This window comes from Pinus tabuliformis, chromosome J (assembly GCF_031772625.1).
Source record: "Pinus tabuliformis cultivar Carrire ecotype Pingquan chromosome J, CPIR1, whole genome shotgun sequence".
NCBI lineage: Eukaryota > Viridiplantae > Streptophyta > Pinopsida > Pinales > Pinaceae > Pinus > Pinus tabuliformis.
Genome location: NC_142295.1, coordinates 895,110,434 through 895,254,612, shown reverse-complemented (window position 1 = coordinate 895,254,612; position 144,179 = coordinate 895,110,434). Strand labels below are relative to the sequence as shown.

The 144,179-nt window shown below is 36.8% G+C and overlaps 2 pseudogenes; both read left to right on the top strand.

Moving 5' to 3' along the window:
- Nucleotides 1–58,455: 58,455 nt before the first annotated feature.
- Nucleotides 58,456–115,744, top strand: LOC149229564 (dolichyl-diphosphooligosaccharide--protein glycosyltransferase subunit 1B-like; annotated as a pseudogene).
- Nucleotides 115,745–116,095: 351 nt separating this feature from the next.
- On the top strand, nucleotides 116,096–117,180 carry LOC149229563 (dolichyl-diphosphooligosaccharide--protein glycosyltransferase subunit 1A pseudogene; annotated as a pseudogene).
- The last annotated feature ends 26,999 nt before the right edge of the window (nucleotides 117,181–144,179 follow it).

Genomic DNA, 144,179 nt, shown 5'->3' with positions numbered 1-144,179 from the left:
AAATTCAATTTATTTTAAGGTTGATCTTGTTTAGCAGTTTGCCTTTATGGATCACCACGAGATGTATGATAACACTCCTAAATGCAGTCTAAGATGATAAGCAAGCTTTTCAATCTTTCAACTTTGAAAATCTTAACTACTGAGGGAAAAGAAAGACAACATCTTTTCACACAGATCATAGAGCACACACTAATGCACTTTTCCCTAAATCATCATACAAGCTGTCATAATGCACATGCACAATGCAAGTATTTCTTTTCTCTTTCTTAATGTTTGTGCGATACAAAAAGAAAGCTGTTGTATAACTTTGAATTCAATTTCAAGCGAAAGCAAACAAGCTTGTCCAAAATCAAAAGACACCTTAAGATTTACTTGTTTCAACACTAGAAATATATAAATTCAAACCATATGACAAAAGCAAAAGCTCAATCAGCTATGAACAGCAAACAAACTAACTCTTAAGATCAAAACGACACTTTATCACAGGTCTAGATCTAAGAGGCCACAGCAAGACTAGTTCACTTTCATTATGGGAAAATGTAAATGATACAAGAAATACAAAAAGAACAAACACAGTTTCTTTATACAACCGAGGCAGAATAGTGGCAAGGAAAGTTGGTTTCAGATAGGTGCATTGACTGGTAACAGGAAGTAAAAACAAGAGTGAAAACAGGGCAAGAAACAGCAGGAAACCCCAGTAGCACAAGGCAAGACTGGTCCAGCGCAGGTGGTACACAGGCAGTTTGACCTTCAGCGCAGGTAGCCCCTTCGGGAACTGCGCTGAAATGCAGACAACCTTCACACAGCCTGCACTGAAGAACGAAACTTTCGTTTCTCTTGGTTTTCGGGTCACAGATTGCTCAAAAATTCACAGTTTTTGGCCAAATCAGAAGCTATCAGTCAAGGACACACTAAGGGATGACAAGGAGGATGAAAAGCTATCACTAAGAGCTTATTAGAGTCCTTGTGGATCAGCTCTTCAAATCATAAACTTGCCCAGAAACTGAGCTAGAGTAGCTGCCCTCTACTTTGCATTTGAAAGATCCAAATGCAGTTTGATTCGGTACTCCCTGTGTTTATGAAATGAATAGCAAAAACACAAACAACCAACAAGATACGATCCCCAGTGGAGTCGCCAATTTGTTGTTGGGAAAAGTATCCAATACGGAATGACCCTATCCCACTCTAAGGGTGATAGTACCTCAGCAACAATCAAAGCAAAGCTATTCGAGATTACTTCTTTATGAGATGTAAGAGAGGGGAGAAAGAGATCCACTAACCGTTGTCTTCCGCTAATGATTGATCCAATCTTCTCTCTTTGCTGCTTGCTCCCAGCTCCTTGCTCTTTCACTGGCCCAGCTACACCAAGATCCTGCAAAATGGCAAGAGAGGGAAACTACAAGAAGCATACATTCATAATTGATTCAAGGATTAGAATAAATCAAATACACAAGTATAACAATACACCATTGAGACACATGCATATAGAAGAACCTCAAATGCTTTATTAATGGAAGAAGTAAAGTTCTGAGAGTGTTACAACCATAAGAGGCCCAATCCAGCAACACCTCCCAGCAGAAAGAAATCTCCTCTTCACCTCCTTCAAACAAATCACCCAATAGTTCTATACTTAAACCAACAGCACTTCCTTACATTCACAAGATTTCAGCCTCCATAGACCTCATGAGAGAGCTCTATATATAGGATTTTTGGAGAAAGGATGAGTCAGCTTGAGCTTGGCATGGAGCTGACTAGTGTCCTCTCCCACTTCAGTTATTATTCAGTTCTTGAGTCCACTTGGAGTTTCTTGCTTCCACTTGGAGATCTAGATCCTCTTACTCATCACAAGGCGAATTCCCTGATCCAAGTGTCATTTTGGAAGCTTCCTGGGCATTTGACACCTTGCAGAATGACTGTGCCACTTGGCCAATCTCGCCCAGCGCAGGTAGCCTTCATTGCTTTTGACATTCAGCGCAGGTACAGAGTGGAGCAGTTGAAATTCAGCGCAGATGCTGAGTGGAGCAGTTGACATGATCCAGAATTAGCTTGTTTTTGAGTGTTTTCAGGTGGAGAACTGATATTTAGTGCTGTGGTTTGCTGACCTTGTTCCTCTAGGGGTAGGAACAACATGTTTAGGGACTTTGGATCCCTTAGATTATCGACATTTCATGCTTCATGCTGTAAGGCACAAAGATGTCTATAACACATAGTTGTACTGATCCTCATTGATGTACAATTCTTCTCTCCCTACAAAATTCTATTTTCCCCATCATCATCTAGGCACTCAATAGCCTTATCATACCAGTCTACCTTGGTCTTGTGAATGAATAACCATTCAAAGCCCAAAATCATACTATATGATACCAAAGGAAGAAGATTTAGATGTGTTGATGTAGGCATGCCATTAAGATTAAATGCACAATATCTCACCCAATGATGAACTCTTCTTTTGGTCCCTGTAGTTAACTACATCAACAAATATTTTGCACGCACTTATTTATTCAAGAAAGACTTATCCACCAAGTTAGTATTATGTTGATGGTGCTAGATACCGCCAACATACAGGGGTTCTCCCTGATGTGAAGTCCAAATTAGACCTCACACCATTTGGAATAATATGCCCATCTGAACTATCAGCCTAGCCACCATAACACAAATGTTCATCTTGGTTTCAAAATATAGCATAAGATATTATATACATAAACCTTAAATAAGAAAGTAATTTGACATTGTGAAGCACGAATTTTAGGATGTAAAAGGAAGCCTTCATGAGGGGAGACAAGAAGTGAGTCTCTAAGAGGAAAGTAATACTACTATCCTAGAAAAGGCACATGAAAGCATGGAAATATTAATTAGTGAAATAGTTCACACAACAATATTAAAACGAATACAACACACATTCAACAAGATGAGTACTCAAGCCAAAGAAATACTTTAATTTCTCCAGTACATATGAACACAACATATACCATAAAAATCCCAAGAATAGTCCTAAAATATTTCTGATACATGCATGAAAATGTGTTGGCTCTTAAAGATTGAATTATAAGGTAAAATATCCAAGTACATCAATTCCAATGGAAAGCACTAGTTCCAATATTGGAAATTAATTCACTCCTTGCTTCTCCAAAGAATAGATCTCTCTCCTATGCCAAGCACAAATGCCACAACTAGATCTGCAAAGCTTAAGCCTCCAAAATCCTTTTGCTTTGAGTTATGGGGTTTCTTTTATCACAAGGGGGATGACATTTGATATCCCCATGACTGTTGAATTACTCGCATGACTCTTGGAATTAAAATATGACCTTTGTACTTATATGCAACTTTTGGAGTTCTAAATGACTTTTAGACATCTTTAAAAGACACTTTGTCCATATATAACTAAGTTATTTTTCATATTTCACATATGACTCTTAGACTTCTACTTACTTTTGTTTAGAATTATTACAATAATACAACTGAATTCGACATCATCATGTGATGAGACTTGACATGGCACTATCTTTGATGTCTAGGAATAATAGTGACTGATGAAATGGATTTTATCCAGTGGTGCCTGTTAGAGCTTAGATTGACCTCAGGCGGAAGGAAGGCAATTCTAGGATAACCACAAACCAAGCTTAACCTAGTAGCTAGCCCTACCAGGTCGGGAGAGGGTTCTCTCCTTGTGAATCTTAGTCAAGATGACTGGATCAGATATGGATTTTAGGCTAGGTATAGTAGCTCTGGGGTTTTTGATTGATTTTGTTGGGTTTTTTGCTGGATCATGGAGCCAGAAAGTTTTGGGTCTGGGATATTAAGTCAGGATGCAAGGTGTTCTATGGGGTAAGGTAGGTATAGGATTTTACACTTGAAATTGAGTGAGATGAGAGGTCTAAGACTGGTGAGGAGCCGAGGGGGGCATGTAGAGGTCATGTATCGTTCTCAAACAATAGAAAACATAGAAAACTGAATGGATTCCCAAGGCAGAGCACTGTAAACAATGAATTCTATCTATCTATCTTGGTATCATCCAGCTAGAAGTAATGAATTAGATTGTGTCATACATCAAACATGTGAAAAAATGATAACAGAAGTAGAAACCATGCAGAAACACCATACCACAAGTATGCCATAAAAATAGCTGCAAATCCTGTTTATTTCCTTGCTAAATTGCTGATAATGGTGTACAATATAGCTCAGAGCATCCAAGTGAGTCTAACCTTTGCTAATGATAGCAAAAATACATAATATAGACATAACCACCAATTCTAGCCATCTGGGGTCGAAACCAAGAGAAGAGGGGTTATTACAACCATTTCCAAATAGGGACCAGGAATATAGGCAGTGGAACAACTTGCCTCTATAAGCATGGAAACTGATTCATTGACCCCAAAACCACCTCTAACTAATGAATATACCCTCTAAGATCATTTCACTATTACATTTACATGTCAAGTCATTAATTACATCACCAAAATCATCCATGAGGAGAGAAAAATTGAATTTACAGAGAAGACAGGAAAAATTTGACTTTTCTGGCAAACTGGCCAAAAGCGCAGTGCCACTAGCCAAAAGCATAGTGCCGCTTTCCACCCACTTTTGGAGGCCTTCCCTTTATCCAAATTTAGCCCACGAAGTCTCATTGGAAAGGTCCTCTAGTCTAGTTTCTGGAACAACTTGAATTTTTTCATTTGGAGGTCATTTGCCCCCTCAAAACTGAAATCTCCCAAGGCAGCTTCTGTGTGTCCAAAAAGAGGCAGAAAGGTCATTTTTTGATAGTTTTTGGACCTTTTGGTGGGCCAGTTTTGCTCCAAAACTTCTAAAATTTTCTAGGATGGATGCTCTCATCATGTTGAATCCAAATATATAAACGTTTCCTCCATCAAATGCTCCAAGAAAAAGTGCAGCGCCAGTGGTGCTGCGCTTCTGGGCCAGATTTCTGTGTTGAAAATTGCTAAATTTGAAAAATGCAAAAACTCATCAAAACTTGCCCAATTTTGGCATGAGACACCACCATCAACTAATTTGATGGGCTAGTGAGGCTTCAGCTAATATCCTCAACTCGTCTTGCTCCTTTTTTCTCTTTAAAGCCTTCCTCAACCTAGATTTAAGCTTCCTGATCCTCATGTTACAGATTTTGTTGCAGGTCATGTAATGGTAGGCCATGTGGCGAAGCATCTTCTTATCCCTATTGGCCTTCTCAATTAGCCTTTCGATATGTATGTTGACCCTCTCAAGCCATGTTTCCCTATCATTCTCAATCTCTTACTTAATAGAAGTCAACTTAACATGAGCCTCCTTGGCCTTTTGCCTATTTTCTTTGATCATTTGCAGCTCCATGAGGACTTGCCTGTTGCTCAATTGTTTGTTTTCCTACTCTAAATATTTGATGATGAACTTACCTCTCTCTAACTTATCTACCAAGGATTGTATTTCAGCTTCTTGTTCCTTTATGATAATGTCTTTGACAATTTTCGGATCCTGATCTTCCAAGTCAATAATGTCAACTCCATGATGAGAAAAGCATTGATGTGGCTCCTCATGCTCTATGAGATCAAAATCTCTTTCTTACTCATCACCAAGGTCCTCTTCTTGCACCTTTTCCTTCCGCTTGCTCAACTGTTGAACCTGTACCTATTTTTCCAATAATGAAGGCAAAGCCCCTTGCACACCTTGTGGAGAAAACATTTACCTATGGACTGATGATGAAGGTAAGGACTGTTCCACAACTTGTGGAGTAGGCACTTGCCTAGCAGCTGCGAAAATTCTCCTTGTTCCTCTTTGATAAGTTACATACACTGGCACCTCAGCAGTTTTGGTTTTCTTGGCTTCTTCCCTTGTTTCTCCATGGCTAGAAGGGCCACCTTCTTCTTGATGCACTGGTGAAGGGATCTATGGACCTTTGAACATCTCATGAGCTATGAAAGTGTCCCATGGAATGTTAAGGAGGCTAAGCTGGTGTAAAACAATGATTTTAATCAAAAATTAATGGTATGTGTTGTTCAACTGCTGGAGGTATGATTTCCTCTGTACAATATGTGCCATTTTCTCAATGTTTCTAAACATGAAGTAAGGGAGATTCATCATCTTTACTCTAGTGAAATGCATGAGAAGTCTAATGTGATAGGAATATAACTAGGAGAACCTACCTTCACAAGTGAAGTACTTGATAATGATTTTCATCAATGGGGCATACCTGCCTTCCAGAAACTATAAGGGGAATACTCTCTTCATTTGGTCTCTGTATCTAGCCTTGATGTAAGGCTCATAGTACTCCTTATCAATATCCCGACCTTTGTACCAATGTTCACCCACATCTGGAATTCCTGTAGCCTCTAATATGACAACTGGTCATATGCTGAAGGTTATTCCGGCAAGGGTTACCTCATTACTATGCAAATGAGTCACAAATAGCCTAGCCAACTCATGATGAAACCTGACTCTTTCTATCATTTAACAAAAATCAAAGCATGCCTAGTGTTTAAAGCGAGAAATGGCAAGTGGACAAGCTTGTAACTCCCTCAAACTACTGGGATCTTCTTTGATAATTATTCCTCCTTTATGAGGCTTCCTCTGCTGCTTATGTCTTTCCATGGAACTATCACTGAGTGTCTCTTACTCATAGTCATATTCACTGTCTCTTCCTATTGTTTTTCTGTGGTTGTGAACACTTATGGTTTTATATGGAAAATGATGGGATAGGATGGAGGAATGAAATGAACAAATTGAAGATGAAGGAATATGTGAGAGCATGAAGTGTGAACAGGTTTTTAGGGATGAATATAGTCTTAGGGAGAGTGAGTAGGGTTTGTAGGGTTGATGGAGAGAAATTTAGGGAAAATGCATGAGGGGAATGGGACTTAGGAAATATGGTATGTGGGAATGGGGTTTAGGAAATAATGGTAAGTAGATAGGGTAAATAGAACACTAGTGAAATGAGGAAAACTAGGCTTTCACCCTAGAAGCTAGGGTTTTAAATTTGAGAATGAAAAACACCAAACCTGGCAAACAGAACCCTAAAACATAAGATGTGATAAATGTACTTCCTTGTAAGAGAGAGACCTTGAAAGTTTTGACGTGAATTTGGCAGTTTTGGAATGATTTAGGTGATTTGGGGCTTGGCTGGGTAGAAGCACAATGCCTCACACAGGTGCGCAATGCCACTCTAAAAGTGCAGCGCCTATGTAAAATTGCACAGGGAAATGTTGCCAGCTACGCAACGCCAACTCAGAAGTGCAACGCCCTCCTCAAAAGCACAACGTCGCTCAAATTTTTCCAAAAACACAGCAACTCACTTGTATTTGCCCAATAATGCTTGAAATCGATCCTTAGCTTTCCTTTTGGCACTTTGAACTTGAACACTAACACAATGAAATGATAAATAGAAGGATGGATTTATATAGCTTTCACATTTTGATTTTTTGTTGGTGAAAACCCGCTTTTATAATGTCTATTTTCTTTTTCCAAAACTTTGTTTTTTGATGCTTGGTTTCTTTGCTTTGATAGGTGGATTGATGCTCAAATTATTTTGATTTTTTGTAGTGGCAGTACTTTGGCAACATGACCAGATTTCTAGGAGCAGCATGGAACAATTATTACATATGAGAAAATTAAAATTACATCAAATTTAAAGATAAAATACAAATGCTCTATTTTCACCTCAAAACTAGTTTTGAGGTGAGAACTTCATTAAGCTTGCAAATTAACAAATTATGACTTTTCTGATCATTATTGACCTCCTCATGTCTTTGCTGACCATTATTAGCAATAATCACTAAATTTTGACCATGGTGGAAACCATAAGACCTAATGAGACCAAAACCCTATGTAATTGATGAAATGGACTGAAAATGAGCATGAATCATTACTAAAAATGTATGAAAGAAGAAAAACAAGTACATATCATGAGGGAAAAATTGATGTAAACCCTACCATCAATATATCCATGACCTAATGGAATGACTCAGCAGTATAGGACTCCTACCATGAGATGCAAAAGAGTAAATTTTGATCACTGACAGTAGTGTGAAGACACTTACACTAACAGTGCCATGGTTTCCACTTGTGCCTTCATTTCTTTATGCATCTTCAATTGTTGATTTCCTCACCCTCCAAAGAGTCTTTCATATAATAGAGTCTTTGTGGTGCTTTTATCATCATGTTTCAAGTGCGCTCTATGTTCTTCATGCAGCTTCCCTTGTTTGTTCTCTTTGCCCAATCTTCTTTGTGTGTGCTTGCCATGATGTTTTTTGACTACCTGAATTTTCAATAACTCATGAAAATAAATAATCAACTTGAAAATATCCTATAATATTGTGTTTTATGCATATTTTTTATCCATTCCTTTTCAGTTTTCTCGAGAGGGACAAAAGGGACTTCTAGGATTTTGGGCACACTTTGAAAGGATGAAGGGATAAATGGAAAAGGTTTCATAGCTTAGTCATGCATTCATGTGAACAAAAGAGGGAGAAAATCAAGGTATGGAACATGGTGCAAGTCCTAAGGATGAAGGGGAAGGCTTGAGGGTTCCCAAGTGCGTTGTGTGCTGAAGGGAGATAAAGAGGGCACAGGGCACACTCTTTAAGGCTGAAGGATGAGGCTTTGTGCTCAAGAAATCAAGAATGTCCCTTAGGGTTGAAGGAGTTCTCTCAAAGGAAAGAAAATTCCTTCGGGTCAAAGGAGTGCTCTCAAGGAGGGCACATTCCATTAGGTCGAGGGAGTGCATTCAAGGAGAGCACATCCCTTCAGTTTGAAGGAGTGAAATCAAAGGAAACCAATCATAGTGCATGGTGCAGGTTTGAAGCCTCAAGGATGAAGCTTCATTCCTTCAAAGTGCGCTCATGTGCTCAAAGGTGCAAGAGGGAGCATTGTGCATTGTAGAAGGCTAAAGGGCTAGAGCTTAAGGTCTTTGAGGTGTGGTCATGTGCTCAAGGACGGCGCATTATTTTAGGTCAAATAGGTGGTCCCAAGGAGGGAACATTCCCTTGGGTTGGAGGAGTGCTCCCAAGGTGGGTGCATTCGTTGAAGTCAAAAAGGTGCTCCCAACGAGGGCACATTCCTTCAGGTAGAATGAATGCACTCAAAGGAAGGCTTAGTTTTGTAAGGGCGTAGTTCAAAATAAGGAAGGGGAAATATGGATGAAGGAACACACTTTATGCTCTTGGATTGTGTGTGGTGCAATTTTGAACAATGAATGATCCCCATTCAAGGCTTCATTTTCCGTTCATGAGATGTTGGCCTCAAATGGGGTTTCTTTAAAACAAAAGATTTTTATAAGTCTTGGATATAGGAAAAGGGGCAAACAAGATGAGTTAAACATAAAACCATCTATGCCTCATAATGCCTCATCAAGAAAAAATATACAAGATTGAAAAATGATAAATATTCATAAAAACACTACTTTTTACACATTCCCCAAGTATCAGGAGTGAAGTGTGTGTGACTGCGACCTAAAAGTATCATTGTACAACAACCAAAGATGGTATGACTATTAAACGTGCCTAAATATTTTATAATCAATGTGAAGAAACTTGATATCATTCAAAGGAACCTTGGAACTCATCGAATGACATGAGACAACCTTTGATGATCGAATTGAAACATTAGATACAGTGGTAATAGTAAGCTCCAAAGTTTGAATGTAGTGAAATTTTTGAAGGGTGTTGTATTAGCGACAACGTTTGGAAACACACTGGACAAAATTCAGCTTATCTATTCGGGAATAGCTTTCAGTTAAGTGTTAGACCTTTAGGAAGTACTGATTACCTCAATTTTTAGCTTTTGAGCCAATTTTATAAATAACAGATCACTTTTCTCTACTTTTTTGAGCACACATAAAAGATACATCCTATCACAATTGTCTCATTACAGGAAAGGGTAATGTGCGTGACGAGTTTATAATATTTAGAGTATGAGTTTTTATCTCTAGTGTTGCTCCATTGTAGGTAGCCCTAGACAGCTCCTCGATGGAGTAACTTGCGGAGCACAAATGTTTCTTCACTTCCAGCGAGCCTGGAAAATACCCTGACAAAGTAACTTGCTTCACTTACCTGCGTAAGAAGGAATTCCATTCTTTCACCCTTTATTTATTTATTTAATCGGATTGTGCATTGATAGTTATTATTTTCAATTGTTGTAAGAGGGATCTTGCATTATTGAGAGAAAAGGAGGTTTATCCTTTAGAGAAGTATTTGAAGATCTCTAATATTGGTTTGACCACATTATATTTTCCCCTTATCCCTTCTCTACTAGATTGGAAAAGTGTTACCACATAGATAGATTTACACTAAGTGGAGTAGTTTAGAAACTATCATAGCTACATATCTAATAGGTTGCCTCAAGGTTCTCCTCTTGGAGGAATCATATTTTCCATCTGGACTTAACTCAACCTATGGAATTTTCCCAAACAAAAAAGGAGAATAATAGAGAGAAAAGCATTGTGGTTGTCACACTTATATTTTATTCAATGACAAATTCATTTTGAGTCATGTACTTTTTCGCACAAGGTCTTTTTAAGAAAACATGAACTAAAGACATAGAAAAAAAAATAGAAGCAAGAGACACAAAAAATGTACAATGAAGCCAAAAAAATCATAAAAAAACAAAATATATGTAGAGACTAGATGAAGAGCAAGAATGAAGGTGGATGCAATGCAAGAGGAACTAAATGCAACTAAGCCTAATCCTAACCTAAACAGGTAGAAGGTAAGGGATAAGTGTAATGATATTTCTAATGTAACCATCATCGTTCCTAATCTAGAACTACAAATATACGAGCATTAAAAATAAATACAAAACAATGTGCAATAGAGAAGATAAGAACTTTGAAAACTTGCACAATAAACTGAAGGTCTTTCTTATTACCAAAAGAGTTTTCCATACTAGACATTTTTAACCTATTTTGAAATTTGCCTTGTTGATTGAAATATCAATCATACAAACGTTTCAGGTTGCTTGCAAATACACATTCACCTATGTTTTCAATTCTTGCGAGCATCAGAAAAGATTGAAACTTGTAATTTACATAAGGGCTTTCCAGGTAATATTTCTCTAACCATTCAGAAACGGGATCATGATATTCATAAAAGCCAATTTAATTACGTTGAGACTTATGTGAAAATGAATTTTCAATTATTGCATTCAAAATCACAACGAGAATCTATGATATTATGATCATATTTGTCAATCAACATGGAAAACTCTTGATTCTATGTTGGTTCGGTTTGTATCCAATTACACACAAAGTAAATAATAAAAAGGCTTAGGGAATTCAAGAAAATTGTTGACATTGTGAATCCAGGAAACCAATCAGGATATCGAGTTGATAAAGGATGAGAAACATATATCAAATCAAACTTAGTACTAACACAAAGGTTTTTTTTAGCTGAATGATTCAAGCAATTACAATTATTCCAAAAGAGAAAATGTGCCATGGAGATGATTAGCTTCATGATATCACAAAAATAGATAATAAGATGATCAGATTCAGAAGTGTTTAACAAAGTAAAATCCTTCAAACCAAAATTTCATTTGTCTCGATCATCAAAATGACATATTATCAGGTTGTAAAGATCTAAGAAAGATGGGATTTCCAACCCTCAGTTTAACCCAGAGGATTCACATGAAAAGGAACTAACCAAACAAGAACTTTTCACTTCATCAAAATAAAATCTTGGAGATGATGAAGTTCAACTTGAAAATACCAAGAGTAATGTAAGAATGAACTCATAACCAATGGATGAATATTAAGAAAATAATTATGCATGAAAATATGAATCCAACTTAGTTCAAAGATGCCAACACAATTGCAAGGACATGACATAACCATTAACATGAGCTGAAGTGCCTAAACTTCCTAATAGGTCTCAGAAATTTGTGATGGTGGATCATCGAATTTGGGTGGCTTAGAAACATTAACAGGTAGACAATGCACCACTATCAATAGATGTATAAATGAAAACATTGTTGATGCCACTAGTTTGATCAAGTTTAAGATTAAACACATCAGATTCTTGATGGATATAAAACTTAAATATATCAATCCCTTTATCATTTAGGGTTGGAACATCTGCCTCCTGACTTACAAAAGAATTACAGTTGAATATATTATGAATAATAGATTCCAAATTTTCATCCTCTGATTGTAGTATCACACCATCTTGTACCTAATTGCAACCATGATCATCTGGATAAATATCAAAAGGATTTATAGGGGATTTTTGGGTGGCATACTTATCAAACATATCTAGGTATAATGAATAGTGTTCTAAAGATAGAGAGAGATTGAAGGAGTGAAGAGGAGGAGCAACAATTGTACTTAAATCAGATCGAAATTGAAATAACAATGAACCATATGCATTGTCATCCATATAATGGTCAAAGATAAGCATATCAATATGAAACTTAGATTGACCAGTGCCTTCCAAAGATTTAGGAGCATGGAAACTAACCACTTCAGATTTGTCATCCAAAGATGTAAGAATTAAATAAAATTCAGGATCATTCTGAATTAAAAGAGCATCCCAATTCACAAATGGAGATTATAAACTATGAAAGACATATTACGAATGGGTACTTCACAAATCCAAGCCCTCATAAGAAGAGAAGATATCATCAAATGTACTTGGATATTCAACACCATATTTATTAATGGAAACAAGGATGTCATGGTGATGGTTATTCAAGGTATCAACTTGGATTGTTATAAATTAATTAACTAAGCAATGAAATACATAAAATATTGCAGAAACATAAATACAAAAAAGTATAAAACAAGAGAGACATAGATATATGTGGTTCACCCAATTTGGGCTATGTCCACGAAGAAACAACTAGTCATTCCTTTTATATTATCCAACAAAATGAATACATACAACCTACAATAGTTTCGATGTAATTTTTTCTTCGCTCTCACATAGTCTCCTCTCTCTCCTTCTCTCTCCCTCTCTCTCTTGCTCAGAATAATAATCCACAGTCGCAATACAATTCCCTCATATAAATTGCGGGGGTTCCTTCTAGTTTAAAAAATCCTAAATTAACATAACTTCTACTATTAGTTCATTCTCCTAATGAACAACCCATATTAACTACAAAATTACAATATTTTACATTGAAAAATTTCCTCTATTTTGAGCTTCAGGGGTGTTGCCCCTGAACCCGCACCAGGGGGGGTTCATAAAATTCTTCATCACCCCCCTTAGAGCCCCCCTGAGGGAGATTAAACTGACGACGTTGCTACCCTGATAGGAACAAGGATCCAATGCAACTGAAATAAGAAACTCAGAACAATGAAGAAGATAATTAGGCTCCACACCCAACAGGGATTTGAGGTTCATAATCACTTGACATGTTATCAAGATTAACATATAGGAGATCAACCGGAAAGGAAATATTATCATTTTTAAAGAGGGAGGAATTATAAGACATATCCTCAACACTTTACTTCTCTACATGTGAAATACAACTACCTTTCTCTTGATTACTATTTGAAACAACACCTTGAACAACATTATGAGTTGAAGTAGTTGAAACAAGTGGATCATGAAGCAAGGAATCGTAGGTGGTATAAGTTTCAGAGTATCTTGGATACAATCGAGTTTTCAATTTGATTAGATTCAAGGTTATACTTATGTGCATTAATATGATCTTGAAAACGCAAGGGATCAACTTTCACTTTTGGCTCCATGCAATTACTAAACCATTCCAAGTTTTCCTCGGTAGGATCTAATGCATAAGAATTGGATAGAGGTTGAATGGAAAATTCATCAATTTGATTTCTAGATCTCCCAACTTTAACATCATCACTAGTGGGCACCAAAATTGGTATTGGAAAAGGAGGAGGATAAGGAACAAAAGGAATAATAGTTTCCTCCTCGAAAGATTGAGGTATCTCATGTTTAGAAAAATTTAGCTTGAGAGAATCATATGGGGGTTCATATTCAAAATATCTCTAAGAGAGTAGAATAAAATTATGAAAATTTTCGATAAAGAAATATGAATTAATAGCTCCCTCAGGAAATACACAACAAAGGTGAAGAAACTGATTAATAAAGTAATTTGGAGATTTACCAGGTTCCATTCTAAGAAAATCAATTTTATCACATACATCTTGATAAACATAGATGTCCAAATCTTCACGAAGCTCCTTAGCAAGTTCTTCAAATGAATGAATAAAAGTAGCAGGTAACGTATGTCACCATTTATTTACTCGATCTTCAAAAGGGACAGTGAACAACCTATCCATGATATCTTTACAATGTATTCCATTAGAGAGACAAAAATGCATAAATTGAAACAAGTTTTTGAGGCCAATTAGCTCACTCTTGCCATAAAACCTCAATTGAGACAAGTAATGAATGACTTCCATAGGGATATTAAAATTGATATCCTTAAAAAACATCTTGGAAATATGATATGGGAAAGAGCCATTTAAGATAAGAGATTAGAAAGAGACTCAATGGGCACAACTTTTCATCTAACCCTCCTTCTAGCACAAAAATGTTGATGGTGTTGGATACTGCCAACATTTAGGGCATATCCCTGATGTGAAGTCTCAATTATACCTCACACTATTTAGAGTAGGAACCCCATCCGGACTATATGCCAAGCCATCATAACTCAAAGATTTGTCTTGGTTTCAATAGATATCATAAGAGATTATATACATAAACCTTAAATAATATGGAAAGTTGACATTGTGAAGCACCAATTCAAGGATGTGAAAGGAAACCTTCACAAGGGGAGACAATAAGTCAGTCTCCAAGAGGAAATTTATAGTATTTTCCTAGAAGAGGCACACAAGAGAATGGACAAATTTGTTAGAAAAATAATTCACACATTGATATTGAAGTGAATACAACAAACATTCAATAAGATGAGTATCGAGGCCACTGAAATAGTTCAATTTATTTAGTAAATGTTGGAAATAATACTGAGAGGGAGGGGTGAATCAGTATTATAAATCAATATAACTTTTTCATTTCCATAGTCTGAGTCATATATGCTACTTCAGTTAAGAATACCCACGTATATTCAGTAAACTTATGATTCAGTTAATTAATCTTCAATGAGTGCATTAGAACATTATCAACCATATTAATAGTAAACAGGTGCAGTAAAATAGAACAGATCATCACACATAAGCCACACACATGAACACCATGATATAAGGTCGAAACCCAATGTGGGAGAAAACCACCTGCTACAAGTCATCTCAATCTTCTTCTTAATAAGAAAATCCTTTTACAATATTTTTGTACTAGTGCACTCTTGTACCAGTACACAGGTTTCTTCCTGCAGAGAGCTACAACCCTCTCTCGTTTTCCAGTCTCTCGTGGAAGGAAGCTACAACCCCCATAGGTCTTGTACTAGCCGATCCATTTACTAGTACGCAGGCTGCTACCTGCTACAATGCTCCAAAGTTTTGAATTGCTACTGAAAGGGAGCTGCCACCCCCTTAGCTCTTGTACTAGCTAAGATACTAGTATGTAGGTGCCGGCCTACAATCTTCTCTCCTCCAGGTACCACGTTTCATACATTTTCAGACTGGATACACCTCAAGCACAACACATAATCTGAAAGGCCATGTTTCATCCAATTTTCATACTGGACCCATTAATATCATTGAATTACATAATCAATCAATCTTTTGAATCACCCAATCACTAGATCAATACATATACAAGGATAATATGTGAGTTAGAAACCATATCTAGTCCATCAGATTACATAAAGATAATTCATTAAGAACTTGATCATTCAACCATCAATACTAAAGCTAAAAATAATCATGCTCTTATCAGAACTCAATACCAGTAACCAGACATCAATTATGCACCCAGAACCCTGCAGAATAGTTAAAGGCAGTTAAAACGAATTTCAAACAGGGTCCACAACTTCACCAATAGACATCTGCGAACATCTGTGCCTGTGCTGCTTTCTGATATGCGGGTATCTGCACCTTCACAGTCTTCTTATCTGTCGGTATTCGCACCTGCGCACTCTTTCGCTCTGCGGGTATCCGCACCTGCACCATGTCGCACCTGCGGTCCTGCGGCTAGATCCGCACCTGCGCACTCTTCTACTCTGCAGGTATCCGCAACTGCACCATGTCGCTCCTGCGGTCTTATGGCTAGATCCGCACCTACACACTATTCTGCTTTGCGGGTATCCGCACCTGCACTGCGTCGCACCTGCGGTCCTGTAGGTATAGATAGTTTTTCAATCTTCAAGCATACCGAGACTATCAGATCTACAGATCTAATCATGCGCCATGGAGATCTCGACCCATCCAGATCTAGCTATCACTCAGATCTAGCTATCACTCACCAACCGATCAAAAGTATTTCAGATCTAGCTCACCTTAAGTTATTCAACCCATAAGTGTGCAGCCAAATGTTCTCCTATCCTTTTTATAGCCTTAGGCCTTTCACAATACCACAGACCAAAAACCATAACAATTCAATAGCATGGACCCAATACTTGGGATCAACACTTTTGGATGCAATACCACGGACCAAAACCATAGGATCAAAAATTGTCGGACTAATACCATGAACCAACCATGAAAGTGCGTGATCTTTTCTCTACATGAAAGAAACTTTTCTCTGCATGAAAGTGCGTGAACTTTTCTCTACATGAAAGAAACTTTTCTCTGCATGAAAGTGCGTGAACTTTTCTCTACATGAAAGAAACTTTTCTCTGCATGAAAGTGCGTGAACTTTTCTCTACATGAAAGTGCGTGAACTTTTCTATACATGAAAGTGCGTGAACTTTTCTCTACATGAAAGTGCGTGAACTTTTCTCTACATGAAAGAAACTTTTCTCTTCATGAAAGTGCATGAAATTTTCACCATATGAAAGAAACTTTTCTCTGCATGAAAGTGCGTGAACTTGAAAATAATTTTGCTGCACTATAATTTATCATCTGTGTGATTTGCCATCAAGGACAACACTTGTCTCATAATGCCAACAATCTCCCCCTTTGGACTTGATGGCAAAGCTAACCTGAGAGTTGTCATCTGATTCCTTTGAGTTGTCCAGCATCCCATGCACTCTGTCACATCTGATATCTTTTCTATAGATTCATCTAGATATATATAAGTGAGTTGATCCTATGAGTTGGTTGCCATCAAGTACAACACATGCATCATAATGCCAACAATCTCCCCCTTTGGACTTGATGGCAATAATACCAAATCACTCTCCCCCTTTGACATCAAGGGCAAAGGGTGAACCAAGATATTCTCTTTCTTTGTTGTCCATACTCCCCCTGAGTACCTGTTGAAATCTCTGAATGAGCTCCCCCTTTGTATATGCCATGGTGCACCAACCTGTCCATGCTCTTTCTGAGAACATGCTGAAATATGCTTGTTCATGCTCCCCCCGGCTGTAAGCAAGGTCTGCAAAAAGATTTTCTACAAGAAGAACATGACTCTATACAACATAAATGACCTTCCTATCACCAAAGACTCATACATACATCTATCTCCCATCACAATGGTGATATACCAAGAGTTTACATATGATAAAATAAGAGAATGACCTTCCTATCACGAAAGACTCATACATACATCTATCTCCCATCACAATGGTGATATACCAAAAGTTTACATATGATAATATAAGAGAATAACATCATTCATCCAAGGCATAGTGGGGAAACCAACATAGGCTGTTACATGACCTGAAGAGATATCATAAAATGACTACAATAGATAGAGACACACTATTACATCATGAGTCTTGATATGACCTTTACATCGAATGATATACATGACATTTATAACAGAGACCAAACACCTTAAGATCATGATAAACATCAGCAACGACACTGTATGATCTGCTCCATAACATCTGTCAACAGCAAGTAGACCAACAACTTGTATTAGTGCATGAATCATCAAGGTATGTCCGTATCAACTCATCCTTTTGAACAGAATTCTGTATATATAGAATCATTCTATCATATGTGAGAAACACCATAGCCATCCAGATCTGGATGGACCAAGTATCATCACTTGGGAATATCTGCATCAATCAACATATGTACGAAACAACCTATCATCATATAGGTAAGAACTCATCATCATCATGTCTCCAACAATGCAACTTTGAATAATCATCCATGTATCCAACCAACAATCCTCATCCATATATGTGCCAAGAACAATAGGAATCCGACATCATAATTGTAATATATGATCTTTATGCATATGACGACAACAGCATATGACTAACTCATCATCATGTAAAGAAGATGTGAATTCAAGCTATTTAGTTCTCCTTATCCTTATGAAGATCACCATGTAAGCACCATTAGAGAATCAACCACAAATCTGATGTAAATATCAACTATGTAACCCTAAGAATCATCTGAACAACTCATAACCATATCATAGCAAGATGAATCATTTATCCATATAAGCATCATCACCAAGGACTATTAACCATAATGCCAACAATGCATTAAAATCATATGCTCCCCCTAAACCTGTGCCATCTTGTTTACTGTTAGATCTGATCATGCATATCAGCAAGAAGTATCAAGACATCATCATTATCAAGTTAGAAACAAAACACTTCTAACCATCAAGTCATTTCCACACATCATCAGCAAATTGTAACAGCACAAATAATAAACCGAATCATAACTGATCCTTTTCCTGAAGTTATCCCTACTGCCTTTCCTCAAACAATCATATATGCGACTATGCCATAAACAACTCGCGTATATACGTGAATTCTCTTTAAGAAACTTGCGTATGAGATTTAGGACACTGAAGTTTTACACTTCCAGCTCCCTCTGATTCTGTTATGTCTGTATGTTGTGCTGTGCCGCCTCTTTCTGACTGTACTTCTTTCTTCTTCCACATCTTCAAGTGTGATGATGATGTTTTCTCCTCTTGGTATGGTGCCCATACTTTGTTCCTACATTCCTTAGCTATATGTCCAAGCTTGTTGCATGTGTAACATCTTACATGTCTCATATTTCTTCTATAGCAATCGACAACTCTGTGACGAAACATATTGCAAGCAAAGCCATATCCATTAAAATACCTTGAATGTGATGATCTTTCTGCATGATGGTCTTGAACCCTTCTTCTTCTACATCTGGCTGCAACATGTCCAAGATTATGACATACAGAATATTCAACTTTACTCATAGGAGGAGTGAAAGATTTTCTTTGAAGATTTTCTTTCCTTAGTTGATGATGAGATTGACCTTTCATCTCCTTATTGAGCATTTCAGATTTGGCAGTAGAGTCCCTTGTCTTACTTTGTGAACTAGATTCACCTTCAATAGATTAATGAAAACCAAGACCAGTTTTCATAGCAGGAGACCTTTGACTATTAATAATATCATCCAAGACTTTAGTACTATCTTGAAATCGTAAAAGCTTATCCTTTTCTTCTAATTTACCTTTCAAGATATTTACCTCAACTTGAAGTTGTTCTTCCTTTTCTAGACATTACTTCTTCAAAATTTCTTCAGATTTTCTTCCTTCTTTCGTTTGTTTCCTTAGTTTGAGAATCTCCTTTTCTTGTTCTTCATTCAGATCCTGCTGCATTTGGCAAATTCTGAAGGCACATTCTAGCTGAGATTTTAAGCTGATAACTTCGTTTTCCTATTTTTCAATAGTTAGGAGTAGATCTTTATTCTGGTTCTTTAATTCTTCAGTTCTTCCTTTAGTGAGAGAATCATAGCTTCAAGCCCTTCATAATAACTGGATCTATCTCTGAGTTTCTTGATTGTTGTGCTCTTTTCATTGACTTCACTTCTTAGAGATTATATTTCATCCTGCAACTTTTGATATTTGTCCTTGAATAACTTCCTTACCTTGTTTCCTTCCTCTAGTTGAGCTTTTAGTTTGGTAGCTTCTTCTTTGAAGGCACATTCCCTTTTGTTCAATAGATCTTGTTGATCTCTAATTTTGTCTGTAAGCCTTTTGAATTCTGCCTCTATTTGATATCTTTCTTTCTCACCCATAAGAGAAAATTCAGTTGTTTCGTTATCACTTTCATCTTTTCCAAATGGATAGATACCTGTATCACTAGAGGATAAAAAATTCATACTTGATATATCTTGTTCATCTTCATTCTGAAGTGATTCTGAACCTTAAGTGCTTCTTCCACATAATCCCCAATCGATGCTCCCAGTGTCATAGACATTCTGAGATGTCTTCTTCTTCTTAGGTGCTTTCTTCTTAAGCTTCTTTCCCATTGTTCCACAGATCTCCTTCAAGCGATCAAGCTTCTACCAAAGGACCTTCTCTGATTCCAATTGTTGGAAATAATACTGATATGGGGGGGGGGGGGGTGAATCAGTATTATCAAATCAATATAACTTTTTCATTTCCATAGTCTGAGTCATATATGCTGCTTTAGTTAAGAATACCCATGTATATTCAGTAAACTTATGATTCAGTTAATTGATCTTCAATGAGTGCATTAGAACATTATCAACCCATATTAATAGTAAACAGGTGTAGTAAAATAGAACAGATCATCACACATAAGCCACACACATGAACACCATGATATAAGGTGGAAACCCAATGTGGGAGAAAACCACCTGCTACAAGTCATCTCAATCTTCTTCTTAATAAGAAAATCCTTTTACAATATTTCCGTACTGGTGCAGTGTTGTACTAGTACGCAGGCTTCTTCCTGCAGACAGCTACAACCCTCTCTCGTTTTCCAGCCTCTCCTGGAAGGAAGCTACAAAGCCCATAGTTCTTGTACTAGCTGATCCATTTACTAGTACACACGCTGATACCTGCTACAATGCTCCAAAGTTTTCAACTGCTACTGAAAGGGAGCTGCCACCCCTTTAGCTCTTGTACTATCTAAGATACTAGTATGTAGGCGCTGGTCTACAATATTCTCTCCTCTGGGTACCACGTTTCATACATTTTCAGACTGGATACACCTGAAGCACAACACATAATCTGAAAGGCCACGTTTCATCCAATTTTCATACTGGACCCATTAATATCATTGAAGTACATAATCAATCAATCTTCTGAATCACCCAATCACCAGATCAATACATATACAAGGATAATATGTCAGTTAGCAACCAGATCTAGACCATCATATCACATAAAGATAAGTCATTAAGAACTTGATCCGTTCAACCATAAATACTGAAGCTAAACATAATCATGCTATTATGAAAACTCAATATCAGTATCGAGACATCAATTATGCACCCAGAACCCTACAGAATAGTCAAAGGCAGTTAAAACAATTTTCAAACATGGTCCGCCACTTCACCAATAGACATCTGCGAACATCCGTGCCTGTGCTGCTTTCTGGTATGCGGTTATCTGCACCTTCACAGTCTTCTTATCTGCGGGTACCCGCACCTGTGCACTCTTCCGCTCTGCGGGTATCCGAACCTGCACTGTGTCGCACCTGCGGTCCTGTGGCTAGATCCGCACCTGCACACTCTTCTGCTCTGCGGGTATCCGCACCTGCACCGTGTTGCTGCTGCGGTCCTGTGGCTAGATCCGCACCTGCACACTCTTCTACTTTGCGGGTATCTGTACCTGCACTGCGTCGCACTTGCGGTCCTACAGGTATAGATAGTTTTTCAGTGTTCAAGCATACCCCAGACTATCAGATCTACAGATCTGATCATGTGCCATGGAGATCTCAACCCATTCAGATCTAGCTATCACTCATATCTAGCTATCACTCACCAACCGATCACAAGTATTTCAGATCTAGCTCACCTTAAGATATTCAACCCATAAGTGTGCAGCCAAATGATCTCCTTTCCTTTTTAAAGCCTTAGACCTTTCACAATACCACAGACCAAAAACCATAACAATTCAATACCATGGACCCAATACTTGGGATCAACACTTTTGGATGCAATACCACGGACCAAAACCATAGGATCAAAAATTGTCAGACTAATACCATGAACCAACCATGAAAGTGCGTGATCTTTTCTCTACATGAAAGAAACTTTTCTCTGCATGAAAGTGCATGAAATTTTCTCTACATGAAAGAAACTTTTCTCTGCATGAAAGTGCATGAACTTTTCTCTACATGAAAGCGCGTGAACTTTTCTCTACATGAAAGAAACTTTTCTCTGCATGAAAGTGCGTGAATTTTTCACTATATGAAAGAAAATTTTCTCTGCATGAAAGTGCGTGAACTTGAAAATAACTTTGTTGCACTATAATTTATCATCTGTGTGATTTGCCGTCAAGGACAACACTTGTCTCATAATGCCAACAGTAAATATAAACACAACATATATCATAAACATCCCAAGAATAGTCAGAAAATATATGTGATATATGCATGAAAATGTGTTGGCTCATAAAGCTTCAATTATAAGGTGAAATATCCAAGTAAATTAATTACAGTGGTGAACACTAGCTCCAATAGTGGAACATTAAGTCACTGGTTGCTTCTCCAAAGAATGGTTTTCTCTCCTATGCCAAGTAGAGAAGCCAAGACTCTCACTCCAAAGCTTAAGCCTCCAAAATGTATTTTTCTTTGAATTATGAGGTTTCTTTTATAACAAGGGGGGTGACCTTTCATATCCCCGTGACTCTTTACTTACCCTCATGACTGTTGGACTTCAATTATGAATGTTCTATTTCTATTTAACTCTTGAGCTTCTAAATGAATTTAAGACTTCTTCTTAAGACATTTTTCAATATATAAATAAGTGAGTTTTCGACATTTTTCGACTTAGACTTATTTTTTTTTACAATGATTACATTAATACATCATGAATTCCACATAATCATGTGATAAGGCCTGACATGTCACTATCTTTGATGACTGGGACTAATTGTGACTGATGATGTGGACTTTATCGAGAGGTGTCATGGCTATCAGTTCTGTGTTTATTTATTTATGCATATTCAATCATTGATGCCTTCACCCTTCAAAGCGTGTTTGATGCCATGGAGTCTTTTGGGCATTTCTATCATCAAGGTTCAAGTCTTCTCTCCATTATTCAAGTGGATTACTTCATTTTTTCTCTTTGCCCGATCTTCCTCATCCATGTTTTCCATGATGTTTCTGGAATACCTACATCTACAATCACTCATGAATATAAACTATTAGCCTGGAAATCTCCTATTCTAGCATGTTTTATGCATATTTTCTCTTCATGCCCTTTTAGTGCACTCAATAGGGATAAAATGGGCTTCTAGGCACATGGGTGCACTTTGAAAGGATGAAGGGCTGAAGGGAAAAGACTTCATGGCTTCGACATGCAGTCCTACACTCAAAAGAGGGATATAATCAAGGTAGAGTGCATGGCATAAACATGAAGTATGGAGGGGAAGGGGAAGGATTCCCAAGTGCGTTATGAGCTTCACGGAGAGAAAGAGGGCACAGGGTGCACTCTTGAAGGCTGAAAGTTGAGGCATCGTGCCTTTGGAGTGCACTCATGTGCTCTAAAAAGTAAGAATGGTGCATCCCTTCGGGTCAAAGGAGTGCTCTCAAGCATGAATAATTCCTTTTGGTTGAAGGAGTGCTCTTAAGGAGGGTACATTCCTTTAGGTCAAAGGAGTGCATTCAAGGAGGGTGCATCCCTTCAGGTTAAAGGATTTCACTCAAAGGAAACCAATGAGGGTTCTTGGTTCAATTATGAACGTTGAAGGATGAAGCTGCGTTCCTTCGAAGTGTGCTCATGCACTCAATAGACCAAAGAGGGCACATGGCACAGGTCCAAAGGTTGAAGGATGAATATTTGTGCCTTCGAAGTGGGTTGATGTGCTTAAATGGTCAAGAGGGTGCATGGTGCATTCTTGAAGGTTGAAGGGTGGAGCTTAATGCCTTCGGCACGTGCTCAAGGAGGGCACATTCCTTCATGTCAAAGGAATGTTGTTGGGCAATGTAATTGAATCTTAAATTACTTGTGATTATTTTTAAAGCTTTTTCACATATAACTCTTTCAATAAGGTGGGAACAACTTACAAGGGTTCTTATCACTATTTATTTTTTCTGAAATTGTTCAATGCTTGGTACAATACCATATTTTTAAGAACACATCAAGAATTTTACTACATCTATAGAATGCACTTTCCATACTTGTGAAGTTCATACCATTAGCATGGCTGAAAATGATCATAGATTGCAACCCATAATTCTTGACTTCTTATTATTGATGCATAGAAATATTTCACATAGTAGCCAATCCTACTCCAACAATGTTGTCAAATAGTTTCTTCAAGAACTCCCCAACTAATGAATGATATGTATGTGAAACATGAGTGTTGTATTCTTAATGCAAGAAGAAATCTCATTGTGAAGATTTGACGAGATAAGTTGGATATAAGACAAAATACATGTTGTAGGTGAGGATTGTACAATTTATCAAACATAAAATATATTTCAACGTGATTTCAAGAGTGTGTGAACAAATCCTTGTTGCAGACTTCTTCTTCATGTGTCTTTGTAGTCATCATTTCTTGGTTTCGATTAAAAATTTGAATATGAACAATATGAAATGTAATTTAAGAGCTGCATGTACTTTTTGATCATGTGCTAAAAACATGTACTATGACGGTTCATTAAGAAAAGAATCTCCATATCTTGAATTGATGTCATATGAAGGCCCAAAAGGTCAAATTGTTCATCAAGGAACTATGAATCAATTTGTATTGCAGTAGAAAGAGAAATTTAAACAAGAGAATGGTGGGAGACAACATTACTACCAGGGAAAACCCAAGACCTTACGAAGGAAAATATTATGCAATCATGGTATGGGGTTCAACCATAACAAGGTTTGTGGAGTATCTAATAAGGGATGAGCACTGGAAACAATTGTTTGTGATTAATTATGCATGTGAAGTAGAATACGAATGAAGGATTGAGAAAATTGTTTGAATAATGTGGATATGATTGGGTGAAATACATAGATCACATGTTTTACAATAGTTTTCTTATTACAATTTCCAATTTTTTTAACAAATTAAAAGGTTTGAAGCTAGTTTTACCTTAAGTTTACCCTTTGGAATTGGGGAAGAGAACATGATCTGATGTCTAATTTGGCTTAGGTACTCTGCTTTATGATTCATTGACCACCACTTTAACCATGCTCCATAGAATGTATCTTTTTCATTCAGAGGACTTGTTTGTCCAATTCCTCTCAAATGGTAAATTAGATCCTCCTGAAATTTTCTGAGGTTGTTACCATTAATATTGTGCATCTTCCCACAAAAATATCTCGACCAATGGGTGAACATATCTCGAGGAAAATGAGAAATGGTTGTAGATGTCGACGACCCATTTTTTGAAACATAAAACTCATATTTATTGAAATTTTGTGTATTTATTTACCCTAAAACATTCAAGACAAATCGATGCATGTTTTTCAAGAAATGGTCAAATTAATTTCTACCATGTTTCACCCTTCACGCTACCCAATGTTGCAACAAAAACATATGCCATGAACTCATTTTAAGGAAAAATTGAGTGATTTTAAAGTCAAACTGTGTCATCTTACCTTTTTTACTGCCACATACCTGCAAAATCCCTTTTTGATGAAGAAAATATGCTACTGTGAAAAAATACTAAATTCTTTCTTGATGTATGCAAAATGGTGATCAATGAAAATTTGCCTTAGAAACCCCACTGAAATCTCTTGGAATATTTCTCTTTTTTGGACTTCTTCCCATGTCTTAATTTATCATACTCAAAGAAAACCGAGTGTCTTAGAATTTTTTTTTTTTGCTCCAATATCTTAAAATATTTGTGCCAAAAACGCCTTTGAACAAGTTGATACAGTAAAAAAAAAAGGGTTGCTACAACAATAGCTAAAAAAACTATAACTTTCTGTATTAGTTGCAAAAAATGTCAAATTTTATAACTATTTCTATTTTTCTTTTGAAATTTGTTTTCTCTGAGTCTGAACCACTGATTTGGATTGTGTGCTGCATGTTGAAGTAGAGACCAAGAAATATGATGAATGATGACTGAAATAGACCCAATTTTATTGATTAACTTGAAAAGGAGGTGAATGAAAAGGAATTGTATTGGTTCCACCATGCTCCTACAAGAAACAAGAAATTTAATTGTTGCAAACTATTGTTGATTCCATTGAACCAATAGTCTTCATCCAAACGAAAATCCATGATACAATTCTTACCATGTGAATGAATGTGCTGAATTTGAGCATGGAAATAAATCATTGGATTATCGATCACTAATGAAAATCCTTAACCAATGTGAGACAACTCACTGATGTTGTAAATGAGTGTCAATGTACCTAACTTCATCTTAACAAATATAAATGAATGTGTTAAAGTTGAGTCACTTGCAAGATCTGACAATCAAGACACATTGTTGTATTCTAATTATGGTTAGCAACGATATTTACCATTGATGTATGCAAGTTCCAAGGCACTCCAAATAATATTTTATCTTGGTCCAAAATAAGGTGTTCAAGTCGACACGACAAGATCCATTAGAAGGTGGGCCTTGAGCAATCCCACATCAACCAACTCAAGCATAGAAAAAAAAATTGAAGAACCATAATAAAATATGGAAACCGTCATGACATTGCATAACTTATTATGAGCTTTTCTCGCGGGTTTCCATGTTTTCAAGGAAATCTCATGTCCAATTGTGTTGGTAAACTAGTTTTCATAATAGGACTTATTCTTTTCTTTATTTTTTTTTATTAATATCCTATTCTACCTGAAAAGGAAATATCATTCAAGTATATGAATACCTCTAATGTAATGATCTGTGTATCAGTATCATAGAAAAACGCATATGGATGTTTTAAAGATATGCTTTGATATATAGCAGTATATGATAGACCATCTACCTTAATTGAGATGATGTTGAAAAATATTGAAGAATTGATCACTGGGATCCAATGACTGTATTGAACCAAGATTCAATATAATCATGCCTTCCTTCGATTATTTCTATCATGCCATTCGATATTTAGAGATCTGATCCACATTCATAGAATTTTGTCATAGTCATGGAAGAAACTCTTCAATCTCAGGCTCCAACAATCGCTCTTCATCAATAGGAATCCATGATTCTTGGACCTAATATTAATATTCTTTTTTTGGGTTTTTTTCTTCAATGAAAACTAGAGAATCATTTTGCAATACCTCAACATTGTAAGTGGATTAAGGCATTTTATTGTTAGGGATTTGAAATGGTTGTGCAGGTAATGGAGTGGGAATGTATTTTCTGGGTGCTTGTGTGGGTGGTAATGGAAAAGGTTGAATTGAGGTCAACTGTGGGTAAAAATGATATTGTGGTGGAGGTGAATGGTATGGATAACTTTGATATTAGTATTGGGGATAGTGAGGAAAATATTTCCTCTATAAGGCTCTTCCCAACCTTGTTGCAAAAGTTGATTTTGAGGTTGGGATTAAGATGGACAATGTTTCAAAGGAAAGGGTGTTTTCCAATTACTTTGAGATTGTTGTGCATAACCATAAAATTATGAATTAGGATGTTGCATCATACTGAGTTGATGAGGCTAACATACTCTTCTTGGAGCTACATAACATAATTATTCTATTGTTTGATTTTCTCCCTAGTAAACTGCCTTTAACCCTCACAATTATGGGCAATCTTTTGTAGTATGTGATATTGCACATATTTGACAACTTTTAATGTTATCAAGTGGACATTCATGCAAAGCATGATTGTTTTAACATTTAGGGAAAAATATCAATGAAGGAACATTCTCCACTTTTTGTTTGTTTTTAATTCTTAGAATATCAATTTGTTCATTTAAATTACCAATAATGTCTAGAAAATTGTTAAGTTTAGTTTGCCTTAGAAATCCTGATGTCGATTTACTTATTCTTTCCATAACTCGATCTTGAGGGGATCTTTGATACTTTTCCTTTCCTCTCAATATATTCTTGAACAATTCAACAATCTCTTGAAATGATAATTGAGATACATCTCCTTTTTCGATCAAATTTAGAAAATCAATCCATTCATTCGTTATAGAATTTAGTAAGATATTTTTTAATTTTTCTGATCCTAAATTATGCAATTTAGATATTTTGACACAATAAGTAAATCTCTCTACTAAATCTTCAAGGATTTCATCCTCTTTTTGGTTCATCTTAGAGGCTTCATTTCTAAGGTCATGGTGTAAGCAATAATCTTTATATTTTCCCAAAAATACTCCTTTAATATAATCATGTATCCTTATAGATTTTGTTCCTAAATTCATGAACCATCTAAGAGATCTATCTTTCAATGTTTCCAGAAAGAAATTCAATTTTTGAATGTGTAATAAGTAGCCATAAGATCTACAAAGTAGTTCAAATTCAAAAAGAAAGATTTTTGGGTCTTCTAATCTCATACCTTTGAAGTTAGGCAGTACATATGGAGGGATTTTCTTGATATGAGTTTTGATATTAGTTTGTTGAATGGGAAATCCAAAAGGATATTCCTCGTTATCATCATCTTTATTCATTTCTTCAACCTAATTTTTTTTACCTCTTCTTCTACCTACAAAAATATGAATTCATGATGTGGCTCTTACTGTGCCATGTGATTTAGTGGGGATGGTAGGTGATTGAAGTCCTTTTCAATATATATATATATATATCTATATATATATATATATATATATATATATATATATATATATATATATATATATATATATATATATATATATATATATATATATTTATATATGAATATATGAATTTACCTCTAGGATGTACTAAAATGAAATTAACCTTATACAACTAAATGAATGCAACTAAGAATGAGATGCAATTGAAATCTAACACCTATCTATATTTCCTTGCAATGATGCCAAAATGTTGGGTAGTTTAATTGAATCTTAAAATACTTGTCATCAATTTTCAAACTCGGGGTTCTGTGAACTTGCGAATTATACATGCACTATATGTGCTAGGATATCTACTTTCAATTCAATGAAAAAAAAAGGAAAATAAGAAATATGCAAAAATGTAATGAGAATATGTCTATGACTAATTCAACATGTTTTTTTTTCTTTTTTTCTTTTAATTCCAACTCAAGACTTGGAAATGGATTCAAAAAATATATATATATTCTTAAAAAAGTACTTGAAGATCTATTCTAACAATGGAAATCTATATTCTAGTGAACTTGAAAGACAAGATTATTCTATGGACTTGAAAAGAGAGATTATTCTATTTTGTTTTGAAGATAAATGTAATATAATGAACTTGGAAAGAACAATAAGTCTATCAATTTGTGAAAGTAAAGTTGATCTAAATAATACAATACTTTGAAATCAAAAACTATTCTAGAGTATAGCAAACAAAGAGCAATGAAATAATAATTATGGAAGCCTTAAAAAAATTATTGATCTGTGCACTCTATACCATATCCAATCATATCGTATCACGCATAAATTTGAGACTTAAGCTTAAAAGGCAATTTGATGCAAATCTTTTCGTGCTTTTGGTTTATTATCAAACACTTGATCTGTAATGAAAAAAGGAGAAATGAGCATAATATTAGTTACAAAATAGAGCATTGAAATGAAATTGAACATCTTAATAAATTGAACAATTGAATGAAGAGAATTATGATCTAATTGCAAAGCATAAAAAATTGAAAAAAATAACAAAATATAACTAAACTATGTGTCACACATCCTCATGGGGCCCTCCTGGTGAGTGTGAGATGCTTAAAAACTCAGATCACAAGACTGGAATCGTTAATCACATTCATAATCGTGCCATAACAAATATCGCATTCATTTAAAAAAACATAGTTTTATTATTCAATTAGCAACAAAAATTACAAATTAATTTTCATCCTTGACATTTGATATCTCCTCTCATCAAATATATTGAAATTTATAGAGCTTTGAAGCAACAAGAAACTTAGAATTTCATTGCATGATTTCTGACCATGATATCTTAGTAAATCAATTTGAAAATAAAATCAAATATATTTTCAAATATTTTAGGATCAAAGATCAATCCAAATTTGATCACACTTATCTCATTGGCATGAATTTGCTAAAGAAAAATCGGTTCCAATATTTTTGGTGTCTAGGCCTTCACTCTGAAATTACCAAATTATTTGCTCACGCAATCTGCAAAATATGGCTCCAAAGAACCCTGAAAATATTTCAAATCATAAAAAATTTGAGGAAACTGCACAAGAATAACCTTATTGGGCTCATTTTGAAAACAATGCATGTTTTCATTTTCCAAAATTCATTATCATTTGCTCAGAAAACATGTTTGAAGTTGATTGGTCAGAATTGTTATGTTTTTCTTTTGATTTCTTACTGGAGGTTGCATGTCCGAGCTGAGTTGACTTTGACCAACACAAATCCATATTGGAGCTTATATGAACCAAGTCCATGTGTTGTACTTCCTTTTAGAGTGGTGCTAGTACCTTAATCATGGAGATAGCTACAGAAATTGATTTGAGCTGCAAAATCTTGAATTGGCCAAAAAATAATTAAAAGTAAAGGAAATAATAATAATAAACTATGCCTTCGTTGCACTTCAACTTTTCCAAGGCCTCTTTTGTGGCTTGTAACTGAAGCAACCATCTCTGCTTCTCCTATTTTTCTTCCTGTAGAAGTCTCCTCATTTCAACATTCTCTGCTTGAAGGCTTTGTCTGATTTCGTCATTTTTATAATGAGAATATGATGGAGAAGAAGAATGTTCACTCAAGGAGGTAGATGGAGCATCACCCTTTGCTCTAGGACTGACATATAAATCCTATACACCTATCACTAGCCATGACTCTATGGACCCAAGTTTACATCATGCTCCGAATGTAGTGTTACCTCAATGATATACATCATAATACATGACTTGGACATCCATTGAACCATACATAGCTAATGACAAGACATGCTAGACACCATGGGTCTATCCATGACAAATGTGCCCAAACGATGATACAATGATAGTACATGGATTTTACATATGCACATAAATGTGCTCTCATCAATACATTCCCAAAATGTGTAATACATGAGTACATGGTAGCAATGAGCATCAATATATGCTCCATATGGCATCAACAATACAATACATGACATCCATGAGTTATGACATGAGATCTCTAACTATAGTAGAAATAAAAATAGGTACTAACAATACCATATGCTATTACATGGCCACTCGACACCTTGGTGATCATCATCCCAACAATGAAGATCCTGGAGCAAGATCATAAAATCCAATAGAAACCACCATGTTCCACATAGGCATCATTTAGTACATATCCATCAGGGAAAAATTGAGGGGCTACTAATCCCAGGTGGGCTAATTTTCCATACTTTTTCCAAGTAAAATATTCGCTAATTTCCATTTTTTCTAAAATGATTTGGCCAAAATTTATAGTACACCACTATTTTACCTTAAAAATCACCAAAATATTAGATAAACTAAGATAAAATCATTGGAAATCTAAATATTTCTACAAAATATGAACAAAATTTTTACAATTTGCATATCAAGGACGAGCAATATTTTCCAAGGTTTCTAAACTTTAAGATAAACTTCCATCCTTTAAATTTTCCCTCTATCCAATCATAGTAGCGATATAACGATATATCATAGTAGAAACAAAAAATATATCCATATCATCACAAAGTATATATGAAACTCAACAATATAGCATCATCAACATGTGCATATCGTCATCATGAGCAACAACATTCTCTCCATTTATGAGCAACCATATAAATGAACATGACTCAACCAAATGAATATCGATCATACCATAAGAAAACTCATGCTCTCTCTCTCCATCCAAATGAAACATATAATCCAACCATCTAAAATATAACAATGACATGCATGATCCATCTACAAGTAAAAACTAAGCAATAAGGTACATAAATTCTAAATGATCCAACTAACAAAATATGAAAATAGTAATAAAAATCATCATGCAACAAAAAAATGTCAACATTCTGCAAATCCATTAGGAAGCATATATTCTCCCCTTGAATGTCTCATCCTCCATCATAGCTTGGCCATGTCCATAACACAACCATGTGGCTTCCATACCTCTAATAATACACAAGCTCTCAACATGTAAGTATATAGCTTAAAAATAATCAATGAATGTTGTAACAAGCATATTATACATGCATTTTCCACTCATAAACAATAAATACATCAGCTACAAAAATAATGAGTGAAAATAAATAAACATAAGGAATCAAGCCTTGAAAAACATAGCTCCCACTAAACATGATATACCTCAAATGAAGTGATCCAGATGGTATGAAAGTGTGTGAAGGAGTTGAGTCATGCTGCCAACACTCCCCCTGAGACCATGCAAGTATCATATAAATTGTTGTAGTCAAGTAGATCTAACATGGAAGAATGGAATGTAGTAGGGACTAATCTCATCTACTTTGAATCTGATGAGGAAGAGTATCCTCTTGGTCTCTTCTTACATTTCACTCTTCCCTTCATCACATACACATCATCTAGTGTCTTGAATCCTCTAGCAATCACTCTCTTTTATCTTTCCTTCTAGACTATACAACCTTTGGAGTTGAACATTAGTTGCTTTCCTACATCAACCATTTAGTTCACACTCCAGATATTATTCTTGAGGCCTTCAATGAGCCAAATATCTTCTCAATTTGTCCTCTTCTCACTGAGATTAACTTTACCACTTCTCAACATGCTAGTTGTCTTACTACCATCAAACAAAAAACCAACCATTCTTGGTTTTATTGAGAAAATTAATTTTCCTCCTTTATCCTGCCATATGGTGTGATCATACACTATCTATATACCACATGTCATCCTCATCATGAGAAAAAAGTGCAATGCCACATCTTCCTAGTTCTTGCTCCTTTCCCATGTGTTCCTTGGTTGCACATTCTTCCTTGACTGCTTCTTTTGAACAAATGGCCTCAATAATCTAGGCATCTTACAATCCTTGGCCATATGCCAAAAGTTATGTCACGCATAACATTCTATGTGACGAGGATATGTAACCAAAGGATCTAATCTTTTTCTGCTCATATTGTACCTCCATATTTTTACACTAGATTTGCAATTAATGTCTTTATTCCCAGACATGTTACAAGTAAAACAATGACCATTGAAATAATTTTTATACGTGAATGTAGGTCCTCCTTTTGGTTTATCATACTACTGCATTCTCCTACAATCAACTACCACATCAACAAATTCTGGACGGTTGCAGCACTCAATCTTCTCCATTAAGGAGGAAAAATAAGTTTTGACTTCTCCTTTAAGAACTACTACATCCAACCATAGGAGAAAATGATCTTCTAGATGTGAAATATCGTTTTGATTTTGTATTTTTCTACTACTCATGGATCACATTCTTTGTTGTAGGATTCTTTCATTCTACTTTGTCATTATTTCCTGCATCCAAACTTGTCTCACCCTTTTGAAGATTTCTTCCATATTTTCTCACTGTTTTGATGCTTGTCACTTTTTCTAGCTACTAGTTCTTTTCCTCAATATCCTTTCTCAATCTGTCAATCACACCTTCAAGCGATTCAACATAAACCTCTCTATCTTTTTTCTTGCTTCCATTGACTTCTTGTCATATTTTCGATTTTTCCAACTATGTTCTCAAGGTATTAATTTCTTCCTTTAGATTTTTATCCTTTTGATCACAATCTTACAATTTCTTCTTATGCTCCTTTCATGCATTTGTTAGTACACCAATTTCATTAGAATATTCTCCAATAATAACAATGGAAAATTCATATTGAGCCTTAAGAAGCATATAATTGTGATCTTCATCTCTATCACAAAACAAATATGAATCATTGTCATTACTACTATTAGAAATATAACTCAAAAGTATATCATAACGACTTATACCTTCAAATTTGTTTTTGTTTTTGACATCTTGTTCAAGTGGAGATTCCTTTTTTTTTCTCTTCTCAATCTCTTCATCACTATTTCTACTATTGCCTCCATATAGGATGTGCAATCTATCCCAAATTCCCTTTGCAAATTTTAAATCTCCAATTTTCTCTAATTTTGCATTATGGATATTTTTGAAAATAATTCACCTTGCTTGAGAATTTTTCTCCCGTACTTTAGATGTAGGAAAATCTTCGTCATGTCCTTCTCAAACCAATCTCCAAATGTTAAAGCCACAAAGTAATAATGTATATTTCACATCTTCTTTCCATACTTTGAAATTTGCAGCAGTAAGAACCAAATTCTTTGGAGAACTTATTCTGAAAAAAAAAAAATGCAAATTTATATCAAAATTTTTAACATCCACTCTCTAGTGATCAAGATTCACCTGAGAGCCCTGCTCTGATACCAATTGTTGGAAATTATATCACTACTGAGAGGGGGGGTGAATTAGTAGTGTGCAACTTTTATAAATTTTCTCCAATTATTTAGTCTTAAAACATGCATAAACTGGAACACATAATTAAATATCATAACACCACAAATAAACATCAAACTATAAAAATAAATCACACAATGTACCCAAGATGTCTGTTCGAAAACAATTCCCTCGGAGAAAAACACCCTACTCTTGTTACACCGCTGAATTATTTTATTAAATATTGAACAAATTATACATGGATCATTTGACTCCAATGAGCCGAATACTTGACTTCCTTCACATTATGCTAGCACTATCAAATAGGAAATTGTTTCTCTCGGATGTCTAGACTACCATCGACTAGAGACCACAACTATCAACGATCCTCCGCCAGTTACTCATGAGCTAACAAATGACTCTACAGACTCTTATCTGCAAGTACTATAATTACCAATGGCCCTCGCCTAGTTTCTATCGAACTATCCAACTACCATTGGATGGAGAAATATCTTACATCTACTACTAATCACTATATACTCAAAGCCCTTGTGCCTTCACTTCCTCCATACGAGCCTCATTTCATATATTTTCATCTCGGACTTCTAAAAAATTATGAACATGAGCACTGCAGCAAGATAGCATCAAATCTCAATGAAATATCAAATTTACAATGCTATTTGCAATAAAAAAAATTCACACAAAAATATCCATACCTGTTGGAAAACTATCTCCTCAAAATCTATTCCAAACCATACATAAACAACTCACTTGTTGTATAAGATCATGGCTAAAATAGAATTCCGCTCATTGCTGCTAGAATTACAAACTTCTCCATAAATTACTCACTAAAGAAACATGAACCTTGCAGTATATTCTCGACACATGCATTCTCACAACATAACTAGACAAGCAAACAATTCACAATGATATTTTTCCAATATGTAGATCAAATAAACCACTCAAATCAATGATTAAACAGAGCTACTGAGCTCAACAATCTTGTTCATATGCTTGATTTGATCAAGATTCAACTCATTGAATCAATCAACCACTAAATCCATTAGCCTTTTTGATATTTTCAACTTTAAGTATAATATGGAGGTCGCACGAATGTTTCCAATCATAAGTAAATAAATTACCATCAAGAAGGTTGCCATACACCAAAAATTAGTTGAACAATGTGAGGAATGAGAAGAAGTTATGGACAAAACCCTCATTCACACCCTTAACACATTTTGAAATTAACTAACTCTATAATCGTTCCCTTTAGCATGTCGACCAGTGACTTGAGCTCTCAAGTCGCAACGATGACCCATCCCGCATGCGACTGGGGAAAAATCTCATTGAAATCATCCATACTTCAGTCCATAATCTCTGATGCCTGTTGGACTATCATCCTAAACTACTGAACACTTCTCTAAGCCTTCGTAAGAAGTATGCAACTAATGAAATAGTCTAAGAACAAGTCAGTGACATGTTAGACCTATTCTGCCAACTTTAGCACTAATACCAAAACCTACATCTCCTCCAAGAGCAACCACAACCACTATAAACATCTCCAATACATATAGCAACATATCCATCACTTGTTTAAGCATCCAAAAACTCCTGCAGTAACAAAATCAAGGCAGACAGCTTCCTCCATCACTCGTAGTAGCACCTCCAACACAAAAAACCACATCTCACACATTTAGCAGCATATGCAATGTATCCAAGACATTAAGAGACATATTTAAGATGTAGATCAACACTCCAACCACCTACAACAACATCATCTCCAACCAACTACACAACATCAACACCCGTAGTAGAATTCCAATCCTCCTACAACAACAACATCTACAATCAAATGGAATCCATCTCCTCAACAATAGGAACAACATGTCCACTAGGTATATTCATAGATATGTTGACATAAATGTGAACTAATGAGACCATCACCAAACATCCAACTCTAAGCACTCATTACTCATTCATATTACCAACAACATCTCCAACTTGTTTTCATCAATGCCAACTATACAATGCCAACTATATTTTCATTGCTCTCCATTTCCTCTTTATTGTTGCCCTTTTTGTTTTGGTCCTGGTTGGTTTGCTGGGTGTGAAAAAATAAAGCAAACGGAGGTTTGGTTAAAAAGAGAATCTTGTGTGTAAGATAAATGGTAGGAAGGAGACAGTGGAAGATGGTAGACCGAATAAAGTGGACTTGTCTAAGTCCACTTGAATGAAATTCGAAACCAAATAAGAGATATGATAATGACATAAGAGGAAGGTTCCTATAACATGTAAAATTGTGGATGGATGATATGCACATATGTGTATTCCATCTCCTATGAACAAAAGGAAGCGGTGAAAGTAAAATAAAGGATTACAACTAACAATATATTTATAGCATGAATGAAGACATGTTGGAAATGAATAAATGGTTGAATATGGAAATAACAAGAGTGTAATCAACTAGTTGGACACATAAGAAAACTTCAGCTAAAAGCATTGGCAGTGACAACCAAGGTAAAAGGGAAATTTGTGAGAATTATTTTAGCTAAAGTAAAAATTATTGTTTCAAATTAATACATACTTTGCATGGATATAAGGATGTTTACTAACCTTAAACATTATCTTTCATATGTATGTGTTATATTATGCAGATATGTTAATGGTGAAATGAATGTATATGACATCGTTTTACTTGATAGGTTATTGTTGAGATCATTCTTGTGGAAGGATGATTTCTTAATACTCACAAACAAAATGCACTAAATATATTAATGGAATGTTTTTAATGACATAATGAAGTTAGCAAATGAGATACCATGTCATGTAAAGGATTCAATGATAAAGTTTTAGCTCTTGTTATTTATTACTATTGTAATTATATACAAATGATGTTTATGTGCCTTATTTCTTGCTATGCATGTGACAAGTAAATGTTGATCATCGTATCAATGATATTACGAACTACTAACTAATTCCTTGGTTAAATTATGACGCACATATAGTTTGACTATTACCACCATCAAAGTCCTAGCTATACACTTATATACTTTCCAAACATTCACATATTCCTTAATGGAGGTGTGATGATATTAAAGGATAAGTAGACAACCTGGGGAAGAGGGCTTTCCTAGGCCGAAGAGGTGATGATATTGGAGGGTGGAAAATATATTTCTGTCGACAGAAAATTACCTAAATGGTAGTTCCCACACTTGATGGGAGGTGAGTGAAGAAGGGGAGGGCCTTATTTGGACTTGTACAGAAGTACTGTGTAGAGCGGTGTATCTTCCACTGAATTCTTCCCCTAGTGGTGAAGATACTAAATGAATCAAACTTAAGGATGGACCTATACAAAAAGGCTACATGGAGAATTATAATTACCATGCCACTAAAGGCCTTCTTGGTTGTAAGACCATTCAATGATATGGACTCAGTAAAGACATAATTATTTGGTAAAGATAGAGCATATACAAAAACTGAGTTCGTGCTTTAGGTGATAAGCCACTCAGTGTAGGAGGAAAGAGGCAACCTAAAATGTAAGTCTTCATTGTCAGTTTAGACAAATTTTTGGTATGATTATGGACTAATTAGGTTTAAAGTACTAATTCATAATGACTTGATTTATGTTTTAACATGATTATGTTGTGATATGATTTGATTAAAATTTCATGGTTAACCTCATATGTAAATTTGCTACTTAAATTACAGTTCATATATATTTAAATTTTATATTATTAATGCCATAAGAATAATGCAATTTTGATATAGGTTAAACATGAAACTATGGATCACGAACATATTAGGTTGAATGCAAGGAAAAATGTAGTAGCTTGTTGAGATCAAAGTGCACAATATCATAATGGAGCTAAATACTTCGAAATCTAAGACGTTGAAATGGTGTTAGAAACCTATGATATTCATCGATTTCCATGAGATATTGTATGAAAAATGTGTCATCTTATTAAGACAAGGTAGATGGATACTTTGGTTGAAATAAATATTGTTATACGACGAGGCCTTTCCAAGGAATTGATTGCCTGCAAGATTAGGAAGAAGAGAAGAGGATGCCTAGAATTACAAGGTGTGTGAATACAAGGAAGAGAAACTCTAAGCAAATTGGTTTTAAAAAGGTCATGTGCATACTATGTTGGATCAAGCATAGGCTGGTGAGGAAATGGGACAAGCTTTTCCATGTGAATATATGAAGCACAATGGATGGTATTGCTAGAAATTGGAAGTAGATCGTGCTCTAGAATCAAGTAATAAAATAGGACAAGGAATAATGGAAACAATGTAGACTGAAAGAAGTGATATAGGATATGGCTTAAGGTATAAGGATGCAATGCCCACATGTTTCTTCCTAAAGAAGTGGATGCAAGAGTTTCTTTTTAATCTTAGTTTTGTCTGAGTATTTTATAGCAAGAAAAATAGAAGTTGGTGTTCCCATCAAAGCGGTAGGGTTTGTGACACCCCTAGTATACTTTCCCTGATTTTGTAATGTAATTGTACTCTAATTATTAATGGATTGAAATCTAATTAGTTACCTAAAGAGTGGGACATATATCCATAGTTTGAGGGGTGAGTGATGGAGTTGAGTTGTGCTAACAAGTAGAATCCAAGAATAAAATACAACCATATAAGTACTGGTAGCAGAGAATATTCAAGACAATGTCCATGTTCTTCTCTGCTCCTAGAACAAGTACATAGGGGGGACATATATAACCTTAAAAAAATGAAAATAAAAAGGAACATGAACAACAAGAGAGGGGTTTGAGTAAAATGATTCGGTGGAAGACGTTGGAGGGAGAGAAAAAACTGATCTTCGGAAAGTAAAAAGACGAGACAAACTTGAGCACATGCTAAGTACTGGTATAACCTATTGAGGCAAAGGGAATGGATTTCAGTACATTCTTTTGTTAACGTTGTGGGATGGTATGCTTAAGGTTGCGGATATAATTTGATTTTTGGGCAAGGATCCAAAATATGAGCATGTATTACTATTAAAGCTACTTGAGAAAACTCCTTACGTGATGGATCTAACTCGGGAGTGACAACTGCAAGAAAGTTTAGGCTAGAACTAGTCTATGGTTGGGAGGAAAATCAACGTCCCAACTTCAATTTCATTCATGATTATATAACTTCAGATAATTATTAATGAATTTAGAGCCATGAAATTGATTAATTTTTTTTATTGAATTGATGTGTAACTTATTACTAATCTTGTATGTTAGTATTAACATGAAAAACATTTTGAATCTCCTGTGGATTAAAATGGAATTTCTACCTCAAGCTATAAGAAACATTTCTTGATTATGTTGTGCAAGATAATACATTTCATGTGCACATGTAAGGCTCTGAAAATATAATTATTTTCATGGTTAGGTTGCATACTAATATGAAACTCGTTAGTCTTATTAAGTGTTGTAAAGTAGGTTTTCCATGTAGGAAAAAAACGCTTTAGATCTATAGTTTTTAATCATGTACAAAAATTACCTGCATACGAATTCTAAAAACATAAAAGAAACAATGGAGAGAGCATAAAACCTAATCCATTAACCCTAGATAAGAACATAAATGTAGTTCCTTTGGTTGAATCTACAAAATACCATGGTAAGAAAACCATTGTGGCCAAAGCCATGTGCCAAAACCACATACAAAACCATAGATAGGTCTGCCCACCTAATATAGGATCCAATTTGTTTTTTCCTTGGGGTGTTGTCCCAAACCTTGTGGAGGGGGGATGTCACCTCCCTCAAACCCCATGACAGGGGGGTCTATCATTCCATCTGTGACCCCCTTGTTTCACCCGACGCAATGAATATAGGGGTCTTTCACCCCCTATTCTTGGGGCTAGTCTCGGAAAGAATATAACAAAAACGAAATATTCTCCCAATTTTTTTTCTTTACACATGGGGCCATAGGAGACCTTAGTCATTGGTCCATCCCTATAATGCCCATTTTTTCTCTACACCAAGGGAACTTCTCAGTGCTCATAGACTTTGTCAATGCATCTGCAGTATTATTTAAAGAGTCCACCTTTACAAGCAACACCTTGTTGTCCTCAACGATATCCCTTATAAAACAATATTGAACATCAATGTGCTTTGTCTTTGAATTACAAGTAGGCTTCTTTGCCAAGAAAATTACAATTTGGTAGCCACATTCTATCCTTATAGCTATTTTCACCAACACCATGCTTGAACACAATCTCTCTAACCAAATTAGTTCCTTTCTTGCATGAACGTCTACCATGTATTCTTCCCCTATAGTTGAAAGTGCCACTACAGAGTGTATCTTGCTCATCCAACTGACTACACCTAAAAATAGGTTAAATCAATACCCACTTATAGACCTTCTCTTATTCAGATCTGTAGCTCAATTTGCATCAACAAATCCACAAATTTCCAAAAATTTATCCAATCCTGGTCTTCCTTGGTAGCACATACCATAATTACTAGTGTCACGCAAATACCTGAAAACCTGCTTCACTATTTTCCAATGCCCCTTCCCTGGTTTTTACATAAACCATCTCAATACTCCCACTACATGTGCAATGTATGGTTTAGTACATACCATTTCATACTTCATGCTACCGACTGCACTTGCATATGGAACACGAGACATGTCCTCTTCCTCTTCTTTTGTCTTGGGGCATTGTTCAGGAGATAACTTTACACCTATAGGAATAGGAACCTTCACGGTTTAATATCTTTATTATTAAACCTCTACAATATTGTCTCAACATACTTCCTTTGGTTTAACAAGAGATTCTTTTTTTCCCAATCTCAATTAATTTCCATGCCCAAAATATAGTTTGCAGGACCAAGATATTTCATGTCGAATTTGGAGGACAATTCGGTCTTATATTCTTGGATAATTTTTTTGTTATTTCTAATCAACAACATATCATCAACATAAAAGACCAAACAAATAACATGATCACCAATTAATTTAAAATACACATAGTGATCTACTTTTCTTCTGGTGAAGCCAAGTCCCCTTATATATGTATCAAATTTCTAATAACACATCACTGGTGACTGTTTTAACCCATACATAGACTTTTTTAACATGCATGCCAATTCTTTCTTACCTTTCACCACAAATCCTTCAGGTTACTTGAGGTAGATCTCTTATTCTAGATCCCCATGAGGAAATGTTGTCTTCACATCCATTTGTTCTACCTCAAAATCAAAAGCATTGTATTTCTCCACCTTGTCTTATGCATTCATCTTCTTCTTAAACACTAATTTCCTTCCAATGGGTTTTGTTCCAACCAACAACTCCACGAGATCCCAAGCCTCATTTTTGTCCAAAGATGCCATTTTATCAACAATGGACTCTTTCCAAAGTTTTTCATCATCTGAATCTAATGCTTCCCTAATAGTTTTGGGATCATCATCAGTAATAGATAAAGAAAAAATTGAATAGAAAGCAGATGGACTATAACTTTCTGGCTGTTTTCTTTCTCAAATTGATCTTCTCACAATTAGAGTTTGTGGCTCTTCATCTTTTGATTCCTCTTCTACTATAGCATCTAGTTCCTCTTCCTTTACCCCAAACTATATATTATCATGTTCCTTTGGTAGGAATTCATGTTTAATAACATCTTTCACCTCTCTAAATACCACATCATGGTCATACACAACCTTCCTTATTTTTGGGTTCCAAAGATTATAAATTTTTAAACCATCCTTGTACCTAGAAAATATGCACCCTTCATATTTACTATCCATCTTGGCTCTTTTCTCCTTTGGAACATGTACATATGCATCACATCCAAATACCCTTAGATGTGAAAGAGAGGGTTTCTTACCAGTCCATACCTCTTGTGGAGTCTTATCCTCCAACACTGATGAAGGTAATCTGTTGACCAGGTAACATGCAATCTCCACCGCCTATGCCCAAAATTCATGTCCTAACCCGACACCATTGAGCATGCTTATTTCCTTTTCCATCAATGTCCTATTCGTTCTTTCTACAACTCCATTTTGATGAGGTGTGTATGGAGTAGTATTCTATTGTGCTATACCATACTTCTTAGAGAAATCTTCAAATTCATTCTTACAAAACTCTCCACTGTTATCTATCCTAAACACATTTATCTTCTTCTCTGTCTATTTTTCCACCAGAGACTTAGATTATTTAAAACTGTCAAACACTTCAGATTTCTTCTTGAGGAAATATATCCATGTATTCCTTGAGAATTAATCTATAAATGATAAATAGTACACATAATTACCCAGTGATGGAACCGACACAGGTCCAAACACATCACTATGCACAAGCTCTAATATATGTTTCACCCTTTTATCACCAAAGGGGAAACTCACCCGATTGTTCTTCCCATATACACAATTTTCAGAGAAATAAAAATCTAGAGAGAAATTAGACATACCTTCTACCATAACATTACCATGAAGTATTAAAAGGCCCTACTCTCCAATATGTCAAAGCCTTTGATTCCATAACATGGTATTTTCTCTAGAGACCACTAGATTTTATTCGCCACTATCAGGAAGCATAGAACTATTGCACCCATCAATAATAGTGCTACCAGGAACTTTGTACAAAGTTCCAATCCAAAATCACCACATCAATACCAATGTTTCCCGAACCATTTTGTGGATATATTTCTCGATACTGTTTTTACACCTACATCATCTAGCTTGGTTATAGAAATCACATTTTTGTCTAATGTAGGAATATTCAGAACACTGAGAACTATTCTAATCCTTCCACCATGCAAATTCACCTTGAATTTTACGTGACCGATGATTCTAGCCTTCCTCTCATTCCCTAATAAGTCATCACCACCATCATATATATCAGACTCGTAGAACCATTCCTTGTGGGAAGTGAAGTGAAAGGATGCACCTGAGTCAATAAACCATGCTTATGATCTACATGTGTACTTGAAGAAGAAGCTAGGTACGCATCTCCACCTTTATCTGATGTGGTTTTCACCTCTGCAAAAGGAGCATCAATAGATCCCTTTCCTTTCTCAAGAGCTTTAGATCTATAGTCCTTTTTGAAGTGCCCTTCCTCTCCACATTTATAGCACACCTTTATATGTTTTCCTCGAGATTTAGATCTCCCTCTAAACATAGATCTCCCACTCAAAGATTTTTTTCATTTATGGTCTGGGACCATCCTCGTACATACAAGGCATCACCATTCTAGCCCTTTGTATGTTTCCGTCTCATCTCCTCTGACAACAAGGATGGGAATATTTCATCAAATTGCAAGGAAGTCACATTGCTACCTATTGCAATAACCAAAATATCTAATGAATCTGGTAGAGAACGCAACAAATTGATGCACTTACCTACATCTAAAATTCCTATATCAATAGGTAACAACAACCTTACCATAGTATTAAAGGCATTCAAATTCTCTCTCACCAAAGACTTAGATTGGTAGAAAATCCCTAACTTGTAACATAAAGCCTTCATCGAAACTTCCCCTCATACATTCAAAAATACTGAATCTGAGATAAACAACCATATTGCGCTCTTTGCTTTCTGATCTAACTTTTTTTAGTCTTCAGCAGACATTTCCATTGGTTTAGTACCCGGATCTACCATGATCCGCTTATCTTTATACACCAATAGATCCTCCATATTGATTTTCCACAACTCAAAACTCTGCCCATTAAATTTACCGATCTCTATCTTTCCACTGCTCGCCAGCTTCTTTCACCACAAGAATTGATCCCACAGATATCGCACTGAATATGGTTTACAAGAGGCCTATGAAAAAGCCCTCAGTAGAAAAGGCATCCCCTTAAAGCCAAAAAAACTTTGATACCCAAATGTAGGTTTTAACCTTGTAAATAAATTCCGGCATACGAATTCTAAAAATAGAAAATAAAAAATGGAGAGAGAATAAAACACAAAACATATATACACAAATATTTTCCCCTAGATCACAAAACCAGGACTACCATATAGATTTTTCATTATATTCATTTCAATGTTACAATATATATATATATATATATATATATATATATATATATATATATATATATATATATATATATATATATATATATTCCAAAACATCCATTAACAGTGGATTAGAACATAATCATAGTTCCCTTGATCGGATCTACAAAATACCATAGGCAGAAAACCGTCATGCCCAAAACCATGTGCAAAAACCACACACAAAACCATAGGTAGGTCTGCCCACCTAATATAAGGTCCAAAAAAATATATTCCCTAGGGCACTCCCCCGATCCCATAGAGAAAACCTCTCGACATGGGGGATACCACCCCTGATGACCCTCTTGCTATTATCAGCGCAAAGAATAGGGGGGGGTATCGCACATGGGGTTAGTTGTGGAAAGAATATAACACACACCCAACAAGATCATTATGAGTCTATAGGATTGGTCATATGCCTATTGAGACATTTTCTATACTAATATATAAAAATATTTAGACGCCATATATTCTTGATGTTTAACTGGGTAGAAAGAATAAGAATATAAATTGAAAAAACAATTGAGTGGTAGGTATTTGATTTTATTTATTATTATTTTGATCATATACATATGATGTTTATGTGCCTTTTTTATGCTATGTATGTGACAAGGAAATGTTCATTGTGGTATTAATGAATATAATAACTATTATCTAATTCCTTGGTCAGATCATGAGGCACATAATGTTCAGATCTCCAACTCAAAAATTGACACTTGTCTTAATAGCGGTGTGATGATATTAAAGGATAGCAAGACTACCTTGATAAGAGGGCTTGTCGAGCCCTAAGTGGTGATGATGTTGGAGGGTGGTAAATATATTCTTGTTGAAACAAGACTACATGAATGGTAGTTCCCACACTCATTGGGAGGTGAATGAAGATGAGGAGGATATTATTTGGACCTATACAAGAGGAATTCATAGGGAAGTGTATCTATCGTTGAGTGCTTCTCCTAGTTGTGCAACTAACTAGTGAAGTTAGACTTAAGGATGGACCTATACGAAAATACTATGTGGAGTAGTATAATTTACATGCCATTGAGGGTTTTCTTTGTCATAATACCACTCAGTGAGGTAAACTTGGTAAAGACAAAGTTATTTTGTAAAGATAAAGAATATACAAAAATTAAGTGCTTGCTTTGGATGATGAGCCACTCAGTGCAGCAGTAAATAGACAACCATAAAGATAAGTATTAATTATTAGTTTGAAGAAAAAAAATTATGATGATTATTTAATTTCATTTAAAGTGATTATTTATAATGATTTGATTTACAGATAAATATCTCTTAGATTAATCACATCATTAGGATTTAGTCGACGCTTTGAACCAACTAATGTGGTTCATCCTCAGGACAAGGTGAGAAAATCATTAGGATTTGATTTATGTTTTAACATTATTATGTTGTGACATGATTTGATTAAAATTTCATGGTTTTCTTGATAGATAAAAATGTTAATGGAAGTACATTAGAGGTTGATTTATTGTGTTTACGATTAGTTTCATAAGAATCATAAACTCTTCATATAGGTGAAATATTGAACTATTATCTGAAATGGGGGTTTAACAACTTGTTATGCTTAAAATAACCTCCCACTCAAAGCTTGACAAATAAATGATCTAGCATATATATGACATTTGCAGAATTAAATACCTGAGATAGGTGTATGTTGTTTGTATTTAACTATTTAAGTTCTTTAAGTCCATTTGTTTATGCTGATATTAAACACATATAACAATCATATAATGCAATAAATAAACATTAACACATAACATCAAATTTAATCTAGGAGCTAACCCAAATATCATGGGCTACGTTTTCTTGAGATTTTGCCATCTTGACTTGGCTATTTGGGATTATGGCAAAGATTATTTTACAAGTTCCACACTTAACTACAAAGGTTACTAAACTAAACCAATGGGCTTAGAATACCATCTATATCCCTGTCATGGCTGTCATCACTCTGTAATCATATAAGCTCCCTTAGACTTGATTCCTTCAATCAGTGCTCTTAGCTACCCTAAGCTTCTAGATGTCACTAACTCCTTTAGAATTCTTTAACTATCACTGAAATCTCTTCTACTATCTCCAGCACATATCAAACATCAACAATAAACTGATCATATGCTCAAAATAAGCATTGCATCGCTAAGCTAGGCCTTCCACCACAGTTGGCAGTGGGTTGCCTGAATCTTCCGTATAGCATCTCGGCCTTTAGAAGTCTCCAAATACTTGTGCAAATCCTTGTAATGGATTCAAAAGTCTCATTAAAATTAGGAATGGCTATTGGTTTGCTGAGAATGGGTACTGGTAACTCCTACAATTACCTCCAGCCCCTAGTGGCCCTAAGCTCCAAAATATTCCTGGATGAAAATCTCTATGAAGATGACTTCCTCGGCTTCTCTACAGTATTTCACTGGCTTCAGAAGGCTCCAATTAGCCTTGCTAGCCTCTTGTTTCACTCTATTTGGTTGAAAAATACTCCTGGAGTGCACTTAGCCCATATCCCCTAGGGATACTCCACCAATTTTTGTGAACTCCACTTAAATCTAGTTAAATTTAGCATATCCACTTTTTTTCCACTCTGCCAAAAAAAACCATCAGAGGTGACTATTAACATGAATGTTTGGGCATGCATATGAGGCATTATAAGCCCCAGCAGTTAAGGAGAATCCCACGTAGATCTGGCGGTCAGGTAACATGCAGTTGCATGTGACTCGGTTTCAAGCAATGGTTAGGGACAACATTGGCAGTCATGGCCAATCCTTCAACTGAATGTGAATCATTAGCAACTGGAAGCTACGTATACATCCGAAGCATTCCAAAACATGGAACGTCTACCATTGATCTATCCCGCTCGATCTAATGGCTATCACGTCGTCCGCTCACCAACTAACTTGCAATATCGACCATTGATGTGAGCCATCGAATTGAACGGCCATCACACAATCTCGTGCAGATTCTTGCACAAGCTATATCCAGTCGAGAGTGCGCGAGAAAAGCAGTTCTCCCATGCTTCCTATCACCCGCTAAGGGTAATCGCGTGAAATTTAGGAATACTGCTTCCCACATTTAGGGCATGTGAGATACCAGTTTCCACTTTCTGAATACTGTCCACGTGCTTAATTCTTATTTTAAGAAAGGCACTTAATGAAAGGTTTAGCACTTAAACCAAATTAATCTTGGTCAAATGTCCATAATTTGCAGTTTAATGGAATTTTTCAAAATGCGATAACTTCTTCATAGAGTGTTGGTTTTTCAAACTGTTCATAGCACCGAAAACTGAAAGATGAGATCTATCAAGTCATAGAGGTTTGACACTTTTTTGAGAACTTTGAAATTTGAGCTATCATTAAGGTCCTGGATGAGTATCTGATCACTCCTGCCCATTGGGAATCTTTTGGACCCTAAAAGGCTAATATACTGATTTGTATAGTAGATGAGAGTACAACAACCTCTTCCTTTAGCCTCCATACACTTGCCTTACATGGCTAGTGCCTTTGAACCAAAACTGGAAGGTAGTCGACACTTCCCTTCCTGGATGCACTTGTCCTCTTATTAAGAATTGTTTTCCTTGAACTCATTCAAAGTTTTTGTTGATAAGTTTATAGAAGGTAGTTGAACATCGCTTCCTCGATCATTGACCCAAGGTGGCTGAAACAAACATTAGATTACATCAGAAATATATTCATGCTTAACTGAAATTTTCATACATACCAATGAAGTAAGTTTTACTGGGTCAAGAAGTCAAACCACTTCTTACCAAGCCACTTTTATGGCAACTTTTCCTCCTGCAAATCTTCTTTTGACATATTATCAAAAACAACAAAATAAAAGAAATAACTTGACGATGTAAACTCTTGCTCCATGAAAAGAAAAAAATTTCACATCATGTGAATCATCATCATGTCTTTACATCTTGTATACAAGTGATCAACTAAACCACAAGCCGACAAAAACTTGCCATATTCAAATAGCTCACTTTCCAAGTCAAGCATGTACAAAAAAGAACTTGATGATTCTTTATCAAAGTAGAAATAATTCCACCTCTCGTGAAACACCTCATCATTACCTCCCTTTTTCAATCGTGGGGACAGAATCAAAATTTTCAAGTCGATATGACATTGCATGCATATTTAAACAAAGCAATTGACCATCAAGTCAATTACACATACATGTTCAAATACAAGGAAATCATCAACATTTCTTTGTTATACATACCATTCTCATGCATGTATTCCATTCTTCAACTTTCTCTCAAGAACAATCATAAGTAAAAGATCCCCAATCATATGAAAATGTACTTACAAAGTTGAAATTAATATAGTTTTGCTGCAATAAAGCGATTATCATACTCAACTTTTCCATTCACCTTTTTGGTAAAACACTTAAACTTGCATTCCATTGGAAAAGAAATGTATCAAATCAAAAGACATGCAAATTTAATTGGATAAGAACTCTAACCATTTCTTACCAATCCACATCAGAGGTGTTTGCTTTAACTTCTCAGCGACATCAACATATAAATCATCCTGAAACACATCAATTATGGAAACTTCCTTTCCATTCTTGCCATTCTCTTTTTCCACCTTCTTCAAATTTCGTGGAAGCATTGTTGGATTCAAAATCCAACAATGTTTAGAAATATGTCCTTGCTTATGGCAATAAGTGCAACACATGTTCTTCCTCTTTAGAGAATAATTTTCCTTGTCCAATGGACCTTTGGCTTCCTGCCTCCTTTTCTTCAAAAGTTTCTTGCATGTGGCCATTTTCTTCCAACATCTAGAAGCACTATGGTTAACCAAATAAAAAAAAGGAACATGCAATTTTTTTCCAATGCTTATCTGGAAAGTTACCATGCTTAATGTTAGCCTCCTATTGCAATAGGTGTCATTTTTCATGATTGACAGTGGAAGTGCCAAAAATTTTCATCTTTTCCATGCTGCAAAGGTTCCATTTTTGAAGGATTTCTCAGTCAAGGGAAGGCCAAACAGCGTAATCTTGGCTTCCCTAGGTTTAAATTGCTTGTTGTATAGATAGAGAATAAATATATGTCCCAACTCTTTAATCTTGGCAGATTATTAGCTAGGTAGAGAAGCAAGGGCGCTCAACAGCTTAATCTGAGACCCTGGAAGCTATAAGGGCAGATTTAGATAGGAGGACACCAAAAAGAAAAGTTGAAAAGCTGGGTTTGCTAGTTCAAGTGAACCTAAACCAAAAAGAAGAGAAAATGTTAGGTAGGTAGGTCGGGTAAGCAGTTTTGTGGTGGCAGAATGAGGAATTGTGATCCATTTTATGTTTTCAAGTGTTATATCCATTCAGATCAAAAGTATGAGGCAATTTTCCTTTGGAGCAGCTCAAGCGAGGCATGTCTAACTCCGTTTCACCTCCCCCTCAAAGTTTTTTACTAACACCCCCTTGAGGACTTTGGGATCTTCCCAACAAGTCCTGCTTGCACTTCATTTTGTAAAATACTAAGTCAAGTTTTGACTTCCTTCAATAAAGAGAAGCCACACTTCTTGTGTAAAAACACTCCTCCACATTCCATTCACTTCTTATGTCTAAGTTTCATTCCATAAAATTAGCCTCTTCCCTGCTTTTTCACCTCACAAACCCATATTAACTTCTAATTCTATTGTATAGCTCCCTAACTACTTTCCCACCCCTATTGCTACAAAAAACTATATAAAATTCCAAAAAATATTAAATATCCCACCCTATGGCATTATAGCCATATAATACAGTCTTGGGAAATAATAATCCATCTGGGACTACTATTAACCCTTCCGCGTTCTAACCTAGAGTTAACTTAACATTTGGTTAAGATTAATAACCTCTTTCCCCACCCCTTCACCATAAACATTGCCATTCTACCCTTTCACGCTCATTCTTATTTAAACATTAAACACTACCAGCGCACCTAACCCGCAAAACCCACATTTCCAAAGTTTTTGACCCTCCCCGGTGCGTGATTATTTTAATGTATTGTGCGTGATTATTTTAATGGATGCAGAGCAAGAAGTGATCGCAGAGCAGCCTGCTACTTCAATGGAACAATCTCAAGGACAGGCTCCTGCCCATGAGGAAACAGGCAGAAAATGAGACCGAGAAGGCTCAACACCTGCTAGTGGGTCTACGCAGCAGCCCAAAGCCAAGAGGAAAAAGGTTGATTCTCCAATTGAGGAGGAAGTCAGTGAGGAAATCATTGGAAGTCTAAGGAGAGACAAAGAAGGAAGTCAACAAACACCTACAAGCTCTTTCCAACAAGAGCAAGACAGACAGCATGACATGGAGGTGTCTTCCTCTACACAGCAAAGTAACAGGCCAGCTAGCATGAAAGTCAGCTTTAAAGAAATTAAGGCTCAAAATGAACTATTAAGAGTACAATTGCATGACCAATTTCTTAAGGCACCACCTGCCAAGCAGGAAAGGTTGATGGCAACATATGACATCAAAGAAGAAAAGATGATTATCAGCCACTTCAAGCCCAAGGTTCAACGGCCTCAGACTACTGCAGACTATATCAAGACAAATTTAGAGGTCTTGGCCAAGGAAATTAACCCCATGGATCAAATAGAGTTACATAAGCAAACAGGGGAGATGGTCTATGCTACACTGGTAGACAAGGCCACACTGGCCCATGAATTGAAGGAATCCTTGAAGAACACTAATACTCAGCTGGATTTGGAAAGAATGTCCTCCTCAGCCAAAGACAAAAGAATAGAAACATTGGAGGACATTATTGTGGACCTGGGGCATGATCCTAAGAATCCCAAAGCTATCAAGGCCCTAATGAAGAAAAAGGAGGATGATATTGCTGCTCTAAAAAAGCAAATGAGGCTCTCCTCGACTATGCACCCATAAATAGTAGAACTTGTGCAAGAGAAAGAAGCTGAGGATACAATGGACCCGCTGATGCAAATGAACCAGAGAATAGTTCAAATGGAAGGAGAGTTGGAGAGAGCACTACAGGGCAAGCAGGGAAAGTCGACCTCCCAGCCACCTCAAACGGTTCCAACTATTGTTACTACTCCACCTACACAAGCAGCAGTGACCCCTCCTATTATTCCAACAACTACAATAGCTACAGATGCTACAACAGCGACAAAAACAGCTCCTGAATCAAGCATGAGCATGGATGAATTGATGAAAGCTGTCAAGGAGCTAGATCTTTAGGTGATAGAGATAAAAGAATCCAAAGAAAAGTTGGCCGATCTAGAAGGAAAATATGATAAGTCTAAGGTAACAGTAGCTGAAAAGACAAGCGAAATTAAGGCCTTGAATGACAAAATAAAGGCCTTGGAGAAGGAGCTGAATTTAGAAAAGACTCTACCTGAAATAAAAAAGATTTTGTGGACCAAAATTGACCACTCTATCACTAGTCAATGGAAATCAATCCGAACTGTGCATGAACAGATTGAATTAATAGGCCTAGCCCAAATTGAGAGTGAAAAGGCTAGAGCAGCATTGGGAGATATGCCTGTGCAGTCTAGCAGAATTATTCATTTCCTGAACACTCACACCAAAGAGGAGTTAGTAGCCTTAGACATTAGTAACACGACTGAAATTTTTCTAACAACAAAAAAGGTGCTGACCCTTAGAAATTTTGTGCAAAGTTTGGAGAGAAAGTGTCAGGAAATGCAAGCAGAGGTAGATGATTACAAGCTGAGGATGGGAGCATTGCAAGGCAAAGGATTGCCTAGCCTATCGAGCAGTGCTGGAAGACTGCTGACCCGTGAACAGTATGCCACCATGATGAGTAACTTTATTTCAAATCAGATCACAGCATCCACAAGTACCTCAGAAGAAACAGGACCTCCATTAGGACAAAGCCTTTATGATAAGATGCAAAATTTATTTTACATTGAGCATGAAATGAATCACTTGTTTGAGGTCCCACCCAACTTTTACAGGTATACCGAGGTAGATGAGACATTGATAAAGATACGAAGACATCAACTGCCTAAAGAAGATTGGTGGTAAGCAATGCTGGAAATTTTGCCAAAGTGATCTTGGTCCTTTCTCTTTTTGGTCAACCTCAGGTCATCTACAGGTCAACAGAGTTGAGTACGCAGGCACCAGGCACAGCATGAAGGAACCATGCAGAGCAAGTGGGAGCAGTGACTCGGCAAAAGGTTGGGACAACAAGCCCGAAAAGAAAAAATGCAGATTTAAAAGTGTAGCCCCAGCCGACACAGTTGGTCACAAAAGTCAAAATTCTCTGACAGAATGGACAGCTAATACATTAATATTTACTACAACATTTACTCTTTCAGCTACTATTCCTCAAGAGTTGGCAAAGAAGTTATGAGCTATTAACTCATCAACTAGATATTTTGTATCTTATTTTTTGTATATATACCTCCCCACAGAACGTATTTGGGGTTGGTGATTTTCTCTCTAAGACACTGCATTGTAAATTTTCAGACTCTCTAATACAAATGGCTGGGAAAGTTCATGGTCTCTGCACTGTTTGGATGTGAAAGTGATGATCTGCGTTCTGCTACAGAATTCCTGTGTTGTTTAATGGAACAATAAGTTATTCTAAACCACGTTTTGTCTTTCTGTGTTTGCTTAATTCACATATATGTTTCATTATCTTAGCAATAGAGAAGAAGAATAGCTGAGGACTTGCTTGAATGCACCCTCTGCTCAATCTCTGTTGTTAACTGTGTTTTCTTCAGAATTAATCATAAATATGAATTCTTAACTGCTCATGTTTGTATTGATTCTCTCATTATGAATGCTGTTTAGGAATTCTTAAGTGCTCCTAGATAATATTCCCACATTTTCCCTCTATCAGTATAGTGAAAGATCCTTGGCTGCCTTTCATTCCCTGATTTCATGCCATCATATTCCAGATTTGAAGAATTGTTCCATGGATGCCTGTCTGGCTCTGTAGCATTACCTTTTTCCCAAGAAATACTTTCAGCAGTGCACCATCATTGACTCCATTTCCCAATGGTCTATGCTATTCTGAAAATTGTATATCAGTTCTATTTTGAAATTATCATCCAACCAAATTCAAAACAGAACCCTGTACATCATTACTAGCCTAAAAAATACTTCAAAAACAAAGCTAAATTATATAGAGAGAGCCCTCTCTGGTTGCAGGTAGGCTAGGACCTGCAGCTAAAAGATTGGTTAGTGGTTACCTCAGCCATATTCCCTTAGGAGTCAAAGGGAACAACCTGAGTGATAACATCATTGGCAACTCCGTTGGGGATTTGAATCATTTTGTTTATTACTGCAAATCCAAGTATTTGATCAGTTTGCCTCTTGAATAAAATCCTTCATCTGTTTTGGAAAATCACAAAAAATCAAAATAATCATAAAAATTCCAAAAAAGTATCTTGTTTTCTGGAGAAAGCCAAACTTTTCTTCATAGTTATTTTCACATTTAGTTCTGATCTGTGATGGTGGATAGGGATCAGACACACAAAGGTTAAATCATCCACCTGGCGACTCCACATCTTTTTTTTAATCAAGACTCCACTAGAGGAACGAACCTGAAAGAGAAAATCTTTAAGTTTCCTCTAAAACAGTTCAGAAAAGCTATATTCCAACTCCTTCTATTATTTCCTCTTCCATCCCAGCTGTTCTGTTTCTTCCAACTTTCCATTTATCCCGGCACATATGGCGAATCGTTATGCACCTTTACAGTTACCTGCAAATCTAGGGGCTATGCGTCAGGATTATCAAACCAAAATCACATATTTTGATGGTACTGGTTCTTGCACGGCCCTGCAACACACCAAAAAAATGTAGGACTATTTTGAGATTTATGAAATAGATGATGATGCTATAAGAATGAAAATTTTTGTCCAAAGTTTAATTGGAGATGTAAGGCCGTGGTTTAGAGCTCTTCCTGCAAATTCCATAGCTGACCCAGAGGCCCTGTACCAAACATTTCTTAACAGATGGGAGAAAAGGAAAGATCCACTGCACATTCTAGTTGAATATGAAACTATCAAAAGAGGCCCTCAAGAAGCTGTCTTAGACTATTGTGCCAGGTTTAACAATGTTTACAACGCTATTCCACAAAACCTTAGACATCCACCTGATCTAGATTTATACAAATTCCCTGATGGATTTGATTCGGACATGGCATATCAATTGAGGGAAAGAGCCTCTCAAACCTTAGCAGACATGCAGAATATAGCTATTAGTGTGGAGGCAAACCTGATTGCCAAACGAAACAGAGCAAGAGCTGAGAGAAGAACTACTTTCAAATATGAAACTTTAGTTTCTGAGCAATATATGGATTAATCTCCCAATCTATTGTATGAATATAATTGTTTTTCTTCTTTCAGTTGTCTGCCCAAATATCGTCAATATGATGAAGATTTTGTGCCTCAAATCCAAATTAACCTTGCACGGGAATTAGAAGCTATTTTGGGAGAACGCAGAGTTCAAGTTTAGTAGCCTGAACCCAGTGATCAACTTGCTCATTTCAACTATGAATAAAAGGAGGAAAATGCAGAGAATTTTGATTTCAGCAAAGGAACTTTGCCCTTTTTTTCGAATATTTTCAGTTTATTAGGGAGAATTATCATGCAGTTAATAATCAAGTCTCATCATGCTTTGATACTGACCATCTAGAGGAGAGTCAAATCCTTGCTCATAATGAATTACCTCTAGTTGTGCAGCCCCAAAGTGCCATTGAATGTCAGATTGAAGAAGAAGACTCGGAAGCAACAACATATGATCAAGAAGCCAGATGATTCCCCGCTGCTTGGTTTTGAATCTTCTGAGTTATATAAAGAAAAGGAGGAGCAGCATGTGCAAATCTGTCAAGTCCCATATGAGCTTGTTTGTAATGAGTTGCAAGTATCATTCCATGTTTTGTATGATCCATTAGATGGCAGGCTAAGTGATGAAATAAATCAGTGCTCTTCTCCATTAGTAGGCCGTAAGGCTCATAATCAAGATGCTGGTGATTTCCCAATTCAAAGGCATGATAGTCATCCCAAAACTTTGTACAACTCTTTAATTCAGCTCAGCAATTGTGTACATATGTTGCAGGACCCTTGTGTACAGTGTTTAGATTCAGTAAAGGAGATCAAGACTTTTCTGATCTTCTCAAATGTTAACAAAGCTACATCGGATTGCAAGATCTCCATTTCAAGTACAAGAAAGCACAAGCAGCAAAGGACATTGATGTTTATAATGCTTAAGTGGCTGCATTGGCTATTTCATTTCACCTAACCAGCAAAGAAAGCACTGATTAGAGTAGGTAGGTAGGATTTCAATTTTTTGTTTGGATAGCAAGCTTTCTGCAGTTGAAGCCCGAAGTGAAGGACCTAAGCTCTTCAAGTATGCTGTCATGTTCATAAATAAAGTAGCCAGCAAAGGGAAGTTTTCAGAATACAACAAATAGTTGAAGATCAAGGCAATCTGACCTACTCTTCTTGACTTTTCACGAGGAAAATCCATCCCCAAGTGGAGCCACTGTTAGCCTCCTATTGCAATAGGTGTCACTTTTCATGATTGACAGTGGAAGTGCCAAAAAAGTTCATCTTTTCCATGCTGCAAAGGTTCCATTTTTGAAGGATTTCTCAGTCAAGGGAAGGCCAAACAGCTTAATCCTAGCTTCCCTAGGTTTAAATTTCTTGTTGTAGAGATAGAGAATAAATGTCTGTCCAAACTGTTTAATCTTGGTAGATTATTAGCTAGGTAGAGAAGCAAGGGCACTCAACAGCTTAATCTGAGCCCTTGGAAGCTATAAGGGCAGATTTAGATAGGAGGACACCAAAAATAAAAGTTGAAAAGCTGGGTTTGCTAGTTCAAGTGCACCCAAACCAAAAAGAAGATAAAATGGTAGGTAAGTAGGCCGGGTAAGTAGTTTTGTGGTGGCATAATGAGGAATTGTGATCCATTTTATGTTTTCAAGTGTTATATCCATTCAGATCACAAGTATGAGGCAATTTTCCTTTGGAGCAGCTCAAGCGAGGCATGTCTAACTCCCTTTCACCTCCCCCTCAAAGTTTTTTACTAACACCCCCTTGAGGACTTTGGGATCTTCCCAACAAGTCCTGCTTGCACTTCATTTTGTAAAATACTAAGTCAAGTTTTGACTTCCTTCAATAAAGAGAAGCCACATTTCTTTTGTAAAAACACTCCTCCACATTCCATTCACTTCTTATGTCTAAATTTCATTCCATAAACTTAGCCTCTTCCCTGCTTTTTCACCTCACAAACCCATATTAACTTCTGATTCTATTGTATAGCTCCCTAACTACTTTCCCACCCCTATCGCTACAAAAAACTATATAAAATTCGAAAAAATATTAAATATCCCACCCTATGGCATTATAGCCATATAATACAGTCTTGGGAAATAATAGTCCATCTAGGACTACTATTAACCCTTCCGCGTTCTAACCTGGAGTTAAATTAACATTTGGTTAAATTAATAACATATTTCCCCACCCCTTTACCATAAACTTTGCCATTCTACCCTTTCGTGCTCATTGTTTAAAAGTCTTGGTTTAAATGTTTATTTAAACATTAAACACTACCGGCGCACCTAACCCACAAAACCCACATTTCCAAAGTTTTTGACCCTCCCCGGCGCGTGATTATTTTAATATATTGGGCGGGTCCCTTCCCTAACCCCCTATCACCTCGCCTTTACCGTCATCCGTCCGATCTGATAAGCGATGAATCAACGGTGGGCGGTCGTTTTGAGCCCCCAATCCGCCGGAGGTTAACGTCCGGGGGATGGGTGGTTTCCCTACCATACCCCCAGCACATGTCGATCTCCCGGCGTGTTCGGAGGCCCCTCCCCAAATACCGCCTATGTTCAAAGGTAGTGCGGGGAAAACCGGATACCACCCTCCATCCCGTGTCATCAGCAACCACATCATCTGTGACGTCACCACCGCATCCCCGCCGCTGCTCCACATCATTTCCACTTCGTCCACCTGCATCCACACCTTGCCATCGTGTCACCACCACATCGGCACCCGTGTTAGATGCCACGTCACCCTGCCATACCCGGGACCCGCCGATGATGTCATCGCGGAAAAGCGCCAAAAGTGCTAAAAGTCCAAATTTTTATTAAAAAACGTATGTTTCGACTGTTTTAACTCATTGTTATTGGTCGTGTTGGAGAGCTACGCACCCTGTTTTGTGCCATTTTACCTCCAGAATTCGAATTCAAACAATTGAGCCGCCACCACCTGCAGATTCGACGCCATTGCTCACCATTGAACTGGCTCAATTCCCCTCGGCAAATTTAACCAGGTAACATTCAAGTTGCCACACCAAATTGGAGAAGGCACATATGCTACTGCAGCCACATAAGCCTCCCAGGGACCATCTACATTAGCAACAGGTACAACAAAAAGGAAAGAGGTAATGGATGTAGAGAAAGAAGTGATCACAGAGCAGCTTGCTACTTCAATGGAACAATCTCAAGGACAGGCTCCTCCACAGCAAACAGAGGCACCATAGGTGCCTAGTTTACAGACTCTTGCCCATGAGGAAATAGGCAGAAAACGAGACCGAGAAGACTCCACACCTGCTAGTGGGTCTACACAGCAGCCCAAAGCCAAGAGGCAAAAGGTTGATTCTCCAATTGAGGAGGAAGTCAGTGAGGAAATCCTTGGAAGTCCAAGGAGAGACAGAGAAGGAAGTCAACAAACAACTACAAGCTCTTTCCAACAAGAGCAAGACAGACAGCATGGCATGGAGGTGTCTTCCTCTACACAGCAAAGTAAGAGGCCAGCTAGCATGAAAGCCACCTTTAAAGAAATTAAGGCTCAAAATGAACTATTAAGAGTACAATTGTATGACCAATTTCTTAAGGCAACACCTACCAAGCAGGAAAGGTTGATGGCAGCATATGACATCAAAGAAGAAAAGATTATTCTTAGCCACTTCAAGCCCAAGGTTCAGCAACCTCAGACAGCTGCAGACAATGTCAAGACAAATTTAGAGGTCCTGGCCATGGACATTCACCCCACGGATCAAATAGAGTTACATAAGCAAACAAGGGAGATGGTCTATGTCACACTGGCAGACAAGGCCACACTGGCCCATGAATTGAAGGAATCCTTGAAGAACACTAATACTCAGCTGGATTTGGAAAGAATGTCCTCCTCAGCCAAAGACAACAGAATTAAAACATTGGAGGACATTATTGTGGACCTGGGGCATGATCCTAAGAATCCCAAAGCTATCATGGCCTTAATGAAGAAAAAGGAGGATGATGTTGCTGCTCTGAAAAAGAAAATGAGGCTCTCCTCGACTATGCACCCGCAAACAGCAGAACTGGTGCAAGAGAAAGAAGGTAAGGATACAATGGACCTGCTGATGTAAATGAACCAGAGAATAGTTCAAATGGAGGGAGAGTTGGAGAGAGCACTACAGGGAAAGCAGGGAGAGTCGACCACCCAACCACCTCAAACGGTTCCAACTATTGTTACTATTCCACCTACACAAGCAGTAGTGACCACTCCTATTATTCCAGCAACTACAACAGCTACAGATGCTACAGCAGCGACAACAAAAACTCCTGAATCAAGCATGAGCATGGATGAATTGATGAAAGTTGTCAAGGAGCTAGAGCTTCAGGTGACAGAGATAAAAGAAGCTAAAGAAAAGTTGGCAGATCTAGAAGGAAAATATAATAAGTCCATGGTAACAGTAGCTGAAAAGACAAGGGAAATTAAGGCCCTTAACAACAAAATAAAGGCCTTGGAGAAGGTGCTGAATTTAGAAAAGACTCTAGCTGAAATAAAAAAGATTTTGTGGACCAATATTGACCACTCTATCACTAGTCAATGGAAATCAATCTGAACTATGCATGAACAGATTGAATTAATAGGCCTAGCCCAAATTGAGAGTCGAAAGGCTAGAGCAGCACTAGGAGATATGCCTGAGTAGGCTAGCAGAATGATTCATTTCCTGAACACTCAAACCAAAGAGGAGTTAGCAGCCTTAGACATCAGTAACATGACAAAAACTATTCTAACAACAAAAAAGGTGTTGACCCTTAGAAATTTTGTGCAAAGTTTGGAGAGAAAGTGTAAGGAAATGCAAGCAGAGGTAGATGATTATAAGCTGAGGATGGGATCATTGCAAGGCAAAGGATTTCCTAGCCTATTCACCAGCACTGGAAGAATGCTGACCCGTGAGCAGTATGCCACCAGGATGAGTAACTTTATCTCAAATCAAATCACAGCATCAACAATTACCTTAGAAGAAACAGGACCTCCATCAGGATAGAGCCTTTATGATAAGTTGGAAAATTTATTTTACATTGAGCATGAAATCAATCACTTGTTTGAGGTCCCACTGAATTTTTACAGGTATACCGAGGCAGATGAGACATTGATAAAGATACGAAGACATCAACTACCTAAAGAAGATTAGTGGCAAGCAATGCTGCAAATTTTTCCAAAGTGATCTCGGTCCTCTCTCTTTTTGGTCAACCTTAGGTCATCTACAGGTCAACGGAGTTTAGTACGCAGGCACCAGGCACATCATGAAGACAACAAGTAGAGCAAGTGGGAGCAGTGACTCAACAAAAAGCTGGGACAACATGCCCGAAAAGAAAAAAACGCAGATTTAAAAGCGTAGTCCCAGCCGACTCAGTTGCTCACAAAATTCAAAATTCTCTGACATAATGGACAGCTAATACATTAATATTTACTACAACATTTACTCTTTCAACTACTATTCCTCAAGAGTTGGCAAAGAAGTTATGAGCTATTAACTCATCAACTAGATATTTTGTATCCTATTTTTTGTGTATATACCTCCCCATAGAACGTATTTGGGGTTGGTGATTTTCTCTCTAAGACACTACGTTGTAAATTTTCAGACTCTCTAATACAAATGGCTAGGTAAGTTCATGGTCTCTGCACTATTTGGATGTGAAAGTGATGATCTGCGTTCTGCTACAGAATTCCTTTGTTGTTTAATGGAATAATAAGTTATTCTAAACCACATTTTGTATTTCTGTGTTTCCTTAAGCCACATATATGTTTCATTATCCTAGCAATAGAGAAGAAGAATAGCTGAGGACTTGCTTGAATGCACCCTCTGCTCAATTTCTGTTGTTAACTGTGTTTTCTTCAGAATTAATCATAAATATGAATTCTTAACTGCTCATGTTTGTATTCATTATGTCATTATGAATGCTATTTAGGAATTCTTAAGTGCTCCTAGATAATATTCCCACATTTTCCCTCTATCAATATAGTGAAAGATCCTTGGCTGCCTTTTATTCCCTGATTTCATGCCATCATATTCTAGATTTGAAGAATTGTTCCATGGATTCATGTCTGGCTCTGTAGCATTACCCTTTTCCCAGGAAATACTTTCAACAGTGCACCATCATTGACTCCATTGCCCAATGGTCTAATCTATTCTGAAAACTGCATATCAGTTCTATTTTGAAATTATCATCCAACCAAATTCAAAACAAAACTCTGTACATCATAACTAGCCTAAAAAATGCTTCAAAAACAAAGCTAAATTATACAGAGAGAGCCCTCTCTCATTACAGGTAGGCTAGGACCTACAGCTAAAAGATTGGTTAGTGGTTACCTTGGCCATATTCCCTTGGGAGTCAAGGGAAACAACCTGAGTGATAACACTTAACATGATCAAAAGAAATATGATTGAAATCAGATTTATACCTTTTTCTTTCACCTTCGTTTCCTTCATGATAAGGTGAATCGAATGAAGAATTGGCTCCCTTTGGAACACCATCATTCTCTTCAATGATTTTAGAGCTTTGACAACTCTCTTGTTCAAGTGCATGATTATGAACACCTTATTGTAAAGTATGTTTCAAACAATTGCATTCCCCATGAGTACAATCTTTACAAACTTGAGGTAGACAACCTAAAATGAAACTCCTTCTAGGAACTGTTTCAATTGCCTTCGTGGCTGCTTTAGAAATTTCTCCATAAGATTTCCCATAGCTAAGACCCAAATACTTAGGCATTTCCTCAACCATTATTGGCTCAACAATGCCTTCTGCATGTTTTCCCAATCCTTTTCCTTCGTAGCTGATTTTTTAGATCAACTTGGACCCTATACCTCTTATATGTTTTTCAAAAGAACCAACCTAAACATTCTTAGAGTAAATTGAAGACAAAATAGAATTGCTTACCTCTTCTTCAAATTGATTCTTGACAAAGGATTCTTTGGTAGTAAGGAGTTGTGTCTCCATCTCATGCATCCCTTCTAGGTTCATATTTGTAATATGAAGTTGGCTCTCTATTTCTTCCAACTTTTCAAAAAGAAATTGCTTCTCTTCCTTCATGGAATTCAATTACTCTCGAAGTTTTGTGCTCTTCCTTTCATCTTCATCCATTTGTTTCACCATATCCATCATGATGAACAAGTGTTGTTGCATGTCTTCATCAAAGAATCTTGTGGAGGAGGAGGATTTTGAGAACTCACTTGTAGATGTTTTCATTATAAAAATGAGCAAATGAACTTCAACCAAAATTCACAAAGCTTTCAAAATCTATTGACAAATGTCTGAACTAAATGGTTGTAGAGTCAAACTCTTATTCAAGCATCCTTTTGTAAATGAATACTCATGTATTTCAAGTGTTGCCTTGAGGTCCTTTCGGTAAGAAGAATTCCTTCAACCCTTCTTCCTTCTTGTCCTCTTCTGGACTTAGCTATCAATGGCTTTCCCTTCTCCTTCGCAAACTCAAGAAATAGTCAGTTTACAAACAATTAAACATTCAAATTCTTTGTATTGTTTAAACACCTTTCAAGTCAAACAAGAAACCTTTTGCTCTGTCAATCAAGAAACCTACTCTGATACCACCTGATCTGAAATGGGGGTTTAACAACTTGTTATTTATACAAGAACCTCCCACTCAAAGCTTGACATATAAATTATTTAGCTTATATATGACATTTTCTGAATTAAATACTTGAGATAGGTGTATGTTGTTTGTATTTAAGTGTTTAAGTGCTTTAATTCCATTTGTTTCCTCTGATATTAAACACATATAATAGTCATATAATGTAACAAATAAATGTCAAAGCATAACAACAAATTTAATCTAGGAGTTTACCCAAATATCATGGGCTACATCTCCTTGAGCTTTTGTCATCTTGACTTGGCTCTTTGGGATTAAGGAAAAGTTGCTTTTACAAGTTCCACATTTAACTCCAAAGGTTACTGAACTCAACCAATGGGCTTACAATACCATCTATATCCCTATCATGGCTGTCATCACTCTGAAAATAGATCTAATCTCCCTTAGACTTGATTCCTTCAATTGGTACTCTAAGCTACCCTGAGCTTCTTGATGGAACTAACTCCTTCAAAATTATTTAACTATCACCGAAACATATTCTACTATCTCTAGCACATAGCAGAGACCAACAATAGACTGATCATATGCTCAAAATGAGCACTGCATCCCCAAACTAGGCCTTCCTCCACGGTTGGCACTCGGTTGCCTGAAACTTACATGTAGCATATTAGCCTTTAGAAGTCTCAAAATACTTCTAAAAATCCTTGCAATGGATTTAGAAGGCTCATTACAGTCAGGAATGACTATTGGTTTGCTGAGAATGAGTACTGGTAGCTCCTACAACTGCCTCTAACCCCTGGTGGCCCTGAGCTCCAAAATTTCCCTAGATGAAAATCTCTATTAAGATGACTTCCTTGGTTCCTATAAACTATTTTGTTGGATTCATAAGGCCCCAATTAGCCAATCTAGCCTCTTGTTTCACTCTCTCTGGTTGAAAACTACTCCTGGAGTGAATTTAGTCCATATCCCCTAGGGATACTCCACCAATTTTGTTGAACAACACTTAATTGCTGTTAAATTTAGCACATCCTCCTTTTTTTCCAGTTCGCCAAACTAAACTGTCGGAGATGAATATTAACATAACTATTTGGGCATGCACATGAGGCTGTATAAACCCCAGCGTTTAGGGAGAATCCCACGTAGATTTGGAGGTTGGGTAACATGAAGCTGCATGTGACTGGGTTTCAAGTGATGATTAGGGATAACGTTGGTAGTCGTGGTCAACCCTTCAACCGCATGTGAATCGTTTGCAATCGGTAGTTATGTATACATCGAAATCATTCCAAATAACGAATTCTCCATTGTCGATCGATCCTGCTCTATCCAACGGCTATAACATCGTTCGCTCACCAAGTAACCTAGATGATCTCCACCGTCGATGTGACCCGTCCAATCGAATGGCTAATTCCCAATCTCATGAATATTCTTGGATGATCGATATCAAGTAGAGAGTGCGTGAGAAAAGCTATTCTCCTATGCTACGTGTCGCCCAGGGTAATCGCATGAAATTTAGGAATACCGATTCCCACCTTTAGGGCACGTGAGATACCAGTTTCCACTTTCTAAATACTACCCACATGCTTAATTCATATTTTAAGAAAAGCTTTTAAGGAAAGGATTAGTGCTTAAACCTAATTAATCTTGGTCAAATGTCCATAATTTGCAGTTTATTGGATGTTTTCAAATTGTGATAACTTCTTTATATGAAGTCAATTTTTTGAACCATTCACGGCACTAGAATCATAAATACTAGATCTATCTGATCATTTGGGTTTGACACTCATTTGAACACTTTTAAATTTGAGCTATAATTAAGGTTCTGGATCAGTATTTGATCACTAGCATGAGCATACCAGGCTAAATGCAAGGTAAACCATAGTAGCTTGATGATATTTGAGGGCCCAACAACATAATGTAGGGAAATATTTCATAAGATAAAACATTGTTATGGTTCCACAAACCTATGATATGCATCGATTTCCATCAAATATCCTATGACAAATGTGTCATGTTTATTAAAGTGAGGCAATCAGATGGCTTGGTTGGGAGAACTCTTCCTATATGAGGAAGCCTTGCCAAGGAATGGATTGTGTGAGGGACTAGGAAGAAGAGAAGGGGATGCCTAAAATTTCGAGGTGTGTGACTACAAGGAAGAGAAACTCAAGTCAAATTTGTTTTAAAAATGTCATGTACATACTCAGTAGAAACAAGCATAGATTGGTGAAGCAATGAGACAAGGTTGATGAGAGGATATGAACCACAATGGATGGTATGCTTAGACATTGGAAGTAGATTTCACTCGAAAAGAAAATAATCCAATAGGAAAAGGCACAATGGATACTTTTCATACCAAATGAAGAAATTACCTAGGATATGGCTAAGAATATAACGGTGTGATTCCCATCTTTCCCTTACTGAATAAGTGGATGTAAGAGGTTATTACAAAGCTTAGTTTCGTCTCAATATTTTACTACTTGGAACATAGAGGATGATGTTCCCATTAAGGTAGTAGGGTTTGTGACACCCGCAGTATAGTTACCATAATTTTGTAACATAATTATACTATGATTATCAATGAGTGTAAATTTAATTGATGAACTAAAGGATGGGACATATATCCAAATTATGAGGGGGGTGATCGAATTGAGTGGTGCTAACTAGCATAAACCAAAAAATAGAACACACTGATATGAAAACTAAGAGGAGAGAATCTTCAAGAAAATACCCACGTTGTTCCATGATCCTAAAAAAATAAGAACTAGGGGACATGAGGAGCCTCACTCCAAGCGAAATAAAAAGGAACTCAAACAACAAGAGAGGCTTTTGAGTAAAGAAATTTGGTATAATAGGTTTGAGTGAGAGAAAAATATTATCTTTTTAATGTAACAAGCTTAGCCAACTCGAGCGCATGTTTAGCATTGGTATATCCCACTGAAGCTAAGGGAATGTAGCTCACTACATTGGTTTGTGGAAGCTGTGGGCTAGTGTTTTGATGCCTAGAGAAGTTTGAAGATAGAATTTTATTTCTAGGCAGGAATCCAAACTTATCTGCATGGATTCCCAATGAAGTTTCTTGAAAAAACCTCTTAAATCATGGATATCGCTTGGGGGTGACAATTGCAAGAATGTTTTGGCTACAACTAGTCTATGGTTGGGTGGAAAATGAAAGTCCCAACTTTAGTTTCGTTCATCAGTATATAATTTTAGATAAGTATTATTAAATTTTGATCTATGAACATGATGAATGAATTTTTATGTAATTCATGTGCATCTCAGTGCTAATCTCACATAGTTGTAGTTTATTGATGCATGAAATTAACAGGAAAGAAACCTTCAATTTCTTCTGGATTAAAATGGAATTTCTTTCTTCAAGCTATAAGAAACATTTCTTGATTATGTTGTTCAAGATAATGTATTCCATGTGCATATGCAAGGCTCTGTAAATATAATTGTTTTGATGCTTTGGTTGCATGTTGGTTTGAAACATCTTAGTATTATTTAATGGTGTAAAGTGGGCTATTTGTGCAGTGAACAAATAGGTTCAATCTTATGAAGCTATAGGATTGGTCCAAATCCCATTGAGACATGTTCTATACTAATATACAAAAATATTTAAATTCCCTTTGTGCATCTTGTTTAACTAGGCACTTAGAATAAGAATAATTGATAAAAGGGTTGAGGAGTAGGTTGTTTATTTTGTTTATTACTATTTTAAATAGTTATTTGTGTAAGAATGAATGTATTTTAAAATTTTGTGCATCTATAAGTGTGGTAAATTGCTTGTTGAGATTAGTTATATGTTTATTTATTTATTTTTTTATTTTTTTTGGCTTCTGAGATAACTATGAGCAATTCACATAACATAATTTAAAACCTAAGCATTAGGCCATTACAAGGATTTTTTGTTAGAATCCTATGTTTGATTTGAGGACAGAACCCGTTGCTTATCATTAATATTATTAGTATGAGATTTTCTATTTAATTGTCTCTGTCATATTGAACTGATGATGATGCTTATAATCAATGTTTATTTTCTTAGAGTTTCATTTGTAGTAGATGAGTTCAATTTGGGGCATGGCCCTAGAGTTATTTTCTTACTCAAAAAACTTAATATTTTTTTACTAGATGGAATGGACTAGGGGAAGGACCTATGAGATTATTAAATATAGTGTTTTTAAATGAATTTCATTGTTTTGGGACGCTTGGGATTTCAATACCTTTCTACTTTTATTATTGTAGCGATGGCCCGAATGGTGGGGCCCATGAGGGAATGGAGGGTTAGGAGATTAGGGCCATTGACGTTTATGAATCGTAGTTGAAGTCCTGAATGGATCTTGGTCTTACTAGACCAAAGCGATCAAATTAGTTGATTTTAAGGTTCGACAATTCTGCCATATTTCGTGTGTAAATATGTATTTGAAGGGTGAAAATGGTTGAATTACCAAGTGGAACTTGTGTGCCATGTGCATGAATTATGTGTATTCCAAGTGGATACTACATAAGTGTCATGTGGTAGGAACTTTCTTACGTGGAAGCACCTTGCCTATGTGGTAAGACCTAGATTGTGTGGTAGGTATTAAATGATGAATATTAAAAGTTCATAAATTTTGATTCATGTGTCACATTGAGGTAAAATTTATATTTCTGCAAAGTTGTCAATGAGGTAGGCACATTTGTGTTGTTGGATTTTATTTTTTTACTTTGATACAATTGGAATTTGGGGAATATTGAGACCACATTTCTATAACAAGACCATGGAAGTTGGGTTAGCTTGATGTAACACCTTCCACTACCTGAGAATAATTGTAGGGGGCAAGAGGGTGTGTTATAGGTAAATCTTGTTTTTATTATGATGTAAATATAAAGAACCCACTATGATTACATCAATTATGTGAGAACTTAACTTAATATTCTATAAAAAATGCCTTACTCTGGTTGCATGTTGTTCTCTAATGATTTACTCAAGAAATAAACCAAAGATAATTATGAATTTTCTCAACAATGACCTTGATAGCCAACAACCATAGTCATAATAATATTTTTTAAGGATTCATCACTTATTTCACTACTATGATGGTTCTTAAATAGTGACAACAAATACCAATAGGACCCCCATGATATTCATACTCATTTCAAATCATTGGTCTCACTGTGACAACAATGAAAATAAAGTGCTCAACAATTACAAATTTGATCAGTTACTAATACAAATTCAAGACTTCTTATTTTTTGTTTCTCTTTATCTTAATCATTTCGTTGTTCCCTATTTGTTTTGTAACTGGATCAACACATATGGGAAACATATAGAGATTTTATTTCATAAGAATAAGATTCAATCAAATTTTCTTAATATTTTATCATGAAAATTTTCATTTCCAAACAATTCCACAACTTTTTATCATCTCAGATTTGTATTCTATTTGGCTTACATGGTCACCCATCTCTTTCTTATAAAAAAATAGAGACTCCTATAGTAGCCTATATCTAACACTTTTTCCTTGCCCATCTTTGCAATAAACATTTGGTTTTAACTCCTTGATTTACTATAACACCTCTTAGAGCTTGATGATGAAACTGTAAAGTATAAATATCTCATAAAGTTGTCCTCCTTCAATTTTTTTTCTAAAAATCATTTTCTTGCAAATTATGGTTTTGATTCTCAACCTCGTATTTCCAACAAGTACTTAGTTCCATTTATTATAGACAACATAGTTGTATGTGTGCTATTTAGTAGGTGTTATTTTTTTATTCATTACAAGTAGCATAAATGTGTGTTTGTCATTTCCTTCTCTACAAATCTATTTTTCCTATGACATAGCTTAGTTAGAAAATTAACTTGGTCCGTATGCATCTAGCCTTCATTTAGATACTTCCTACCTACAAAAAACTAAAAATAGAAGAGATAATTCTTGCTACACATATAGTCTCAACCCCTCTTAAGTTTATATGAACCGCACGTCGATAATTAAAGTTGGGACCTTTAGGAACATTGTTGTTATAACACACAACCATCAATTAGGAAAAATATACCTTGGTTTAATATTTCTCTTTGGTGTGATGGTTACTCTTCCAAAGAAGTTAAAAGGTTTGGATGATAAAGGGTGAAGGTGTGATTATAAAATTAAGAAGGAATATCAATAAGAGGTATGTCCATATTAGTTGTTAATATTTATGTTTTTCTCTATTCTATTACTCTCTCATACATCTCTCCCACTCACATAGAAAAATCAAAATACAAAAGAAATGACAGCAAAACCCAATGAGGTGTGTACCTTATGACTAGTTAATATCTATGAGTGACATCTTATGTGACAGGAATTGAATTTGATGTAACCTTTGTACTTTGGAATAGATGGATATAAGGATACGGAATGGTCCTAGTTATGTGTGGTGCATAGATCATTGAAGAGGTGATATATAAAGGATTGTATATATCAGAGAAGCACTCCTTTATTCTATGCATACCTCCATGGTATTTTTGATAATGTGAGCCTGCTTAAAGATGTAATGGTTGATCGTTAATTATTCCTATGTGTTTTTGAAGGAGAATGGTGTTGACTTCTACTGTTAAAATCTAGTCTAAATATGAGTGTGTTAAACACCCCTTTCTTAATTTCTCATAAAGGAATTAAGGTATCTAGAGAGGGTTACCATCTATGTAAAAAATGAAGCACAATTTAGCTTATGGTGGGGTCAAACATATCTCACCCTACATCAAGATCTAGTATTTTTCTAGTTAAAATAGATAAACATTTATTTCCTCGTTAATGTTATTTATGGTATAGATGGTTTAGTGAAATGAATGATTATGTAATTTCTCTTTTTAATAAATTTTAATTTCACATGAATTTATCTTTAAGAAAATGTTTCATGGTTGTAGTTATTATACTATTAGGTTGTAGCTTTTCATATATTTTAAATTCTGTAACAATATTTGTTCGGGAATATAGGTTTCCTAAATTTTTCTTTAAACAGGTCATGTTATAATCTATGCCGTAAGTTTTCTTCTAAAAGGTTTCAAAAGATAAACCTTGGATTATGTGAGGGGAATCATTGTTCACCCTTTTTGTGAATTTTGAGATAATGGGTTTCAAAATTTTAAGAAATATGATCAAACAAAGTTGGGATTCCTAAATGCATATTTAAACATATCATCCTCTAACTTATTCTATAACATTTTTTCTAGGAGGTTCCAAAAGCTAAAGCTTGGATCATTGTGAAGAAAAATTCAACTAAATATGTGGTCTAACTTTTAGATCTCGTGTCACAATATTTTAGGAAGCTGAGACTCCCGAATTCTCTTAAAATAATGCAACAGATACGTCATACTAGAATTTTTACTACAAAATTTCTTTTGGGAGGTTCACAATGCTAAAACATGAATCACTATGATGGGAGATCACATTGATCATGTAGTAAAACTTTCACTTCTTGGGTTATGAAATTTTAGGGGATATGTTCATAGGAATTATATCTTCTTGGTTGCTACTAAAATTATCCATCAACTAGGTCATGTTTGAATTTCTACTATAAAATTTCATCTAGGAGGTTTCATAGGTTCATAATATGATGATAATTAGGGGAGCACTCACTAATAACATATCTTAGTTTTAATAAATTGTACTACAATAATTTAGGAGATATGTCCTCAAGTAGTTTATGTATCATTTTTTACTTAAAGTTTTTGAAGAAATTCGTAAATGGTTTAATGATTCAGTTCATACAAACTATTTGGCGAAATGCACCAATGTTGTTTTGAGGATGGGGATAATAATGTCATGTGTTAGAATTTTTGTATGATAGTAATTTTCTAGATTATATATTCCTATTCCATGGAAGGAATTTGAACCAATATGTTAAAAATGATTTTTTACAATTTGCATAGAATATGTTTGATAAAATATCTCGACATAAAAAAAAAAAAAAATTACATGATTGAGTGGAAAAGTTTAGTTATAAAGTTACAAGTGAAATAAAAGTAATGTTTATTATTTTATGTCATATAAATATTTGACAAAATTTATGAAAAAATAATTTGTTGTATATAAAATATTTGAAGAAAGGCTTACATTTAAAGTGTTTGGCAAAATGTATGAGAAATGAAAATCAAGTTTTTGCAAGTGTGGCTAGGATAAGTTTAGCAGGTATTTGTGAAAAAGTGGTATGAGAGCATGGTTGAATATTGGACTTGGATGGGTTGAAGAATTTATGAAATTGGATATTTGATACTTTGTGCAAAAGTGACATTAGGTCTCAGGTTTAATGGTGAACCTCGATGGGCTCTATTATACGAAATAATTTAAATTTTATACATGTCTAATTATCTAACATTGTCTTTCGATAGTAAGTGTAACCAATAATACTTCCTTTATAAAAAACCCTAATTCATTTGTCAGATAAGTTCTTCTTTGATTCATATCCCTTTACATACACACACACACACACACACACACACACACACACACACACACATACAACCCTATCCTAACTTTGGAATGTATTTCCACCAACAATATAATTAACCAAATGGGAAGGGACGTGTCCCTTTTAAAAACCACCATATTCAAGCCATTTCAAATAAATAACATGCACATGGGCCAGTCAATCCTTAGCCTCGACATGGACCCATCTAACCATGGTATATAATTAACATGCAGGAATGTGTCCTTTCAACTAATCTAGGCCTCAATCTCTACTTGTAGCCCCATTCCTTATTCGTGAAGATCATTTACATTGGTGGGTTATCACTTGCCACCATGGCATATAAAACCATTCTCATAGCTTGACAATTTAGTGCCAAGTTGTCACATGGAATAAGTTGATCTTGCGGACAAGATAGACCTTCCTAGAATCTAAAGAAGACCTAATGACAGGCAAACCAACTAGACACTATCTTTCTCTAAATATGCTTTGATAAACAATAGCAAACGAGTGTTTTTAGGGCCTACCTTAGCTCCAACGCAAGCTTGTGGATGCCCTCGCTCCTTTGATCCAAATGAGCTCCTTTTCGCGAATCTGCAAACACAAACAAGGAAAACAAATTAAATAGCACGTGAAAAGCCAATTGCATAAAACATACTTAACATGAAAGTCAAGGAGTCCATGAAACAAATAACATAAGATACTTGTTGAGAAAAATGAGTTTGATTGTATTAATTCAAAAGAAGAAGAACTTTACAACCTTTGCCTTGACACTGTACAAGCTCCTCCCAGGGTCCAGCAAGAAGTCTCCTCTACTTTGACAAGTTTCACTCACTCCCCAATGAAGCCAAAAATATGTGTGATCTCTCCTCTTAAGCTCAACTAGAAAGTCTTTATTTCACCAGCATTTACCCTCAAAAATGTTCAGCTTCTAACCTCCCCAGCAACCAGCCCAATGCCTGTATTTATAGTGCAATGGAGGGAGGTTACTAGGTCCTCCTTCAAAGGGATAAAGCCCTCCTTCAAAGGGATAGCTCCTCTCATCAAGGGATTAGCTCCTTCTCTTTTGGGATGCATGAACCACCTCAGAGCGAACAATCCACGTCCAAATTCCTTCTAGAAACCTCTAGAATTAACCTAAAGTGAGTTTTTTAAGATGAAACTTGCGCCTTTTGACTTTCACAGGGGTTCGCACCTACACTGTTAGGGACAGAGCAGACAGGTCCGCAGTTTTTGTACACAGAAGGTGCGGGACCGCAGGTGACCATGAGAGAAAGTGCGGAACCAGAGTTACATTGATTTTTAATGTCTTTCTCTCATTTCCAAAGCATGATTTGAAGAGCTGAGGTCTGATACTTGCTTAGGAGGACAATACAAGTGATGATAGACCCATACTGACTGCAAATAATCATGGTGACGATATTTTTGTGTAACAGATTGCCCCCTAAAGTGCGAAGTCTATAGTAGATGAGGATTTCTTATCAGTTAGGAAGAGTGAAGTACTTTATCATTTCGAGGATCATCTTGTGGAGAGCCCGGTTGGAACCTGTAAAAACATTCAATGCAAGATATATATATGAGATCATATCATCGCTGAGGTAGGCATTCCCATACTCAGATCAAAACTGACTAGAAAAACTAACTACTGCTCTGATACAGGAGTGATCTTGTAAAACATCACAAGTATAGACTCATGTGGACACAGTATGGACGCAGCCATCTGTTTATGAGTAGTCCATTATATAATGAATACAAAATTCCTCGCAGCCTGGATTCTGGAAACTAGATCCAGGGTCTTCATTTCTACTTCCCGAAACAGTATGATTCTATCCATGCGAATGAATGTGTTGATGTCGAACATGGTAGAAACCACTTGATTACTAGTCAATGATGAAAACTATTAACAAGTGTGAGAGAAACCACCAGTGATGTCAATGGCTCTCAAAGTACCTAGTACAATCCATGAGATGCGAATAAATGTATTGATGTCGAAAATGTGACGAAATACTTTGATCGAAATTCAATGATGTACACTATCGTCAAAGGCGAGAAACCTGCCATTGAGGCATGCAGATCTCAAGGTACTGATGATTCCTAGATCATCTTTCTAGATAATGAGCTGATGTCGATAGAAAGCGATCCGTCGTAGGCAAGCCCACAACACGAAATCATAGATCAAGTTTAAGAAATTTAGATGCAAGGACTGACTCAGGGATGGTCAAGATGGATGACAGATATTTTGCAGATGAATGGCTTATTGGCAGTGACCTCTTGAACACATAACAACACGACAGATGGCTTGGTGACAATTGACCCAAAGTTAATACCTAGAAACTGGCTGAAGACTTTCAATGTGGTTTGATCAATTGTTAGGCAAAGGATTTCCCAACCCAGGTGAATAAAAGTGTCGTGTTCAAGAGTGGTTACAAAGTATGACAAACAGGCTCATTTTTCTCTCTTTTCCCCCACCATTTCTGGCAAGTACCTCTTTATTTTTGACAAGCTTGAGGAGGATAACATTTGCTTGATTATAAGCTCATCTTTCGGATGAGTCCAACTTAGTTTAAATTCGAACCCTAAGAAGGAGTGGTTCGTTCCTGTTTGTAATTGAACAGGTCCTTTACTGTGAAATTTTAACGAGTCAAGTATAGGAGAAACTTGGCGTTTTTCAATTTTAGAGAGTCTGAAAAACTTAAGAAGACTCCAGGGTTGACCTTTTTCGTAAATTTGTGTCTCCCAAGCCCGAAAAAGTATAAAATAATACTTGAGAGAACCGCTTGATCTTTAACGACCAAGGAGTACTTTTTTTCATTAGTGCCTTTGACTTGAAAAAGTGAAAAAGTGATCAGCGACATGTCGTTTTATGACCGATATCGAATTTGAAACGACAAAAATCCGACAATCTTTTCATGTTTTTTACGGTCGGAAAAGAGCTGTAAGTGGACCATCTTTTAATTCCGTTTTAACGAGTCTAAAAGAAACACTCGGCAATCCTTTCATGTTTTAGGAGTCAGAAAAGAGCTTAAAGATGACTCTACATGTTTTTTCGTCGAAAATGATAGATTTCGCCTAAGTAATCCTTTATTCTGCACAAAAACACAAACATTACTCATACATGTTTGAAATAGATAAAAATGTCGCAAAAATACATTCTCAAAGTGAAACATAAACAAATTTGCAATTTATTTACTCAAAAAACTTATAAAAAGGGCCTTTGTCAATTCATTTTTACCGTTTGAGTTTGGGTGAGAAAATAGTGCTTTTGCTTAGAAAACTTCCGGTGAAGATTGCGGAAAATCAAACTGTCGGAATCAAACGCCGTCTTCTCCAGGTAATCCACATCATCCGACTCTTCATTTCTAACCATTTAATTTCTTGTTTTAGTCATTTATTTCATTTTTGGGAGGGGTTTTAGGCACAAAACCCGCGCGTGGGGGCCCGTAGGTTTACCATTGGGGGCATGCGGATCCCGACTTTTTCTCCATTGGGAAAAAGCTCGGGGTCCGCACCTTTCGTGTAGAAAAAGTGCGTTCCCACGCACTGTGTCTAACCTGGAGGGTGCGGTCCCCGTCGCAAGGGTTTTTAACCCAAAAATTCTCAAAAATGAACCACACAAAATAATTTCTAGCATTTTAATTTGTCTTTATGCTTGATGCAGAGAGTACATCATGCTAGATTGGTGTGAACGAGAGCATGAGGACATGGATGCTGCCACATGGAATCATCAGCCTTCACTTGATGCTTTGAGGGCATGCGGATTGTACAAATACTGGGCCATTCCTGGCATGAGGGCTCGGGTGGATTTCTTACAGGGGTTAGTTGACAGATGGAGCCTACAGGACCAGTGCTTCTTCATTGGTGGCCACCAGCTTGAAATCAAGCTGGCGGACATATATTTATTGACTGGTTTGCCTAAGAGAGGCGAAGACTTGACTTTGTTTGGGGCTAGGCTAGGTGGCCAGTCTGTTGATAGCCTCGGGCTAGAGTACTGCAACAGCCAGGCTAGAGACAAAGGGATAGACATAAAGACCATATCCTGTCCTGAGCTCATGGTGATTGCGTTCACTGTCACTAGAATTTGCGGAGCTGCCGCATTACATATTGGCACCGGATCCCAGATGTGTATGGCAGTTGATTGCTTTCGAGGCACCATCTTCAACTGGTGCGATGCTGTGTTGGCCAATCTAAAAGGCCAACTGACCAGGGCCAAAAACGGACAACTAAAGACCTTTGGTTATGGGGCTTTGGTCATGAGTTTTGGCCTGGAGAGGGTTCTCATGCTGATCCCACAGCACCTTACTGTTGGAGCTGGGCTTCCTCGAGAGCCCAAACTGATGCGATGGGTCGTAGTTATGGCCCGTCACCCAGACGAGAGGACAAAGGTTGCTCGATTCAAACCTGAGTATTTGCAATGGTTGGAAAACAAGGTCTTTTCCATTCAGGACTTCCCTTACGCTAGGATAGATTTTCATGGTGACCCAGACATGGTTCTTCCACTAGGAGAGCAGTGAGACGAGTTAGGTAAAATTCTTTTCAACATTTTTCTATTTTAATTTTTTGTTATTTTTTCATCGTCTCAAAACTGATAGTAAAAATTTGAAATGCAGATGTGGGTCCACAGCGACCAGCAGCTCTCCGGCCTTACGAGAGGAGGCAACTAGTTGCACCTGCGCCAACCCCACAGGACGAATCAGAAAAGGTTTTGGCCGAGTTAGAGGGTCATCTCGAGTGCTTGACAGGAGATATTCCTGAGACCACTAAAGACGACATTCCTTGTCGACTTCAGCGCTATGTGATTGGGGTCCCGGGACCTTTTAGGAGGTTCCTTTTTCAAGGTGGCCCGTGCAGTGGTTTCTTATAGAGATCATCACCAGTGATAGGATGATCACCTATTGTGGGCACATGTGACATTTTTGTTTTTTGTACTTATCATTTTTGCTGTTCATAAGGTGTTTTTCAACCTATGATCGAGGACGATGTATTTTTTGACACACTCCTATATATATATCACTATTACTGGCTTATCTTGTAAATCATGTTATGGAATGGTTTTAAATTTACATGTATGATTATTGCAAATGTCTATTAACATTCGAGAAGCAATTGCATCTGCTGATGTATTTAAAGACCTTGGAATATGCTGATATTCAATATAATCAAATTCACGTTCCAAGAGACGCACTCTCAAAAATAATCTTAATAACACTGGATTTCTAATGGCATACACTCTATTAAGCTGTAATACAATGAGTTCAGAATCTAACCTCACTATCAAACTCCGAATCCCAAATGAAATAGATTCAGATAATAACTCAATCACTGCACTATACTCGGCAATGTTGTTTGTTGTTTGACCGAGGCTTACCCCATGCATAGATACTAACTCGTCAGAGGGCGAATAGATAGCCCAAGCTGCGGAAGAGATGTTCTGTGTATTACGACAAGCACCATCAGTGAAACCAATATATGTTTGGAGAGGCATCGACATCTGCAATATCAAGAGTAAAACCAAGATAAGCAGGAATAATGACGAAAAACACTCTCTAAGCTAAGCACACTGTTTAAACTAAAACACACCAGCTAGAAAGAAAAACTATCCTAACTACAAATCTCCATACCCATTCTTTTAAGCATAATACCTCTTCAAGTAAAGGCCATTTCTGGGTTTGCCCAAAGAGTCCCCGTCAAAGTCTACCAATTCATAGGCCCCGTTGGCTAGCTTTAGTTTGACAACATAGGGACCATGCCACATAGGAACGAATTTTCCAGCGCCTAATTTATCATTAGCTTGATCGTAAACTAAGACTAGATCTCCTTTCGAAAAATTTCTAGGGGTCACATTTCGATCATACTGAGCTTTCATTCGTTTTGCGTGAGTCTCGATTGCCAATGCAGCATCACACCGATTCTCATATAATTGAGCCAAGTATAACAAATGCTTTTCCTCTTCGGAAGTGGATGGAAGTAACTCGATGGCATTTGCAGTGACGGGATTTCGCATTTAATGGGTAACACGGCTTCCAAACCATAGACGAGTTGGAGAGGAGTGAACCCTGTTGATGTTTTTATTGAAGTTCGGTATGCCCAAAGCGCTGAAAATAACATGTTGTGCCAATTCGACCGATGAATCCCAATGATTCGTCGGATCATGATGACTAAAACTTTGTTGATGGATTCAACCAGACCATTCGCTTATGGATAATAAGGGGTTGAACTATCGTGACGTAAACCAAGCTGGCCTATAAGTTCGGTCATCATAACGTTTCAAAAATGACGCCCATGATCAGCGATTATTGCTTGCGGGACACAAAACCTAGCAGTTATACGATTGAACACGAAAATTGCAACTGTCTTGCCATCTGCCTCAAATGTAGGCATCGCCTCGGCCCACTTAGTAAGATAATCTACCGCAAGGATGATATACGCATGCCCCTCGGCCGAGTGAGGGTTACATGTAATAAAATCGATACCCCATTTGGCAAAAGGACCAACGGAAATTATAGGGTGGAGAGGAGCAGGTGGAGCGCGCATCTTACGATCAAAAATTTGGCAGTTGTGGCATTTTCGGACCACCGTAATATAATCTTTAAATAAAGACGGCCAGAAGTAGGCAGTGCGCAATATTTTTTGGGCTGTGGCAAACCCAGACATATGACCGCCACATGCTCTAGAGTGACAGACATTTAGAACCCTTTCAGCTTCCTCATGAGTTAAGCAACGTCGAAAAATAGAGTCCGCCCCATGGCAATAAAGAGTATCTCGAATAATCCTGAATTATTGGGAATGGAATCGAATTTTTTGACGTTTTGACCTTGAAATTTCTGGCCGAAAGGATTAGGTTTGGAGATAAACGATGATATCCCCATACCACGGATCTAAAGTGCTGATTAGAAACAAGGATTCGTCCACAATGGGCTCCTCCGCCACAGTTTCCGTGTCAGCACGCGGGAAGTCACACATTAACTCCACAAAAACTAAAGATTTCTTAGACTTAGATTTCTCAAATTCCAAGTCGAACTCCTGCAGGATAACGATCCATTTAGAGTACTTTCCCCCTAGCAATTTCTTGGTCAAAATGTAGATCATAGGGTTGCAATCCAAAATTACCATAGTTTTACGTAGTAGAATGTAATGACGAAAACGTTGGACAGCTTGAACAGCTGCCAATGCCAATTTCTCCACATGTGATTATTTTAGCTCAGTTGGATTTAAAGTTCAACTAAGGTAATATATCACATGTTCCGTTCCGAATTCATCTTCCTGAACTAAGACCATTCCAATGGTGGAATGAGAGGCGGCGAGATACAAGAAGTAATCCTGGTTGTAATTTGGAGGATGCAACAACGGTGCATGGGTCAACGCGTGTTTGAGTGCATCAAAAGATTTTTGAGCTATCTCATCCCAATAGAATGGAGCGTTTTGCTTCAACAACCGCGTAAAACCCTTTGTAACCTTAGCGTAGTTAGGAATGAATCGTCGTAAAAAGTTTTCTTTCCCCTGCAAACTTTGGAGTTGGCGAAGACTCGAAGGAGGAGGCAATTTGATGATAGCTTGGATCTTCGAGGGATCAACGCGAATGCCAGCTTTCGAAACTACAAACCCCATCAATCGACTCGTTTCTATACAGAAGACACATTTGTGTGGTTTCAACCGAATCCGATAGTGCCTACACCTCATAAATATTGCTCGTAGATGGACGAGGTGATCAACTCGATGTAATGAATGAGCAGGCAAGTCATCAAGATAGGGTTGCACAATGTGCTTGATGTCATGAAACGCATAAGACATCGCCCTTTGAAAAGATGCTCCGGCATTCTTGAGCCCATAAGGTAATTTTCAATAAGAAAATGTCCCCCAAGGACAAATGAAAGCCGTTTTTGGTTGATCGGCAGGTAGAATATTGATTTGATTGCATCCGGAAAAACCGTCCATGAAGGAAAATATTTCGTTGTCGGCACAATCATCAACGATTTGATCGATATAGGGAGTTGGGTAATTGTCCTTTGGACAGGATCGATTAATGTCCCTATAATCGATGCATATTCTTATTGTTCCCTGCTTTTTGTTAACTGGAACAATATTCGATACCCAATCCGTTAACGGGATCGGATAAATGAAACCTGCTTTCAATAATTTTTCAACTTCTGCTTTAATTGCAGCAGCTTTTCGTGGGTGAATCTGACGCAAACGTTGCCGGACGGGTTTAGCATCCGGGTAAGTCTTGATTTCATGAACAACAATCGCGGGATCAATTCCTGGCATTTCCTCATAGGACCAGGCAAACACGTCGCGGAATTCTTGAAATAGGACCTTATATAATTGAATTTCGTCATCTGTACACGAGGCAACTATATGAATGTTCTCAACAATTCCAGGCTTAACGGAAATGTCAATAGGAAAAGTTCGAGAGATGTTTCCCAAATTTAACTATGAATCAGGATGTTTCATTGGATTCTGAGGTTCCTTGACATATTCAGTTGTAAAAATTGATGAGAAATCATTTTCAAAACGATCATCCTCAGGTAAAAACGAAGATCTGTGATGGAGATCTTCCCATGGTAAATCATCTACACATAGGATTTCACGAATTTGCTCATCAGAGTGAACAAGTTAAGAAAACGTGGTTAAATCTGAGGTTGATGTGAAAAGTGATTCCTCACGGACCACATTCATTAAGTCATTTTCGGTTGAAAATGGGTCGGCAAACAACTGCACGGCCTCATAAGCAATTTCATATGGACTCAAAGGCATGGCATTGCCAAATCAGTCTATCTTAGATTCAGAAGGGACAATCCAAGGATCATCATAAATAATAGTGTCTGATGTAATCATATGAATGGTTGCAAATGAAGATGAAGCGTTGATTGGAGGAAAAGGAAAAGTTCCCAGTAAACCGGCATCTTTAACTAATCCTACTCCAACATCCTTATATGGGATAGTCGTTTTACCGACATGCTGAATACTCTTCGAAGAGGCTGGATCAGATGAAAAGTAAGCCAGCTAGTCTATCGTTACGATCTTCCCATTGTGTGGAAGCTTTATTACTCGAAAGACCGATGAAATGACTGCTGTCATAGCGTAAGACCAACTTCGACCCAAGAGAAGGTTGTAATCTAGAGGGGCATCAACCACCTCCACATCTAGACTAACGGTTTTTCCTTCAACCCCTATAGGCAAATCCTGTAGAATGCCAAAAGGATGAAACCCACGACCATCAAAGTCCTTTAGAATTGTCAGGGATTGATTTAGCGAAGGAGAACCAAGTGATCTCCAACACTGTATCGACATAATACACATTGAGGCTCCCTCATCAATTACAGTCCGATGAATAGGCCTATTTTTTACTATCACTGGAATCTGGAAAGCCATTTGATGAGGCAAACGTGGTGTACTATTTTCTAGATCGAAGATTATTAGGTTCAGGTCCTGAACATCAACAGCTCCTATAGCCGACAAAAGTAATTTACGTTGTGCTGGACATGATTGCAGCACTTCCAAAGCCGACATTGCTGAGGGTGAAACAGCTAAATCCTCAACAATGTTATAACTCTGAGCCGCTCTCGCATGTGGATTGAAAGCTGACTTTCGACGTATACCCTTGGCAAGCGGTTTGATTACCAAGTCTGGATTAGGTTTCTTGATCTGTAGTGGATCGGAACCGGGAGTTGAGGTTGATGGATTAGAATGAGAAGATTCTGCTTCTTTACCATCAACAGGACTTTTACTACCATAATCTTGCGATCGAGTCGCAATCCTAACATGGGACATCATCAGTATGGGTTCTTCATTGGCATTTGAGGATGAACCTATCATCTTACTGTCTTGAGCCGGAAAAGGATCCTTCAAAACAATAGGAGTTTGGGAACCCTTGAAAATCTTCGCAACCTCTACACGATGAGGGCAGTCTCTTGTAAAATGTTCATCGTCACAAATGAGACAAGGATAATGAGGTTTGTGCTTTTCATCATTGGATTTCACCTTTTCAGGTTTCTCCTTTGAACTTTTGTCCGTTTTATTCTTCTTCTTTCCTTTCTTCTTCCCACCGGATTTTGATTTGGTTGTAGATGACTCTACAATGTGAATATCGGCGGAGATCTCTGCAGAAGAATCTCCTGTTGGGGAATCAGGTAAGGTTATGATAGGGGAAGAATTCTTGGAAGACTTCTTCTTACTTTTAGTGTTAACCGTGCCAATCATACCATCGGCAGCATGAGATCCCGAAGGAGCTGCAGTGATTTGATTTTGCTTGGGAAGATCGGGAATTTTTTCATGTAATGTACCCGACTGAGTATAGCCCAAGTCAAGGTACTGTGCTTGAGCAATTACTTGCTCCTCAGTAACAACTCCAGCTTTAGCAACATCTTCAGTGATCTTTGGCAACAAAGATTTTACAAACCACTCAGCCAAGATTTGATCCGGAATAAATACCTTCACTAAACGTCGTCGACGTCTCCACTCATGAATATGATCTGAAATGTAAGTGGATGTCGATTGTTTTAGCGAAGTTAACAATTCCGTGCCATTGTCATATCGTACTGGCAACTGAAAATGAGTCAAAAACGAGGTAGCTAACTGACCAAAATTATAAAAAGTGCCTCGCGGTAACTCAACGTACTACTTGGCTGCGAGACCAATTAGAGTGCGCTGGAAAAGTCTAAGACGGATTGAATCATCTGTGATGGAGTTAGATGCACAGCAGAGGTGATAAGTCATCACATGGTTCGACGGGTCCTCTCCTGATTTACCTTCGAACTTGGGAATGTCACTCGGCAACTTATTCGGCATTGGTGGCCAAAACGGAAGATAATTAATGGGATCGTTCATTAGGCGCGACAAGTCAGGTAAGTCCAAAGTTGCGATAAATGGTAACTGCCAATTAGGATCCCTAAAACTCTCGGTCATGAGACCAGCTCCAGGAGGAGGATATCCAGAATAACTAGGAATAGGAATCGCATTCAGGATATTGTATCCTCCCGGAAAACCAGGATTAACAGGACCGTACTGGGGTTGTTGAGGTTGTTGATAAGTGTACCTAGGATACGGTTGATACTGATAGACTGGCTGCTGCACAGCAGGACCGAATTGGTACTGTCCCTGGTACGGTTGATAGGTGAATTGTTTTGACTTGTGACAACCGTACTTAAACCAGGTTGTCCTATAGGAATCTGAACCGAAGTTTGAATCATAGATTCAGACGGTGGTAAAGATGTTTGAGGAGTATATATAGGAACAGTAGAAACTGGAGTTGTCGATACTCCAGAAGTAGTTAGGGTAGATTGAACAGATGTTGCGGCAATTGTAGCAGTTGTTTGAGGCGGAGTACGAGCTGTACTAGACCCAGGCTGAGAAACTACCGAAGGTACAGAAGTTTGAATGTTAGATTGCACTGGTTGTTGGGGTGAACCAGAAACTAAAGGTTGTCCAGTTTGAGATGACAATTGTACACTTGGCTGCAATACATGTTGAGTTTGCGATGGATCCCACACTATATTCATTCCGAGGTACTGACCCATAACAAGTTGAGAATACTAAGGACCATAATCGGGTTGAGGGTAGAATTGATAATTGAAAGGTACATTTCCCCTTCCTTGAACATACTTTTGACTGGAGGGTAGTTGGAAACCTTGGTTCGAGTATTGACCTTGGGGTTGATACCCTTGAGGCATATACTGATACTGGGGTTGACCTTGAGGTATAAATTGATACTGGGGTTGACCTTGGGGTACATATTGAGTCTACGGTTGACCTTGAGGAATGTACTGTCCCATAGGTATGTACTGTCCTTGAGGTTGCCCCCCAGATGCAAATTGTGTACCTTGAAGTTGCCCCCCAGGCGTTAACTGGCCACCTTGAGGTTGAGGATTGCGAATAGAACCTGACATCATAAGAATGTCTTCTACTCTCAACGGCTTAGTACCATTGTTTCCAGTTAATAACCCTTGCTCAATGGGTTGAGGAGATGCTCCCGAAAAAGTACCAGAAAGTGACTGATACCCAGAGGGAATAGAAGGACCTTCGTACAAAAAATATTCGGGCAATTGAGTAGACATGGATGACTGTCCTGCCCGATTGAAAGGAGTATAAAAACCTCTAGGTGTTGGGTGATAAGGAGCACAAGGTGGTGAAAAACTTAACCCTGAGTTTTCTAGAAAATTAGTCAAAGAAAGATACCAAGAACTACTCCTAGGTGGACTGTAAAATATTGATTCACGCTCCCTTAGTTCAATAATAGGTTGATTATCAGGGATAGGGATGCCTACTTCTTCTTCCGGAGCATGTTCTTCAATAGCAATAAGTCCAAAAGGAAGATCTTGGGTGATTACACTTTCTACCCTAGGTGAACCAGGACCACTAGAAGTTGGAGAAACAAACCCCGATGTCAGAGTAGCAGCAAATTCACTTTCAGGCTCAGATATTTCGGGTTCTTCACCTATATCACTAGTAGATGAAAAGCTACCAGCAATTTCGGAAACAGACACTGACTGTGGATTATAATCTGCTACTAACGGTTGAAAATCAGGATGTACTATCAAAGAAGATTCTCCTTCCTCAGGTGACCCAACTCTATTGTCTCTAGGAGTTACGAGGACTTTTAAGCCTTCGAGCTGGCTCGGTACCTCCTCAGGAGGTTGGCCCCGAAGTCTACGGGACTTCCTCAGTAACTCAGCCACGTTTACAAACTCACGAGACTGGCCCCGAAGTCTACAGGACTATCTTGGTAATTCAGCCACAGTTGAAAACTTTTAACTACTTCACACGTAAACAAAGTAAAATCTCAATGAAAAGCACCTAAAGTCTCTAAAGAAGCAAACAAATTTGAATCACACGCCTAAAGAATCTAGGAGATCAAACACACACAAACAGTAACTTTCCGGACTGAAAACACTAGTTGGTGATGACATCCAACGTCGCAGAGTTCAATACAGAAATGGCGGTTAGAACAGTTACCCCAGCAACATGCTTAATGAATAGACTCACACAAGTTCCTCCACTTAACCGTCTCGAGTGAAGTGAACCCCCTAGAAAATCCAAGTGAGTCTAGCTGACTTCTGCTCCAGGTATAGTGGGATCTTCCCACCACTATCACCTTAGGAAGAGTCCTAAAGAATATGGCCACTGAGGTTACCAACTGAGACAAATACACCTGGGGGAACAGTCTACGATCCGATACGCACGCAAGGGCAGAGTAGCAAGCTCAATCCCCTTGAAGGCTCCTTGACATACTCCAAGGTTTACCAACAAGTGACCCCAGGCTCCTCGACAATGGTTAATCTGAGGTTTACCATTTTTAATACGTGAATATCTGGCGTCGTTCCCAATGAGGAAGGATTGATTCCCACACTGGTTCGGACACGATCTCGTGCTTCTCCTTTAAGAGGAGCTTTCCCAGAGCATAAATGCAACAATTGGATTTCTTCCCTACCACAGGATACAGCTACTTGTTTGTTTCTACTGTCTTAGAGAGTTAATTACTCTCGTACTCCAAGACACTAGGCTAAGCTAAGTTGGTGTATCAGAGCCCTAGAAATAAAAATGTTACTAGGTGAATTTTACTTTAAGTGTTAATTTTGGTGGTTTTTGCTTAAGTCCAAAGGTGCGGAGATGAAACTCGTGGTATGAAGACTCGAATCAAAATCACTAAAAATGCACCTAAGATGATCTAAACAATCTTTTCTCTTTGATGAACTTCTAACTAAGAAAGAGTTTGAGAATGCAAATACTTTGTAAACACAAATCTTTCTCAATTCAACAAATTAAAAGAAGAGTTTTTTCTTTTCCAAAGCACTCAAAATGAGACAACTAGTTATTTCACAAAAATTTCCCTTTTTTCTTTCAAAGCATTCAAACACTACAAAACAAACTTTTTTCCAAAAGAGATTTTTATATTTTTTAATAAAACACTCAAAACTATGAAAATGACTAACTTTGAGATCTACAAACTATAAAAACCTATTTGAAGTCAAAGCCTACTAAAAGTCTTTTTAAGGATGTTTTACTTAACGAGATGTAAGCTAAGGACCAATTTATGCGGAATCACAAATAAGTCAAGAACAACCAATTTTGTTTTCTTTTTCAAAATGAAAATCCAAACTCTCAAACACAAGCTTTTCGAAGTTTTGTAAAGAGAAAACTCAAAGCGGATTCCTCAAACAAGGGGAGATTTCATAAATGGTCAGACTCATAAGAAGGCTGGTAGACACTAAGGTGATCTGAAGTCCCTACAGCTTCTAAGCTCAGAGCCACTACGCAACCACAATGAAAAACAAACCCAACAAGCAAAACTCCTAGGAATTTCACCTAAAACCCTAACACTAACGAAATCAATCCAAGGAAAGCTTCTGACAAGTTATATGCAGGTCTGGGTAGTGGATAACAATTTCTAAATACAAACTAAGCTGACTAACAGAGGAAATATTAGGGTTTCCAAAATTTTGACAGGGTTCGTAGGCCCATAGTTGGCACAGGTGCGATCCTGCTCTGTGCTAAAAGCCAAGCTGCGGGTAGGTACGCACTGTGTCAAACGGCTAGGGTGCGGTCCTCTCCCAAAGCTATGAAAAACAAAAAATAACCCTGGATCTATAAACTCTACCCAATTTTACACACAACAAGCCAAAAACAGGAACAAAAATACAGTTTGTCAGGTCAAATTATAAACAAGGAAAACGATCAAGTCCCCAGTAGAGTCACCATTTGGTCACATGGAATAAGTCGATCTTGCGGACAAGATAGACCTTCCTAGAATCTAAAGAAGACCTAATGATAAGCAAACCAACCAGACACTATCTTTCTCTAAATATGCTTTGATAAACAATAGCAAACAAGTGTTTTTAGGGCCTACCTTAGGTCCAACGCAAGCTTGTGGATGCTTTCGCTCCTTTGATCCAAATGAGCTCCTTTTCGTGAATCTGCAAACACAAACAAGGCAAACAAATTAAATAGCACCTGAAAAACCAATTGCATAAAACATATTTAAAATGAAAGTCAAGGAGTCCATGAAACAAATAACATAAGATACTTTTTGAGAAAAATGAGTTTGATTTTATTAATTCAAAAGAAGAAGAACTTTACAACCTTTGCCTTGACACTGTACAAGCTCCTCCCGGGGTCCAGCAAGAAGTCTCCTCTACTTTGACAAGTTTCAATCACTCCCCAATGAAGCCAAAAAGATGTGTGATCTCTCCTCTTAAGCTCAACTAGGAAGTCGTGATTTCACCAGCATTTACCCTAAAAAATGTTCAGCTTCTAACCTCCCCAGCAACCAGCCCAATGCCTATATTTATAGTGCAATGGAGGGAGGTTACTAGGTCCTCCTTCAAAGGGATAAAGCCCTCCTTCAAAGGGATAGCTCCTCTCATCAAGGGATTAGCTCCTTCTCCTTTGGGATGCATGAACCACCTCAGAGCGAACAATCCATGTCAAAATTCCTTCTAGAAAGCTCTAGAATTAACCTAAAGTGAGTTTTTTAAGATAAAACTTGCGCCTTTTGACTTTCACAGGGGTCCACACCTACACCTTTAGGGACAGAGCGGGCAGGTCCGCAGTTTTTGTACACAGAAGGTGCGGGACCACAGGTGACCATGAGAGAAAGTGCGGAACCAGAGTTACATTGATTTTTAATGTTTTTCTCTCATTTCCAAAGCTTGATTTGAAGAGCTGAGGTCTGAGACTTGATTAGAAGGATAGTAAAAGTGATGATAGACCCATACTGACTGCAAATAATCATGGTGACGATATTTTTGTGTAACACAAGTCAACTCAATCATTATGTGATCCACATAGATATTGGTGGCCACGTGACTAATCCATATAGATATCCAATCGGTTTCATCTATTTCCTTGTTTATTGGAGTATTTACTATTTTTAGCAGTTTTTTGAGTCTTTAACTTCCAGAGAAGTTTTGACCCCCTAAATAAAAAAAAATTGAGGTCCATGGCAAGCCCATTGTTGTAGGTAGGGTCATGCTTCAAATATTATAGTAATGAGAGATATATTTCCAACAAGGTATCATAGGCACCAAATGTAGATAACATGACCAAGTTACGACACTAGGAAGTTTGCTACCTAACTAACCCCAACAGGCCACACAAACTCCTCGTGTTCCATCTTGTGGGATTAGGGTTTTCATTATTTGTGGTTTTCCCTGGTTGTTTAACAATAACGAGGCCCTCGAACATCATTTTAACACAATTTAGATACATGTAGCCACCACATCTCTTCTTAGAGATAATCTACCATCACTTGAGCTAGTTTTATTTCCATTCTGTTTGTAAGCATATTTAAGTATTTGATATTAATGAAGTGAAGTGTTATTTCTACTGCATCTATGTATTTATGATTATTTCGGTAATTCATTACATTCCTATTTAAGTTTGGATCAGTGGTATCATAGCGACCTGTTCTTTCTCTGTTTTTATTTTCATGTCCCCAACGAGGTGGGGATATAAGCAGTTAGGGCTGGAGCTATTTGATCCTTTGCAAGACCAGCCTTGCAAATCCCGAGGCACTCTTATGGTGGAAGAGAAGAAAGATGAGGGGGCAGGGGATCCTTTCAAAATATTTCTCGAAGAAGCCCTGAAGCGATAAAGGAATGAGTTGATGAACAACTTTGCCCAGATTCTTCAGTGGCTACCCAAGGGCGACGCATCTTCTTCCAGTAGATACTCTATAAGAGCCACACCCTTTAAGGTACCAGTTAAATTTGACATCCCCATATTTGAATGTCAAATAGATGAAAATGTCGTAGATAAATGGTTAAATCTACTAGAAGGATATTTTTTTGTTCATGAGTTTTCCAGTGGGGAACATATTACTTTTGCACTTCTCAAAGCTACCCCCCACATCAAGGATTGGTGGGAAACCTACTATGAGAATAAGGACGAAAGTACACCTTCACCATTTTTAGCCACACCCACTTGGAATTCGTTCTGGGATGCCATCAACGAGCAATACTATCTATTATGCCCCTATACCAATGGGTGTCATATATCATGATTGACTTGGTCTAGTTTTGAAATATCTTCATACGTTTACTTCTTGCAAAGGTTTTCCATATTTGTAAAAAATAAAAAATAAAAGAATTTAAAGAGAGTATGCCATAAAAAAAGAATAAAAGGGTAAAAAGAATAAAGAAAAGGTCAAAAAATGAAAGAAAATGAATCGCAAAAAAAAGAAAAGACCATGAAAGTGTTCAAGTCTAAATGTCACTACTATTTATTTTCATGCATAATAAAGATTGTGTGCAACTTGTCGCCTATAGCATAATCCATGGTAACCAAACAGTTTAATCTTGGTTATTCCATGTTTTCAATTTCATGTTTTAGAATTAGAGAATAAAAATTTGACCAAATAGTGTAATCTTGGCAGATAAGTAGATAGGTAGAGTAAATATAAGGATCTCAATAGTTTAATCTGAGCCCTTGGATGTAATAAGGTTAGATTTAGATAGGTATCACTACGTAAAGGAAAAGAAAGTTTGAGAAACGGTTTTCTAGTGTAAGTGCACCCTAATAAAGAAGTAAAAATGCTAGGTTAAGTAGGTAGGGTAAGTAGATGATGGTTGTAAAATAAATGTGTGGTGAATGGTTAAATTCAATGCTTAGATATTTTGCCTTCATCACTTGGACAAAGCATGACTCACATTGGAGATAACACATCAAGGAAACAAAGTAAAATTAATTAACTTCCTTACTCCATTTTTCCCTAAAAATTCACTAATTTCCCCTTAGTGCTAAAGGTACCTATAAACAAGTTAGAGGGGTGCAGAGCATTTCTCTGACTTTTGGAGGGAACGGAACCTCAGCCCAATAATTTGAAATACCTAAAGTATTTAAATCCCCTTCATCAACATTTACCCCTGCATAAAATTATTCATTCCCTTAATAAAGATTTTCTCAAGTAAAAGCCTATTTTACTTAGGGAAATTAAAACATTCTCCATATAAACCGTCATATTCACTTAGCCTAAGTTTTAAAAGTGTATGATGAAAATGATTTCAGAAACATTTTAACTTAGCACACACCCATATCTTACAAAATCATATTAACCTCTAATTAATATTATTATTACAAACCCAATAAATTATATATCTCGCTCCATGGTTGCAATATGACCTTAATAACATTCGGTAATGGGATTAATTAGTCAACCCATGACTAATTAAGAACCCCGACCCCCACCATGCTAAATAAAGGGTTAATTGATCATCAAGATTAATTAACAAATTTCGATCAATCACATCTCCCCCGATGTAATTAAAAGCCTTTAATTAACGTCAGGCCCCCTCCATTAAACACCAGTCACTTCCCAATCCCCGACCACCATCAGATTGGATCTCCTAGATCCAACGACCATCACTCATATCACACAGGCCTTTTGGTTGGACATTATACGCATGATATGAGTGGCTTTCCCAAAAGCATCGATGCTACGTGTCAACTGACTAGTGGAATCGCACTGCCCTCCCTCAATACCGCCAACCTCCCATAAGCAGTACGATGAAACCCGCTTACTGCCACCCAAAAATGACAAAACGTCACATTTTCAAGATGATGCCACTTGTCTTGATCACTAAAACCTGCCAAAATATTGACTTTGCATAAAAACAATTATAATCCATTCTTCGTCCTTTATCCAGAATAGTTCCATGCATGCACGCAGTACGTCCAAATCAACTAGTTCATCCCCAAACTATCAACCACCTTGAATGCTGCCCTTCAATGCTGCTCCAGTCACTGTGTGCATCATGCGAACATGAACATCCTTGCCAGCTACCCAGAAACAGGTATTTACCAGATTTTCTCTTGAAAACCCTGATATATACTGAAAATTCCTCTAAATTGCTTTAAAACCTAAAATTTTCAGTATATTTGAGTTGCTAAGCTTAGTTTAAAACTCCCAAGCACCTCTGTTTTTTACAATTTCATTGGAAATCCCAGTTTCGTCCCGGAAAACATAAGAACTTGGATGGAAACCCCCGCGGCCCTCAATGTATCTCCAATCAATGCTCCCCATGAAGACTTGGATTACCTTCCCTTAGCAGATAAAGACTTCCAAATAAAATACCTTGACCCTGATAAAAGCCTCTTGAAAGTATATTGTCGACGCCAAGATGATTACATGAACAATTCGGATACCATAGGACTTTGGGAATCAAATCTCCCAAAATACCAATTCCCTTCTGTGTACATTTTCCCAGACATTATCCACCAATCCTAGGCAAATTGTAACTCTAACTTTAGAGTAGTAATGTCCACCGACGAGTCAGTCTTGTTTATCATTACTGTTGATTCAATTAATGAAATGTTACAACTTCAGCCTGACCAGAAGCTGACCCCCATTTCCATTGGGGAATTACTAGAAAAATCCACCAAAATGTCTAGTTCTGAACTTAGCCGTATTTTCCATACTTTCATGGATAAGGATCATATACCCAAAAATCCCGCTCCGTACCTAACATGTTTCTTCACTGATATAGGCAAAGATATTGCTAATATGGTTGATACCATTATGGGTTTCAATACTAGTGAGTTTGTTGATGAATTGACCAGAGTTTTCATGAGTATCTTCACCCCTGGTCAGCCTCCTGTTGTCAAATATGACTAAGCAACATTCATAGCTAACAAAATCCATGATCAGTTCATGAGATTAGAAAATGAGAGAGTGTTCAAGTATTCTACAGTCCTATATCACCTCTTCCTTTACTATCAAATTGACAAATCCCCTTTCCCTATGCATAAGCTTGATACAAAAGGTAACCCTAGGTCAGTCATTTTCTGGACGTCTACTTTTCACTACTCATGCTCTTCGCCCTATTCATATATTGATTTCATTCATCTGTTTTTCCATCCTATAAATACCATGTTGACAGGAAGTTTTACCCCTAGGATCAGTGATGATATCAAAAGAATCCTTCAATTGTCAAAGCAGTATAGGATAGGTGACTAGTACTTATACCAAAATCATACTGAGATCAGAGTCTATGGGTGTTAACTACCTCCCTACAAATTGCCCAAGTATGTACCCATGAGATTATTTTCCTTAGAGTACTACAGGAAAATAATCAACTCTGATCAAATCCATTTCATGAAAGCATAGAAGAAAGCCCAGCTGAGGATCAAAGACCAATTAGGCCCATTTGTGTGCAATAACAAAAAAGTAGGACAAGAAGTAGAAGAAATCATAGAGAGGAAGAGGCATCTGAAGAAGAGCTTTGCTTGGGTATACGACCCTCATAGTTTCATCTATGATAGAAGGATAAAACAGAAGTTATCACCCTACATCCATCACGACATTCCTGAAATAGAACAATATGCAAATTTAAATGAATGGAGGGAAGGGACATTAGTAGAATAAGACAGTGATAAAGTTGAATTTGAAAATGTGATGAAAGATTTGGAGAAGAGACTTGACATGGACTCCTTTTTACAGGTGCATGCAGAGTCTCCCCAAAGGCTAGCCTAGGAAACCAGTGTTCCCATAGCAGAGCCTTCACAGAGGCAAACTCAGGAACTAATTCCATCTACATCAGAACAATCATAGAAATCAGAGCAGCCTGAAATATATGTGGAGTTAGATCCACCACAGCCACATCCAGCTCAGACTAATATGGGAAATCCTCCAGTGCTACAGACTCCTATGAATGAGGAAAGGAACTTGAAAAGAGACAGGGTAGTAGCTACCCCTCCAAGCATACCCATAGATCGACCCTTTGCTAAGAGGCAAAGGATGAATCCATATTCAGAAGAGGAATTCATTGGAGAAACTACGGAGAGCTTGAGAAAGGAAGGGACAAATAGTTTACAAACATTCCCAACAGGTGAGACACCCTCAAGTTCATAGAGGCAAGAGCTATAAAGACAACCCAACATAGAATTATCATCCTTCAGGTCTTCTTCTAAGAAGATTATAGATATAAAGGGGATGTTTAAAGAGATCAAGGCAAAAAATGAGCAGCTGAATGCCCAAGCCTATGCTCAGTACTTAAAGATGGCCCCTACAAACCAGACTAGACTAATGTCAGCCTTTGACATCAAAGAGGGAAAAATGAAAATGAGTTTCTTGAGGCACACAGTGCTACAACCAAAATCCTTTGCAAATTATCTCAAAATTGACTTTGAATTTTTTGCTAAAGACATCCACCCTATCAACTAGATTGAACTACACAAGCAAACAGGTGAGATGGTCTATTCAACACTGACCAGCAAAGTAACGATAGCTAATAGACTACAAAATTCATTGAGAAACACTACAGCCCAATTGCAGCTAGAGAAAGCCCCCTCACAAGCAAAAGATAACAGAATAAAATCACTAGAAGATTTAGTAATTGAGTTGGGTCATGACCCAAAAGATGTTAAGGTAGCAGAAATCTTAATCAAGAAAGAGAATGAAGACATAGCTACAGTTAGAAAACAATTGAAGTTTCCACCACTCGTTCACCCTCAGACTACTGAAGTTATAGATAAGAAAAATGAAGAACTTATGGACTTAGTCCTCAAGTTAAACGAGAAATTAAAGGAAACAGAGCTGGAATTGGAAAAAGCAGTGCAGTCAAGGCAGAGTGAGTCGACCACATAGCCTCAAACTATAGTGCCAATAGTTTCAAGAGCAGTCCCTTCGACAATGGCAACTGTTTTAGCACCAAACATTCCTTTGGAAACAACTACACCCGTAGAAGCAACAGGTACATCACAGACATGTACACCAACATAGAGCAGAGAGGACTTGATTAAGTCAATGGAAGATATGAAACTCCAGGTAATAGAGTTGCAGAAAGTAAAAGAGAAATTCACTACTTTGGAGCAGAAACATGATATATTAAAGATCAATTATGCAGAAGAGAGGAGGAAAAACATAGGCGTATACAAACAAATTAAAGCATTGGAGAAGGATCTGACATTTGAAAAGCCTTTGATAAACATTGGGAAGATATTTTGGACCAATATCATTGATTCCATCAATGATATTTGGTCATCCATTCAAATTATTTTTTAAAAAATTGATTTGGTTAAGTCTACTCTTGAAGAAATTAAGAAGACCAGAGAAGAGCCGGGTAGGAAACCTGAGGAAGCGATTAGATTAATCAATTTTCTAAATAGTAAAAATAGGAAACAGTTGGAGCAATTAGACATTAAGGATAGGACTACTACCATCCTTGACGTAAAGAAAGTGTCGACCAAAATTTGATGCAAGGCCTGGAACGTAGATGTCAAAGCATGCAGGAAGATATAGATGAGTTCATGAAGAAATTTGACATCTTAAGGAGTAAAGGAATCCCAAGCCCTTTAGTAATCAATGATAAGCTAATGTTTCAAATAGACTACATCAACAAAATACACCAGCAGGCTGAAAGTCAAGCGAGTTCATCCTCAACAAAGGCACTAAGCACAGGAAAAGTGTTGTACGACGGTTTAGAGAACCTCTTCTTCAGTCAACATGAAGTAAAGAACTTATTCACAGTCCAACCTATTTTTGTGAAATATACTGAGGCTGATGAAATTTCTAGGAAATTGACAAGGATGAATATACCAAAGGAAGATTGGTGGACCAATATGACTGACATCCTATAAATTATTGACTGGTAAACATGTAAAGTGTATTAGTTATAGGTGAAAGATTATCAGCTAAAAAGATCAAATCAGATGTCCAGCATAGAGTTACTAGGGCAACAGCAAGATGTAGATTCGTAGAGCATGCCTCCAGATCCTTCAACAAAAACAGGGACAACAAAAATCACTTCATTATCTATCACTATATTCGAGGCCATCTATCTCTATATTTCTGTAAAGAGATATTTTATATTCCTAGAATAAATCTCATTTAGTTGTGAGATATTTTGATGTAAATTTTGTATAAATACTTCTTTATTCGAAGTATTAGGGGTGGATTCTATAACATTTCTATAGACATTTTCTTCTGGAATTGAAGTGCTATTGTACCGACATTTGTATGGCTTTCTGGATCAATGAATAAAGCTAACGAAGTTTACAGGATAATTGTGTCAAACAGAAATGAAATAAGTATTCTATATCTTTTGTGTTCTACTGTTTCCCTTCTATTTATTAATAATCACATGTGTTTTCATGAAATTTGAATGATAAACGAAATAATGATATTTTAGAAGTTGCTTTACTGCAATATATTTTAAAAGGTTTATCTTTCTAAATGTTTTCTTCTAGAATATCATAGTTAGGGAATTCTTAAATTCTCCCTTGCTTTCATAGTTCATTACAGTGACCCATTTAATAAAGAATACTTAATTTCTCCTTGTTAATGAGTACATTCTATTCTACATATTAAACCTGGCTAAAGGATTCTTCATTTCCCTTTCTCCTTGTTTATTACCTTTTCATCCATTCATCTGAGGTTGGCATTTGCCTTTTGTTTTACTACCTTTCCCTATGAGTTTTCCCTTTAGTGATTGACTTGATTTAGTTTAGCCATCACTTTATTGACTCCATAGCCCAATGGCTTGAAGGCCTTGGTCTATCCATCTGTTCCTAGAATTCCACCACTCTCAAGCAAACAACCTTGAACATTAATAACTAGCCTAAAATCACACCAAAACAAACCTAAATTATAAAGAGAGAACCCTCTGTGAGTATAGATTGGCTAGATTCTATGCTTAAAAGATTGGTTTGTGGTTACCTCAGACCATAACTTCTAATTGAAAACTGAGTGATAACATGGTGGCGACCATACTGGGGAATGAACAATTCCTCAGTTGAAATAAACCTTTAGGAAACCAAAAAATTTGATTTAAAGCATATTAGAGGATTTTAGAAGTTATTTTGGAAAATTTATATAAAAAATTCATAAAAATTTAAAATTTGGCTTCAGAAAGGACTCATTACACTAGAGCTAAACCTAATCCAAATCCACTGCCTGTGTTTCAGAACCCCAATCTCATCCCCAGAATCATTAGGAGACAAGAAAGTTCTGCTAGCCCTCGACCCATATTCAGATCCCAATCTTTTCCTGTGAAGTGGCTTTTCCTAGAAGACCTTTCATTTGATGAGTACTTTGAAACCTCTTTATTTCGGACTTCATCCGACTCTGAATTAATAGACCTAGTCCAAGTCCCAAAGTTCATGAGAGAACTCGAAATCCAAAGAGCTAATTTATTAATTGACCAACATTTGTAGAACTCACCTCAATCTGATCTTACCACTGAAGAAACCTCTAATCCTTCTATAGTTACTTAATTTTTTGCTAGCTCATCACCATTCCCTCATTTCTCTCAAGCTCAAACCGCTCCACTTTTGACCATTACTCCGAGCTCTCCATCCATAACTCAAACATCCACTATTACCCCAACTCCAGACTTTGTTTGACCACTACTAATAGCAATGGCCAACAAATATGCGCCCTCGGTACTACCAGCCAATTTAGGTGCCCTGCCCTAGGACTACCAAAGTAATATTATTACTTTTGATGGCACTAGAAAGTATACAGCCCAGCAACACACCAAGAAGATGACTGATTATTTTGAAATTTATGAAAGATATTTCTAATGTGCAAATGAGAATATTTGTTCAAGGTTTATTTGGGGAAGTTAGAACCTGGTTCAGAGCCTTAACACCCAATAGTATAGATAGCCTAAGAACTCTCTACCAAAAATTCTTGAACAGGTGGTAGAAACGAAAGACCCCCTTCATATTTTATCTAAATATGAGAACCTAAGAAGAGGACCCCATGAAACTGTCCAGGACTATTACACTAGATTTAAGAGTGTGTATAGTGCCATTCCACTAGATCTTAGGCCCCCACCTGGTTTAGTCTTAATCAAATTCCCAGATGAATTTGATTTCGATGGCTTTCGAGTTTAGAGAATGAAACCCCCCCTACTTTGGAAGATATGCAAAGAATAGCAGTTAGTGTTGAAGCCAACCTGCTATCCAAAATATCCAAGGCCAAGAGTGAAAGGAGGATACCATTAAAAGAAGGAAGCTCACCCTTCAAACAAAAGCTAGATGCCATAATTAAAGGAATGGATAGTGTAGGAGACAGAGTGGACATAATTGAAAGGAAATCTCCTTGGGATAGCCAGCAAGCTAACGGAGGGATAAATCCTAATTTCAGGAAAAATCAAAACTAGAACACTGGAAATAATGGTCCTGACCAAAACATTAGACCCCCTTTCCAGGAGAGCTATGCAGAACCTTCTTAGTCTAAAGGTCCAGAAGAAGATACTCAAATAAATTTGATGGGGCTTGATGATGAAGAAGAAGCTTTCTTATCCCAAGATGATTAAGAGGCCCACATACTTAAACAATTCCAAACCCAATCGAGAGAATCATTCCACTTTAGACAGGGATATGACTCAACAATTTTCGAGGTGCATAAAAAATATAACCAAGAAGTAGAATAAGTACCGATAACCCTGAAACAAACCAAAAAACAACTCCTAATCAACCCAAAAAAGGCAAAATAGGCCGAGTGAAAAAAATGCTTCAAATCCTTTTAAGAACTAATCAAGAACCTTCCAACCCCACCATAGAAGATGTGTCTGATAACCATCCCAACAATAAACAACCTTCCACTTCAATTCCCTCCAAGGAAACAATGGAGGAAACTAAAAAGATTGATATAGGAGAATCAACAAATCATAACCATCATCCTAAAAAGGGAAAAGACATAGAAAAAAAGAAAACATCGTTGCTCGAAATCCAAAATCTCAAATAGAAAAACACTTTAATCTGGAAATAGAAGTAGGCAAGTTAAAAATTTATGTCCCATTATCTGAATTAGCCAAACATGATGCCTACCGAATTCAAATCAGTAGATCACTAAGAATTATTAGAACTGAAGACTCAGTAAATATTTTTGATGATCAACCCGAACTAATCTTTGGCCCAGAAGTGAATGGGAAACCATTGGAAGGAGGAATTCCTCCCTTCTATGTTAGCCTAAACATACATCATAGGTTTCTGCACAATGCTATGTTCGACTCTTGTGCATCTCATAATCTCATGCCCAAGTCTGTCATGGAAAAGCTAGACCTAGACATCACTAGACCATACAAAGAATTGTTTTCTTTTGATGCTAGCCAAGTGAGATGTTTAGGATTGATAAAATACTTGTGTGTTTCATTGGTTCAATATCCTTCAAAAAAAAATTTAATGGACATAGTGGTAGTAGATATACCACCCAAATATGTCATGTTGTTGTCCAGATCCTGGGGTACTAAACTTCAAGGGTTTCTTCAACTAGATATGTCATATGCCACTATATTTGATTTTGGACAACCCAAGAAATTATACAGAGAAACATTAATGAAATACATAGCAAGTAGTTAGGAGAGTTCACAAAAATTCCATATCTACTCAGTACACTATGATATGGATTATTTCATTCTTTACAATGCAGAAGCCAGTCCTCCAACTACTACACATGTTTTAGCAACAGAACCGAAAGAAATTAAAAAAGAGAAATCAATTGTCCACCTTCAAGAGATATCAGATGACAAAGTAAAATCAGATGATAAGGAAAATCCTAAGACCTTAGCTAAGAAAGGCTACACTACCCCAGACACAAATTATGAACATGAAATTTTATGGCATTTAGAATTTGATGGTTTAGTCAACAAAATAGGTGCAGGGGGAGGTGTATGGGTCTATAACTTAGAGAATGACCATGTAGAGGGACATGCCTATAAATTAAACTTTAAATGTACCAATAATATGGTGGAATATGAAGCGCTTCTGCTAGGCCTCAAGTTAGTTAAAAGATTAGGAGCAATAAGGGTATCAATCATAAGAGATTCCGAATTGATAATTAAACAAATAAAGGGAACTTACATAAACAGAGATCCTAGATTGGGATATTACAAAGGGACAGTCATAGAAATCCTTAACACTTTTTTGGAAACCCAGCTTGCAACTATTCCTAGAAAACACAACATGCAAGCCACAGCCTGGCCATGTTTGCCAGCACCTGCATGTTACCTTTTCAACCTAATCATCAGTATACTATTGAGGTTAGTCATAGGCTAGCCATACCTGATAATCTTAAGAACTGGAAGGCATTTGATAGTGATAAGTAGATCAATAATTTTCTAACTTTAGATGAAGAGTTTTCTAACATTAACATAGATGTTGATAGAGTTACTAGTTTTGATCATATAAATGAAATAGATATTAACAATTTGGAAGAGAATTCAATAAACATGCTTCAACCTACTAATTTCTTACAATAAAAAATTCAAGACCTGAAACAAATGGACCTAGATGAGATAATTGAAGAGGAAACAGAGGTTATAAATTTGAAGGATAATCCTTTACAGAAAGGATTAACTCCTTTGGAGGATTTGTTTGACTCTAATGACATTCCAAAGAATCCTAAAATGGAGCCTTTAAAAGTAGACATTGAAGAGTATAACCTAGGAACACAGGATAATCCCAAATTGATAAAATGGTCAAAATCCTTGTCTCTTGATCAGAAGCTAAAGTATGTTAAACTTATGATGGAATTCCATCATGTTTTTGCCTGGAGTTACAAAGATTTCAATCCTATCACACCTCTATCATTTAGCATACCATCCCTTTGAAAGAAAATCAAAATCCCTTTAAACAAAAACTCAAATGAATGAATCCCATGTTATTACCATCAATTGAGAAAGAAATCAAATGCGTGTACGAAGTAGGAATTATTTCCCCTATTATATTTTCAGAATGGGTGTCTAACCTAGTACCCATTAGGAAGAAAACACGGGAAATAAGGCTATGTGTTGACTTGAGAAATTTAAATAAGGTCTCTCTTAAAGATAACTATCCTTTACCAAAAATGGTTCATATTTTGCAAAGGGTAGTGGGTTCTTCTAAAATTTCACTTTTAGATGGGTTTTTAGGTTATAACCAAATCTTGGTTCATCCGACCAAGAGAAACCTGCATTTACAACACCATGGGCTACTTTCATGTACATTAAAATGCCATTTGGACTAAAAAATGCAGGAGAAAGCTTCCAAAGAGCAATGGACATTACCATTGCCAAAGAAATTCATGATTTTCTTGTTATATATCTTGATGATCTAATTGTTTTTTCCAAATCCGATCAACAACACTTGGAGCATATCAAGCAAGTTTTTCTAAAGTGCAGAAAGTATGGCATTTCTTGGAATCCAAAGAAGTATTTGTTTGGTCTGGACGAAGGAAAGCTTTTAGGTCACATCATTTCCAAGGATGGCATTCGAATTCACCCTTCTAGGATTGAAGCTATTTTACAGATATCCCATCCAGGAAGCATTAAAGAGCTTCAGGATTTCCTAGGAAAAATCATGTTTTTGAGAAGATTCATGTCTAACTTAGCTGAACTCATAAGATATTTAAATAACATGCTAAAAAAGGATTCAAGCATCAAATGAATAGTATACACTAAGCAATCATTTGAAGAAATCAAAATGGCCTTAACCAGAACACTGGTCCTTACAAGCCCAAAATTTGATAGAGACTTCATCATTTTTTCTTTTACATCAGAACACACCATAGCTGCAGTTTTACCACAAAAGGATGATCAAGGATGTGAAAAACCAATAGCCTTTTTTAGTAAAGCTCTCAGAGATGCATCATTAAAATACAAAATAATGGAGAAACAAGATTTTTCATTGGTGAAAGCCATTAAGGATTTTAGAGTCTATATATTGTATTCCCATGTAATAGCTTATGTTCCTAACGCTGTAGTCAAAGACATCCTCACTTAGGATGGAGTTGATGGAAAAATAGGAAAATGGATAGCTACTATCTTAGAGTATGATATACAGACAAAACCTACCAAGTTAATTAAAGGTCAGGGATTGGCCAAACTCATGGCAGAAACTAATTGCCAAGCCCTAGACATAAATCTTATTATAGAATTGGATAACAAATAGGAGATGGTGACTACACAAATCAGCCAGGCCTTTTCAGATTCACCTTGGTATGATAATATAATTTATGTTTTACAAAACCTGCAGGCTCCTACAGGGTTATCTAGAACCAAGAATAGGTTTTTGAAAATGAAAGCTTCAAGGTTTTGCATCTTAGATAACACTCTGTTTTGGAAAAATCATGAAGGAATTTGGATAACTTATTTAGTAAAAGAAGAAGCTAACAAGGCTCTCCAAGAATTTCATGTAGGGGACTGTGGTGGACATCTCTATTGGAAGTCAACTACTGAAAAAATCCTAAGGGCTGGATTATATTGGTCAATCTTGTTTGCAGATGTAAAGAAATTTATAACTTCTTGCATAAATGTCAAATCTTTGAAGGCAAAAGAAAATTTTTACCTTTACCCTTGAAACCTATTTCCACCGAGAAGCCTTTTCAACAATGTGGTCTTGACTTCATTGGAGAAATTCATCCACCCTCTTCTGGTCAACAGAAATGGATACTTACTGCAACTGATTACTTTACTAAATGGATAGAAGCCATTCCCTCTAGACAAGCCATAGACACTATAATTATAGGATTTCTAGAGGCCACCATTTTGTCCAGATTTGGTTGTCCCACTTAAATCATTATCTATAATGATGCAGCCTTCAAGTCAAAGAAAATAATTGCCTTCTGTCACAAATATCACATAACACTTGGTCATTCCACAGCTTACTATCCTCAAGGGAATGGACTTGCAGAATTTTCTAATAAAAGTCTCATCAATATTATAAAAAGACTATTGGAATAAAATAAGAAAACTTGGAATAAGAAGTTGACCAATGCTTTGTGGGTAGATAAGCTTACAACAATGAAATCCATTGGAACCAATCCCTATGAACGTGTTTATGGTATGGAGGTAGTTTTTCCTTCATCTTTAGGGGTTCCTGTCATGAAATTGCTTCAAGATCCTCAAGTGGAACCAAATGATATACAGAGAAGAATAAACTAGACCATCCATTTGCAGCAAACCGGGGAGGAAGTGTGCCAAAGATCCCAGGTACTGCAGGAGAAACTCAAGAAGATATTTGACAGAAGGACCAAAGTAGAAGATTTCTATCTGGGAGATAAAGTGTTGAGATGGGATTCAAGAAGAGAGGACAAAGGAAAACATGGGAAGTTTGAATTCCTGTGGAAAGGACCATATATCATATATTCTTTTAGAGGAAACAATGCATATTTTCTTAAAGAGTTAGATGGTACAGAAATTGAAGGAGGACAAGTCAATGGTCGGATGTTAAAGGATTACTTTGATCCTAGTTACTGATATTACCATGTTCCTAACTTTACATACTATATCCTTTATAATTTTCACTATTTATTGGATGGTAAGATTGTGAAGTTGAATCCCCATGAGAAGGTTCTAAGCTTCAGAAGCATTATTGTCATACATACACATAAAGAAATAGGTAAAAGGAATATTGCAGAGAATAGTCAAAATCATTCAGAGGCCACTAATCTACTGTTCTTGACTTTCCACCAGGGAAAGCCATCCCCAAGTGGAGCCACTATTATGCCCCTATACCAATAGGTGTCATATATCATGATTGACTTGATTTAGTTCTGAAATATGTTCATAACTTTACTTCTTGAAAAGGTTTCCCATATTTGTGAAAAACAAAAAAATAAAAAATGTAAAGAGGGTATGCCCTAGAAAAAGAATAAAAGGGTAGAAAGAATAAAGAAAAGGTCAAAAATTGAAAGAAAATGAACCCAAACAAAAAGAAAAGATCATGAAAGTGTGCAAGTCTAAATGCCACTACTATTTATTTTCATGTATATTAAAGATTGTGTGTAACTTTTCAGCGATGCCATAATCCATGGTAGCCAAACAGTTTAATCTTGGTTATTACATGTTTTCAATTTCATGTTTTAGAAATAGAGAATAAAAATCTGACCAAATAGTGTAGTCTTGGCAGATAAGTAGATAGGTACAGTAAATGTAAGGAGCTCAATAGTTTAATCTAAGCCCTTGGATGTAATAAGGTTAGATTTAGATAGCTATCACTATCTAAAAGAAAATAAAGTTTGAAAAGGGTTTTCTAGTTTAAGTGCACCCTAATAAAGAAGTAAAAATGCTAGGCTAAGTAGGTAGGGTAAGTAGATGATGGTTGCAAAATAAATGTGTGGTGAATGGTTAAGTTCAATTATTAGATCTTTTGCTTTTAGCACTCGGACAAAGCATGACTCACATTAGAGACAACACATCAAGGAAACAAAGTCAAATTAATTAACTTCCTTACTCCATTTTTCCATAAAAATTCACTAATTTCCCCTAAGTGCTAAAGGTACCTATAAACAAGTTAGAGGGGCTCAGAGCATTTCTCTAACCTTTGGAGGGGCTAGACCCTTGGTCCAATAATTTGAAATACCTAAATTACTTAAATCCCCTTCATCAACATTTACCCCTCCATAAAATCATTCATTCCCTTAATAAAGCTTTTCCTAAGTAAAATCCTATTTTACTAAGGGAAATTTAAAAATTCTCCATATAAACCCTCATATTCACTTAGCCTAAGTCTTAAAAGTGTATGATGAAAATGCTTTAAGAAACATTTTAACTTAACAAGCATCCATATCTTACAAAATCATACTAACTGCTAATTAATATTATTATTTAACTCCCAAAAATAAACTACCCCTTACCCATATTATTATTACAAACCCAATAAATTATATATCCCTCTCCATTGTTGCAATATAACCTTAATAACGTTCGGTAATGGGATTTATTAGTCAACCCATGACTAATTAAGAACCCTGACCCTTGCCATGCTAAATAAAGGGTTAATTGATCATCATGATTAATTAAAAACTTTCGACCAATCACATCTCCCACGATGTAATTAAAAGCCTTTAATTAACGTCAAGCCCCCTCCATTAAACACCGATCACTTCCCAATCCCCGACCACCATCAAATCGGATCTCCCAGATATGATGGCCATCACTCATATCATCAGGGCCTTTTGGTTAGATGTTATAAGCGCGATATGAGTAGTTTTCCAAAAAGCATCGATGCTACGTGTCAACTGACTAGTGGAATTGTGCAGCCCTCCCTCAATACCGCCAACTTCCCATAAGCAGTGTGATGAAACCCGCTTACCGTCTCCCACAAATGACAAAACATCACACCATCAAGATGACGCCACCTATCTTTGTCACTAAAACCCACCAAAGTATTCACTTTGCATAAAAATGATTATAATCCATTCTTCGTCCTTTATCCAGAATATTTCCATGCATGCATGTAGTCCATCCAAATCAACTAGTTCATCGCCAAACTGTCAACGAACTTGAACACTACCCTTCAATGCCACTCCAGTCACTGTGTGCATCCTGTGAACATGAACATCCTTGCCTATTGCCCAGAAACAGGTATTTACTAGACTTTCTCTCAGAAACCTTGTTATATATTGAAAATTCCTCTAAATTTATTTAAAACCAAAATTTTCAGTATATTTGAGTTGCTAAGCTTTTTTTAAAACTCCCAGACACCTTTATTTTCGAAAATTTCATTGGAAATCCCATTTTCATCCCTGAAAACATAAGAACTATGATGGAAACCACCATGGCCCTCAATGTAGCTCTAGTCAATGCTCCCCATAAAGACATGGATTATCTTACCTTAGTAGATAAATACTTCCAAATAAAATACCTTGACCCTAATAAAAGACTCCTAAAAGTATATTCTCGATGCCGAGATGATTACATGAACAATTTAGATATCATAGGACTTTGGGAATCAAATCTCCCAAAGTACCAATTCCCTTCTGTCCACATTTTCCTGGACATTATCCACCAATGCCAGGCCAATTATAACCCTAACCTCAGAGTAGTAATGTCCCCCGACTAGTCAGTCATGTTTACCATTACTGCTGATTCAATTAACAAAATGTTACAGCTTTAGCCCAGCCATAACCTCACACCCATTTCCATTAGGGAATTACTAGAAAATTTCACCAAAATGTCTAGTTCTAAACTTTGCCGTATTTTCCATACTTTCACGCATAAGGATCATATACCCAAAAATCCCCCTCCCTCCCTAACATGTTTCTTGACTGATATAGGCAAAGATATTGTTAATATGCTCGCCGCCATTGTGGGTTTCAATACTAGTGAGTTTTTTGATGAACTGACCCTAGTTTTCATGAGTATCTTCACCCCTCGTCAGCCTCCTACTGTTAAATATGACTATACTACATTCATAGCTGACAAAATCCATGATCAGTTCATGAGATTAGAAAATGAGAGAGTGTTCAAGTATTCTATAGTCCTATATCACCTCTTCCTTTACTATCAAACTGACAAATTCCCTTTTATTGTGCATAAGCTTGATACAAAAGGTAACCCTAGGTCAGTCAATTTCTAGACCTCTATTTTCATTACTCATCCTCTTCTCCCTATTCATATATTGATTTCATTGATCGGTTTGTCCATCCTATAACTACCATGTTGACAGGAAGTTCTCCCCCTAGGATCAGTGATGATATCAAAAGAATCCTTCAGTTGTCAAAGAAGTATAGGATAGGTGACTTGTACTTATACTAGAATCATATTAAGATCAGTCTATGGGTGTGAACTACCTCCCTAAAAATTGCCCAAGTATGTCATTCTTGAGATTATTTTCCCTGGAGTACTATAGGCAAATAATCATCTCTGATCAAATCCATTTCATGAAAGCAAAGAGGAAATCCCAGCTGAGGATCAAATACCACTTAGGCCCACTTGTGTGCAATAACAGAAAAGTAGGACAAGAAGCAGAAGAAATCATAGAGAGGAAGAGGCATTTAAAGAAGAGATTTTATTGGGTATATGACCCTCATAGTTTCATCTGTGACAGAAGGATAAAACACAAGTTATCACCCTACATCCATCACAAGATTCCTGAAATAGAACAATATGCCAATTTAAATGAATGGAGGGAAGGGACATTGATAGAAAAAGACATTGATAAAGTTGAAGTTGAAAATGTGATGAAAGATTTGGAGAAGATACTTGACCTAGACTCCTTTATACAGGTGCATGCAGAGTCTCCCTAAAGGCTAGCCTAGGAAGCCAGTGCTCCCACAACAGAGCCTTCATAGAGGCAAACTCAAGAACCAAGTCTATCTACAGAAGAACAACCAAAAACAATAGAATAGCCAGAGAAATCAGAGTAGCCTAAAATATCTGTAGAGTTAGATCCACAACAGCCACATCTAGCTTAGACTAATATGGGAAATCCTCCGGTGCTACAGACTCCTCTAAATGAGAAAAGGAACTTGAAAAGAGACAGGGAAGTAGCTACCCATCCAAGCATACCCATAGATCAACCCTTTGCTAAGAGGGAAAGGATGAATTCGCATTCATAAGAGTAATTCATTGGAGAAACTACAAAGATCTTGAGAAAGGAAGGGACATATAGTTTACAAACATTCCCAACAGGTGGGACACCCTCAAGTTCACAGAGGCAAGATCTAGAAAGACAACCCAGCACAAAAGTGTCATCCTTAAGGTTTTCTTCTTAAAAGATTATAGATATAAAGGGGAAGTTTAAAGAGATCAAGGAAAAAAAAGAGCAACTGAAGGCCCAAGCTTATGCTCAGTACTCAAATATGGTCGCTACAAACTAGACCAGACTGATGTCATCCTTTGACATTAAAGAGGGAAAAATGCAAATGAGTTTCCAGAAGACACAGTGCTGCAACCAAAATCCTTGGCAGATTATCTCAAAGCTAACTTTGAAGTTTTGGCTAAATACATCCACCCTATTGACCAGATTGAACTACACAAGCAAACGAGTGAGATGGTGTATTCAAAACTAAACAACAAAGTAATGATTGCTCATAGACTGCAAAATTCATCAAGCAACACTACAGCCCAATTGCTTCTAGAGAAAGCCTCCTCACAAGCAAAAGATAACAGAGTAAAATCACTGGAAGATTTAGTAATTGAGTTGGGTCATGACCCAAAAGATGTTAAGGCAACAGAAAGCTTAATCAAGAAAAAGAATGAAGATATAGCTGCACTTAGAAAACAATTGAGTTTGACACCACTCATTCACCCTTAGACTGTTGAAGTTATAGAGAAGGAAAATGAAGAAGAACTTATGGACTTAGTCCTAAAGTTGAACACACAATTAAAGGAAACAGAGCAGGAATTTGAAAAAGCAGTGCAATCAAGGCAGAGTGAGTTGACCACACAACCTCAAACTATAGTGCCAATAGCTTCAATAGCAGTCCCTTCCACAATGGCAACTATTTTAGCACCAAACATTCCTTTAGAAATAGCTGCACCCATAGAAGCAATAGATACATCATAGATAGGTACACCAACACAAAGCACAGTGGACTTGCTTAAGTCAATGGAAGAAATGAAACTCCAAGTAACAGAGCTGCAGAAAGTAAAAGAGAAATTCACTACCTTGGAGTAGAAATATGATATATCAAAGATCAATTATGCAGAAGAGATGAGGAAAAACAAAGGCATGACCCAACAAAATAAAGCATTGGAGAAGGATCTAATATTTGAAAAGACTTTGACAAACATTAGGAAGATATTACGGGCCAATATCATTGATTCCATCAATGATATTTGGTCATCCATTCAAATTATTTTTGAACAAATTGATTTGGTTAAGCTTTCTCTTGAAGAGATTAAGAAGTCAAGAGAAGAGCTGGGTAGGGAACCTGAGGAAGCTATCAGATTAATCAATTTTCTAAAGAGTAAAAAACAAGCAACAGTTGGAGCAATTGGACATTGAGGATAACATTGCTACCATCCTCGAAATAAAGAAGGTGTTGACCAAAAGGAATCTGATGCAAGGCCTAGAACGTAGATGTCAAAGCATGCAGGAAGATATAGATGAGTTCACGAAGAAATTTGACATCTTAAGGAGTAAAGGACTCCTAAGCCTTTTAGTCATCAATGATAAGCTAATGGTTTAGATAGGCTACATCAACAAACTACATTAGCAGGCTGAAAGTCAAGCTAGTTCATCCTCAGCAAAGGCACTACCCACAGAAAAAGTGCTTTACGATGGTTTAGAGAACCTCTTCTTCATTGAACATGAAGTAAAGCACTTATTCACAGTCTAGCCTAATTTTGTTAAATATACTGAGGCTAATGAAATTTATAGGAAATTAACAAGGATGAATATACCAAAGGAAGATTGGTGGACCAATATGATTGACATTCTATAAATTTCCATGAAAAAAGTGAGGTAAATAGAAATATTTACCACAGTAAATTTTGGTAAAAAGGATCAATGCTGGTAAACAGGTAAAGTGTATCAGTTAGAGGTGAAAGAGTATCACTTAAGAAGATCAAATCAGAGGTCCAGCACAGAGTTACTATGGAAACAACAAGATGCAAATTCGTAGAGCATGCCTCTAGCTCCTCCAACAAAAAGAGGAACAACAAAAATCAGTTCATTATCTCTCACTATATTCGAGACCATCTATCTCTATATTTGTGTAAAGAGATATTTTATATTCCTAGAATAAATCTCATTTAGTTGTGAGATATTTTGATGTAAATTTTGTATAAATACTTCTTTATTCGAAGTATAAGGGGTGGATTCTACAACATTTCTATAGACATTTTCTTCTAGAATTGAATTGCTATTGTACCAACATTTGTATGGCTTACTGGATCAAGGAATAAAGCTAAGGCAATTTACAGGATACTTCTGTCAAACAGAAATCAAATAAGTAATCTTTTGTGTTTTATTGTTTCCCTTGTGTTTGTTAATAATCACATGTGTTTTCATGAAATTAGGATGATAAATGAAATAATGATATTTCACAAGTTGCTTTGCTGCAATCTATTTTAAAAGGTTTATCTTTCTTAATGTTTTCTTCTAAACTATCATAGTTAGGGAATTCTTAAATGCTCTCTTGCTTTCATATTTCATCAGAGTGACCCATTTAACAAAGAACACTTAATTTCTCCTTGTTAACGAGTAACCCTTATTCTACATATTAAACCTGGTTAAAGGATTCTTGCTTTCCCTTTCTCCCTGTTTATTGCCTTTTGATCCATCCATCCAAAGTTGGCATTTTCCTTTTGTTTTACTACCTTGCCCTATGAGTTTTCCATTTAGTGATTGATATGATCCAATTTAGCCATCACTCTATTGACTCCATAGCCCAATGGCTTGAAGGCCTTGCTCTATCCATCTGTTCCCAGAATTCCACCACCCTCAAACAAACAACCCTGAACATTAATAATTATCCTAATATCACACCAAAACAAAGCTAAATTATAAAGAGAGAGCCCTCTCTGACTATATATTGGCTAGATTTTGTACTTAAAAGATTGTTTTGTTGGTACCTCGGACCCCTTTCCTTCTTCCCATAACTTCTAAGGAAAATCTGAGTGATAACACTACCTTGTCGAGAGATATGAGTATAAATACATAAGGTGGACCATGTTGCGACAAGGAGGGGGCCAAGACATGCTAGAGTTTACTAATGTTTTCCATACCCTTCACAAAAATTAGGGTATCAAGGATTCTAAGCAGCATTTGGTACTCAAGTACCGAAACTTCTTACACAGGTATATCCAAGACATGATGGTTTTCCTATACATCTCCTCGCTTGGCATGACGTATTGATAGTTGTCAATATTGAGAAGAAGTTCAAACAAAACAAGTGAGACTTTGGATCCATGAATTTGAAGAAGGGAAAGGCACCCCAAAACTACAGAGCAAAGGAAAAATCCAAGGTGGGGCAACCCAGGACAACCCGTCGAAGCCACAAGCAAAGAACTACACCATGAACACAAAGAAGGATATGGGAAAATGGTTTGATCAGTTCCATAAGATCTCCACTCACAATAAAAATGAGTGTCAGGTCAAGGAGTCATTGGTTCTCAAGCTCATGGCTTCCAAATTAGGTGCATGTTCTGACTATGAGTTAGAAACCAAAAAGGGGAATAAAAGAGGGAAGTAGATCATTAAAGCAGAGCCCAGTGCCACCATGGCCACCAGCAAGATCCAAAAGCATGATCTTGAAGTTCCAGAGGAGGTGGAGTGCCCCTTCCACTCATAAATGTGGGTGAAGGGTTATCTGCTACATTTCATTTTTGATAGCGAGAGCCAAAATAATGTCATTTCAGTAGAGGCCATGAAGTGATTGGGCGTACCGACTACAACACATCTGCAACAATACATCATCAGGTGTCTTCACTGAGGACGAGATCTCCACATCATCCAATAATGTTGCCTTCCCTACAACATCAAGCTCTTCACTCATGAGGTACTATGCGATGTTTCCCCCCTTGAAGTTTGCTATGTACTATAGAAAACCATACTTGTGGAAGAAAAATGTTGTATATGAGTGTAGGCTTTGCTATGTGATTAAATTACATTGGGTGATAATTTGTATAGGATACCGGAGGTAGCCCCACCTACCCCAATCTCTTTAATCACTGTAAAGAAATGCACTACGATAATTTCACAGACCAGGAAATTTTTTTCCCTATGATTCTTCCTTAAGGTAGGAAGACGATTATGGCCACGGTTTGCAGACTGGGCTCCTCTGAACAGGGACAACAAATGAACAAGGTCATGGAGGAGTATAAGGACATTTTATCCTTACTTATGAGGTGCCTCTGCATTGTTAGGTTAAACACTCCATCGATCTAACCCTAGGTGTGCTCCTACCCAATGGAAGGATCTATCTGTTATCACTGAAAAGTCTGTTGTAAAATTTTTTTAGCCTAGCTTAAAGACAGGGTGTTTTCGCAGCGCATAAATCCGTTAGCAGTTTCGCAGCGCATAAATCCGTTAGCAGTTTCGCAGCGCCATCTGTTTTAGTGATTTCGTAGCGAAAACACTGACCTTGCACTGGCTGCGCTGCGAAATTGGGAAATGACAGATATTTAAGGTGAATTGATGGAAACACTGCAGGAAACGAGGTTTATCAAACTGTTATATGTGGGCCTGTACTCCATTGAAGGAAGAGGATGATATGGTTCGTTTGCAATATGCATATTCTCATTGTTGTCACTTCATTGTTTCTAGCAAACGCTGGGGCTATAGATTATGGGATTTCTGATTATATTGTCACTTCATACTGAGGAGATCATGGGACCTGTATTATTCCTTGCAGACTTGCCGTTTTCTGCATATGCTTTGAAGAGGAACATTCCAGTGGTAGTTTTACTTTGCGCTCACAGCTGTTGTGGCAGGTTCTCATGATCACTAACGGAGGTCCATCAAAACTCTGTTTCATACCCAAGTCTCAAAATCGTGGTCCTTTTTGAAACCAACGCTCGATTAGAATCGGTTTATGAGAAGGCTTCTTTTCGTCGACTTATTCCAAGTTGTCGTTGCCTTGTGCCAATTGAAGGTTTTTACGAGTGAAAAAAAAGATGAAGCAAAGAAGCATCTATTCTATATACATTTTCAAGATAAAAAGCCCCTTGTCTTTGCAGCTCTTTATGACACATGGCAAGATTTTGAAGGAGGAGTATTCTTTACATTTACTCTTTTGACTACACGTTCCTCTAAGGCGTTGGCGTGGCTTCATGATTGAATACCTGTTATATTGGGGACGGAGGGCGCAATTGATGACTTGTGGAATGACCTTTCTGGCTTTACATTTGAAATAGTTACTCAGCTATACGAAAGGATTGTTGTGTCCCAGTACCAGCTTTCAAGAGGAGCCATGAAGGACCCCATGTTCATACAACTAATGAAGATGCTGTACATTATTGTGAGACAAGATGTCATTCTTGTGGCTATTTTTGTCGACTTCCGATTGATCACCCTGGTTTGCGTAACACAATGCATGGCGATATGAGAAATGTTAAATTCATTTCAGAATCAGAGGAGATTGATATTGTTTGCAGAAGCCGAGAAGCGATGGCTATGGCCATGACTGTACTACTTGTGTGTCTTAGAATTTTTATTCATGTCCTTAATGCAGAACAGTCTCTGCGTATCCGTCTGCCTTCATAAGATGATGCCATAATTCAGAAGATGCCAAAGCCGAAAGGAATGGAGCTCGTGAAAATCTCAGCACGGCATCTAATGCCTCATACATCGCGACTTCTTATGTCAAATTCGTAGAATCGGGGGGTGCCAGGGTTGTTCCTTTAATCTACAACAAACCCACAGAAGTTCTCGAACAGAAATTTCAAGCAGTGGCAATGGCAATGGCGATTCGTGGAGTGATCCCGTCAAATCTCAAGCATTCAGTGTTTGCATGTGTAGCGCTCTTGACAATATGCCATCTATGTCTGGCGGCACCGTCATCGGAATTGGTGCTCCTAAAGGTGGATCGCCGGATTGATTTGACATCACACATTGTACAGGTTGTTACATCCTTGAAGGTTGAAAATACTGGTTTGGGTACGACTTCAGAAGTTCTTCTTGCCTTTCCTCCTGACCAGGTTGAAAATCTGGCGTATCTCAAAGCAGCTGCCTTTGAAGGAAAGGGATAAAAATAAGGTTTCTGTTCCACTTATAGTAAGCCCTTCTCAATCAGAGGATGCACCTGGTGGTATAGTTTTATTTTCAATCTCTTTAGTGAAGGCACTAAAAAAGGGTGACACTGTAACTATAGAAGTGCTTTCAGTCTTCACACATTCAGTGAAGCCTTTCCCTGAAGAGATCTCTCAGGCACAAACTCAGCTTGTTCTTTATCGTGACAGTGCTTACTTTCTTTCGCCTTATCTAGTTAAAGCGCAAACTACAACCATCAAGACCCCAAGCCCTAGAATAGAATCATATTCCAAAGTTGATCCCACAAAATTGGTGGATACAGAACTTAAATATGGTCCATATGAGAATCTTGCTGCATTTTCATTTTCACCCTTTATTGTTCACTTTGAAGATAACCAACCATTTGCAGTTGTCAAGGAGCTGGTGCGAGAAATAGAAATTTCACATTGGGGAAATGTTCAGATAACTGAAAATTATCACCTTTTTCATGGTGGTGCTCGAATCAAAGGTGGCTTTCCAAGGATTGAATACCAAGCAAGACCCAATGCTAGAGGTGCATCATCTTTTAAGAGTCTAGTGGCAAGACTGCCACCTCGAGCACATTCGGTTTATTACCGAGATGAAATTGGGAATATTTCTACCTCACATTTGAATGCTGATTCTAGAAAAACAGAACTGGAAATTGAACCTCGATATCCTATGTTTGGAGGCTGGCAAGCCACTTTTACAATAGGCTACGACATACCTCTACAAGATTTTCTCTTCCAAGCAGCTGAAGAAGCTACCAAGAAAGGAGATTGACAGTCGCATATCTTCTCATGAGAAGAAGCTTATTGTTTTGAAACAAGAGGTAAATGAGTGGGGCAACCAGTGAAATATTGAAAAATTGGAAAAGCTTGTTGTATCATCTAGCTAAAGCATCAGGCTTTATGTACATTAATTTTTCTTGGATATCACTTTATGTTCTCGAGTTTATGTATTCTAAATTTATTCTTGTTACTTTCAATGGGAGACTGTCATTTCCAAGAAGATATGGGCAATTGAGTTTTCTGGGAAAGCACGCATTTGGAATTCTAAGAGTTCAGACCAAAGCAAATCAGAAGCTCGAAAAGATTTATGTGCAGTTGGTCCATCTGTTGGAGGTTCATGTTACAGGGAATGTGATTCTGAATCTCAGCATAGCAAAGGTGAAACTGAAGAATGGCAACAACAGCTATTCAATTTTGTGAGAAGTTTAGAGGAAGATTGTGTTTTTTAAATCACACAGCAATTTCGTAGCACGCTACGAAACTGCTGTAGGTGATGTTTTCAATGCAGAATAAATAGTTTGACCAGGAATTTTAGTAGAGAGACACCTGTACATCAATACAGCCTACAGCTCATCTGGAGACATGGTATTTGGTGGAGACATGGTATTTGGTAGCAGCGTTCAATACTTTGAGTTATTAAAGATTTGGGAACATGCTGCTACATTTTCGGAGAATGTTGGGAGACAGAGACCGTAAAAACAGAGCACATCTTTTGGTCAATTAATGAGCCATCAGCGCTTCCAAGCATCCAAGGTTAGCTGGTTTATTGCATCTTTAGTTCAGCCATCTCAGCCTAACTGAAGGAGGACAGCTGTCAAGGATCCAAGAAGAATCATGTTACGAGGAGAATGGAATTAGTGTTTTAGTTTGATTAGGATTTTGTGTAATTACAGCTCAGCACTTTTGTAATTAATTAATTAGTTAAATAGCATATAGGAGTAGTTAATAGAGCCTTTGAGCTCGCTCTAGAAAGGGAAGAATGTATTCCTATAAATGGATCAGACTAGGATGTAATAGGGGTTGGAGATTTATGAAAAAACAGAGTTTTTATCAGCTTATGTAAAAAGACTTTTTGACAGTAATATAAGGATTACTTTTTCTTCCCAAGATTCATCATGTGTTCAATGCTCAGAATATGTGTGGTTTTGTCATTATCCTTTATGTATTTTACAGCTCACTAAATATGCAATCACTCTGAATTCACCTAGTGCTCAGACTTCCTGTGTATATTTATGAGTTGAGGTTCTTTTTGAGAGATGTTTTGAGTGTTAAACATTATATGCCTTGGCTTCTATGATTGAGTGGTTTATAGTTTACTGCAGAAGTGTTTGACTCCATGAGCCCAATGGAAGAGATGTTATTTTGTTGTTCCAACCAGCTTGTTTTCATAAAATGTTTGAAGAGTTAGCCATCTTTTCTTGTTAATAATTCCTATCACAAATCTGTGAGAGAGCCCTCTCTGACTAAGGAGGCTAGCCTTAGTCTAAAGCCTGGTCTAAAGTAGTTACATAAAGTCTAACTGGTAACAGCCATCAGTACACGATTTTGTGATAACATTTTGGTGCGTCTGCCGGGAGTCTGAAGATTATTCATTCCCGAAATCAATGGTTGAACTTCTGAAGGTAGCAGGAGCTCAAACATTTTTTTTGAGGCTGCAAAACTACCTTGGCGACTCCACACATCAAATAACAAATTAGAAGGTGACTCCACTGCTAGAAGATCAGTAGCTTGATGAAGTTTCAAGATGGATTCTACTGCAAGAATGAATGCCAGGTATGCTCCTATGAAACGGTCTCATATCCCTGGTTTTCCAAATCCTATGCCGGAGGTTGATTGGTTAGAGGATCTTCCAATATTCAAAGATGAAAAGAAAGATGATGCTGCTCTCCATTTGGTTAAATTCCATATGCATGTACGCAGTCTTAAGGTTCATTTTCCTGAAGATTGTCTCATGAAAATGTTTATGACCACTTTAGAAGGAAAAGCATGGTCTTGGTATAAAAGTCTGGAAAATGGTTCAATCTATTCGCTTGCTAGTTTTCATGATGTGTTCTGTGAAATGTATAAAGAATGTTATCCTTCTTTGTTGTTGCTCAAAGATTGCTGTAGGCATTCTTTAAATCTTATTCAGTACTTGGAGGATTGTTATGGTGATGATGAATTTATGGATGAAGAAATTTTAGAGGCTCTCCATAACAATGCATTCCAGCACCAAGGAGAGGGTATAACATCTCATGAAACGCAGCATGAGGAGCAGCAGGGGTTTAGTTGTGTAACCCATGTTTCATCCTTTGATATTGATGTAGAGATGCAGCAGATTGGTCCGGTTTCAGATCATGATGAAGATGAAATTGATTGCACCCAGCAAGAAGAAATATTGGAGGAAATTTTCTATGACCCTCAGGCAGAGGAAAAGCTTGCTCAATTTTGTAATTCCTTGCAGCAGCTTACTTCAAATAATGATCATAGTAGTGAGGAAAATTACATTGTTTGTGAGCATCATTCAGAAAGGCAGTTGGATAGCATATCAAATAAATTTGGTGTGGCTGAAGATAAGTTGCCTAAAGATACAGAAAGTTTTGAGAATCAGCAAACTAACCATGTGTTTTTTGACCCTATAGCTGAATACATGGAAAAGATTTACTGTTCAGGCGGCTTCCAGTTATATTTTCATGTTGAAGAACAGTTACACCTCATGCTGCCTCGGTTACTTCAGTATCTGATTTATTTTTGTTTCAAGCACAGCCAAAGGACTCAAATGTCAGATAAGATAAATGATTGGCTACATTGGAAATATCATGTTGCTTGAGCTACAAGTGGAGCTTGCAGCTGATAGGGTAGGTAGGTATAGGTAAATGCAAATAAGCTCAAGGTCAACTGAGCATTTTTCAGTAGATGTAGCTTTCATTCTCCTACAGTCATGCTGGTCAAGCAAATTTCTGTTTGTCAAATAAATTCTATGAGGCACTGGAACTGCAGGTTCTTAGTGCACCACAAGGGCACACTATCCCAAGTGGAGCCGCTGTTATCACTGAAAAGTCTGTTGTAAAATTTTTTTAGCCTAGCTTAAAGACAGGGTGTTTTCGCAGCGCATAAATCCGTTAGCAGTTTCGCAGCGCCATCTTTTTTAGTGATTTCGTAGCGAAAACACTGACCTTGCACTGGCTGCGCTGCGAAATTGGGAAATGACAGATATTTAAGGTGAATTGATGGAAACACTGCAGGAAACGAGGTTTATCAAACTGTTATATGTGGGCCTGTACTCCATTGAAGGAAGAGGATGATATGGTTCGTTTGCAATATGCATATTCTCATTGTTGTCACTTCATTGTTTCTAGCAAACGCTGGGGCTATAGATTATGGGATTTCTGATTATATTGTCACTTCATACTGAGGAGATCATGGGACCTGTATTATTCCTTGCAGACTTGCCATTGTCTGCATATGCTTTGAAGAGGAACATTCCAGTGGTAGTTTTACTTTGCGCTCACAGCTGTTGTGGCTGGTTCTCATGATCACTAACGGAGGTCCATCAAAACTCTGTTTCATACCCAAGTCTCAAAATCGTGGTCCTTTTTGAAACCAACGCTTGATCAGAATCGGTTTATGAGAAGGCTTCTTTTCGTCGACTTATTCCAAGTTGTCGTTGCCTTGTGCCAATTGAAGGTTTTTACGAGTGAAAAAAAAGATGAAGCAAAGAAGCATCTATTCTATATACATTTTCAAGATAAAAAGCCCCTTGTCTTTGCAGCTCTTTATGACACATGGCAAGATTTTGAAGGAGGAGTATTCTTTACATTTACTCTTTTGACTACACGTTCCTCTAAGGCGTTGGCGTGGCTTCATGATTGAATACATGTTATATTGGGGACAGAGGGCGCAATTGATGACTTGTGGAATGACCTTTCTGGCTTTACATTTGAAATAGTTACTCAGCTATACGAAAGGATTGTTGTGTCCCAGTACCAGCTTTCAAGAGGAGCCATGAAGGACCCCATGTTCATACAACTAATGAAGATGCTGTACATTATTGTGAGACAAGATGTCATTCTTGTGGCTATTTTTGCCGACTTCCGATTGATCACCCTGGTTTGCATAACACAGTGCATGGCAATATGAGAAATGTTAAATTCATTTCAGAATCAGAGGAGATTGATATTGTTGGCAGAAGCCGAGAAGCGATGGCTATGGCCATGACTGTACTACTTGTGTGTCTTAGTCTTTTTATTCATGTCCTTAATGCAGAACAGTCTTTGCGTATCCGTCTGCCTTCATAAGATGATGCCATAATTCAGAAGATGCCAAAGCCGAAAGGAATGGAGCTCGTGAAAAGCTCAGCACGGCATCTAATGCCTCATACATCGCGGCTTCTTATGTCAAATTCGTAGAATCGGGGGGTGCCAGGGTTGTTCCTTTAATCTACAACAAACCCACAGAAGTTCTCGAACAGAAATTTCAAGCAGTGGCAATGGAAATGGCGATTCGTGGAGTGATCCCGTCAAATCTCAAGCATTCAGTGTTTGCATGTGTAGCGCTCTTGACAATATGCCATCTATGTCTGGCGGCACCGTCATCGGAATTGGTGCTCCTAAAGGTGGATCGCCGGATTGACTTGACATCACACATTGTACAGGTTGTTACATCCTTGAAGGTTGAAAATACTGGTTTGGGTACGACTTCAGAAGTTCTTCTTGCCTTTCCTCCTGACCAGGTTGAAAATCTGGCGTATCTGAAAGCAGCTGCCTTTGAAGGAAAGGGGTAAAAATAAGGTTTCTGTTCCACTTATAGTAAGCCCTTCTCAATCAGAGGATGCACCTGGTGGTATAGTTTTATTTTCAATCTCTTTAGTGAAGGCACTAAAAAAGGGTGACACTGTAACTATAGAAGTGCTTTCAGTCTTCACACATTCAGTGAAGCCTTTCCCTGAAGAGATCTCTCAGGCACAAACTCAGCTTGTTCTTTATCGTGACAGTGCTTACTTTCTTTCGCCTTATCTAGTTAAAGCGCAAACTACAACCATCAAGACCCCAAGCTCTAGAATAGAATCATATTCCAAAGTTGATCCCACAAAATTGGTGGATACAAAACTTAAATATGGTCCATATGAGAATCTTGCTGCATTTTCATTTTCACCCTTTATTGTTCACTTTGAAGATAACCAACCATTTGCAGTTGTCAAGGAGCTGGTGCGAGAAATAGAAATTTCACATTGGGGAAATGTTCAGATAATTGAAAATTATCACCTTTTTCATGGTGGTGCTCGAATCAAAGGTGGCTTTCCAAGGATTGAATACCAAGCAAGACCCAATGCTAGAGGTGCATCATCTTTTAAGAGTCTAGTGGCAAGACTGCCACCTCGAGCACATTCGGTTTATTACCGAGATGAAATTGGGAATATTTCTACCTCACATTTGAATGCTGATTCTAGAAAAACAGAACTGGAAATTGAACCTCGATATCCTATGTTTGGAGGCTGGCAAGCCACTTTTACAATAGGCTACGACTTACCTCTACAAGATTTTCTCTTCCAAGCAGCTGAAGAAGCTACCAAGTAAGGAGATTGACAGTCGCATATCTTCTCATGAGCAGAAGCTTATTGTTTTGAAACAAGAGGTAAATGAGTGGGGCAACCAGTGAAATATTGAAAAATTGGAAAAGCTTGTTGTATCATCTGGCTAAAGCATCAGGCTTTATGTACATTAATTTTTCTTGGATATCACTTTATGTTCTCGAGTTTATGTATTCTAAATTTATTCTTGTTACTTTCAATGGGAGACTGTCATTTCCAAGAAGATATGGGTAATTGAGTTTTCTGGGAAAGCACGCATTTGGAATTCTAAGAGTTCAGACCAAAGCAAATCAGAAGCTCGAAAAGATTTATGTGCAGTTGGTCCATCTGTTGGAGGTTCATGTTACAGGGAATGTGATTCTGAATCTCAGCATAGCAAAGGTGAAACTGAAGAATGGCAACAGCAGCTATTCAATTTTGTGAGAAGTTTAGAGGAAGACTGTGTTTTTTAAATCACACAGCAGTTTCGTAGCGCGCTACGAAACTGCTGTAGGTGATGTTTTCAATGCAGAATAAACAGTTTGACCAGGAATGTTAGTAGAGAGACACCTGTACATCAATACAGCCTACAGCTCATCTGGAGACATGGTATTTGGTAGCAACGTTCAATACTTTGAGTTATTAAAGATTTGGGAACATGCTGCTACATTTTCGGAGAATGTTGGGAGACAGAGACCGTAAAAACAGAGCACATCTTTTGGTCAATTAATGAGCCATCAGCGCTTCCAAGCATCCAAGGTTAGCTGGTTTATTGCATCTTTAGTTCAGCCATCTCAGCCTAACTGAAGGAGGACAGCTGTCAAGGATCCAAGAAGAATCATGTTACGAGGAGAATGGAATTAGTGTTTTAGTTTGATTAGGATTTTGTGTAATTACAGCTCAGCACTTTTGTAATTAATTAATTAGTTAAATAACATATAGGAGTAGTTAATAGAGCCTTTGAGCTCGCTCTAGAAAGGGAAGAATGTATTCCTATAAATGGATCAGACTAGGATGTAATAGGGGTGGGAGATTTATGAAAAAACAGAGTTTCTATCAGCTTATGTAAAAAGACTTTTTGACAGTAATATAAGGATTACTTTTTCTTCCCAAGATTCATCATGTGTTCAATGCTCAGAATATGTGTGGTTTTGTCATTATCCTTTATATATTTTACAGTTCACTAAATATTCAATCACTCTGAATTCACCTAGTGCTCAGACTTCCTGTGTATATTTATGAGTTGAGGTTCTTTTTGAGAGATGTTTTGAGTGTTAAACATTATATGCCTTGGCTTCTATGATTGAGTGGTTTATAGTTTACTGCAGAAGTGTTTGACTCCATGAGCCCAATGGAAGAGATGTTATTTTGTTGTTCCAACCAGCTTGTTTTCATAAAATGTTTGAAGAGTTAGCCATCTTTTCTTGTTAATAATTCCTATCACAAATCTGTGAGAGAGCCCTCTCTGACTAAGGAGGCTAACCTTAGTCTAAAGCCTGGTCTGAAGTAGTTACATAAAGTCTAACTGGTAGCAGCCATCAGTACACGATTTTGTGATAACACTATCGATGCTATATTCTGGAGAACGATGAGATCAAGACGGAGATTCAAGAGTTATTGTATAAAAGATACATCAGGCCAAAATCATCACCATGTGGGAGCCTGATTGTATTGTTACAGAAGAAGGATGCAACGTGGAGACTCTGTATTAACTATCGGGCACTGAACAAGATCAATGTACAGAACCGATAACCAATCCCATGGATTGATGACCTTCTGGACCAGCTCAAGGGGGGAAAATATTTCAGCAACATTGATTTAGAGTCTAGTTATCACTAGTTCCTATCAGACCCTCTGATGTATGGAAAACTTCCTTTAAATCCAATGAGGGATTTTTCGAATGGTTGGTCATGCCTTCAAGTTGACAAATTCTGCAACAACCTTCATGATATAGATGGATGAAATCTTGTGACCTCTAATTAATGCATCTATGGTGGTTTATTTAGATTCCATTTTGAGCTTTAGCCAGAGTTAGGAAGAGCACCTCCACCATATTCGATAGGTCCTCCAAATCATGCAACAACACAAGCTATGTGTCAATTTCAAGAAATTCACTTTTGGAATGACCCAGGATCAACATCTCAGGTACATCATTGATGAGGATGGTGTGCATGTGGACCCAACCAAGATATAATTCATTTAGGATTGGCCAGCCCCAACCACTCTAACAGAGCTCCGTAACTTTCTTGGTCTTGCCAATTTCCACCACAAGTTCGTGTTGGGGTTATCTCATATCACCTTTCCTTTAATTCAAGTCACCAAGGGCAGCATGAAAGAAAATTTCTTCTGGTATGAAACCCAATAGAAGGAATTTGCCGAGTTGAAGCATCACCTCTGCTCTACACCAGTGCTCACATTACCAAACTTGTATCAACCATTTGAGATTGAGACATATCCCTCTGACTATGCTATCCATGCAATTATTACTTAGTAGGGGCATCCAATGGCTTACCACACTACACTTTCAGAAATAGTTCAAAATTACCCCACCTATGACAAGGAAATGTATTCCATCGTGCAATGCTACCTTCAATGTGAGAATTACACTCAGCGGAAGGAAGCAATCATCCACATAGACCACTAACCACTGCAATTCATACAAACACAAGGGAAGTTTCAAAACAATCACCATCAGAAATGGTCCACATACTTGCAAAAATTCCATTTGAACATTAAGTACAAGAAGGGAAACAAAAATAATGTTGCACACTTCCTTAGCCTACCACCAATCATGGCGCTGATCACTGTGTTCAACTCCTATGGGCACGAGACTTTAGGGTGGCCGCATCTTTACAAGAGAAATCCATAATTTGGCAGCGTGTTGGTGTCCGAATATGAACAAATTATTCAATCTCGTTTCCTACATTAATTCATCAATCAGGGTGTGTACACTTTTCAAGGTAATGCACAAAGTATATGCAGGGGCAATGTTACAATCTACATCAATCAAGGGTTCGTGATTAATAAATCAAAGCATCATTGTAACAATAATGGAAATTAAATTACATAAATAAAAGCATTCACAACAATCTATTGAAATCTGTAATAGCAATAAATAAGATACAACAAGTAAAACAATATACATAAAAAGGACACGAACAACACCTAATAAAAAGAGTGGGCCTAACTCTCTGGTCAGGGTTGTGCTTAACTCACATATTGAGAAAAATATCAGGAGGCTAGAAATTTCATTAACAAGAGTTCCACTGTTACAGGGCTCAATTCTTACATCAGCTAGCTCCCCTCTCTCTATAAATTGTGTCTTTCAAATATACAAACATCCAAATAAAACTTGCAACAAACCGATCTCAATATTTAAGATGAGATATGAAAGATCTGTCCATCATGATTCAACTAGAACAAGTCGAGTTTGGTTATTACAATTGGGCAATTCTAGAAAATGACCGCAACAACAAAACTGCAAATATGTCCTTCGAAGAACCTTGATTTTCTCCCAATACAAATCGAATTTCTGAAAACTACTCAATAAGAAACTGAATTTTTCCATTCTCATCAAAACCCATGTCTCACATTTTCCAGGTTTGCTTTCATTTGCCCAAAATGTGTAATGTAAAACTGTCGCTTCTTATGCCAGTGAATTCCTAAGTTAGAATATCTAATTATCTGGTGAAGACCAGATCTGCAATTTGGAAGAGATCTTGCAGGATAAGTTCATGAGTGAGGTTATACCGAATGAATAAACCGAAATCACGCATAATAATTATTAATTATTAAAAATAAATGAGATCAGATATTATTTATCCACAAGAGCATAAATGATTATGAAATGGAATTATATAATAAATTATGGTAAATAATGTGATAAAAGTATAGAGGAAATAAATGAAATGAATGTTAAGAAGTGGTAATAATAATGAAAAATTAAGAGCCCAATATTCCCCCTAACTGATAATGTTGCATGCCCACATGAAAGCCAACGCCTTTGTATAAAGTAGGGGAAATAATGGTTTTAAAAATATGAGTGAATAATGCTTAGTGGTTTTTTTTATGACATTCTCTTAAACTTTTAATAAATCAAACACTCATGTTATTTCACCTCAATTGTTGCTTTCAACAAAATAATGTGGAATGACATCTATGGATTAACATTTGTTGAAGCTAATGTAGGTTGAGCTTGTGTAAGTGGTGTGGAAGGTGGAAGCCATGCCAGCTCAAAGAAAGTAATCAACAAGTGTAGCAGGATTTTCTTCCTCCAAACTAATTAGTTTCCCTGTCATCAAGATTTCTATAGCACATCTCATGAGTATCCTTAATCAGTAATTCATCAAGATTCAAAATCAGAATTAAGCCTCTTCATCCTTCTAAAATAATATTAGTGTTGTTAAGCTAGGATTAAATAGACATTGATTGGGTAAAGCAACTATGTTTGCTTAAAGATACGAAACATGTATAATAAAGAAATGATATATTAGATGATACAAAATGTCAAATGTCAAATATCCTAAACGTTTCATCCCTAACATGTAAAGTAAATATTGATAACTCAATAATAGATACAAACCATAACCACCATTATCTAAGAAATGATTAAATATTACCCCATGAACCATGAGTTCTAGCAAAACTTATATATGCAACAATGGCTTTATTCAAAGTTAGTTTTGAGAAAACAAGGTAACCAAGTAGATCATAATATTGAATTAACTTCTATACGATAGGCATGGCCACTGCTACCAGAAGGTGTCCACAACCTCAAGAAGGATGCTTTTTTAACCCATTAAGATGCGAGCTTCCCATCTATTAGAAATAAGTACATAGTTACAACAGGCGTTTCAATTTACTTAGATGTCTACTGAAGATCATTATTCTGGCTTGGTAACTAGTTAATAACAATTCCATTCATGGGAACTAACAAAAGTGAACAAGTCGGCTCATGATCAGACCTCTTGTCCTTCAATTTTATGACCAAAGGCCATTACCTCGACTTGGTGACTATTAGTGGTAATGTCACTCTATTAGGACCTATGATCATGGTAGGTCGGCTGGTGATGAGACCTCCTATCCTCCAATTGACCATTTATGATTAAAATTTAACTATGGTTATTTTTAATCAACAAAAGATCACTTAATAGATGGGGTGGCAAGCAAACTCCTTAAGAGCTAGGGATGGCATAAAATGTTATGTAGTAACTATTTTCAACTCGGGTAATTTTGCTTCTCAAATACTAATCACCTTCAAATGACTATTGATAAATATATTTTTCTTTGTTAAGATAGGGTTATGAGGAATAATTCATTAGATAGTAATGGAAATATTTAAGTACAATTTTGTGGTCATCATCATAAATTTTACAAAATCAAGGACTTAACAAATTAGGAAAGTTAAAAGTTTCCATGATGAAATCATCTTTTCATAATTATTGCTTAAAAAGTAAAATTATATTTATAGATAAACAAAGATAAATTGACTACCCAATCATTATGTCAAAGAGGACCTACACAATTAAATGTATTTCCACATTCACCAAGTTCATGTCATCGTGCATGATTCAAGTTCCAATATGTGTGGATAAGTGGGGGTTACGGATTGTTATGGATTATGGTGGTAATAATCATGAGATGTATGAGTTGACGTGAAATTTTAATAACAATGATGACATAACATCACTGACATTAAATATAATACATTTTCTATCAAATGGAACACCTCCCCTGAACTAAGATATGACTATCCTTGGTCATATTAATTGAAACATAAATCAAATACATGGAGTTGATTAGGGACATACCTTAAGACTTACCATGGTGGAGTATCAACATGTGTAGAGTAATAGAAGTGGGTACTTAGAAAAAAATTCACCACGGAGTAGCAGCACCGGAGTAGTAACATCACTGAAAGAGTAACAACACCAAAGGAATAACATCAGGTACTCAAAAAAAATTCAGGGGTAACAACAATGATGAGTAACAACAGCGGCGGAGTAACAACACCGATTGAGTAAGAGCATTGGCGGAGTAACAACATCGGCGAAGTAATAGCATTGGCTGAGTAACAACACCAGTGAAGTAACATCACTGGGTGAGTAACAACACCAACTGAGTAACAACACCAGCGGAGTAACAACACTAGTAGAGTAATAGCAGTGGTGGAGTAACAACAGTGACAGAGTGACATCACTGACGGAGTAACAACACTAGCAGATTAACAACACTCGTAGAGTGACAGCACCGACGGAGAGTAACAAAAATGATGGAGTAACAGCAGTGATAGAGTGACAACACTGACGGAGTAACAACACTGGTAGAGTAACAACAGCGACAGAGTAACAACACCGATGGGGTAACAACACCGGCGGAGTAATAGCAATGATGGAGTAACAACAGTGACAGAGTAATAGCACTGGCAAAGTAACAACACTGGTAGAGTAACAAAATTGGTGGAGTAATAGCACTAGTAGAGTAACAACACTGGTGGAGTAACAACAGTGATGGAGTAACAACACTGACGGAGTAACAACACTGACGAAGTAACAACACCAGTGGAGTAATAGCACCGACGAAGTAAGAACACTGGCAGAGTAACAACAGCAGTGGAGTAATAGCACTGTCGGAGTAACAGCACCGACGGAGCAACAACACCAACGGAGTAACAACACCGACAGAGTAATCCGACACTTAGAAAATTTTCAGGAGTAACAGCAATGGCGGAGTAACAACACCCATGGAGTAACAACATCCAAGGAATAAAAACATCCAAGGAGTAACAACACCCAACACATAGAAAATTTTCAGGAGTAACAGCAGTGACAGAGTAATAACACCCAATGGATCTAAGGAAAAGTAACAACACCAGCAGAGTAACAACACCCAACACTTAGAAAATTTTCCAGAGTAACAATAGTGACAGAGTAACAACACCCAATGGATCTGAGGAAACCATATACTGATAAGACTCAGGAACAAATGGATAAATATGGAGAAACATCATGAAACCTGAGAACTTAATTTATTTTGGGAAAAAAAACAACATCATAAAATAAATCAAAAAAGAAACAAATTTTTTATTGGAAAATAGTAAATAAATAAATAGTTCAAGTTGCAACGACTATTATTTTAATTACAACAATGTTGTTCCTAAGAGAATATCAATCTGTTTCCAGAAACAACAATCGATCAATGGTAAATGAATGGAAAAATGTTTTGGCAGAAATGACCTGGATTTTCAAATTGAAATCAATTCTCCATTTCTCTTGTTATAAATTCATTAGGTAATGAAAAAGTCTTCATGTTGTTGGTGAGAAATAACAGGAATAATTTGCAGAAACCTCTTATGATTAATATCCATGGCACCTTGAAAGAATCTAAATTATATGATATTAGATTTCTTAATAGATGCTGGGATGAAAATCTATTATTTCTTTATCACTTCTTTCAATAATCACTTGTTCAAAAACAAATTGGCCTCCTTTATTCTGCTCGGTCTTGCAAAAAAACGAGCATCTACCTGTAATAAAACATGTAATCATGGAAGAAGAGAGGTGATTGGGCTCTCTAAATCCAATAAATATGAAAAAAATTGACAATTAGTTACTTTGTAAAACAAATCCATGGAGAAAAAATAACAAAGTAGAGTTAATTTATTACTTGCGGGACAATGGTGGCCAACCATACTAACCAACAGTATTTTAATCATAACATCTCTTTTTTTCATTTGATTTGTGTGATTCCAAAACCGAATGAAATTGAATTAATAGGGATATCTCCAATTGAAACATTTTTTAAAATGCCATGATATGATATGTCAAATTTACATATAACAACCAGAATAACAGAGCCATTTTCGATTTCCCAGCTTAGACTAACATTTGATATTTTAAGCATAATTTTTTCATTTGATGACAGATTGAACTGATTCAAATTGGAAATTAAATTAGATTCGTGTAACTATATCCAATATAAATAGTTTTTGAAATCATGAAGAATTGATGGGTCAAAAGTGCGAAGGAACAGTCAGAAAAATAGAGTTTCAAAGGTGTTGATTTACGATAGATAGTCAGTATTTTGGTAATAACTTTCTCATACCATATCTAAATTGGGTGATTCAAATTGAATTGTAAACTATATTAATAGGGTGATATGCCATATAAACAGGTTTCTAAAATCTAGTCATTTAGGCCTCAAAAAGTTGATTGTACCAACTCTGTTCCTGAGCTGCCTACTAGGCATACTGTCAATGTTTTAGTCATAATATTTTCGTTTCAAATAAAAATTAAGTGATTCAAATTGTATTAGAAAGCAGAAATAAAGGGATACCTAGGATAGAAACAAGTTTTGAAAATATGCCCATTTTTTTCCTCAAAACATGACTGTACTGACTGTGATTTGAGTGGTTTTATCAAGCCCACATGCCCTAAGATATGATAATTTTTTTTTTTTCAAAATGATGATGAGTATTTGTAGAAATCCATTTTTCAATATAATACATCTACATACACAATAAAATTTAAATATTTACCATTGATATTGATATACTCAACAAGTTGCAGAAAACACAACTCGTTCTACATATAACAAAAAATATTTATATGCTTATTTATTCTATTTTCTACACTAACCTATTCTACCTTGAAAAATAAAGCATACTTACATATAAGAGTACTTCCAATGGAGCCATTTTATAAATAAGGCCTCATGTGTATACACACTTGGATTTCAGAAATGTCTGTCAATAAATACTAGGATATGAGAGACCAACTTCCCTTGAAAATATGGTGTCAAAAATTGCTGAAGTATGGAGTGATGCTGCGAACAATTGATAGAGTGAAACCAATCTTCAATATATCCTTTAATTTCTTGATTTCTCATAGTTTTCATATCATGAAGTTGTTGAGTTTCTAAAACAACTTGTTGATGCAGACAAGAAGAAACCTCCTTTTCTTCCATAACTTCTACATTTTTTGGATTTGAAACATGTCCAATCTCGATAAAAGTTTTCTGCAATTGTGTATGTGAAACAGATTGGGTGGGAAACAAATTGATAGGAATATCTAAAGGAGGAACCTCAAAGCAGCACATGAATAACATCTTCCATTATGTTAAGAAATGGCTCACATTGTTACTTTTGAATTCCTTATCAACGATCTAGGAGGAGTGACACAAATGCACATAATTCATCCATCTTCTCTAACAAATTTTCATGGTTTGGATAATGAGGACCCAGATACATTCTTATTTGGGTTTGAAGTACTTTGTAGAGGATATTATTATTGTAATAATGGTCAAAAGTTGAGTGATTCCTCTTACTCTAAAAGGAGCAGCTCTCCGATGCTTCATGAACCTTGGTGGGAACTGCATCAAAACTTGGGAGGACATGAAGAATCTATGGAGAAGTACCAAGACTATTGCAAGGCCAATGAAGATATTATTAGTATGACACAAGGGGAGGATGAAATATTGGAGGACTATTTGAAATGATTTAAATACAACCTTCAAAAATCAAAGCATAAGAATTTGGAAAAAGAGATCTTAAAAACACTCATTCTTAAAGGGATCAAAGATGAAATTTTAGAAATATTAAATCTGATAAAAAAATGTGACATTTTTAAGCTATCATATGATGATGTTTGTGATTTATGCATAATTTGGTGGGAAACAAATTGATATGCATATCTAAAGGAGGGACCTCAAAGTAGCACATGAAGAACATCTTCTATTATGGTAAGAAATGGCTCACATTATTACTTTTGAATTCCTTATAAATGATCTAGGAGGAGTGACACAAATGCACATAATTCCTCCATCTTCTCTAACAAATTTTCATGGTTTGGATAATGAGGACCCAGATACATTCTTATTTGGGTTTGAAGTACTTTGTAGAGGATATGATTATTTTAATAATGATAAAAATTTGAGTGATTCCTCTTCCTCTAAAAGGAGAAGCTCTCCGATGCTTCATGAGCCTTGGTGGGAAATGTATCAAAACTTGGGAGGACATGAAGAATGTATTATTGGAGAAGTACCAAGACTATTGCAAGGCCAATGAAGATATTTTTAGTATGACACAAGGGGAGGATGAAAGATTGGAGGAATATTTGGAATGATTTAAATACAACCTTCAAAAATCAAAGCATAAGCATTTCGAAAAAGAGATCTTAAAAGCACTCATTATTAAAGGGATCAAAGATGAAATTTTAGAAATATTAAATCTGATAAAAAAATGTGACATTTTTAAACTATCATATGATGATGTTTTTGATTTATGCATAAGGAAAAATCACTACTTGAGTGAAATGACAAAATTTCTTCAAATTTCTACCTTTTTCTTCCTAGTTATTCAAAAAAATAATTTGAAAGGAAATATAAAGCTCAAGACCTGGAGCAGGGTGTCAAAAGACCCTTCCCTCCATATGACAAGAAACCAAACAAGAAAAGAATTCACACAAGGAAATCTAAAGCTGAGGACCTAGAGTAGGGTGTTAAAGGACCATTCCCTCCCCAAGACGAGATTATTTTTTCCCAAATCAAAACAAACAAAAATGTAGGAAAAAATCTAAGCTCAGGACTTGGAGCAGGGTGAAAGAACTCTTTCCCTCTGCAAGACGAGAGAGTGGATCCTATAAAATAAAAACAAGAAAAAATGCAAGAAATATAAATATGCTCAAGACTTGGAGCAGGGTGTCAAAGGACGATTCCCTCCCCAGGATGAGAGATTGACACTCTGGTCAATACAAATCATGTCTTGCACCTTGTTAGCCTTCCCCAGCAACGGCGCCAAAATGTTGGTGTCCGAGTATGAACAAATTATTCAATCCCATTTCCTACATTAATTCATCAATCTGAGTGCATACACTTTTCAAGGTAACGCGCAAAGTATATGCTGGGAAAAGGTTACAATCTACATCAATCAAGTTTTTGTGATTAAGAAATCTAAGCATTGGTATAACAGTAATGGAAATTAAATTGCAGAAAGAAAAGCATTCACAACAATCTATGGAAATCTGTAACGGCAATAAAGAAGATACAACAAGTAAAACAATATACATAAAAGGGACACACTCACAACACCTGATTAGAAGAGTGGGCCTAACTCCCTGGTCAGGGTTGTGCTTAACTTAGATATTGAGAAAAATACCAGAAGGCTGGAAATTTCATTAACAAGTGTTCCATTGTTACAAGGCTTAATTCTTACATCAGCTAGCTCCCCTCTCTCTAAATTATGTATTTTAAATATATAAACATCCAAAGGAAACTTGCAACAAACTGATCTCAATATTCAAGATGAGATCTGAGAGATCTGTCCATCATGATTCAGCTGGAACAAGCCGAATTTGGTTATTACAATTGGGCAATTCTGGAAAATGGTTGCAGTAGCAAATCTGAAAAATTTTCCTTCGAAGAACCCTAATTTTCTCCCAATACAACCCGACTTTGTGAAAACTGCTTCTTGGAAAACTGATTTGGTTTGTTCTGAACAAAACGCATATCTCAGATTTTCTAGATTCACTTCCATTTGCCCAAAACATCTAATGTAAAACTGTCACTTCTTATGCCAACAAATTCCTAAGTTGGAATATCTAATTATCTGGTGAAGACCAAATCTGCAATCTGGAAGAGATCTTGGAGGCTAAAATCATGAGTGAGGTTATAACGAATGAATAAACCAAAATCATGCATAATAATTATTAATTATTAAAATAAAATAGATAAGACATTATTTATTCACAAGAGCATAAATGATTATGAAATGGAATTATATAATAAATTATGGTAAATAATGTGATAAAAGAATAGTGGAAATAGATGAAATTAATGTTAAGAAGCAGTAATAATAATGAAAATTAAAAGCCCAACACAACATGTACCAGAGACACCTGGATCTTAAGAAAGTTACAAATTTTCACCTCTAAGATGCATTATTATGCCACCTGGGACATATTTGTGTTCCTTCAAGTGAGCTTCCCAAGATGATTTGGGAGGCACAACATTCGATCCTGTAATGCCTGTGCCATTTCCAAAACAACCATCTAGAAAAAAGGCTTATATACTCCTCTGTCTACTCCTAATCGACCTTGGGAATCCATCTCCATGGATTACATGTCAGACCTTCCTTCTACTAAGCACAAAAACTATTGTATTTTCATGGTCGTCGACAGATTCTCTAAGATGGCCATTATGGCGGTCCACAACAAGAGTATCACAATGAAGGCCACTGCTAAGATTTTATTTGAGCAAGTGTGGGTACACTTTAGGATCCCATAGTACATTGTATTAGATTGAGATAATAGATTCCTAAGTGAATTTTGGTCAAGTCTTTTGTCAATGTTGGATACCAAACTTACTAAGTCCATAGCTTTCCACCCACAAACTGATGGCCAAAAAAAGGTCATCAATAAGATGATCATGAACTTTTTGCACGTGTACAAATTGAAGCATCCACAAACATGGCATGAAAGTGTCTCCTATGTCCATCATAGCTACAACATAACTCTCCATAGCTCAACAAGACACAACTTCTTTCAGGTAGGGCTTGGATTTCATCCATTATGTCCCATGATGTGGCCATAGCATTTGCAACCACTAAGGAAGATTCAAATCAAATCTAGTCTGAAGTCGACAAGGCTAACAACTTAATTGAGTGCATTCAACACATCTGCTAGTAGGTCCATGATATATTCGATATATCCAATTCTAAGTACAAGCAGTGTCATGATCATCATATGGTGTCACACAAGTTCTAGGTGGGCAACAAATTTCGGCTACATTTGCAGAAGGAGCTTCTCGCTACACCCCACTACAAGCTTCTCTTGCTCTGATATAGGCCATACATCATCACCAAGGCTGTGAGGGATAATGCCTGCAAGCTCAGCATTCCACCCTTTATTGGTCTACACCAAGTGTTCAATGTAGATCGCCTTCGACCATACTTTCCACCATTGATGGACACATCTGACATTGCCTAACAACTCACACCAAGATATTTAAACCCAAAACACATGGAACATGCCACACTTGCCAAAAAAGGATCTAGCTATATCGAGTTGTCAAAGTAGGCCAACGCCTTCACGAGGACTTGTGGTTCACGAGGGACCAAATTCAATAGAAATTTCCTCACCTCATGGAGGATCTGCATGCAATGCAGACCATTTCTTCCTAAGGAGGGAGCACTGGTCTAGGTGGATATTGGTGGCCACCCACCTATTCCACCTCGATCTCTAGTCAACTTCATCCATTTCCTTGTTCATTGCAGTATTTACTATCTTTATCAGTTTTTGGGGACCTCAACTTCCGGAGAAGTTCTGACACCCTAAATAGAATTTTTTTGAGGTTCGCAGTAGGCCCTTGCAAGTAAGGGTAATTCCACAAATCCAATAGTACTCAGAGAGATCCTTCCAGCAAGGTATCATTTGTGCTAAACGGAGATAATATGACCAAGTTACGACCCCACAAAGTTTGTTGCATAACTAACCCTAATGGGCCCCACAAACTCTTTGCATTCCATCTCCTAGAGTTTGGGTTTTGGTTGTTTAGGGTTTTCCCTTATTGTTCAAGAATAAATAGGCCATTGAGACTCATTGTAACACAGTTCAGTGGCATGTAGCCACCGCATCTCTTCTCAGAGATAAGTTACCATCACACGACCTAGTTTTATTTCCATTCTATTTGTAAGGATATTTCAATATTTTATATTAGTGAAATGAAGTGTTATTTCAACTGCATCTCTATATTTATGGTTATTTATGTAACTAATTGTATACCTATTTAAGTTTGGATCATTATGTATAAAGAACCCCATTTTATTTATGGGAAAAAACCATTGGGATGGAGATTATTTTACGATAAATGTTGAACCCTATCTTTTTCATCTCAATTGGCGATCCTGGTCCTAAACTTTTGTTTAGCCCATTAACATACTCGTCTACTTTGGCCTTCGAGATGGAAATATTTTCATTAATTTCCAGATCCTTATCCTATCATTTTCATATACCAAAGACCTCCTTTAACCATTAAAGTGCTTGAATGGTAATAGGATAAAGGTTAGGTGACCACCAACATGAGCATGGGACCTAAACCTACACCTTGGAATTTGATAGGAAGTGCAATCCACCTGCATTGGAAATCGTTGGGGAGATAGACTCCAGGATGAATATTCTTCTGTGTCATTTTCCACTATTATTTCCCATCAAGTGTTAACCTCTTGATTTAAAACCTAATCTTGATTAGAGAATTTTGTGATGGATACTTCTAGTTATTTTTTCCTGTGATAGGAATCTCTTAGCAGAGTTTTGATTGTTTTAGCCCAACCTATGCCCATAGGGGCTTCATTGGGGGAGAAATACCTTACCACCTGCATTCATAATGGGGATATATATTGAGTAAAAATGAACATAATATATTGAGCATATAATAGGGGGTAAAGGGTTTTTATATTGGCAGGTATAAAAAATAGAGCTAAAATTCAATGAAATTTATAAAGGGGAATAAAAAATGTTAATGAAAATTGGATACCTACAATATATAGTGAAAGTAGGGGTTTTTTAAATTCGGAAGGTGTATTGGGTTTGTATTGGTAGGGGGTTAAATAATGTGATTTTTAAAGCTATTTTCCAATATGTAGTCAAATTAAGGGTATTGTTTAGTATGCCCTGAATGCACGTGGTATGTCGGAGGTTCATTGAGTGAAGTTCTCGTGCCTCCTTCATATGATGAACTCACACACACTCAATTAAACTAAGTCTGGAATCCTTATGTTATGCTCTTCATAATTCATGGCCTCTACACTTCCACCACACCTTGATTCTACATGATCATTTGGATCCTTGACCACACCATTTGGTCAATGATCAATGGCTTCTGGCAGTCCTAACATAAAAGGTTCTCGATTCCTCTATGTTTATTATAGTACTACTCCCAAAGCACACTCGCTCCTAAGCTTCAAAAATGAATTTGTGACCTCTATATACTTTTTACTTTCTCTCTCCATGTGAAATCCCTCTTGAACCTTACTACAACTACTTTACGTTACGCTATAATCCATATGATTTACAGATATTCTTTTTCACACCAAATAGAGCCATTTATAAACAATGAACAAAGGATAAGATCACATAGAGTCTAAGACATTCGGAACATAGGGATTCCTCCCATTAACATATAATTGTAAAAATAATTACATATGGGCACATGTGTCTCATCAACATATAGTCACCCTCTGATTTGGCCTTTACTACTCTTGGCCCTAACTATACCTATTTTCTCTCAATGATATCAACTACTTTATCTCTTGATGCTACTCTTCCTTTAGGCTTAGAATTATACTAAGGATACTAAACCAAAATCTCCTCAAATCCTTAAATGACTCTAAAACCCCTATATCTAGGATCTTGAAGATTCACTTATGTCTCAAGATATGTAACCAATCCAGCTAATGTCTTTATATCTCATTCAAATGTTCTTGACATCCCTTCTTCGAGGTAGGTTTGATTACATCCTTAATCCTATGTAAAATAATTTTAAATTATAAGAAAACATTGAAAAGTACAAGTAATCAAAGTTTAGGGAACCATCTCCATTGGTAAACAAAATACCCCTATGTTTAGTCAAAATTTATTTTGACTTGGAGGTAAGACGCTCCTACATCATAGAACCAACTCGTACCACCTCATCAAGGATGCCAAATCCTTCATTCTCAATGCACACAAGGGAAGGTATAAAACTTCATTGGCAAATGCCAACTAGGAAGAGATTGTAACTTAAGCATAGTACCCAATGATGATATTATACACATAAAGGCCTTTCTAATAGAATTCCAATAATGACATTAATTAGTGTTTAGATGCACATTTCATGCTTTGTAGAATTTGACCTATGGTCGTTAAACACCATAGTTCGAGAGAATTATGAAGGAAATTAAAAATATTGGATTTGTAAGCCATGTTGAGGATGGAATGGGTTAAAACTAATTGCTACTTGATTTTTGGGATATTTATATCTACACCACTAGGAGAAAAATGGGTTCCATTCTATTTCCTTCTATTTCTTTCCATAATAGAGGAAGAATAGATAAGAGTGGATAGGGGGAGAGCATAATACATGGATTTTGTGTTCTATAATGTACCATAGGCTATATTTCTAAAATAAATCCGTAAGTAGTGCCTAGTCATTTGTATCTACATCATTCCATTCCGAATAAAATAGAGCAAAGAAGCCTCACCTTCTTGATGAGTTTTCTCGTAAAATTATTCGCTGCAAAATATCTTATTATTTTTTATATTTTGTGAGTACGTTTATTTCAATGTTGTTTTTTTCACATATTATATATTGCACGTGTAAATAGAAAATCAATAATTAATAAATCTAAAAATGTAAGGAAGATTAACCTTCATCATATAGATTTCAAATTTCAATCTATTTAGGAATGTTGTGAAAAAATATCCAATGTAATATTCACGATTATTTCCATATTATATTCAAACAAATCATCATTTCCCACATTGTAAAAATAATGTGTAAATATGTACACATATCGATATAAAATAGTTTGAGTATAAAAATAATATCGAACTTCACATTTAATGCATATGGATATTTTTACTCTTTTACGTGCTCTAAGGTTCTTTACTTCTCTTAATTACACTACCACAATATAAGAAGCATGACATATTAAAATGTTACCTTATTATATAATAAACGTGAGATATTAAAATGTCCTTTTCATTTTATAAGATAGTTTTTCATCTTTTTGCACATCAAAGAGTTGTTTTTTTTCTTAAAACGGACAAATAAAGGTATAGGTAAGTGTAAAAACATAAACCAAATCAATTTCTAGTTGGAAAAATGTAAGCATGCATTTCATTCTGCAGCAATTTTATTATTCTATGCCATCAACATGTGATGAATCATCGTGTATATAAACCAATCGTATTACAGTAGAAATGGACTTTTAATTGTAAAAAATGTTATAAATATTTTAATGATCAATGCACAATTTGAATATGAAATTATTTAGGCTAATTAGCTAGATTTGGGCATTCATTTCCATAGAGGCAACCTTAAAATTTGGTCCTTCGATTTTGTAAGACAATTTTTAGTCTTTAAGATAAAATGTGAACAGAATTGAAAAGAAAGAGATGTAGCTCACAGGTGTGGCCTGCACCTGAGGTCTACACTCACAAAACTTGAGAGATCACTCTCGTCCACTCTATTTCACTAATCAATCAAAGATTACATCATTAAATACAATACTAGGAAATAGGAAGTTGCACCCAAACCCCATAACTATAGGAACTAATCCTAAACTAGGGAGAAAGTTACAACAATGTAACTATTTTCTCCATTAATATCAAAATAATATTAATTATTCTCAACTCCCCCCGTTAATGGAGAAATGGTTCTCCTGGACTCCTAGCATCTTTGTAAACAATTCAAATTTCACTCGTGCAAGAGGCTTTGTAAAAATATCTGCCACATTGTCACAAGTTTTACAATATTCAACAACAATTTCTTTTGACTGTATTTTCTCTCTAACAAAATGGAACTGAGTGTCTATATGTTTGGTGTTTTTGTGAAACACTGGATTGTATGCTAATTTGATGGTGCTCTAGTTGTCGCTTTTGATAGAAGTGGGTTGCTTCTGTTCTTTTCTTGCATCTTCGAAAAGTCTCCTCAACCAGATTGCTTCACATGTTGTTGCACACAATGCTTGATACTCAACTTCACATGATGACAAAGCTACAGTACTCTGTTTCTTGCTGCTCCATGCTATGACCCCGGAACCTATGTTGAATGCATAACCTGTAATGGACCTTCGATCATTCAGGTTACCTGCCCAGTCTGAGTCTGAAAAACCTGCTAGAGTAACATCAGATACATCAGTGTATAAAATACCAAAATGAACAGTACCGAAAAGATACCTCAACATGCTTTTTGCTGCTATCCAATGACTTTCACGCGGTTTCGACATGAATTGGCTCAACACACTAACTAAGTATACCAAGTCAGGTCTGGTTGTTGTAAGATATATCAGGCTGCCAACCAGTTGTCTGTACATTGTGGCATCTACCTCCTTAGTGCCATCGTCACTGCTCAATTTCAGATTTTGCTACAAAGGTGTCGCTATTGATCTACACCGATCCATCCCAAACTTTTCCAACAGATTTCTAGCATACTTCCCTTGGGTAAGAAAAGTTTTCCCAGTATCTCTGAATACTTCTAATCCCAGACAATAGTTAAGGCTTCCGAGATTTTTCATCTTAAATACTTGTGCCATGAGCCTTTTGATTCCTCTGATTAAGTCATCTACATTTCCTGTTAGAATCATATCATCCACATATAGAGAAATCAAAATAATATGCCCCTGATCATTGTACTTGGTATACAAATTTGGGTCATTTAAGCTTCTATGGAAACCATGCTCTATAAAGAAAGAATCAACTTTTTCATACCAAGACCTGGGAGCTTGCTTTAAACCATATAAAGCCTTTTTCAACCTACAAACAAGTTGTTCCTACCCCTGCTTTACAAATCCTTCTGGCTGTACTAAGTAAATTTCTTCTTTTAAATCACCATTTAAAAATGCAGATTTAACATCTAGTTGGTGTAATTCCCAATTACATTTAGTAGCTAAAGCAATAAGTAATCTGATTGTATTTAGCTTTGCTACGAGTGCAAAAGTATCATCAAAATCAATACCTTCCTGCTGTGAGTATCCTTTTGCAACCAACCTAGCTTTTAACTTATCTATACTTCCATCTGCATTAATTTTGGGTTTAAACAACCATTTACTTCCTATAGGTGTTTTTTTTTTAGGTAGCTCTACTAATTCCCAAGTATTTTCTAAGAATTGATTCCTTCTCCTCATTCATTGCAGCTCTCCATTCCTCAAATTGACTAGCTTCTTTATAATTAGAGGGCTCTATAATGTTCAAAAACTTTGACATCAACGCATAGTTTCTCAACTTCAATGGTAATTGAGTCTTCCTACCTGACCTCCTTGGTAGGGGACTTACCTCAAATTTGTTTTCCTCTGCCAGAACTGGGCCTGCTTTTTCACCTTCTTGTTGTTCTTCTTCATTCTCTTCTTTCTGCTCCTGTTCCTGCTCCCTTTCATCCTCGCTACTTTCCTCCAAACGCAATGGAATGTGCCAATCATCTCCAACATCAGCTTTCCTTTCTTGTACCTGTTCATGAAATACTACATCTCTACTTGCAAATGTCTTACGAGTCTCAGGATTGAACAGTTTGTATGCTTTAAACTCTGTACCATAACCAACAAGGATACATTTTACTGCCTTAGGGTCTAGTTTCTTTCTATCAGCTTTGCGTACATGTGCAAATGCCTTTGACCCAAAGACTCTTAAATGGTTTACTGCTGGTTTAAATCCATATAAGGCTTCAAAAGAGGTTTTGAAGCCAAGAAACCTAGTAGGACCTCTATTTTTCAAATATACAGCAGTATTTATCGCTTCTGCCCAAAAAATATTAGATAGACCTTTACCTTGCAGCATGCTCCTTGCACATTCCACCAAGGTTTTGTTTTTACGCTCTGCAACTCCATTTTTTTGTGGTGTGTGCGGTACTGTATACTGCTGAACAATCCCGTGAGATTTGCAGTATTTCATGAATTCCTTTGATTTGTATTTTCCACCTTGATCAAATCGGAGAATTTTAATACTTTTTCCAAACTGTTTTTCCACCAGGGTTTTGAAATCTATAAAACATTGGAAAGTCTGACTTTTCTTGTTTAAAAGATAAACCCGTGAATACCTAGTGCAGTAATCAGTAAACAACAAAAAATAGTATGCTCCTCCTAGCGAACTTGTCTGCATGGGACCACATACATCAGTGTGCACTAGCTCTAAGATTTCTATTTGCCTCCTCCTATCATGCACAAGGAACTGTTCTCTGTGCATCTTTCCTAAGGCACAACCATCACAGTTTAACTGAATATTACAAAAGATGGGGAGACCTTCGACCATACCTTTCTTTTGTAACAACATGAGATCTTGCATATTCAGATGACCAAACCTCTGATGCCAGAGTTGTTCAGCTGTCGACTCTCCTGCAACCATGGATTGCTTTGATATACTTTTTGCATCCAATCTGTATAGGCTTCCAACTCGCATGCCTGTTGCAACAATTTCATTCCTGCAATCCTTTATCACACAGTGAGTCTTGAAGAATTCGACATGCATATCTTGATCAGCCATCATGGATACAGATATCAGGTTTTTCTTTATTCCAGGTATATATAAAACATTTGAAAGGTGACTAATATTTCCATTTGGTAACTTAACTGAAATCACCCCATGACCTTTAATCTGATATCCATTATCATCTCCGAGATATATTTTTGATCCGTTTATAATTTCTTCAAGACTATCAAAAAATTCCTTATTACCTGTCATCTGAGAGGATGCTCCGGAATCGACATACTAGATGTCATCTTCATTCAATACTGAAAGGGCACAGTCGACTGTGAACAGTCAAAATTCATGACTGAAGTCTTCTTCTTCAACAAAATATCCTCTGTGTTTTGGATTTACCTATCTCCTCCTTGCCTCATCAACCTGCTTCTTATAATAACAATCTCTCTGTATATGACCCTTCTTTCCACAATAAACACATTTCTTTTCAGAATGATTTGCAAGCATACCTTTATGACAGTGATTTTTATGTGTTGTTCCTCCTTTCTGGACTGATTGCTGTTGTGACTGCTTCACTTTGGATAGTCGTCATTTTGCCATCAACGCAAGATCGTCACTTTGGGGGTTCAGATTCAGATTCTGCCGTCGCTCTTCCTCTTGCTGCAAGATCGCAATGAGATCATCAAACGTGGGTGTTTTCTCTCTTACCGAGACTCCAGTGATGAAGGTTTGGAAATCATCACACATCTCATTCATTGTAATAGCAACAAGATCTTCATCATCCACCGCCACTCCAATGGCCCCCAATCCGTCTTTAACATCCTTAATTCGCGCAACAAATGCAGTAGCAGACTCCCTTTCGTCCATCCTCATTGAAAATAGCTTGCTTTTCAGAGCCAAAACTCTGTTTGCATTTTGGGTTTCATACAGACTTTTGATTTTCGTCCAAATATTTGCAGACGTTTTACAGTCTCTGATGTGTGCAATGACATTGTCTTTCACAGACATCTTCAACAGGACTTTGGCCTTGTTTTCTCATTTTTCCTAGTCTTCCTTCTGTGTGGTTGCAGTCGGCTTCTTCTCATCGCCTGTCACTATAGTCCAAGCATTCGCACCTTCGAGTAAGGTCTAGATCTTAAAATTCCAATTCGTGAAGTTAGACCTGTTGAGTTTACCAGATTCGTTAAGGTAAGATTCCATCGTATTACTCATTGTGAATCTACTTAACAACAACAAAAAACAATACCTGTCAGATGGGTCTGTCACCTCTACCACCGATCTACAGTGTCTGGCACTCCCGCTCCAATGAGAAAATTCGGCATTTTCAACACAGCCGAAACAATGATCTGATCACAATTGATCCGATCCACCTCTCCCGGATTGATCTTCCACTTCGCCGATCCTGCTCTCCCTGCAGATCGCCAAACGAAGTCGAGGTTTCCCGCAGATCTCCTCCGGCGCTCTCCCGATCTTTATCTCCCGGACGGATCTGCAACTCCACCGATGTGCACCGTTTGCAAACCGCCAAACGAACTTCACACTATGACAGATCCCCTTGGCGCTTCCCCGAGCGAAAAATCCGCGCTAATTAAAAATCGGTGTAAGTATCTTAATTGGCACGACTTTCCCGGCAAAATCCCGCGCTAATCGGGCTTTCTGGCGCTTTGGCGTGATTTATCCCTTAAAATCCGTGCTAATCGGGCTTCTAGCGCGACTGTCAGTGCAAAATCCGCGCTAATCCGCCTTTCCACTCAGAAAAAAAAAAATTTCCGAGTCCGAGCCAGGTGTTCTGCAGTCCACCTGCTCAATTGAGCACACAGCTCTTGTGTACACACAGCCACAAAGGCACTTCAAGCCACACAGGCTATTCCAGCCACACAGGCAATTCCACCACATAGGTGACAAAAGATCAGGTTCACTCAAGCTGAGCTCTGATACCAAGATAAAATGTGAACATAATTGAAAAGAAAGAGATGTAGCTCACAGGTGTGGCCTGCACCTGAGGTCTACACTCACAAAACTTGAGAGATCACTCTCGTCCACTCTATTTCACTAATCAATCAAAGATTACATCATTAAATACAATACTAGGAAATAGGAAGTTGCACCCAAACCCCATAACTATAGGAACTAATCCTAAACTAGGGAGAAAGTTACAACAACGTAACTATTTTCTCCATTAATATCAAAATAATATTAATTATTCTCAACTCTTTATGCACAGAAAATATATTTTTGGTAAGGTTTTATATATATGAAATATAAAAAACTACACCTTATACAATGTAAACCACTTAATTTGGGTCAAAGTTGAGATTTTGATATGCATTTTACTCTAAAGAATCTTCTCTTCAACTTTACATGAAATCCCAAAGTCACGTGAATGAAAGCTACCCCTTCTATTCTCGAATTTCAATTTTAATGATATAGATAAATTTTCCATTTATTTTCTATATATTTTAACCTATATTCCAACTTATAAAATATTTTTTTGGAGCTACAAAGAAGATTGGGCATTCATTTTAATTTGGTTACTTAGTATAATTTTGACTTTCCAAATTATGAGGAAAACTTTGTTTCTTTCGTTGATAACAACCTTTATTAAACTTCTAGTTAATAAATCAAAAACATTATAAAGATAGTATTACTAACCATAGCTTGATCAACTCAAATATAAGCTATAAGACAACCTTTATCCACTTTTTACAAATATGTTGTGCATTTCTAGGGCCTTACTAAGAATCTTTTCACTATATTTACCTAGTAGAGTATTTTATGACTAAGAATGCAAAAATAAGTATATGCTCTTATATAAAATTACTTCACAAATCATTTACAATTTGAACCACTAGAACACTAAAATTGAATTATCTTGGAGATCTAGACATGTATTTTATTGTTACTTGGTATGTATTTTAAACCAATGCAAGATTTAAAGTTAAAATATTTGTTTCGAATTATTTTATTATTTTGGTCAGAAGGATATATGTTTTCCTAATGAAATAAATCGAGGCACACACAACCCTTATAAAGCCATCGTTTTGCTCAACTGCAAAGTTGTGCATGCTAATGCAACCGTGGCCCAAAATCTTCTGCTAAAATAACTTTTCATACAGCCACTAGTAATAATCGACTTTATATATGCAATATATTTTATACCATGTTTTCCATGTTCATTAAGTAAAACTCTACCAAGAATGAATTTTATTTGTACATATATTACTTAACCCTAACATGCACGTACTCTTGCATAAATACCCTACAAGTAGGTTTATGTATAACAGAAAATAAAAAACATACTTTTATACTTATGGTATCATTCGTTTAACAAATGGAGCATAATATATAGATATAAGCAAAATATACCTTTTAGAATCTATCCAACAATATATTCAAATAACAAGCATTATTTGGGTTTCACACAATCATGAAAATCGGAAGCTTTTTTGCATCCCTACCCTATTTAATCCCTTAGACTTAATCATATTTCCCATAATAGTCCCGACGATGAACAATTTAATGTGATTAGTCGAGAAGATATTCTTTCAAACATTATGAATCACATAATCCTAAACTCAGAAATAATTGTAATCTTATTATTTCTCACTCTCTCGTTCTCAAAACCAAACATTAAGTTAAATTTTAGTTGTTCCTCAATATAAAATCGAATCATGATTTTGAATTTCTTACACGCATGTTCAAATATTTAATAAGTAAATAAGGAAATGTGGATATCTCATTACTATTCATGCATGCATGCAATTTCTAGTCTTAGTTATGTATAAAGTATTTTATTTTTATAAAATTAAAAATACCTTTATACATGTGTACTAACCATAAATTAGGAATGTTTCTACAACCTAGTCATCCCCTCGTGCCTCCTATGATTCCTATGTTCCCTTCCCCTGTCCTTTTGTATTTACACAATTATCTGATGCATTAACACCTACTGGTAGATTGAAATCGAGATGTAGAAGGGTTAGGTGGGCCTACTCGTCTTTCTCTGCATAGATGGATCACCATGTTTCCAACACCTCTTCGCTCTATGCTCATGTCTAGGCTCGTGACTTCATGGCTCGATACCGTAAAATTATTCTGGAACTTGCCCAATAAGAAATTGAATGCATCGAAGAAAAAGTGCACCATAACTGATGCATTAGTCCAGACACCCATGTTAATGTTTTCACTCGTGACTGGATCCTTGATAAATCTACCTCGAGCTAGTCATGATTTTATTGGTGCATGTAAGCATTCAATGTTTAATGTCATTTGAAAATGGTTGCACGGCGAGTACTCACTGATTGAGTAGAAAATCAATAAGAGAATGCAATCATATTGGTAGATTTGTAATACAAAATTGACTATATTGATCCAAAAATGACTATTCTAGCTAGGATATCTTTTAACGTCTCCTTTTTCTCAGATGAGGATGGTGGTAAGTAGTCACATATGTTTAGAGGTTTTACCACTATCAGTTATGATTTACTAGTTTTGTGTTTAAATCTCTAGCAATAACTATTTTTAGCCATGTTGTATTATGTTAAGGACCTGCACAACCAACCTATTTATATTAGTTTTTGTTTACAATATGCTCTAGTTAGATAAGGTGCTATTACACTAAAAACTATGAACCTATGTTGTTGGTCTAGATATTAATTTTAAATTGATATAAAAAATTTCAAAACAACCATATTGGGTGGGTGAACCATGGCCTACTCTATATATGTTATTCCAATGTGTCTATATATATATATATATATATATATATATATATATATATAGTCACAACCTTTACTAGGAAATACAGTTTTCACTTCATAGTAAAATCCCTCATCGAAAAATGGCACATAGTTCAAATCCATACTCTCTCTCTCTATCTCTCCCTATCTCTCTCTATCTCTTTTCTTCTCCCTCCTCTCCTTCCTTCCCTTCTTACCTTTCTCTCATTAACTAAATATATCTATGTCTCCCTCTATCTCTCCTTGTCTCTCTATCTTACAACCCAAACACACATCCTTTGTCTCTTTCTCTCTCTTTCTCTCTAGATATCTATCTCTCCCTCCCTCTCTCCATATCTATCTTCTTCCTTTTTTGCTTCCTCCATCTATATAGCTATCTGCTCTTTCCTCTACTTTCTCTCTCTTTGTAACCCCTCAAACATAAACACTCTCTCTTCATATCTGTCTATATCTCCCTCCTTTCCTCTTCCTCTCATGCACTCTCTCTTTCCCTTCTCTTTATCTCTCTTCCTTTTCTCTCCCTCTCCCTCTCCCTCTCCCTTCCCTCAGAAATGCCATTAATATTTTTTTTGTACTTACATTTAAATCACTGAACATTACTAATGTAATTACTTTGAAATCAAATTTAATCATACATATAGCTCCATTAAATAGGAAATCAATATCTATATGAAAATAAATATATCTACTCCAAGCATTCAAATAGAATTAGAAATTAATATCCATGTTGAAACCAATGCATCTAGTGAAAACACTCAAATAGAATTATAAATTAACATGTACACTCAAATAAATGCAGATAGTGCAAGCAATCAAATAGGATTAGAAATCAACAGCTATGCTCAAATCCATTCATCTAGTGCAAGAAATCAGATAAGATCATAAATTATCTCTCCTTATTTATCTCTCTTTCACCCCACAAACACCCACACACACTCTCTCTCCATATCTATCTATCTCCCCTCCTCTTTCTTTATATCTCTCTTTTTCCTACTCTCCCCAGACCATTTATATCTCTATATCCCTTTGAATCTCCTTTTTTGTCTCTATCTCACCACCCAAACATATACAATCTCTCTTTCTCTCCCTCCCTCTTCCTTTCCCTTTCCATCTCTTCCCCTTCTCTCTATCTCTCATCCCCTTCTCTCCCCCTCTCTCCTTCTCTTCCTCATCCATCCCACTCTCCTCTCTCCCTCAATCTCTCTCGAGCTCTCCCTTGACACTCACTCTCTCTCTCCACCTTTATCTATATGTATTTCTTCCTCGCTCCTCTCTCTCCTCGTCCAACTCCATCTCTACGTTCCTTTCCCTCTCCTTCCCTCTCCCTTTCCTCCCATCTCTCGCTTTCTCTCCCACATCCCTATATCTCTCCCCCTCATCATACTCTTTGCCTCTCCACCCTCCAACTTTGTCACTATCGCCCCCTTACGTTTTACATTAACTTTTACATCTTATATTGCATTACATTTTACATTTTGCATCTTACATTTTGCATTTTACATCGTACTTACTTATATCATGCCTACATATTTCCAATGAATAAATCCAAATGAATAATAAAAAGCGTTATAAATTTATACTATCTAATTATCCTTCCCTCTCATCATTCTTTTTTTTTTCTTTTCCCTGACATAACCTACCCTTTAAATTTGTTGATAGAGATGGCATTCGTACATCAAAGGCACATTTATATATACTACCGATATAGGAATATATTATCTAATATACACCAACAATTGGTATAGCATATATCGCTCAACAATATAATGCCCTAGACATGCTCTTTGTTTAAAATCTCTTTTAATGATTCGAATGTCACTCGATCATTTACATTCACATATTTCAATCTCCTAATCCTAATGTATGAGTTAGTGTTGTGAACTAAAACTTTTTAGAGATATGTACTTTTGCATTTCACACATTAGCCTGAGAATTCTCTCCTCCAATACTTATATCTTCATTTTTTATTTCTACACATGAAAATTGTCTACACATGATGCAAATAAATCATTGATTTAAACAAAAAAAAGTTTGTAATTATAATTAAAAGAAATATGAAAAAGGTTTTGCACTTTTGATTATACATCATTACTTACCTCTTGTAT